Here is a 144179-nt window from a genome sequence, read left to right on the forward strand (position 1 = left end):
AATTGAGCACTCCTAACACGATCGGGGTTGTAGTGGGGACCCCCTTGATAATTTGTTTTAGATTAAAACTGGTCTCGCAAGGCCCAACTTTGGTACTACATTTGCCTAATAACTAATGAACCGCATAGGGAGTAATTAACCCGAGGAAATTTAATCAATGCCCAGGCCAGTGCTCCACATGAGTGTTGGTCCAAACTAGCAGACTAAGGGGCCACCGCGGGGCAACCCAAGGTTTGGTTTTACTCCTAGAGTGACCCGTCCATCGTGTCCTGAGAACGAGATACGCGGATCCTATCGGGATCATCGACACGTCTAGCGGCCTTGCTTGATTATTTTTACCTTTCACGAAATATCTTGTGCGTCGGGATTTCGGTGATACTTTGGGTAATCTCAGGATTGAGTTTTTCCAATAAGGAGTCCGACGAGATCGCGAGTTTCGTGGTTGAGGATTTCTATGCGGCTGGTGGTAACTTGTGATGGACTAGTTGGAGCACCCCTGCAGGGTTAAATCTTTCAGAAAGCTGTGCCCGCGGTTATGTGGCAACGTGGAAACTTTGTTTAACATCCGGTTCTATATAACTTGAAGTAATCTTAATTAAAACTTGCCAATTAAGTGCATAATCGTGATTGTCTCATTCATGAGCTCCTTCTCCGATACAGGACACAGTGGGGTTATGTCTGATGTAAGTAGGTCTTCAGGATCATTCTTTTGATCATCAGTAGTTCACGCCCGTTATGCGTAGATCATTCCCCTCCTTATTCTTGTACTCGTAAGTTAGCCACTAAATAAATTCTTAGTCGCTTGCTGCAGTCTCACCACTTGACCTTACCTCATCCTTTAACCTTTGCTAGTCTTGATACCTTTGGAAATGAGATTGTTGAGTCTTGTGTGGCTCACAGGTTACTACAACACCAGTTGCAGGTACAGGTAAGGTGATTAAGATGCGAGCGCATTGATTGTTCATTTGGAGTTTCTTCTTCTTCTTCATTATCAATCTAGGATGGGTTCCAGGCCGGCAGCCCGGGATAGCAAGGATGGATGTCGTTTTTTTATCGTTCGTTTTCATCCGTAGACGGACCCTGCTATTCTTCATGATGATTGTATGTAATGTACTGATGTGACTCTAATGTAGCTTGTGGCGAGTGTAAGCCAACTCCTTATAGTCATCTTTTCAGTTCATGTACTTGTAATGATATCCATTCTTGCAAAACGACGAGATGCGTTCATATCCCTGTCGAGGGCCTTGCCCGAAAATAAGGATAGGACCTCATCTTGGGCGTTACATCCTGTCCAGGTTCCGCCTTAAGACAGCGGCCCTTCATTCTAAAAGTCCTCTCCTTATTTCTTCAGGTCAAAAGAGAATTTATACCAAAAGATGGTTACTAGCGGTGGGCCAGGGAGCTCACTACCCACCAAGCTGCGCAAGGGGGCTCGCGCACCCTGGTGCTTAGTGCTCACCTGGTAGCCCCCCTCTCGTACTTATTTCCTCCAGTATATTTTATTTATTCCAAAATAAATGTACGTGAAGTTTCGGCCCATTTGCGTATGTGAAGAATAGGCATCTTTGACATAGCTTTTTCAGGTCCAGAATTCCATCTGCCGGCATTCTCCCTCTTGATGTAAACCTTGCATATCATGAGAGAAAAGGCATTAGAATTACTCCACCAAGTGGTGTAATGCATAAAAACACTACAAATAACAGTACCAAACCATGATGAAAAATGGACGTATCACGCATCCACAAGCTTAGGATTTTGCCACTCCTTATTCCTTCATCCATCGTGATCTCACCCAAAACTAGAAAACTTCAATTTCACAAAACATAACAAAATCTGCATGAGATTCGTAAGTATAATAAAGCAAATCACCACTCTAGGTACTGTTGCAAACCCATTCATATTTTATTATTGCAGTATACCTACTGTATTCCAACTTTACCGTGGTTTATACCCGTGACACTATCCATAGATTCATCAAAATAAGTAGAAAGTGCAATGAAAACAGAATATGTCAAAAACAAAACAACCTATAGTAATCTGAACTTCGACCATACTTATGTAACTCTAAAAATTCAGAAATATTAGCACAACGTGGGAAATATGTATATCTATCATGTGTAAAACAATCGTAGAAAAAGGATGTTTCTATGAATTTTCAAAATTCCACAACTTGGCGGAAAAGTTTTTGTTTTTCAAGAGGATCAAATCAACTATCATCCAACACAATCCTAAAGGCTTTACTTGGCACAAACACTAATTGAAACATGAAAACACAATCATAAGAGTATTATAATTGCATATTTATTGAAAAATAGAAAGGAAAACAAAAATTTAAAAGATAACTATTGGGTTGCCTCCGAACAAGTGCTATTGTTTTATGCCCCTAGCTAGCCATAATGCACACATTCAAGTATTGTCCTCTTTTGTTTTTGCTCCATCGGTTTCCCTCATGATTCACTCATATGGTGGCTTAATTTTATTTCCAGGGAAGTGTTCCATACCCTTTCTCAAGAGAAACTGCAATTTAATATCCCCTTCTTTCATATCAATCATGGCACCAATAGTGCGTAAAAACGGTCTACCAAGTATTATAGGACAAGACGAAATGCAATTAATATCAAGCAAAATAAAATCTATGGGCACATGAGTCCTATTTTCAATAATAAGAACATCGTTAGTTCTTCCTGAAGTCTTTTTAATAGTAGAATCCTTCAAGTACAAATCAAGAGAACACTCTACCAAATTGGTAAAACCTAACACATCCCATAGAATTTTTGGAATTGTGGAAACACTAGCACCCAAATAACATAAAGCATTGCACTCACAATTTTTTATCTTAACTTTAATGGTGGGTTCCCATTCATCATATAATTTTCTAGGAACTAAACTTTTCTTTTAGGACTTCGATCATAGTTTCTACTATATGTTTAGTAAAAGCCTTATTTTGTTGATATGCATTGGGTGAAATTAGCATGGATTGTAACAAATAAATACATTCAATTAAAGAACAACTATTATAATTAAAGTCTTTGTAATCCAAGAGAGTGGATCCATCGCTAGTTAATGTTTTTACCTGTCCAAACCCAATTTTATCAAAATTTTCAACAAGATTTTCACCCTTTTGAATTATAGGGACGCCTTTTAGCTAAAGTTGACTGCTCTTAAGTCCCCTTATCATCAATTTTAATAATACTAAATAAGGAATCAATAGAAGAAACTCCAATCATTTTAACATCTTCATCGTTACTACGAAAGAAATCGGGCGGAATCGCCTTCTCTAAAAATTGTATTTTAGCTCTTAGCATGGAGGTTCTTTTATTAATTTCATCCATGGAGACATACAAAGCTTTAACTGATTCATTAACATTAACCATGGGTGGAAAAAAATTATCCTGTGGTTTTCTATATCATGTGTAGTTCTATCAATGCTCCTAGACATATCATCAATCTTACTCATTTTTTCTTCCATCATAGTTTTGAAAACATTTTGAGAATTAATAAATTATTTATTTTATTCTAAATATCAATGGTCATCCTATTATTTTTATAATATTTTTCATAGGAATTTCCATAATTACTAGAGGAACTTCCACCAAACGGCCTAGGATTAAAATTTCCCCTATAAGCATTGTTATTAAAGTTGTTCCGCGAGACAAAATTCACATATACGGGATCATTATTTTGCTCAATCAATGTATATAAAGGCAGATCATTAAAATCAGTAGGAGATTTTTACTAGCAACTAATTTCATAAGTTCATCAACTTTTTCACTCAAAGTACTAATATCTTCAATGGAATTAACCTTTTTACTAGTAGGTTCTCTTCAACTAATTGTTATGTGAGTAATTTTCCATGATATTATCAAGTAATTTTGTATATTCACACAAATTAAGTTCCGTAAAAGTACCACCCGCGGTGGAGTCTAAAAGATTTCTAGAGACAAAATTCAGTTCAGCATAAAAATTGTATAATCATCCATAGATTTAAACCATGAGTAGGACAATTTATTAGCATTAATTTCATTCTTTCCCAAGATTGTGCAACATGCTCATGCTCAAATTGCTTGAAATTCATAATTTTATTTCTAAGGGAATTAATTTTCGCGGACCAAAATACTTAGGAATAAAAGCATATTTGCACTTATTCCATGAATCAATACTATTGCGTGGCAAAGACAAAAACCAAAATTTGGCACGATCCCTCAAAGAGAAAGGAAATACTTTTAATTTTACAATATCATCGTCCACATCTTTTTTCTTTTTCATGTCACACAATTCTACGGAAGTGTTTACATGGGATGCGGCATCCTCATTAGGACCACCGAAAAATTACTCTTTCATAAACAGGATTCAATACAACGACATTAATATCATAAGACTCCGCACTAGTGGCGGGAGGACCAATCGGAGTACTAATAAATAATTATTATTAGCCATATACAAGAATTCGTTTGATTAACTAGTTAACTTGCCGATTAATCCCTACTCGTAGGGTCAACGAGTAGTCGATTAACTCATAAATTGTGTGATTAATGTATTAAACGGCCGATTAACTTACCAATTAGCCTATTAATCCAATACTCGGCAACCAACTGAGCACGTACCAATTAACGATTTCCTCAACAACAATTATTAGTATTAGAAAAATCACACAATTTGGCAGTTTCTGAGTCATCGTGACTACACAAATAAGATCAAAGAAAACAAAAGATCAAAAAAGAAAAATAAACCTAAAAATAATTTGTATTTCGTAAAAAAAATTAGAATTGGGGGAGATGAAAACGGGAGTCAGGTGGAAAATAAAGTAATTGTAGGGATCTGAGAGTTTATGTGTAGGTACTTAATAGATGTCGATGATGTCTCCTCGGCAACGGCGCTAGAAATTCTTCCTGCTACTTGTGAGCTGCGTTTGGATTTCCCCGAAGAGGAGGGGATGATGCAGCACAATATAGATAAGTATTTCCCTCGGTTATGAAACGAAGGTCATCAATCCAATAGGAGAACCAAGCAACACTATGTAAACAACACCTGCACACAAACAATAAATACTTCCAACCCAATGTGTAGAGGGGTTGTCAATCCCTCAACGGTATTGATATAGATTAAATTTTATAGTATTTTATAAATAGATCTAACGAAAACACAAAATAAAAGAAATAAAAGGAAATTGTAGCAAGGTATTTTTGGTTTTAATATATGACTAGTAATCATGCACGTACAAGGCATGTAATATTAAAGATTCATGGGTCACTCTCTTCTAACTTCTCACGTTAAGGGGGAAATGGCGGTGAGAGTTTACCACTTTTATTGTCCCTGCATCCATATACCACTGCTCCAAACAGAAGGGGGATGCTTCGACTCCAGCACGCCGAGGATGTCGATGCACCAAAATAATACAACCCACTCTCGTCCACCTCCAAAAAATTATTGACAACACACCATTCATCTAATATTTTTTCTTTTAGGGGAAACAACATCCTACCAGTAAATAATTTTCACGGTCACGTACAATCAGCAGCCTAACAACAAATGTACGCTTGGGCTTCGGCTATCACCACTTTGCTTCATCTCTAGATGTTTAGAGCAACAATCATTACACATCCCCTTTGTGGTTGCAAGCACTCACGTGGTAGGTCATTATTTCATGATTTTTTTGAAAAGAATAATTGTTTACCTTCATCCATTCACCCATTTTCCTTCTGCTTGACCACCTATTGAGTTGCCTTGCCAGTTGTATTGGGGCAATCACATCATGTGTACGTGTAAAATAGTTTTTTTACAATTTTCATGAGCTTGAGTCTTTGTGTTCTTTCCCCTGGTCATATTGGTGCTGCTTCAAAATAAACATGAAATAGTTGATTCAATGGATCCAAGCATGGGGAGTTTAAGCCTATGCGCGGTCGAGTGTTCCAACGGTCGGTCTAAATGTTTTCACACCCCTCATTTGAACAGGTAGGGGGCGATGGAGCAAATGTTTCTCCCCTCAATTAGCAAAGTAGGAAACTTTGAAGCTGTCTAAAATCGGTCCTTCCAGCGCAGAGCGAGATAGAAACCCTCCCGAACATGGTTGACAAATTTCCTTGGAGCTTATCTCGCATGGAATGTCAAACTAATGGTACTGAGGGCATGTATGTTGAGAACATCTTGTCCTATATGTTTTTTTTCGGGTAAAAACTTGTATTACTCAAATAGCGTCATCATTATAATCCGCTTTACAATTATTTACTACCACTGACAGGTCGATCCTAACCAAACGCCACCTCTATTTTTAGTTCAAGCATATGTAGCCAACAAATCAGTAACCAAATTCTCGCTAGGGTTGATATGAGTAATACAAGTAATACAAGGAGACAAAAGATATTTGATCTCCGCTATCAATGATGCAAACACTTATCTATCTAGATCCTTCCTTGGGCACGTTCACTGTTGATAGCTAATACAACTCCACACAAATAGGCAACCCTGATATCTGAATGGTAATGAATGTTCCCTCAATACAAGGAGACAACTCTGCTTCTTGTCTTATATGCTAATGATAAAAAGACAATTTTAATTTCATATGACGTATTTTAATAACCTTAATATACATATGAATTCATTCATAATCAACTTTACCTATAACTTTGAAAGAAGTATCTCCCACATTTACAATCTCCAGTCCGAGTTTTCTCATGTACATTGGTATTTGCTTCCAAGAGAAACATCAATATAGCTATTAGAAAAATCAAGGAAGCCTAGAAGCAAGAAAAATGAGTCAATCAATACTTCAAAAAGTATCATTCTTTCAATATATCCAATATGTGCAACCTTTGATGATTTAGTATGACTGCCACATTTACTCGAGATGTGGGCAATGTGTCATCTCCTCCCTCATGTCCTGCAAGACTACTAAAATAGACAAATCGTTTGCATATACATAAGTAATTTTATGCTAAAACAATAAAGGTTGAAACTTTTCTTAAAACTGCAATGCTCCAATCCAACAAACACACATTTCCTTTTTGCTGGGAACACACATGAGAATTGCATGTAAATATATTAAGAAGGGAAGAGTACGTCAACCTAAAGAAGGCCAACAAGAGCTGGAGCGCCACAAAGTTTAAATAATTATTAAACAAAAAGAAGATGCAGCGTGAAGCTAAAAATCGTGGGCCTTCAACAAAAATATTTCCATGAAAAAATCTAGCTATAACTTAGTATTTTCTCTTTATATGTGACGTGTCAGTTTCAAACTTTCAATGAAGAAAATGAACAATGCATTTGCTTGTCAAACCCTGTTTCTACCTTATTTCAACTATAGTCTCTTCAAAACCTGAGTTTATTAAAAACAATTAAGCAAGTGCTATGAGGGCAATGATTGCCATTGTTTGTGTGTATGCCTCAATGAGTGGATCCAAAAAACAATATTTTATAACATGATATTTCCAAAAAGATCATTTTCTCATTTTTGACTATTTCAAAACCTTACTTTGGGTTTGCACTACAAGTCCCTAACTCCAAGGGAGTGCCTTCACCCAAAGATGTATTCTGATATTAGCACTATTATAAATCTCCAAAATTATAAAACGATTATTTTACAAAATGTTTTTCTATTTTATTTGCATGTCCTTTTTTGAGTCTAGAAATCATATTTCTGAAAGGAAAATTATTTTTGTGCCTTAGAAAAATCTAAGAAACTTTGGAGATACTTAGAGGACATATATTTTCCATACATAAGATTTTAAACCCCTATTTCTGTTCAAAATATTTGAGAAAATCCTTGAAAACCTATTATGTCTATTTTCACCTTTTGAAATATTTCAAGGGAAATATTTTCAATAAATTCTCAGAAAATTCTAGCATGCTTCCCAAGATATATTTGTGGTCATGCCAAGTTTCACCTCATTCCAAGATAGTTGGTTCACCACATATCCCTAAAACCTTCCCTGTCCAGAATCAAGTTGTAGCAACTCTACATAGCAAAGTTTGCCCATATGGCGTGAAACTTCGCGGGAGTGCTCAACATCCCAACTGAGGAGACCCTGCCAAAAATTGGATTTGTGGGGATTAATTTACCCGCATTCTCTTTTAAAAGGACATAACTGCCCATTTGGGGGTGATTCCAAGTTTGCATTGTCAAACATATCCAATGGAGCTCAAATTTGGTGGAGCATCCTACTTTTGGATAAAACCTAATCCTGTTAACTTTCAGCATTGCTGGTGAAGGTTAATTACCCCAAACACATATCAAACACCTTCTGCCAGTATGGTCATACAGCACTTAACACCCTCTACACCCACTCCCTTCCTACTAAACTCCTAGTGCGAGCTGCCAGCACCACTCCTCAACTACAGACGAATGGCCCCTCTCTGGTTCCAAGCACGTAAGCCAAAATCCAAAATTTAGTTTATGATTCAAGCCTCACACCTCCTCTCCAAGCACTTCCTTTGACTAGCTGTGAGACCCTCGGCTCCCAAACGGCAAAGGGGCATCTAAGCCAACCCCCAGACATGGCACACAAGGCCAAAGCACCGCAGAATGCGCCAGCATGCCGTGGCATGCCAAACCTGCACTCTAGGCGCGCTAGAGGGCGCACCCGCAGGACAGGAGGCCAGGCCCGGCCGGTTCTAACCTCCCCTCGATGCCCCTCCGCGTCTCCGACAAACCTACTGACTCGGGGCAGCCCGAGGGCCCCTTCTCACCCTCTGTGCTAACCAGGGCAACGCGTGCTCGCGCAGGCCAGATTTGGCTAGAAGAGGGTGGCCCCGCAGCACGCACAGACTGAGCCTCCTTTCTCTCTCGTTGAGTCTCTGGGGTCTCAAATCACATCCGCAAAACCATGGTATCGACCCCAAGCTCTCTCTCCCTCTCCTGCAGCCGCGGTGAAACCACCGACGCTCCCCCGCTCGGTGCACCATTGCTGGCCTATAAATAGGCCCTCCCCCTTCACTCCAGCACCTCACACCACTCCTCCAGACCCTCAATCGAGGCCCTAGCCACTCCAATCGAGAAGAAAGAGCTGCGGTGCTCGAGATCGACTGAGGCCCCGCCGCTTCAGAGCTCCGTCGATCTCGGGCTACGCGCCACCTCTCGCGCTCCTCTCACCTCCTCCGAGACTGTAGAGAGCTCAGCACCTCTTCCCGATAATTTACGTGCCTATAGAACCCAACTCCACCACCACCCGTATCACCTCTATAGCACCCAGGGCCTCCTCGTTGTTCATTCCACCACCAGCAGGTAGGCAGCGATGCCACGGTGCCGTTCCTACCGTCACCTGGCCTCGAGGGCGTCAGAATCACCGAAGGCGTGCCTCCCCTCCCCTCTGTCCCAAGGAGGAAGACGACCCCGACACGCATGCCCCACCTGTCGGTGGACAGTCTCTCCCCTTCTCTCCTCTCTCTGCTGCTGACCGCAGGGGCCCGTGCGTTAGGTTTAAACCTCACAGCGCGCGCGCACCTTGGCTGCTGGGTGGCTAACTGGTCGGTTGGCCAGTTGGGCCGGCCCAGCCACTGGCCGAGCCAGCCCATGGTTAATCGCTTCTCCATTTTATTTTTATTTTGATTCTAAATGATTTTTGTAAAGTTAAATATTTAATGGAATTTAAATAGTTTCTACAACAATTCTTCTAAAAATGTGTAGAATTTATTAGTGTTGTTGCATAAAGTTTTGTAAAAAACTTTTATACATGGCTTTGGTTAAGATGCCAAGTTTGAATATTTTAGCCCCTATCACCTAGGTCTTAAAATACCTTTTTGCATCAAAACCAGGGATTTATCATAATAGGTTAACATTTTTAAAGTGAGTTTTCCTCTGTTTTTTAATGAGCTTCTTATTTTATTACTATTATTACAACGATAGGTTCCACGTTCGACGAACGACTTGGACCCGAAGACCCCGAAGACCCCGGATACCTAGCTCATCAAGGCAAGCAGCCCTTTGACCATGTCTAAGAAAATACTTCTATGCATGACACATTGGTTACTCTACTCTGATGCATATAGTTAAGGATGATCGGTGCATCCTAGGTTGGTGTTTCCGATAGCACCTAGGAAGCACTTGCATTGAGCATGACCCTATCTTTTATGAGGGTCACGTTGATAAATGTTGACAAGTAAACGGTAGTGCTACACAAAGAAAGAGCATGTGCATGATGATGCTAACACAAAATTGATATCAAAGGTTTTACGAAAACCCCGTCGGGTGCCACTAATGCCCGAGGGTGATGATGTTGAGTTAGGTGACCACTTGTGAAAGAAGTGGTGCACCTGGAATATTTTGTCTGAGTGGTTTCGGAAATGGGATTTGATTTTTGATGTGTCGACCGTCCCAACCTTACATGTGCGTCCATGATACCCCTTTATGGGACGGGGCTTTGTTGACTACTTTGGTTGGTGCTAGCAAAGAGGCCACATTACTAGTGGCGGGAGTGATATGTGGTCACTCCCATGACGGGGTCTTACCAGGTAGGTCGACTATGCCATTTTTACGTGTTTCGGGCACACCATTGGTCCCTGCATGGATGATACGGTCCAGAGTTGGTGCTCGTAAGACGTACATCATGTGGGCTGGGTACCAATCGAGTGGGCTCTTTGTCTAGTGTCGTCAGGGGAAAGGCAATGATCGGGTACTTACCTCGGGTATGTTATATACCGCGAGTCGTGGATGACACGGAAGTTTCCCGTATCTCCTGGGTACAACGTACAACCTCTGCACAGTGTAAAACTATTCGAATAGCCATGTCCACGGTCAAGGACAATTGGGTGGTGCTGCTTAAACTACGTCTAGTCGTTTCCGCATAAACCAAGTGTGTGTGTGTGTGTGTGTGTGTGTGTGTGTGTGTGTGTGTTTGAAGGTGTTATCTGAGAAAGATGATATGAAAAGTTTGGTGACATGGCATATAGGGTGAACCTGTGGTGTTCAATCCCTCAAAAGATATGTTGATATATGTGACCTGTTCTTATGTTTACCATCTAGCTTATGATGCATATCCATACAAGTAATTGACCATGCATATCCTTAAGTAAAACTTGCTTTCCGCAAAGGTTGCATATTGCTTTATTATTGTACCAACTGCATTATCCATATCATGGGCTATTTGCGAGTACATTCAAAGTACTCACTAGTTTGCCACTTGTTATGTTATTGACCAGACAGGGAGGAACCGGAGTTCAGAGAAGAATTCATCATCGAATACGGACACGTGAACTAGGACGCTTCCCAGTCAGAATACATGTTGGTGAAAGTTGATGGCATGGGCTACCATTTGTTACCAAGATTTCCGCTAGTAGATGTGTCGGTGTGATTGGCCTTATAGGCCCTACCTATGTGAGACTTGACCATGGTGGTCGTTTGTTGTATCGAACGATGTGTTTGGATGTAAGAATCTTTATATTCAATATTTCTGTGTTTCATGAGGATTGATCTATGGGATCAATGAGAACGTTCATTCGGGGATCTCGACTCATAAGTTGGGGTCCCCACAAAGCTGGTATGAGAACCAGGCTGCTTGTAGGAAGCCTTAGGTAGCATGGATGATAGCCGAGACGATTAGCACACTCAGCCCTTACACTTGAGATTTCTACACCCTACTTCCATTTCATACCACCCACAAATTTCTAACCCTCTCCTAAAGACCTTATAGATGGCCGTCGTACCTGAGATGGTTCTGGAAACTGGCTTTCCCTTGCTTTTGGGAGACAACCTGGAGAAGTGTCAAGTACGTCGCACGCCCATTTTCCTCTACCACGAGCATTGGGTCAACGTCGACACAAAGGAATATCACGTAGACGTGATAGTGAAGGCAAACGACTCCCCAACTAGTTGGTTCTTTGAACCACCACAGATGGAGAACCTAGTGTTGGCAGTGGAAACAGCAGCACGAGAGGCGCTCGTGCATCGCCGCGATGTCCTTCCCGAGATGGCCAACGATCCGGCTACTCGTCACTTGCCTTTTGTTAAGGACGGGTTTGACGGGAGCTGGACGCTCAACCCATCCCCGGATGACTGGACACCCCTCGGGTTTCACACCAACTATGGCCTCTCCGCCGACACCCTGACTCATCTTCTGATCAAGGAATTCGTGACGCCTCGCCAAGAACTACACCAGGTCAAGGACCTACTTCGCGTGGAATAGATGAAGACCCGGAAGGTCAAGAAGGAAGGAGCACCCGTAGGGAAGTCTACCGTTGCCTTCCAAGGAGGAATACCACCACCCCAGGCCACTCCTATACAGAATCGCAATCTGATTGCGGAAGCATACACTGAACTCCTCACCGCTTCACCAACAAAGCGACGCCGTGACGGACCTCTTATTTCCCCCACACCTCTAAAGGAAGAAGACACCAACAAGGATGAAGAAGAAGACCCTGTAGAACCTGCATACGAGACCGAGCAGACCACCGCTTAGAGGAACTTCTTAGGCAAGTTAGAGGAACATCTTAGGCAAGTTAGGAAAGTCGAGTCCGTGTATCGGTTAATGAGACCCACGAGTGTTGTGTGCTTCCTGTTCATGTTTTTGATGCAAGCCACATGTATGCCTTAGGCAACATGTAAACGACTGCATCACCTGTTTTAATTGAGTATTTGCATAAGGTTCCTCAAACCTTTTTGTTTGTATCACACACTTTCACTGGACCAAACCCCCTTACCTAGGCCTATCATGCCTTTATGATTCCCTGACCACTTCGGAATATTGACCTATCTGCTCCCAAACAGGATGGTGACTTCTACTCGCACAAGCACCTTCGGCAACCCCAACACTGGAACTTCTAGCCAGCAGCGAGGAACCGGTGGGTCTGCCCAAGCTTGAGATCACCTCGAGCAGCAGCAAGGTGACATTCCTCCACCACCACCTCCTCCGGAGAGCAAGACCGTCGCTCAGTTCCTCCAAGCTCTCCGAGAGGAACGTCAAGCAAACAATGCCGCCATCCAGTAGTTGGCTCAAGTCTTAGTGAACAATCCACCACAAAACGGAAAAGCAACAGTCGGTCCACTCCGTCTGAGTTTATGAGGACTACGCCACCCATATTCATGGAGACTACTGAACCCCTGGATGCCGATGACTGGATCCGCACTATTGAAGACCTCCTCGCGCTGGTTAAATGCACCGACGACCGCGAGAAAGTCCTTTAGGCTTCTCACTCTCTTGGTGGCATGGCCAGGGCTTGGTGGGACAGGTTCCAAATCATGCGGGAAGGGTAGGCTATATCTTGGACTGTATTCAAGGAAGGATTCCGCGCTGCTCACATCCCCCCTGGAATGATGACCATTAAGAAGTGGGAATTCCTTGCTCTGAAGCAAAGCAGCGGGACAATCAAGGAGTACATGCAGAAGTTTAAACTTTTGTCAAGATATGAACCAGAAGACGTCAACACATAAGCCGCGAAGGTGGGACGCTTCATGGAAGGACTTCAACAGTCGCTTCAGTATCAGCTTGTTGTCTATGAATGCCGGACCTTCTGCGATCTGGTAAACAAGGCCCTTATGCACGAAGGTAAGCGTCGTGCGATGGATGACACCCGCAAGTGTAAGCTGATGGGTAATGGAGGTTCCAGTAACCACAAGGCACGTTTGTGGCAATCCGCCCCGGCAAAACCGAGCTATCAGCAACGGTAGTATAAGGCGCCAACGTTCCGCCAGAACTACCAGCCCCAGTAGCATGCCAACCCCAAGCCCGCGATCAATTCACCCAATAGCGGTGGGGTCAAGACCAACATTCCAGGGAAGATTACTTGCTTTGGATGTGGTCAGACTGGGCACTACTCCACGGTAGTGGCCTAACAAGAAGCCCGATGCACCGCGCCCCAATGAGCCTAATCAAGGACAAGGTCATGGAGCGCCAAGCTAGAACCAGGCTCCCTACAACCAGCAGTATCACAACAGGGGACGCGTGAATCACATCTCCGTAGAAGAAGCCTTGGAGGACCCGGACTGCATTCTGGGTGCGTTCCTCATCAACTCCACCCCAGCAACATATTTGTTTGATTGTGGTGCTTTGCATTCCTTTGTCACCCAAAAGTTTGCTAAAAATGTGGTTTGAAGCGTACCCTCCTTAATTGACAAATGGAAGTACATACCTCGAGTGCAGTGGTAAGGACCAACCTAGGATGTAGAGGAGTAGGGATCAACATCAATGGTATAAGCTTCATAGCAGACCTCATCGTCCTTAAGTCACAAGGCTTGGACGTGATCCTTGGTATGGATTGGTTGGCCAGGCACCAAAGCATACTAGACTGCGCCAAGAGGGCAATTACCATGACAAGTGACCAAGGTTTAAAGTCAAATATCTCCGTGAACCTACCTTCACTCATGTCCCTTAGGTTAATTGCCTTTCGGAAGAAGAGTTGGACCAAGTACTAGTAGTCTGCCAACACTTGGACGTCTTTCCCGATGAACTGCCTGGGATGCCTCCAGACCGAGACATCGAGTCATCATTGAGCTCATTCCCGGATCAAGGCCTATCTATAAGAAGCCATGTATGATGGGATCCGAAGAGCTAGCAGAGTTGAAGAAGCACTCGAATGAGAAACTCAGGAAGGGATTCATCCGTGCGAGTGCATCACCTTGGGGATCACCTGTTCTATTCGTGTCCAAGAAGGATGGGACTATCAGGCTCTGCATCGATTACCATTACCTCAATAAAGTCACAATAAAGAACAAGTACCCACTCCCCAAGATTGAAGACCTATTTGACCGGTTAAATGGTGCCAAGGTATTTTCCAATATTGACCTCACATCTGCATATTACCAACTGAAGGTCCGACCCGAGGACATACCTAAGATGGCATTCGTGACCCGATATGGTCAATACGAGTGCACAGTCATGTCGTTTGGGTTGACCAATGCCCCAACATACTTCATGTACCTCATGAACAAAGTCTTCATGGATTACGTGGATAAGTTTGTTGTCGTCTTCTTCGATGACATATTAATCATCTCCAAGTCTGAAGAAGAACATGAGCAACACTTGAGGCTAGTATTGGAAAAACTTCGAGAGCACTAACTTTATGCCAAGTTTAGCAAATGCTAATCCTGGCTGCACGAAGTTGGATTCTTTGGTCATACCACGATGACAAACGGATTGGCAGTTGATCCTTCGAAGATTACCACGGTAACCAACTGGGAGTCGCCAATCGATGTGAAGGAAGTCAGAAGTTTCCTTAGACTCGTGGGATACTACCGCAAGTTCGTGGAAGGGTTCTTTTGCATCACCCGACCAATGACTCAGCTCTTGAAGAAGGGCAAGAAGTTCGAATGGACGCCGGAGTGCGAAGAAAGCTTCGAGGAACTGAAGAACAGGTTGACCACCGCCCCGGTACTGGATACTTCGGATATCAACAAGGTGTTCATGATATACTGCGATACCTCCAGAATCGGGCTCGATGGCATCCCAATGCAAGACAGTAGTGTCGTTGTCGAAGTTTTGGGAATGGGGGTACCCAAACCTGCATGCCTGCGGCCCAGGGCTGCCCACTCCATCAACCATAAACCAGCGGGCCCGGCACTACTCAACAGAAGGCCCTCGCGAGGGGCCAAGCCTCAGTTGGAGGAGCAGCATTCAAGACCTGCAGGGGGCTCCTCAGGACCCCTCCAGAGCGGCTGATAATCTGAGGCAAGGCTCGGCCTCAGGAGTCTAGGATGACGTGTAGGAAGGACATGCGAGCGGCAAACAACAGGGCGGAGCATTTTCCCCTTTATTGCAAAGGGGGCAAGGGCATACCGGGGTTCCGAAGGCATCTTCCAAAGGTTTCCCTTCTAGTGCAACAAAGCGATCATTGCCCGCTAGCAGGCAAGACGTCACCCTAGCGCTGGCAAACACTTTGCAAGTGAAGACCACCTTTGGGCAGGGGAGCATTGTCGGTGCAATAGAGACTGGGGTCTCCCGTGCCCCACACTTGTGCACTGGCACCAGCACCACCCTTGGCGGTAGTACGCTAAGAGAACCGACAGGAAGATAAACCCCAGGCTCGCCAAGACCACACCCACCAAACGTGTGAAGAACCAGCCCAAGCTACAAGGCCCTGGCAAGCCCTCCTTGCCGGGAAGACCCACAAGGCCCCGACAAGCCCTCCTTGCCAGGGAAGAATACCAAGGCCCTGGCAAACCCTCCTTGCTGGAAAGATGTCCAAGGCCTCGGCAAGCCATTTTTGCTTGGAAGATGGGTTAGGCCACAAGAAAGGACGCCAGGCCGGCAGGCTCCCTTCCCCCGCCATGTGTCCCTCCTGCCATAGTGCCACCGACCGCCACTCCTCTTGCGCATGGCTCATGCGCCAGCACAAAGCCCAGGTGTCAATACACTTGAGTACATGTCGAAGCCACCTTGATGCTGGTCAGGGGGCATGCGAAGGCATTTACTGCCCAAGACACCACAATAGATAGATAAGCGGTGAACCCTGTTCACTATGCAACCCGTGAGCACACTGTTGGTGACCCCTTTGCCTATAAAAGGAGGCCCAGAGCTCATTTTTGTTTTGGACCTTTTGGGTTTTAGACTCTGTGATCACCAGCTAATTACTGTAACAAGTAACCCTACAGTAAGCACCCAATACAAACAGAGCAGGAGTAGGGTTTTCCGCACCAAGAGGCCCGAACCTGGGTAAACGACCTTGCCGGTGCTGATCGCTATCTCCGCTCTTGGTGCCACCTCTCTCCCTCCGCCGAACGATCAAGGGACCCTTAGAGCTTCCCATAGGTGTCGTTTTTCCGACATCTTTGGCGCACCAGGTAGGGGGGAGCTGTTGAGAGCTTTTTCGTGGATTCGAGCAAGCTCCGCACCAGCTCTTGGGAAGTTGAGCGCACCGCCGTTGTTCCTCAAAGCGGAACACAATGATGGTCGCTCCACTACGCTATGGCCTACTAACTAGTGCGCGAGCGCGCTACTGCTCAAGCGCATGCCAAGGAGGCGGAGCCACGAGCTCGATGGCATCAGGCTGATGAACTGCTCCAGAACAGTGCGTTGTTGTCGAGGGTGTGCCTGGAGGCTTCGGCGAATCTTCCGGCGCATACTCTTGCTGACGCACCTCCGCAGAGTGATGCATAGCCGTCGAGGATGCGCCAACAGGTCCGAAAGCCCAGGAACGTGCTCCAGCAGAAACATGTTCCCCCCTTGGAGCATACTTCGGCAACCCCTTTCCTATACGATAGTCAAGGACTATCGGCAAGAACCTTGTCGATGGGAAATTTGTCGGGAGAGTGTAACATCCTGCTTGCCGGGGGTCTGAAGCCCCGGCAAAAGACTCAGACATCACGGGAAGAAGTGTTGCGGCACAACAGATATGTGATGGAGATTCTAGATGAAATTTTCGAGTAGATAGGTTGTTTCCTTTCTGGAAATCCCAAACTTTGTTTGAGAAACCTGCGTGCATATGGAACCTTGTCAAGATCAGTGCACCTTGGCTCTGTTTCGAACTCGTTCAATGACGTGAATGGCCACAGAGCGCCTTCACAATGTTTCGAACTTGTTCAGTAGACCTAGCGGCTATGCAACGCCTTATTTCGCATTGTGCCACGCTCGACGATCTAATGGTTGCACCGAGTGGGCAAGGAGTCTTGCCGGTAATCACCCCTCCAACGAACTGCTAAGGATCCATTCCTCAAAGCACTAGCGACAGGACCATTTATGACGGAAGCTTTCGGAAAATGCAAAGGGTGTATCATAACAAAGAAAGGGATCAGTCAAAAAGGAAACAACATTTCATTCATCTGTTTGAGGCAAACTCAGACATATTACGTGGATGATTTTTACTACTCTAACCTATGACACTATCTTTTGGCGAGGGACATGCTTGCTGGACAGATGTTCAAGAAGACAAAAAGCGGCAAGACCTCCGGGGCGACCCAGGCTCGCTCCTCGTGGACCAGCACTGCATGGAGGAGAATGGGGCGAGAAGGGATGACAGAGGTGGGAACCAAGAGTTGCCCGCAATATACGACAATGTCGGTTCTTCCGGCTCGTCAATCCCAACTCGGGACGAGGAGAGCTGCGGACTGACTGTGATGGTGCGATCGGCAATCAGTCTGAGGTCAGGTCCTCGTACCCAGGCTTAGCCTGCCAAGGGTCTGACCTGTACCCGCTGCTGCTACCATCTGTCTCGTCCTCGTTTCCCTCACGCGATGAAGGGCTTTCAGTCCCGCTCGAGCTCTCTTTCCGGCACCTGAGGCGCACACCTGAGCTCCCATATATCTTCACGGAGAGCAGGTTGTCCGCTATCATCTTGAAGCAAAGAACGTGCCCATCCCAGAGATTATGGGCACGAGCGAAGCTCTTCCACCCGCGGCCGACGAACGGGAGCCGAGACCCCGGTGGCTCCATGGCCACCGGTACAGCGCCGCTGCCGCAGCCATGCACCCGAAGCCACAGCATCAGGAGCTTCTCTTTGCTCACCACCTTGGCGATGGCGATGGGGAGTTGAAGCCGAGTCCTCATGCGGCCTTGCAGTTTGACTAGAAACTCCAACGGAGTCCTTTCAACATGAGTCCCCGCGGGAACAAGCCTGAGAGAAGACGGGAGTACTGGAGTAACACTCCGCCTTCCCCGGCCACAGCCTCCGCGACGACCGCGGCTCCTCGCCCCTCTGCCACCTCGGGCGCTCGGGCCGCCCTCCGCAGCGGCGGCCCCTGAAGTTGTGTCATGCTCCGAACTAGATCCTCTTGTCGCGCTGGAGGCCGATGGTGGCCTCCCTCGTCCCCTAGCCATGGTTAGGGGCGAGCGCCACCTCAAGCTAAGGAAGAAACTGCAGAAACAAGCTGGGGGTGCGGAGTGTTTCAGGAGTTGGATGGATGAGGAAAACCCCCTCGCAAACCTCCTAATTTATGGGGAAAGGCGTGGGGGCTAGCTCTCCTCACTCCAGAAACCGCCACCCCTCTCTCCCAATCACCCCTGATCACGGGCGAACAGGGAACCACCTTGATGTACCAATGCATGCAGGGGCGGGCCCTACCACGACTGTAACCTTTAAGGCCATGATCGCCACTTGCCTGACCGTTACTGCACATGCCTCGCGCGTGGCAGTAATGCTTCGGGAGGTCAGACCGCCACTGTGCGCACGCCTCTCACTACTGGAATCAGAGAATTTGCCATCTCCTGCTTCTTTGCCGTCTGCTGCCTGATGGCAAAGACACTCTTTGCCATCAGCTACCCAAAACCTGACGACAAAGAGCAGGCTGATGGCAAAGAGTGTCTTTGCCATCTGCTGCCTCTTTGTCGTCTGCCAGCTGACGGCAAAGCATATGCAGGCAGACAGCAAAGAACCCACCCCACACCGCCATCTAACCCATAATGGTCCACCTCTTTGCCGTCAGCCTGTTACCGCTTTGCCGTCAGGGGCAGACGGCAAAGGGCCCACTAGACCTAACATCGTCAACCCCCACCCCACCCCCTCTCTCCCCACTGTAACGGCTCACTACAACACCTGACTCTCTCCCTGCATCGCCGCCGGAGCTCGTCCTCCATCCTCCCTCCTCCCCGCGACCCGCCGCCAGAGCTCGCCCCTCCTCCTCCCTGCGACCCCCTCCTCCACCATCGTGCCCCTGCTCCACCACCGCCCACTCCTCTCTGTTCCCCTGCTCCACCACTGACCCCGACTCTCTCCCTGCACCGCCGCTAGAGCTCGTCCTCCCTCCTCCCTCCTCCCCGCGACCCATCGCCGGAGCTCGCCCCTCCTCCTCCCTGTGACCCCCTCCTCCACCATCGTGCCCCTGGTCCACCACCGCCCCCTCCTCTCCGTTCCCCTGCTCCACCATCGTCCCGTCTTCCCTGTGACCCCCTGCTCCACCGCCGCCCCTCCTCTCCGTGCCCCTGGTCCACCTTGCCGCCGACATTTCCCCCGAGCTCCACCTCGTCGCTGACGTCTCCCCTAGCCCCTTGTAAATCCTCCGGCCCTCCTTTCGTCTGTTTGCCTCTTTGCTAAGGTGATTTAGTTAAGTTAAATTACTTAGGTTAATTTAGTTAGGTTATTGTTATTAGGTTCTTGTTGCTATTAGGTTCTTACTTTAAGTTTCTTAGGTTAATTTAGTTAAGTTACTTAGGTTAATTTTTATTAGGTTCTTAGGTTAAGTTACATAGGTTGCAAATTTTTCTTCAAGTTTCATATAGGCTATTTAAATAAAAAAACAGAATTGATTAAGACTAGTTCCAAATATTGCAAAGAAAAAAGATATGTCTATATTGTTCTTCCTATTATATGAGAATTTGAAGTGGACATGTCATATGTGGACATGTGATTTGGACACGTGATATTTGGAATTGGGACATGTCATGCCGAAATTTCCCGTGAAAGAAGAAGAAGAGGAGAGGAGGAGGAGAAAAGGAGAGGAGGAGCAGGAGGAGACGAGGAGAGGAGGATGAGGAGGATGAGAAGAAGAAGAAGAAGAAAAAATACCTTTTCCTTCTTCTCCTCCTCCTTCTCCTCCTCCTCCTCCTTCTCCTTCTTCTTGATTTCTTCTTCTTCTTCCCCTCCTCCTCTTTCTTCTCCTCTTTCTTCTCCTCTTTATTATTCTCCTTACCTTATTTTCCCCAACAATGAGATAATTATCCCATTTAGCTATAAAATGACATAATTAGCATATTTGTGTTTATCGGGTGGATTTACATGTGATAGTTGTCTCGTCGCTGTGAGGTCTGGTGTGCGAAGACCTGCCCGTGCGTTGTACGAGCTCCGCCCCTGCATTTGTGGGTCAGTACAAATTTCATCTCCTCCTCGCCTCTTCATTTACTGTGGCTCGGTTTCCAGATGAAACTTTCTAGATTTAGGTAATTCAATTAATTTATCAGTATGCGTGACCAGTATGCGTCTCCTGTTCGAAAGGGCGACATCTATAAATATGCATGTCTTTGCATATTTATAACCGCCATCCTTTCGAATTGTCCAACATTATCCCTGTACGGCCCGAGTATGTGTAGATTGGGTTCGTTTTCCCGTATGTTGTGCTCTGGATCCGATGCGGAATTTCGTCAGTGCCTCCCTGTTGTTCTCCGGATGCACATCCTCTCTGTTTATTGCGGAGAAGTGTATCAGGAGAACAGCGGGGCGGTGGTGCCGAAATTTTGCGTTGGATCCGGAGCAGAGCATGGGAAAACGAACCCAATCTACACATACTCGGGTGGGATTAGGACCTATCTTTACCTATTAGCGTGTAGGTTGTTTGGACGTAATAAAAATGGCAAACCTGATTAACCGATGAATATAAATGCTAAATTATATATAAATAGATTTCTTCTATCTTTAGTAGCTATGCAAGATGAATGATCGTGCGTGGATGTATACCGGTCAACCTAGTCAGAAAGAGATGACGAAAGAATGGTTTGTAAAAACAAAGGAATTTGTGCAAGCCGCATTCGCAAATGGCGAGGAAAGAAACTATTGCCCCTGTCCTGGATGCGACAACTATAAAAAGATGACAGAGGCTGTAATGATTGAACACCTATAGAGGAGGGGTTGTAAGCCTAATTATACGGTGTGGACATTTCATGGTGAGTCTATACAACGCACAAGAGCTGAGGTGGTCCGTCGTCGCACGGACGAGCATGGTACCGGGATCGAAGACATGGTGCAAGACTTTGATGATGCTCGGGATTCGGAAGATGAGATGGAGGAATCTGCAAAGGACTTTTAGGAAATATTGGAGTCTTCAAAACGTCCTCTCCATGAGCACACTGAGCTCTGTCAGCTGGATGCAATTGCACAAGTAATGGCTTTGAAGGCTCAGTTCAACTTGGGAAGAGAATGCTACGACGCGATGATGACACTATTTGGACGTTTCCTACCCAAAGGCCGTGTCATGAAGGCTCAGTACACCCTCTTAGAGTCCGCAGGCCGAACACCGTCCATGGTGTGCTTTGCCGGACAAATTTCCCGGGGTTTGTCACCTTGCCTTGTGAGGGTCAGGTTCCTACACTAGGATTTTCCTGGGAGCACTACCAGGCTGCGCAGGCCCCGCCGGAGGAGATTATAGATGGTGTCTTTTGCCACACGAGGGCCGAGATGGTGATCAAGAGCTTTGGGGTAAATTATCCTTTTACAAAATCTAAAATTAAGAATATATCTAATTATTGTACTAATCGGTGTTTTCACGTTTGATTGCAGACCTACTATAGGTGTGAGGATGGATATGAGGAGGAGGAGGCCACGGTTCTCGAGGCCGAGTGTAGGCGGTTACTACAGAACTTGCGCCACGAGGCTCGGCCGCAGGCTATTCGAGATTGCTACGCCACGTGTGGTATTAAGAAGTAGAAGAAGGATTGCCGTGGAAAGTTACTGAAGAAGGAGCAATACATGAAGGTAATTACCTATTCTTAAGTCCTTCTAGGTAGTTTTCTTGATTTCATTCATAGGCGTAGCGCTGAAAATTCTTTCTAATAACTTATAGGTTCCCCCGAGATGGTGTGCGGATAAGATTGATTGTTGGGAGGCGTTGGTTGATGAGTGGTGCACAGGCAGCTGGCGAGCCGTCCACGAGAATGCGAAGGATCGGCGTAGCCAAATGGTTGGTGTGCCACATCATCAAGGCAGCGCCAACTTACTTCAGTTTGGACAAAACTGGGTATGTGATTTTCTTCATGATTTTCTTCATGATTCATGCAATTCATGCTAATATTTTGTTCCTCTCTTTTAGGCGCATCACAATAAGACGGAGATGCCACACTTGTACGACCTTTATGGCATGGCCCATACTGCCTCGTACAAGAAGGCGAAGGCATTCTCTGAGTCTAACCTGGATGATCCCAATAACTTCACCAACATATCATCCCACCAGAAGCTCGTGGCATACAGGGACGCGGGGAAGGCTACAAAAGGGGATGACTTTAACCCTAGCCAGGAACCTTTAGATCCAGAGCTGGTGATGATATCTGGTAGCGGGAAGCCCCATGGCTCGATAGCCATTGGAGATGGGATAATACGTTGTCCACTCACTCTTCCGGAGATCAAGGCGCACTAGTCGAGCAGCTGTCCTGAGATAACGCGTCGTCCACGGCCAGTCGAACTTGCCATCGAGGTTAGTTGTACGGACTAAGAACACTTTCATCCATTTCTTTATGCGTGTCACCATAGATCATTACTGTGGTAACGAGGAATGGAGTCTCAGGCTGCTCTTCAGAAAGAGAGAGCGGCAAACCAGGCTGCTCTTGAGAAAGAGAGATAGGCAAGCCAGGCTGCTCTTCAGGCTGCTCTTGATGAGAGGGACCAGACCACGGCACGATTGATTGAGGAGGAGAGGGCCCAGAATGAGGCGGGTCAACGGGCCCTGTATGAGCTTTTTGTGGTCTGTTTTTTTCACATTAGTCAAATCATGTGTGTAATGTCTGTTTCATTACTAACTAATACGACTCACTCTTCAGGGTCTGTGCGAGAAGAGAGGTCAAGTCCCTCCGCCGGTGCCCGTCTTCTCTTCGATTGGCACATTGAGTTTCATTATAAACTAGTATTAATAATTGAGTGTCATCATGGTAACTGAGACATTGCAAAATATCTTTTCTGCAGAATAACTCCCGAGCGGCATCGCACGACCCTTCTCCAGGGCAACCGTCTCCAAACGAAGCCGCCGCAAGCAACCGTGGTGTTTCTCCTCCTTGATGACCACTACGGTAAATTTCCCCAAAAAGACCTAATTAGCCCATTAAGCTCCAAAATGCCATAATAACCTCAAAATGGCATAAGAACCTTGGTTAGCTCATGAATATTATATACTTAGCTTGTTTTCCTCTAAAATGAGATAATTAGCCCATTTAGCTCCAAAAACACATAATTAGGTAATTTAGTTCCAAAAAGAGGAGAAGGGGTGAAGAGGAGAAGAAATAGGAAAAATGAATAGAAAGAAGAAGAAGAAGAAGAGAAGAAGGAGAAGGAGGAGGAGGAGGAGGAGAAGGAGGAGAAGGCCAAGGACCTTCTAGTCCTTCTCCTCGTCCTCCTTGTCCTCCTTCTCCTCCTTCTTCTTGATTTCTTCTTCTTGTCCTCCTCCTCCTCTTTCTTCTCCTCTTTCATATTATCCTTGCTTTAATTTCCGCAAAAAGACATAATTAGCCCATTTAGCTCCAAAATGTCATAATAACCTCAAAATGGCATAACAACCTTGGTTAGCTCATGAATATTATATACTTAGCTTGTTTTCCTCTAAAATGAGATAATTAGCCCATTTAGCTCCGAAAAGACATAATTAGGTAATCTATCTCCAAGAAGAGGAGAAGAGGAGAAGAAATAGGAAAAATGAAAAGAAAGAAGAAGAAGAAGAAGAGAATAAGGAGAAGGAGGAGGAGGAGGAGGATAAGGAGGAGAAGGCCAAGGACCTTCTAGTTCTTCTCCTCCTCCTCTTTCTCCTCCTTCTCCTCCTTCTTCTTGATTTCTTCTTCTTCTCCTCCTGCTCCTATTTGTTCTCCTCTTTCATATTATCCTTGCTTTAATTTCCCCAAAAACACATAATTAGCCCATTTAGCTCCAAAATGCCATAATAACCTCAAAATGGCATAAGAACCTTGGTTAGCTCATGAATATTATATACTCAGCTTGTTTTCCTCTAAAATGAGATAATTAGCCCATTTAGCTCTAAAAAGACATAATTAGGTAATTTAGCTCCAAGAAGAGGAGAAGAGGAGAAGAAATAGGAAAAATGAAAAGTAAGAAGAAGAAGAAGAAGAAGAGAAGAAGGAGAAGAAGGAGGAGGAGGAGGAGGAGAAGGAGGAGAAGGCCAAGGACCTTCTAGTCCTTCTCCTCCTCCTCCTTCTCCTCCTTCTCCTCCTTCTTCTTGGTTTCTTCTTCTCCTCCTCCTCCTCCTCTTTCTTCTCCTATTTCATATTATACTTGCTTTAATTTCCCCAACAATGACATAATTAGCCCATTTAGCTCCAAAATGCCATAACAAGCTCAAAATGGCATAAGAACCTTGGTTAGCTCATGAATATTATATACTTAGCTTGTTTTGCTCTAAAATGGGGAAAAATGAAAAGAAAGAAGAAGAAGAAGAATAAGAAGAAGAGAAGAAGGAGAAGGAGGAGGAGGAGGAGGAGGAGGTGAAGGCCAAGGACCTTCTAGTCCTCCTCCTCCTCCTCCTTCTCCACCTTCTCCTCCTTCTTGATTTCTTCTTCTTCTCCTCCTCCTCCTCTTTCTTCTCCTCTTTCATATTATCCATGCTTTAATTTCCCCAACAATGATATAATTAGCCCATTTAGCTCCAAAATACCATAATAAGCTTAAAATGGCATAAGAACCTTGGTTAGCTCATGTATATTATATACTTAGCTTGTTTTCCTCTAAAATGGGATAATTAGCCCATTTTGCTCCAAAAAGACATAATTAGGTAATTTAGATCCAACAAGAGGAGAAGATGAGAATAAATAGGAAAAATGAAAAGAAAGAAGAAGAAGAAGAGCAAGAAGAAGAAGAGAAGGAGAAGGAGGAGGAGGAGGAGAAGGACGAGAAGGAGAAGGCCAAGGACCTTCTAGTCCTTCTCCTCCTCCTCCTTCTCCTCCTTCTCCTCCTTCTTCTTGATTTCTTCTTCTTCTCCTCCTCTTTCTTCTCCTCTTTCATATTATTCTTGCTTCAATTTCCCCAACAATGACATAATTAGCCCATTTAGCTCCAAAATACCATAATAAGCTCAAAATGGCATAAGAACCTTGGTTAGCTCATGAATATTATATACTTAGCTTGTTTTCCTCTAGAATGGGATAATTAACCCATTTAGCTCCAAAAAGACATAATTAGGTAATTTATCTCCAACAAGAGGACAAGAGGAGAAGAAATAGGCAAAATGAAAAGAAAGAAGAAGAAGAAGAAGAAGAGAAGAAGGAGAAGGAGGAGGAGGAGAAGGCCAAGGACCTTCTAGTCCTTCTCCTCCTTATCCTCCTTCTTGATTTCTTCTTCTTCTCCTCCTCCTCCCCTTTCATATTATCCTTGATTTAATTAACCCATTTAGCTCCAAAATGCCATAATAAGCTAGAAATGGCATAAGAACCTTGGTTAGCTCATGAATATTATATTCTTAGCTGTTTTGCCGCTAAAAATGACATAATTACGTGAAAAACATCATATTTTGTTCTTCTTCTGACTTTCTTATTCACATTTTTGCAGATTGGATATACTACATGCATGGAAGCTGGCATTCATGGAGTTGAACAATGTCGATGGATGAACTTTATATGTATATCATCTAGTTTTCATTTGAGTTGATGAACAATGTCGAACTATATGTATATATATATGGATAAACAGTGCAATACTTTGTATGTTGGTTCTTTCGATATATGGGGATGTACATTGATTTATATGTATATCATATATGTGTGGTGAATTATATATATGTGTTGGCAAGTATATGTGTGGTGAACTATATATCGTATATGTGTGGTGAATTATATAAATGTGATGTCAAATATACATATAAATATGTGCTGTGAAATAGTATAAAACAAAAAAACAGGTACTATATGGGCTCTTTGTCGTTTGCGAGCTGATGGCAAAGACCTGTGCCATCAGCTCGTAGATGGCAAAGGTGCCACATGGCACCCAGCTGTGCATCCTGGGGTGTCTATATAGGCTCTTTGTCGTCTGCCTCTAGGGTGGGCAGACGACAAAGAAGAGGGCACAGAGGAGGGGGGGAGGAGGAGGCAAACGGAAAAGAGTGGAGGGGGAGGAGGCAGACGGCAAAGAATAAGGGGGAGGCAGATGGCAAAGAATAAGGGGGAGGCAGACGACAAAGAATAAGGGGGAGGCAGAGGGCAAAGCCTCCGTTAACCCCTAATGGAGGCAACGCCTGTCGGCTGCCGTCTCGAGCACTTTACCGACTGCTCCTAAGGAAAGCTGACGGCAAAGAGCTTTGCCATCCGCTTTGGGGGGACAGACGACAAAGAAGGTCCTATGCCGTTGTAGGCTGACGCAGAAATTTTGCCGGCCGTGAGATTCTTTGCCGTCTGTTGTTTTTTCGTTGCCGTTTGGGATTTAGTCTTTGCCGTCTATGATGGCAGACGGGAAAGAAGCTGATTCCTATAGTGTCTCCACCTCGCGCGCTCGATGCACGACATGGGGGAGGGCCACTTGCAACTTCTCCAAGCTGCCAAGCGCTCTATCATAGAAACCCGTACACCACATTGGTCCTAGCCCAACTACGCCTCGCACACGTGTGTGGCCTAGGCCCGGGGGCTCCTGTGAGTGCACTAGAGAATGGGGTCTCCCGTGCCCCATACTTGTGCACGGGCACCAGCAGCACCCTTGGCGGCAGTACGCTAACAGAACCGACGGGAAGATAAGCCCCATGCTCGCGAAGACCACACCCCACCAAAGGTGTGAAGAACCAGCCCAGGCTACAAGGCCCCGGCAAGCCCTCCTTGCTGGGAAGACCCACTAGGCCCCGTCAAGCCCTCCTTTCCATGAAAGACTACCAAGGCCCCGCCAAGCCCTCCTTGCGAGGAAGATGTCTGAGGCCCCAGCAAGCTATCCTTGCCGGGAAGATGGATTAGGCCACAGGAAAGGACGCCAGGCCGGCAGGCTCCCTTCGCCCGCCAGGTGTCCCTCCCGCCACAGTGCCACTGACTGCCACCGCTCCAGTGCCACTGACCGCCACCGCTCCAGTGCATCCCTCATGTGCCAGCACAAAGCCTAGGTGTCAATACACTTGCGTACGTGTCAATGCCACCTTGATGCTGGTCAGGGGGCTTCCAAGGCATTTACTACCCCTGACACCATAGTAGATAGATAAGCGGTGAACCCTATTTACTATGCAACCTGTGAGCACACTGTTGGTGACCCATTTGCCTATAAAAGGAGACCCAAAGCTCATTTCGGGGTTGGACCTTTTGGGGTTTAGACTCTATGATCACCAGCTAATTACTGTAGCAAGTAACCCTACAATAAGCACCGAATACAAACAAAGAAGGAGCAGGGTTTTATGTGCCAAGCGGCCCGAACCTGGGTACGACCTTGTCGGTGCTGATCGCTACCTCCTCTCTTGGAGCCACCTCTCTCCCTCCGCTGAACGATCAAGGGACCCTTAGAGCTTCCCATAGGTGTCGTTTTCTCGACAAGCATGTTCCCCTGTTCCCCTTCAAAATTGGCCATTGTGGGATCCCTTCCCGCCAAAACGATAAGGGAAGAGGACCGGGGCCATCGCTATATATAGAGCATAGGTTACTTCGTAGAGGGGGACCCGACCCCCATTTACTTATTCGCCCACCGAAATTACACAAGGCCGAACCAGCCTCCGGAGGCCCTCGAACATTGTACTAGTTCATCAACCACCCTCCACGAGAGGCAATCAACCAAAGCAGGAGTAGGGTATAACGCTTCCCAGCGGCCCGAACCTGGGTAAACTTTCGTGTTCTTTGTCTTGCTCATCACCGAGTGAGTTATTTGCCATCTCCAACGAGTAGCGAGCTAGGTGAGGCAAGCCCACAAGAGATCTTCGTACAAGCCCTTGAGTTTGAATCTTTAGGGTTTTGTGGAGCCCGAAATCTGACATTTGGCGCGCCTGGTAGCGGGTGCGTAAAGGTCATCTCTGGGCTTCATCTTCCCTAAGCCCCGTGCTCCGATGGTTGGCGCCCAACAAGCTTCCTCGAGCCTCATCGAGCTGGCTTCTAACCGTCATACCACGGCGGCCGGAAGCACGTGTACCGGCGTTATGGTACCAGGCGGCTCGTACCAGATCGTCAACATCGTCTCCACCGCTGCAACCACCAGCTCCGTCAAGGCGCAGAACGGCTGGGAGGCGCCCCCGGCATCCACAACACGCCGCATCAACTTGGGGGACCTCAGCGCGCACGACGCGATGCATATGGTGAGCGAGATGTTCCGCCAATGACCGACGCAAGCGGGCTTCGACGCGTGGGCGGACCACATCATGGAGCTGATCGCCATCGCCCAGAAGGCCATCCGACCCCACTCTTCTTCAAAACCACAAGCGGCAGGCACTGAACGGGGCCCCTCCGGCCTGCAAGCGGTGGGGCCCCTCCGGCACTGAACGGGGCCAAGAGAGACGTGTCACATGCTGCCCTCCTCCTCCTCCAGATTCTGGTGGCCGACCTCGAGGCGCAGAATGCCGGCAACCCCCAGGGGCGCGATGAGGACGGCAGGACGGTCGATGCACACGCTGGCGCGCATCACCAATACCAAGTCGGCCCCCGACAACCCAGGGCGGCCAGGCAGGAGTGCTTCCTTAGGCGCAGCCAGCAGCGGGCGGCGGAGGCACCGGCATTGGCAAATCACGGCAATGGAAACATGTCAGGGTACCAAGGGAGACGTTTGCACCGAGCACTGCCAGGACCACCCAACGGCGGCAACAGGAACAAGCGGCTTCGTGCAGAGGCCCATCGCAAGAAGAACCCCGAGCGACCCGACCGGGTGCACCTCCCCCTGCCGCCGAGATGGACCGCCATCGTCGCGCTGTTGAACGGCTTTGGAGGTCGAACGAACGCCTACATGGAGCCTTACGTACCGTGCTATGTAACACCACCTGAACCTGCCGACGAGGAAGAGCCTCACGCGTCTACCCCAGGGGCCAGCCCCTCCCAGGAGTGAGGGACGCTCAGGGGGTCCCTCTTGAGCCGCGCCCTAGGGCTCCCAATGGAGGAGCACTGGCCCCAACAGGCGCGTGCAGGCAGGCGCCGCCAAGGTGCGGGGCATGACGCCAGCCGCTGCCCCTTTGGAGGAACTGCGATGAACCGGGCCCCCAACCTCAGGAGGACGAGTCGGAGACAGCGACGAGACACAAGTGGTGCGGGTCACCTGAGCGACGACGGTGCTGGTGTGGGCGCCGAGGGCCGGGACTCACGAGGCTCCCCTCACATGCGAAGAAGCTATGCGAGGTAATTTTTTTGTTCACCGCTCTAGGGGCGTCTGCTGGCCGCATGAACTTCGAGTATTTAGGGAACGCCCTGCTGATGTCAACTGTTCTTCCTCTTGCAACGTCACCACAAGAATGCTGCTAGCACTCCCCGCAATCGAAACTAGAAGAATGTTGTTGACGGACCACAAGCGCATGGGATCGCAGCAGTTTTCGAGGGTAGTGTATTCGACCCAAATTTGTTGATTCGCACGACGGGAGGTGAGAGAATACTCTCAAGTATTAGCAGTTGAATTGTCAGATTCAACCACACCTGAAAGATTAGTATCTACAAGCAAAGTAGTAACAGCAAAGTAGTGAGTAACGGCGGTGTAACGAGCAGTAGCAGCGGCAAGGAAAAGCAGTAGTGACAGCAGTAGCAAGTAGCAACAGTAGCAGCAGAGCAAGACAAGTAACAGTAGTAGCAACAGTAGCAGCAGCAGAGCAAGACAAGTAACAGCAGTAACAACAGTAGTAGCAGCAACAGAGCAAGACAAGTAACAGCAGTATCAACAGTAGGACAAACTCGTAGGCAATGGATCGGTGATTTGTTTGGATGATATTCATCATGCAATAGCTATAACACGAAGAGATATGTGGCAAGCTCTCGTTCGTCAATGTGATGTAGGCATGCATTCTGTGTGTCGTCATACGTGCTTAGGGAAAAGAACTTGCATGACATCTATTGTCCATCCCTCCCGTGGCATCGGGGTCCAAAAGGAAACTACGGGATATTAAGGTTCTCCTTTTAATAAAGAACCGGACCAACGCATTAGCACTTGGTGAACACATGAACTCCTCAAACTATGGTCATCACCGGAGTGGTTCCAGTTATTGTCACTCCGGGGTTGCCGGATCATAACACATAATAGGTAACTACAACTTACAAGATCGGATCTAAAACACACATATATTGGTGACAACATAATAATTTCAGATCTGAAATCATGGCACTCGGGCCCTAGTGACAAGCATTAAGCATGGCAAAGTAGTAGCAACATCAATCTCACAACATAGTGGATACTAGGGATCAATCGCCATCAAAACTAATTTGATTACATGATAGATCTCATCCTACTCATCACCGCCCAGCGAGCCTACACATAGATTACTCACGAACGATGAAGAGCTTCATGGAATTGGAGAGGGAAGAAGGTTGATGATGACGATGGCGATGATTTCCCCTCTCCGGAGCCCAAGACGGACTCCAGACCTGCCCTCCAGATGAAGAGGAGGTGGTGGCGGCGCCTCCGTATCGAAAACGCGACGAAAACTTCTCTTTTTATTTTTTTCTGGGACGAAAGGGATCTTATAGACCTGAGGTTCGGGGCGGCAGAGCCGTGTGGGCCCCACAAGCCTGCCCACCGCCACCAGGGGGTGGTGGCGGAGTGAGGGCTTGTGGCCCACTATGGAGAAGATATTTTTCTTATTTTCCAAAACTGCTCCCCGTAAATTTTTAGGACATTTGGAGAACTTTGATTTCTGCACAAAAATAACACCAAGGCAATTCTGCTGAAAATAGCGTCAGTCCACGTTAGTTCCATTCAAATCATGCAAATTAGAGTCCAAAACAAGGGCAAAACAGTTTGGAAAGTTAGATACGATGGAGACGTATCAACTCCCCCAAGCTTAAAACCTTGCTTGTCCTCAAGCAACTCAGTTGACAAACTAAGAGAGAAATAAAAACTTTGACAAACTCTGTTGATCTTGTTGTTGGAACTATGTCAAACTCATAACCAGAATTTCAGCAAGATCACAAGTTAACCACATAAGCAAATGACACAAAGGTCTCACGGTAAACTAATATCAATGGCATAATCACCTAATGAGCAAATAATAATGAGTTTCGAATACCAACACTTCAATCAAAACAAGCATGAAGCAATATAAATAGGTGGTATCTCGCTAGCTCTTTTTGAGACCGCAAAACATAAATGCAGAGCACTTTGAAAGATCAAGGGCTGACTAAGCATTTAATTCATAGCAACGAAGATCTAGTCATAGTCATACTCAATATCAATCAAAAGGAAAGCATAAAAATGACACAGGTGCTCTCTAATTGATGCTTATAGAAGAGGAGGATGACTCAACAGGAAAATAAATAGACAGGCCCTTTGCAGAAGGAAGCATTGATTTGCAGAGGTGCCAAAGCTCAAGCTTCGAAAACAGAGATGATAATTTTGGGTGGCATGCTTTCATTGTCAACGCAATGACCAAGAGTTCTCAATATCTTCCATGCTACTCATGCTATAGGCGGTTCCCAAACAGAAAAGTAAAGTTTTAACTCCCCCACCACCGATCAATCACACTCCACGGCTAGCCGAATCCTCGGGTACCGTCCATACTAACATCAATCCGGGGGGATTCTTGTTTTACAGTTATGTTTTCGATTTAAGCTCAGAACTAGGCATTCCAATTACCGGCCCCTTTCTCGTGAATGACAGTGAATAATCACATGTCGAGGATAACACTCCTAGCATGGAAGATACCAATAGTCCTCTGTCACCACATGAGCGGTTCGGGCATGCAAAACAGATTATTTCTTGAAGGTTTAGAGCATGGCACATGCAAATTTACTTGGAACGGCAGGTAGATACCGTAAATAGGTAGGTATGGTGGACTCTCATGGAAAACCTTTTGGGTTTATGGAAATAGATGCACAAGCAGTATTCCTCTTAGTACAAGTGAAGGCTAGCAAAAGACTGGGAAGCGACCAACTAGAGAGCGAGAACAGTCATCAAGATGCAATGAGTTTGACTAACATTCAATGCAAGCATGAACAGGATATAGATCACCATGAACATGAACATCATAGAGGCTATGCTGATTTTGTTTTAACTACATGCATGAACATGCGCCAAGTCAAGCCACTTGAAACATTCAAAGGAGAATACCATCCTATCATACTACATCATAGTCATCTCAAAATCTATGTTGGCATTCAAGACAAACCATTATAAGCTCTCAGCTAAATAAGCATGGCATCAGAAACTATGATCTCTAAGTTGTCATTGCAAACATTGTTCTCTCACAACAAAGCTAAGTCGGGGTCGATAAGCTAGTCATATTTACAAAAACAAAATGGATAGAGTTCATACCAGCTTTTCAGTCTCAGTCACTTCATCATATATCATCATTGTTGCCTTTCATTTGCACGATCGAACGACGTGAACAATAATAAGCGCATTGGACTAAGCTGAATGTGCAGGCAAACACAAAGGAGAAGAAAAAGTAATATGGCTCTTTGAAAGCTAAACAGGTAAGCATGCAAGAACCAATAAACATTGTAACCAATATCTTCTACCTTGACACAAAGAAAAAGAAAGCTATTTACACGGGAAAACTCCCAACAAGCAAAAGAAGAAAGAAAATTCTTTTTGGGTTTTGTCAAAAGGACACAAAACAAGAAAACAAGAAAACGAAAATAAACTAGCATGGATAATACAGTGGCAAAGTGTAAACACCGGCTAACAGAGTGAAAGCATAAGCATGAATGTAAACTCGGTGAGAACACGTACTCCCCAGGCTTAGGCTCTTGGCCTAGCTTGGCCTACTCCCAAGGATGATCCTAACGAAACCCAAAATCATAATGGGTGTTATACGGAATCGGTGCAGCCACTGCCTGAATAGCTGTCTCACGAAGTCGAGCAGCAGTCGCCTCCCTATCACATTCCTGTGCCTCTCCTATGGTTATGTAGTATCTTCGTTTTACCTGAAAGTCAAATAAAGCAGGACCAGCAAGGGTAATATGGAAAACACGCTGCCGGTTAAATATCAAGCGGTATAGGAGGGATCCATGATCTCTCTCAAGGAACTGGTAGCGTGTTAGAGCGACACGATCAAGATAGGCTGTATGGAGAGGAGGGTCTTCCGGACGGATGGATACTCCAAGAAAATTTGCTAAGCGTGTAGCATAAACTCCACCAAAGAAATCCCCCTCACTCGCATTTTTATTCACCCTCCTTGCTATTATAGCCCCCATATTGAAGCACCTGTCACCTGTTACTGCGCTCTGAAGGATACTAAGGTCGGAAGCGCATAGGTGACAATGTGCACCCTTGCCGTTAATGCACCTACCTATGAAGAGGGCAAGGTAGTGCAAGGCAGGGAAATGGATGCTTCCTATGGTGACTTGCGTGATATCTCTGGTTTCTCCAACAGTTATACTGGAGACAAAGTCTCTGACCGAAGACTTAGAAGGATCATTAACACTACCCCCATTAGGTATCTTGCATATCCTATTGAAATCCTCCAAATCCATGGTATAGGATTTGTCGTACAGATCAAACAGTATGGATGAGTCACGGCCAGTTGAAAATTTAAATCTACGCATGAAACAGGCAGTGACCATTGCATACTATTCACATTTATCTGAGATGAATTCTTCTATCCCGGCATTGCGGACAAGCGCATCAAACTCATCCTTGAAACCTGCTTCGATCATGAACTCATCAGAAGGCCATTCACATGGTTGTACCGGTGCGTCCCTTAGTTGAAAAGGGTCGGGCTCCCGAAAGGAAAGACGAGGACCCTTCTTACTTGAGGAATCACCATGAAACTTCCTCCTGAACATAATTCCTTTTTCTGAAATTTTTGAAGTTCAAGAGAAAAAGTGAATAAAGACCCACGACACCTTGTAGCAACTACTCCTACTAGTGCCTAGAGACTGTATCACGCGCTAAAACTACTTGGGACCAGCTAAAATCAACATTTTTAGCTCAAGAACAAGGTCACCAAGGTAGCAAGAATACGCGAAGGATAAAGCACTAGAGCAAAAACTAAGTGGACCAATGGAGGAGTCACTTACCAAGGAGTAATTTCCCCAAAACGGTTCTGAGAATGGTGCTTTGAGCAAGGAGATCGAAAATCACAGCCACATTAGCAAGAACACGGGTTTGAGCTGCGAAACCATTTTTTCTAGAGGTGGAAGAAGAGGCTGAGAGCTGGAATAAGTGGAGGGGGTGCCTATGGGCCCCACAAGCTTGCACCCTGCCACCAGGGGGTAGGTGGCGATGGCAGGGCTTGTGGCCCACTGGTCTGGCCCCTAGGGAAGCTCTCAGGCCCATAAATTTTAAAATATTATGGAAAAAATCATACCAAATTTTCAAGACCATCGGAGAACTTTTATTTTTGAGGTATTTTTCTCCGGGACGCTAAAACAGAAAACAGGAAAAGCTAAACTAATTCTATCATTTTTCTTCTAAGCAACAGAAAAAGAAAGCTCAAAACAGAGGTATGTGACTCTTTGATTCATCCGTTTCATGGTCATCGAAAGAAATCCGTCAATGGGGTTGATCAAATCCAAATGACAAAACTTTCTTGAATCGCAAGAGAGAACGGAGAATTTTCAAATAGCCACTAAGTCACCTCAATGGGGATATGTATCTCCCCAACAAGAAAATCATACTTCATCTTGACACGAGGAATAGGGCATTCAAAGCTCCTAAGTCTTTTCGATAGCATTGATGCAATGTACTTGATATCGTTTCTTCGAAAAGTGCACTGTGTGCTCATTACCATTGACGTGGAAAGTGACATTGCCTTTGTTGCAATCTATAACAGCCCCTGCAGTGTTTAAAAAGGGTCTTCCGAGGATGACAGCCATGGCATCGTCCTCGGGAATATCAAAGATAACAAAGTCTGTTAAGATAGAGGTGTTAGAAACCACAACAGGCACATCCTCGCAAATGCCGATAGGGAAAGCAGTTGATTTGTCGGCCATTTGCAGAGAAATTTCAGTGGGTGTGAACTTATCCAACTCAAGTCTACGATAAAGAGAATGCGGCATAACACTAACACCGACTCCAAGGTCTCATATGGCAGTTCTTACGTAGTTTCCTTTAATGGAACAAGGTACAGTGGGCACTCCGAGATCACCAAGTTTCTTAGGAATTCCACCTTTAAAAGTGTAATTGGCAAGCATGGTGGAGATCTCAAGATCTGGTATCTTTTGTTTATTAGTCACGATATCTTTCATGTACTTGGCATACGGAGACATCTTGACCATATCAGTTAACCGCATCTGCCGAAAGACGGGTCTTATCATCTCAACGAAGCGCTCAAAATCCTCATCATCCTTTTTCTTAGATGGATTAGGAGAAAAGGGCATAGGTCTCTGAACCCATGGCTCCCTTTCTTTACCATGCTTCCTAGCAGTAAAGTCATTCTTATCCTATCTCTTAGGTTGTGGGTTATCAGTATTAACTAAAGGTTCAATCTCCACATCCTCATCATTGCTAGGTTGAGCATTATTATGAACATCACTGTCCATATTGTCACCAGGTTCATGTTCATCACCAGACTGTGTTTCTGCATCAGACGCGGAAATATCATTAGGTTCTTCAAGTGTGACAGTATTTGGTGAACTGGCATGTAGGTTTCTATCATCCTTCTTCTTCTCCTTAGGATCACTAGGTGTATCAGCATTGATTCCTTGAGAATCTTGATCAATTCCCTTAGGATGACCTTCAGGATACAAAGGTTCCTGAGTCATTTTGCCTCCTCTAGTAATGACTCTGACAGAGTTGTCATTTAATTCATTGAGCACGTCATTCTGAGCTTTAAGTACTTGTACTACCTGAGTAGTAATCATAGAGGCATGTTTACTCAGAAGCTTCAGATCATTGACATTTCTGTGTGCACAAGCACTTAAATGGCTAAGCATACGAGTACTTTGTTCCAAATGTATGCCAAAATAATCATTGACACTTTGTTTTTTGCCAACAAAGTTGTCAAATTCATCAAAGCATAGGCTAGCAGGTTAATTAAAAGGAATATCACTCTCACCAAACCTACGCAGAGAATTCACTTCCACTACCTGTATCGGGTTATCGAGACCATGGATCTCTTCGATAGGTGGTAGATTTCTAAAATCTCCAGATCTAATGCCTTTCTCTTGCATAGATTTCTTGGCTTCTTGCATATCTTCGGGACTGAGGAATAATATACCTCTTTTCTTAGGAGTTGGCTTAGATGGTGGTTCGGGAATAGTCCAAGCATTATCGTTGATCAAGATGTTATTCAGTAGGGTCTCATCTTGTTCTACAGTTCGTTCCCTAAAAATACAACCGGCACAACTATCTAGGTGGTCTCTAGAGGCATCGGTAAGTCCGTTATAGAGGATATCAAGTATCTCGTTCTTCTTAAGAGGGTGATCAGGAAAAGCATTCTGTAGCTGGACGAGCCTCCCCCAAGCTTGTGGAAGACTCTCTTCTTGGAGTTGAGCAATGTTGTATATTTCCTGCAAGGCAGCTTGCTTCTTATGGGCAGGGAAATATTTCTCACAGAAGTAATAGACCATCTCCGGGGGACTACGCACACATCCAGGAGCAAGAGAGGTGAACCAGGCTTTAGCGTCATCCTTTGGAGAGAAAGGAAACAACTTAAGGATATAGTAGTGGCAGATCTTCTCCTCGTTAATGAAAAGGTTGGCTATTTCGTGTAGTTTGGCAAGATGGGCTATGACCGTCTCAGACTCATAACCGTGAAAAGGATCAGATTCGACTAGAGAGATTATCTCAGGATCGACAGAGAATTCATAATCCTTATCGGTGATAAAGATAGGTGAAGTGGCAAACTTCAGGTCATATTTCATCCTAGCTTCCCGAGATTTTTCCTTCCACTTGAGAAGTAATTTCTCAGCATCATAGGCGAAATCCTCAGCTATCTCTCCCTCCATAACGTAACCCTCAGGTATATCAGGCAATTCATATCTAGGAGAGCTAGATCTAGCAGGAGCAAAAGCAGGTTCTATCTCAATAGTATCGGCAGTTTCAGAAGCATCATGAGCATTGGCAGTAACTCTAGCAATATGAGCATCAAGGAACACTCCTAGAGGAACATGACGCAAAGTAGCATCTCTAGCATCATCAGGCATAGCAGTATCAAGCATAATATCATCAGGCATAGTATCATGCATAGCATCTCTAGCAGTAGCATCATAAGCATCATCAAGCACAGGCGACATATCAAGATTTCAAGCAGGAGGTGATGTCGCAAACTTACTCATAACTGAAGGTGAATCAAGTGCAAAGCTAGATGGCAATTCATTACCTCCCCTAGTAGTTGATGGCAAGACTTTTGTCTTCGGATCCTTCAGATTCTTCATAGTGATCAACAGATATAAATCCCAAGTGACTCAGAGAATATAGCAATACCTCCCCGGCAACGGCGCCAGAAAAATGCTTGATGTCAACTGTTCTTCCTCTTGCAACGGCACCAGAAGAATGCTGCTAGCACTCCCCGGCAATCGAAACTAGAAGAATGTTGTTGATGGCCCACAAGCGCATGGGATCGCAGCAGTTTTTGAGGGAAGAGTATTCAACCCAAATTTGTTGATTCGCACGACGGGAGGTGAGAGAATACTCTCAAGTATTAGCAGTTGAATTATCAGATTCAACCACACCTAAAAGATTAGTATCTGCAAGCAAAGTAGTAATAGCAAAGTAGCAAGTAACGGCGGTGTAACGAGCAGTAGCAGCGACAAGGAAATGCAGTAGTGACAGCAGTAGCAAGTAGCAACAGTAGCAGCAGAGCAAGACAAGTAACAGCAGTAGCAACAGTGGCAGCAGCAGAGCAAGACAAGTAACAACAGTAGCAATAGTAGTAGCAGCAGCAGAGCAAGACAAGTAACAGCTGTAGCAACAGTAGGACAAACTCGTAGGCAATGGGTCGGTGATTTGTTTGGATAATATTCATCATGCAACAACTATAACACAGAGAGATATGTGGCTAGCTCCCGTTCGTCAATGTGATGTAGGCATGCATTCCGTGTGTCGTCATACGTGCTTAGGGAAAAGAAATTGCATGACATCTATTGTCCATCCCTCCCATGGCAGCGGTGTCCAAAAGGAAACTATGGGATATTAAGGTTCTCCTTTTAATAAAGAACCAGACCAACGCATTAGCACTTGGTGAACACATGAACTCCTCAAACTATGGTCATCAACGGGAGTGGTTCCGGTTATTGTCACTCCGGGGTTGCCGGATCATAACACATAGTAGGTTACTACAACTTGCAAGATCGGATCTAAAACACACATATATTAGTGACAATATAATAATTTCAGATCTAAAATCATGGCACTCGGGCCCTAGTGACAAGCATTAAGCATAGTGGATACTAGGGATCAATCCCCATCAAAACTAACTCGATCACATGATAGATCTCATCCTACTCATCACCGCCCAGCGAGCCTACGAATAGATTATTCACGAACGACAAAGAGCTTCATGGAATTGGAGAGGGAAGAAGGTTGATGATGACGATGGCGACGATTTCCCCTCTTCGGAGCCCAAGATGGACTCCAGATCTGCCCTCCAGATGAAGAACAGGTGGTGGCGGCGCCTCCGTATCGAAAACGCGATGAAAACAACTCTTTTTATTTTTTCTGGGATGAAAGGGATCTTATAGACCTGAGGTTGGGGGCGGCAGAGCCGTGTGGGACCCACAAGCCTGCCCACCGCCACCAGGGGGGTTGGTGGCGGAGCCAGGGCTTGTGGCCCACTGGCCCACCCCCTCAGGTGGAACTTGGCGCATATATTTTTCTTATTTTCCAAAACTGCTCCCCGTAAATTTTCAGGACGTTTGGAGAACTTTGATTTTGCACAAAAATAACACCAAGGCAATTCTGCTGGAAACAACGTCAGTCCAGGTTAGTTCCATTCAAATCATGCAAATTAGAGTCCAAACAGAACGTCAAAGAGTTTGGAAAAGTAGATACGATGGAGACATATCACCCGCCAGTCTTATCATTTAAGAATGCTTCCCTTATTTCCACGCCATCCATTCGGTGATCTGACATCTTGCCTTGCTTACATCTTTGGGCGATCTACCTCCCTCACTCGGGGGGCTCCGGCCGTTGCTCGTCGCCCCATCGCGGGACATGTGGAGACCCCGCGGCTCCCCAGGGCCACAATCAACAGGATGAAGTAGGGGTCGCTTGAGTGTCAAAAGGGGGCTCCTGAGCATCGAGCCTCAGGAGCGTTACCGGTCGTAAGGCCACCTGCCATCCTTGATGCCATCCACGGACATTCGGTCGTTATCAGGGGTGATAGTGCTTGACCCGGAGCTGCAGTAGGACCTTTGGTCACAAGCAACGACAGTTGGGAGATCCTGAGCATCGCACCTTAGGAGCCTTACCGGTCACAAAGCCACTTGGCCACCCTGGTTCCATCCAGGCACATTGGGTCGGTATCAGGGGAGCCAGGTCCTTGCCCCGTGAGACACCTCATAGCGATAGGAAAATGTGCAGGACTCGGACCTGCCGACGTAGAGCCATAGAAAAGCCCTCAACCGATCTTGGGAGAACGAGCGCGTATGACCTACATCAACCCTTCGCCCTCTGCATCGTCCTTCAATCCTTTCAGAACCTACTTCATCCTGTGACACTCTCACGTAAATAATTAGCCGAGGCTATATATGCCCAGGGCCCCCCGAGGATGCGGAAGGGGTCTATCCGACGCCTAGTGGAAGCCTTACGCTCCGCGCTGGGCAGAAGACAGCGGTAATGACACTCGCGAGGCTAAAGATTCCTCGCGACCTCCCAGATACACCCCTACCATGACACTCTCACGTAATAACAAGTCGAGGCTATATACGCCCAGGGCCCCCCGAGGACGCGGAAGGGGCCCACCCCACGCCTAGTGGAAGCCCTACGGTCCGTGCTGGGGAGAAGACGGAGGCAATCAACACAGACCACCAATGACTTCCGGAATTAGGCGCCTATGCCTTGGGGGTAGGGACACTCGCGAGGCCAAAGTGTCCTCGCAACCTCCCACATACACCCCACGGTGACACTTTCAACTAATAACGAGACGAGGCTGTATACGCCCAAGGCCCCCCGAGGACGTGGAAGGGGTCCATCCCACGCCTAGTGGAAGTCGTATGATCCGCACTTGGGGAGATGGAGGCGGTGAATAGATTAGGCGCCGGATGCGGCTTTCATTTGCTTTTTCTGGCTTGAATTTGTGTATTTTTACGAAATCAAACTCACGGCGTTTCCAAATGAAGTCTTTATGAAAACATGTTTTCCTGGTCACTCTCTTCCACTGAGCCGATCATTCGTGTGCCCCCCCTCCACCCGCTCCTACCCCGTGAGCGGGGGCCGGGGGCACGGTGCCGACACCTCGCCAAGGCATTGGCGCCTAGACCCTCGCATGGCACTCACGGGCGAGTCGGCAGACTCAGGCCACCCGTTACTCGCTCAAGAGTCCCGTTTACGGCTCGGCGCACTATCCTCGAGGGGGAACAAAAGATGTTTCTCTTGGGACAGCTTGAGCGCCTAAGGGGGCTCCTGAGCATCGCGCCTCAGGAGCCTCACTGGTCACAACGCCACTTGGGCACCCTGGTGCCGTCTTCGGCGGTATCAAGGGTGTCAAGGCCTTGCCCCGTGAGGAACGACCTTGGTAACGGGTCGCGCCTCACGACGGCAGGGAAATGTGCGTGACCGGGACCTGCCGACGCAGAGCTTCGTGAATGCAGACTAGGGATCTCAAGAAATCAGACCCTTCAAAACCAGAAAGCAGAATTCGCAGGGGCCTGTTGGACGTCTAAGGGGGCTCTTGAGTATCACGCCTCATGAGCCTCACCGGTTGCAAAGCCACTTGGCCGCCCTGGTGTCGTCCAGGCACATTCGGTCGGCATCGGAGGTGTCACGGTCTTGCCCCGTGGGGAACGACCTTGGTAACGGGTCGCGCCTCACGAAGGCAGGGAAATTTGCAGGATTGGGACCTGTCGACATTGAGCCGCTTGAATGCCTAAGGGGGCTCCCGAGCATCGCGCATCAGGAGCCAAACAGGTCGCAAAGCCAGTTGTCCACCCTGGTGCCGTCCAGGCACATTCGGCCGGTATCATGGGTGTCACGGCCTTGCCATGTGAGGAACGAACTTGGTAACAGGTTGTGCCCCACGGTGGAGGGGAAATCTGCGGGACTGGGGCGTGCTGACATAGAACATCGACCCACTTCACCCGCAACGAGGAGAAACCAACCAAGCAACAAACCCCTCGGGCGTGCCAGCGTTTTGGGAATGGGGGTACCCAGACCTACCTACCTATGGCACAAGGCTGGACCACTTCATCGACCTAAAACCAATGGGCCCGGTGTCACTCAGTACAAGGCCCTCGCGAAGGGACAAGCCTTCGGAGCCTCCTAAAGACCCCTTCGGAGCGGCAGATATTCCGAGGCGAGGCCCGACCTCAGGAGTCAAGTGTGACGCAAGGGAAGAACAAACGAGCAACAAACAGCAGAGCGGAGCAGTTTCCCCTTTGGTGCAAAGGGGGCGAGGATGAACACAGGTTCCGAAAGCATCTCCTTAAGGTTTCCATTCTGGTGCTACAAGACCCTGGCCGCCTGCCGGCAGGACGAACGTCATCCCTGGGCCAGCCCGTGCAACGCTGGCAACTACTTTCCAGGCGAGGACCACCTTTGGGCAAGGGAGCATGTTCCCCTTCAAAATTGGCCACTATGGGATCCCTTCCCGCCGAAGCGAAAAGGGGAGAGGACCGGGGCTGCCACTATAAATAAAGGATAGGTTGCTTCATAGAAGGGATCGCATCCCCGAACCATAAATTCACCCACTAGTACTCTGCAACGTCATCCAGCATCTGGAGGCGCCCAAGCACCGTACTAGTTCACCCACCAACCTCCACGAGAGGCAATCCACCAAAGTAGCAGTAGGGTTTTACGCTTCGCAGCAGCCCGAACCTGGGTAAACTGTTGTGTTATGTGTTCCCCTCACCATCGAGTGAGTTCTTCGCCGTTCCCATCGAGTAGAGACCTGGACGATGTTAGGCCGTGTGAGATCTTCATATAAGCCCCTGAGTTCGAATCCTTAGGGTTTTGCGGAGCCGAAATCCGACATTTCGCGTGCCAGGTAGGGGGTGTATCAAGGTCATCTCCCAGCTTCACCTTCCCCACGCCCCCAGGTGCCTGGCGGCTGGGTGGTGCCCCCGGCACCCACGACGCGTCGCGTCAACTTGGGGGACCTTGGCGCACACGACGCGTTGCAGATGGCGAGCGAGATGCTCCATCAACGACCGACACAGGTCGGCTTTGATGCCATGGCAGACCACATCATGGAGCTAATCGCCATCGCTCAGAAGTCCGTCCAACCCCGCTCTTCTTCAAGGCCGCCAGCGTCGGGCGACTGGGGCTCGCACCTCATGCCGGCCCCCGGGGCTGCGAGCAAAGGGGGCCTCCTATGCTTTGAGGGGAAGAGAGAGACACACCAAATGCAGCCCTCCCCCGCCTCCAGGATCCGGCGGCTGGCCCCGAGGCGCATCATGCTGACAACCATGAGGGGCGCAAAGAGAATGGCGGTACAACCGATGCACAGACCATAGTGCATCACCAAGACCAGGTTGGCCCTCGATAGCCCGGCGTGGCGAGATAGGAGCGCTCCCTCCAGCACAGCCAACAAAGGGCGAAGGCGTCAGCGCGGGCAAACTACGACAACACAGACATGCCAGGACACCAAGGAGGGAATCAGCACCGCGCGGCGCCGAGACCAGCCAACGGCAGCAACAAGAACAAGCGACTTCGCACGAAGGCTTATCAAAGGAAGATCTCCGAGCAGTACGGACGGGGGGATCCCCCTCCACCACAAAGAGGGACTGCCACCGTCGCACTGTTGAGCGGCCACGAAGGATGATCAAATGCCTACATGGAGTCGTACGTGCCGGAGTATGCGGTCTCACCTGACCGTCCGGACGAGGAAGAGCTTCAGGCTCCCCCCCCCCCGGGCACCTATACGGAGTGAGAGACGCGTTGGCGACCCTCCTTGAGATGGGCCCAAGAGGCGCGGGCAGGGATGCGCCCTCAAGCTGCGGGGCATGGTGCCACCTGCCTTCCCCGCGGGAGAACTAAGTAAGGCCAAACTCCCGGGCCTCAGGAGGACGAGACGAGTGCAGCGACGAGACGCAAGCGGCACGGGTCACCTGCGGCAACCACGATGCACGCGGGGGCGCCGAGGGCCTACCCTCGCGAGGCGCTCCTTAGGCACAAGCTAGCTATTCGAGGTAATTTTTTGGATTTACTGCCTTAGGAAGTGTCTGCTGACCGCAGGGACTTCAAATATTCAGGGCATGGTTCTGCCTGTCGTATCATTTGCGCAATCTTCTATAATTTCTACTACATGCACTTGGTGACCTGACACACTGCCTTGCTTGCATCTTTCGGCGATCTACCCCCCTCGCTTAGGGGCTCCAATTGGTGTGCATCTCCCCGATGTGAGGACTAGGGAAGCCCCACGGCTTCCCAGGACCACAATCGATAGGATAAAATCAGAGTCACTTGAGCGTTAAAGGGGTCTCCTGAGCATCGCGCCTCAGGGGCTTTACCGGTCACAAGGCCACCTGCCGCCCTTGATAGCGTCCTCGGCTATCCAGTCGTTATCACGGGTGGTAGGGCTTGACCCCGTAGCTGAGATCATTCATTCGGTCGCAAGCAGCGGCGGTCAGCAAATGTGCAGGACTGGGTCCTCGAGAGGCAGAGTCGCTTGAACGTCAAAAGGGGGATCCTGAACATCGCGCCTCAGGGACCTTGCCGGTCACAAGGCTACCTGCCGCCCTTCACATCATCCTTAGTTATCCTGTCATTGTCATGGGTGGCAGGGCCTGACCCCATAGCTACATTCGTTCACTCGGTCACATGCGACAGCCGTTGGGAAATGTGCAGGACTAGGACCTGCCGACGTAGAGCCATAGAAAAGCCCTCAACCGGCCTCAGGAGAAGGAGCACGCTAGACCTGCATCAACCCGTCACACCTATGCATCGTCCTTCAATCCTTCTGGAACCTACTTCATCCCGTGACATTCTCACGTAATAACGAGCCGAGGCTGTATACGCCTAGAGCCCCCCGGGGACGTGAAAGGGGTCCACCCCACGCCTAGTGGAAGACTTATGCTTCACGCTGGGTACAGATGGATGAAATCAACACAGTCCACCAATGACTTCTGGAATCAGGCGCCTATGCCTCGGGGGTAGGAACACTCGAGAGGTCAAAGCGTCCTCGTGACCTCCCATATACACCCCCACCGTGACACTCTCACGTAATAATGAGCCGAGGTTGTATACGCCCAGGGCCCCCCGAGGATGCAAAGGGTCCATCCCATGCCTACTGGCAGCCCTACGCTCCGCGCTGGGGAGAATACGAAGGCAATCAACACAGTCCACCAATGACTTTGCCCGCAGCTGGCAAGGAAACCCATATAGTCCACCAATGACTATTCCAGCTAGAGTGCCGAATGCGGCATTTTCTTGCTTTTCTTAGATTTCGAACCATTTTTCCCTGAACTTAAACTTGTCGGTTGCAAAAGTTGTTTTCTGATTCTCAGTGTGTGACGTTTGAAAACAGCAAGGGGGGAAAGCTTTCTCTGGCGCTTTCTTATTTCACTTGATTTAAAACCTCTCGTCCGGAGGACGTGTTTGGAGATGAACTCTCCGCACCGCCCCTAGGAGTCAAGGAGCATGAAAGAAAGGACTTGCCACCCAAGGGTAAACATTTTTCAGTAGTCAGCCCTCGCTCGGGGGTCCGGACCGAAACTTGATACCGCCAAAATGAGTCTCGGGAGGCCTCACAGCCCCCAGGGGGGATGAACAATGGAACGGAGTGCAGAATCGCTCGAGCACCAGAAAGGGGGCTCCTGGGCACGCCTGAGGAGCCTTACCAGCCATAATACAACTCGCCACTATTGGCGCCGTCCGGTAGCCCCGGTCGACGTCAGGAATAGCGGGGCCCCACCCTGTGAAGCACGGGCCTAATGGTGGTAGGCAAATGTGCGGGGTCGGGGCCTGACGACGCAGAGCGGCTTGCGTGTCAAGGGGGCTCCTGAGCTGCATGCCTCAGCAGCCTTATTGATCACAAGGCCACCTGGCCTTCGGGTCATGGCCTTGCCCTATGGGCGACAATCTTGGTCACGGGTTGTGCCCTACGGAGGAAGGGAAATGTACGGGACCGGGACCCGTAGACATAGAGTGCCGAAAGGGTCTTCAGACCGTCCCACCTAATAAACACGAGCTACACAAGAGGGACTACGCAAGGGACCGACACAAACCCACGAGCTAAGTACCCCGGAGTACCGGACTTGAACCTTCTCGTCTCACGTCAAACAAACAATGAATTAAAAACATGCGTGCTAACAAAGGGATGCATAGCCTACGGATTCAGCGCCGGCAAGGAAGGAGGCCATCGATCGAATGTGCGGCGATGCGAGCAGTGCCCGGGAGGACAAGACCTCCTGAGGGTCTCGGCTGCCGTCACTCCCAAGCAGTGGCTGGGGCAGTGACGGACCCTAAACCTCAAAGCCAAGCCACGACGACCACCGACAAGCAAGCCATCAATTCAGGAGCGAAAGGACAAAGGAAAACGATGAAGGTAACGAAAAAAAACTTAAATGCCCGATAGGGCAAAGTTCTTGATCCACTATTACAGGAGCACATGAGCAGAAACAAGGGGGAGCCTAAGGGGAACGGTCGCCGGCGATGCCCTTGACGTCCACAGGCTCGTCGTCGGAGCCCTCCTCCTCACATGAGATCAGCACCCGGGTGCACCCCTCCACCAGGACGTCCATGTGCGGGCGGACTTCGTCCCTTAGAAGATGGCGGTACTGAGCAGGCGTCAGCTCAATGAAGCGCCCGAGATCGAGCTCCGGAGCAAGGCGGCGCAGTTTGGAGAAAAGGAGCGTCAAGTCAAGGCCCAGAAGCTCGCGCGCGTCGACCGCGCTTTCCTCCTCCACGCGAGAGGCGCCTGTCTCGAGCGTATACACCACCCTCTAAAAGAAGGCAAGGTAGTCCCCGTCACGCGTCACGTTGGGCAGCGCCGGGGCCTCCCCCACAAATCTACGCGTCGCGTTGACCGCCCGGCCGGCGTTGCCGACGAACTGCTTGGCGCGCTGGTATGCCATCGTTCGGGCATATGATGCCTTGTCCTTGGCGGCCGGGACGTCGTCGGTCGCCTCCTGGACTTGCTTTCGTAGTGATGCCAACTCTGCCTTGGCCTCCGCTTCATCCCTGCGGGCGGCCTGGAGGGCGGTTTCAGCAGTCGCAAGCTGGGCCCGCAGCCCTTCCGCCTCCTTGTGAAGCTCTCCAAGCTTGGGTTTCTTGGAGGAGGGCGTGCTGGAGATGAGAGGAAATCAGCCACCAAGCTGCAGAAGAGGAGACAAGTAAAGGAAATTCAAGCAAGGGGTCTTACTCTCCGGCCAAAGCACAGCGGTAACGGGCGCGCTGAGGCCCCGAGGACCCTCCCGCGCTGCCTCCGGGAGCAGATTGAGGCATCGGAGGCGCCGCACACTTCCCTTGGACGAGACCATCTCCGGGGGACGCCATGAAGAAAAGGAATGAAGAGGATAGGAGGTTTTCTCGCGGTGAGTAGAGGAAGCAGAGAAGAAGATCGACATGGAGTGCCTCCCCCTGGTGGGGACAGGGAAAATTTATAGGCGAGCCTCGGCGACCAACCATCGTGGAAGCACGAGCATCGCGCGCCTCATGAGGGTCGCGAGGTGGGCCGACGGAGCGCTGCCGCCCACATCGCCTGACCTGTCCACCGAGCGGTCACGTCCGCGAGAGCTGTTGGGAGTGGGCAGGCCGCACCTATACCATTCAATGGGAGCAATGATGGCTTACGCGATTCTAGGAGATTGTGTCATCGTAACCTGGTGCACCGTGGACGCCTCGAGGACTCCTCGAGGAGCGAGAGCATTGCCGCATGGCTGCTGGACACGTGTGCCGCCTGGCATGCAGTCAAATAGGGCTTGTGACGCTTCAGGCCGTCCTCCAGGCTTCGCCAAGAAGCTAACCACGGTGCGCCTTGGGCCCGGGGGCTACTGTCGTTGTTCTAGGAATGGGGTACAAAGACCTGCCTGCCTGCGGCCAGGGCTGGCCCACTTCATCGACCTAAAACCAATGGGCCCGGCCTCACTCAGTACAAGGCCCTCACGAGGGGCCAAGCCTCGCGAGGAGGAGGAGCATCAAGACCCGTAGGGGCCTCCTCAGGACCCCTCCGGAGCGGCGTATATTCCGAGGCGAGGCCCGGCCTCAGGATTCAAGGGTGATGCAAGGGAAGGGCAGACGAGCAGTAGACAACAGAGCAGAGCAGTTTCCCCTTTGGTGCAAAGGGGGCGAGGAAGAAAGCAGGTTCTGAAAGCATCTCCTAAGGGTTTCCATTCTAGTGCAACAAGACACTGGCCGCCCACCGGCAGGACGGACGTCATCCCTCGGCCAGCCCCTGCAACGCTGGCAGCTACTTTGTAGGCGAAGATCACCTTTGGGCATGGGAGCATGTTCCCCTGTTCACCTTCAAAGTTGGCCACCATGGGATCCCTTCCCGCCGAAGCGATAAGGGGAGAGAACCTGGGCCGCCACTATAAATAGAGGATAGGCTGCTTTGTAGAAGGGATCGGATCCCCGAATCACCGATTCACCCACTAGCACTCCGCAAGGTCATCCAGCCTCCCGAGTCGCCCAAGCATTGTACTAGTTCACCCACCAACCTCCATGAGAGGCAATCCACCAAAGCAAGAGTAGGGTTTTACACTTCGCACCGGCCCGAACGTTGGTAAACTATTGCGTTATGTGTTCCCCTCACCATCGAGTGAGTTCTTTGTCATTCCCATCGAGTAGAAAGTTGGGCGAGATTAGGCCGTGTGAGATGTTCATACACGCCCATGAGTTCGAATCCTTAGGGTTTTGCAGGAGCCCGAAATATGACAGGTGCCATAACCACGCCTCACAACAAAATAGGTTAACTACAAGCACACTGAGCTAAGTATCCAAACCGACTAGATGCAACTATACTAACGAAACGGGTGGTCTCCCAAACCCATTGAATGCCCGAAGGGCCAATCCATTCTTTCATGGACGCATGATTAGAAGTAAGCAGGGGACAGCTAGTGAAGGAGGACCCAAAGGGGGGCTGCCGCTGCAGATGTCTGACGCCCGTGCATCGACGCCTAGTGTGTGTCCTCTTGCTCCTTCATAGGCGGCGCGAGAGCAGACGAGCGGTACCGCACTTGGGGGCCTCCCCTCATGGTTCTGGCGTAGCAGCAAGGTGGCTCATCATACCTGCTATCACTGGTGTCGCTCGGGCTCCCTCCAGAGGGGGTGTCACTGCTGCCGGAGGCGAGGCGCCCCCTGAGCTCATCCGTAGGATCGCCGCGGCCAGCATCCTCTAGGCAGCAACCCAGACACTCACCCTCGTCCCCAAAGATCTTGACGAAGAGCATCGCCTCCCCTTCATACTTGAAGTGGAGGTAGATCCTCCCATTCAGGCCTCGAGCGCGGGCGAACGTCTGCCACCTGCGGTTCAGGTATACCTAGCCGTGTGGGGTGACGTCGACCTCCACCCAAGACGCCCTACCATAGTAGCCATCGGCCTGCAACCAAAGGCCTGGGAGCCCGCCGACCGGTAGCACCGTCGCGAAGAAGTTTGGGAGCTTGAACCATGCGATGTCCGGCCTTTCCACCCACATCACGAACTCCATCACCATGTCAGTTGAATAGCACCGCGGGCGTGGTGGCCGGGTGGCCACCGCCGATCTCCCACCTTAGCCACCACGGACGCTCGCGCCCATCGGCGCACCATCGACACCGCCGATGGTGATTTCATGACGGGCGGAACCACGGTCGCGCTCGCCGGAGACCGCCATCGACACCATCGCGTACTTCCGAGGGCGGACGCGGCCCGTCTTGGATGGCAGGGTGGAAACACCTTCCCCGGAAGCCTTCCCCTTCTATGCAGTGGAGTACCTCCTCATCAGCGCCATGCTGAGAGGGTGGATGGCTCGAGGTAGAAGACGGAGAAGACAGAGGCAATGCAGACCTTATCACCCCGCCAGGTTAAATATATAGCCGATGGCAGACTGGCACCCCTCCGCGTTGCTGGACCACGTAGTTCATGGGGGAGCGCTCCCATACAGTTCATGAGGGAGCGTGCCGACATGGCGTGCGAAGAAGAGGCATCTCCGAGGAGCAATAATGGCTGGCGCAACACCCGACCGTCGCATCAGTTTGACCAGGCACGTCTCCAAGCACCTCGGGAACTGGGAGCGTAGCCGCTTGGATACACAGCGCGTGTGGACCTTGGTCCGCAGACATTTAAGGCCCGCGACGCTTGAGGCCACCCCCAAGGCTTCGCCAAGAAGCCACCCGAGGCGTGCCTTGGGCCCGGGGGCTACTGTCTGCATTTTGGGAATGGGGGTACCAGACCTACCTACCTACGGGCCAGGGCTAGACCACTCCACCAACCATAAACCAGCGGGCCCAGCACCGATCAAGACAAGGCTCTCATGAGAGGCCAAGCCTTGTGTGGAGGAGCAGCATTAAGAGCCGCAGGGGGCCTCGTCACGACTCCTCCAGAGCGGCAGATATTCCGAGGCGAGGCTCGACCTCAGGAGTCAAGGACGACGTGTAAGAAGGATAGGCTAGAAGCAGAAAGCAGGGCAGAGCAGTTCCCCTTTAGTGCAAAGGGGGCAAGGGCGAACCGGGGTTCCCAAGGCATCTTCCAAAGGTCTCCCTTCTAGTGCAACAAAGCCATCGCCGCCCGCCACCAGGACAGACGTCACCCTGGACCTGTCCCTGCAGCGCTGGCAGCCACTTTGCAGGCGAAGACCACCTTTGGGTAGGGGAGCATGTTCCCTTGTTCCCCTTTGAAATTGGCCATTGTGTGATCCCTTCCCGCCGAAATTATAAGGGAAGAGGACCGGGGCCGCCGCTATATATAGAGGATAGGTTACTTCATAGAGGAGGATCTGACCCAAATTCATTCATTCGCCCACCGGAATTACACAAGGCCGAACCTGCCTCCGTACGCCCTCGAACACTGTACTAGTTCATCCACCACCCTCCATGACAGGCTATCCACCAAAGCAGGAGTAGGGTATTATGCTTCCCAGCGGCCCGAACGTGGGTAAAATGTCATGTTCTGTGTCTTCATCATCATCGAGTGAGTTCTTTGCCATCTCCAACGAGTAGCGAGCTAGGTGAGGCGAGCCCAAAAGAGATCATTGGGGTTTTGCGGAGCCCGAAATCCGACATTCATGGCTTACGTGTCACGGCAACTATGCCCGCATGAGGAAAACTACGCCACTCATGACCTCGAGTTGGCAGCAGTAGTGTATGCCCTGAAGACATGGGGACATTACCTTCTGGGGAAACGATGTGAAATATACACCAACCACAAGAGTTTGAAGTATATTTTTACTCAAAGGGAGTTGAATATTAGGCAATGAGGATCGTTGGAACTAATCAAAGACTACGACCTCAACATTCAATACCACCGCGGTAAGGCCAATGTGGTGGCCGATGCCTTGAGCCGGAAGGCCTACACCTTGAAGGCTATAATCAAGGAAAGGCTACCCGCCCTATATAACGAGCTGGAGAGCTTTGGGTTGGAGCTGGTTGAACCAGAATCCCTAGGTAACCTCAAAGTCAAACCCACTCTAGCAGACGACAGCAAAGAGGCCCAGAAGGGACACAAGAGCATTGAAGGTATCAAGAAGAAGATCCAGGAAGGCAAGTCCGTAGAATTCTCTGTGGATGAACAAGGAGTTGTGTGGTTTGGGAAACGTTTATGCGTACCCAACAAGGCTGAACTCAAGAATTAAATATTGCAAGAAGCGCACGACATACCCTACTCAATTCACCCCGATGGACCAAGATGTATCAAGACCTCCAGGAAAGGTTCTGGTGGCATGGCATGAAGAGCGAAATAGCTTCCTATATCGCCAAGTGCGATGTGTGCCAACGTGTCAAGGCTGAGCACTAGCGACCTGTTGGGCAACTACAACCTCTCTAGGTGCCCGGATGGAAGTGGGACTGGGTCGGCATGGACTTCGTCACCGATCTACCTAAGTCCAACAGAGGCCATGAATTCATATGGGTCACTGCCGACCATCTGACCAAGGTCTCTCACTTCATTCCAGTCAGCACCACTTATGGTGCTGACAAGCTGGCTAGTCTCTACATTGAGCGTATTGTGAGCCTCCATGGAGTTCCCAAGGAAATTGTATCCGACTAAGGCACGCAGGTCACCTCAAGATTCTTGCAGAAGTTCCAAGAAGCTCTAGGAACCATGCTCTCTTTCAGCACGGCCTTCCACTCGCAGACGGGCGGACAGACGGAGCGAGTGCACCAGATACTTAAGGATATGCTACGCGCTTGTGTCTTAGCACATGGGACCAAATGGGAACACTGTCTGCCATTCGCTGAGTTCTCATAAAAGAACAACTACCAGTCCAGTCTCCAGATGGCCCCATTTGAAGTGCTATACGGACGGAAGTGTCGCACCCTGCTCAACTGGTCCAAAACTAGTTAAGGATTGATTTTCAGGCACACGTTCTTCGTGAAGCAAAAGACAAGGTGCAACTTGCGAGAAAACACTTGAAAGCAGCAAAGTCACGACAGAAGAGCTATGCGGATTCTAACCGCAGAGAAGTATAGTTCAACCCCAGACACCAGGTGTACCTTTACGTCACACCTCTTAAGGGAGCTAAGCGTTACCACGTCAAGGGGAAACTTGCTCCAAAGTTCATTGGACATTTTAAGATCACGACAAGGCGTGGACAAGTTGCTTACCGGTTGGACCTACCTCCGGAACTTTCGGGTGTGGACAACGTCTTCCACGTGTCACAACTTTGGAAGTGTCTTCAAGCACCAAACCGTCCAGATCTTTATAAGGACATCGACCATCAAGCCATTGACGCTCAACCTGACCTCACTTATCGCTTGAGGCTGATTCTCATCTTGGACGAAGTCGAGTGTTGTACCAGGAGCCACACCATCAAGTACTTCAAGGTTCAGTGGAGCAACCACACCGAAGGAGAAGCAACATGGGAGCCTGAAGACTATCTCCAATCCGATTTCCGTACCTTTATGGCACCTAGCTTAGGAATCTCGGGGACAAGATTCTTGTAAGGGGGATAGGTCTATCACACCCTGTTTTTACCTTCTTTCAACTATAGTCTCTTCAAAACCTTGCTTTGGGTTTGCACTATGATTGGCATGATTGCCATTGTTTGTGTGTATGCTTGAGTGAGTGGATCCAAAAACAATATTTTATAAAATGGTATTTCCAAAAAGGTCCTTCTCTCATTTTTGACTATTTCAAAACCTTGCTTTGGGTTTGCACTGCAAGTCCCTGACTCCAAGGAAGTGCCTTCACCCAAAGATTGTTTCTGATTGTAGCACTGTTATAACTCTCCAAAATCTTCAAATGATTATTTTGTAAAATGTTTTTCTATTTTATTTGCATGTCCTTTTCTGAGGCCACAAATGATATTTCTCAAAAGGAAAATTATTTTTGTGCCTAAGAAAAATCTGAGAAAATTTGGAGGTACTCAAAGGACATATATTCTCAATACATAAGATTTTCAACCCCTATTTATGTTCAAAATATTTGAGAAAATCCTTGAAAACCTATTATGTCTGTTTTGACCTTTTTAAATATTTCCAAAGGAAATATTTTCAATAAATTCTCAGAAAATTCTAGCATGCTTCCCACACTATATTTGGTGGGCATGCTAAGTTTCACCTCATTCCAAGATGGTTTGGTTCACCAAATATCCGTAAAACCTTCCCTGTCTAGAATCAAGTTGTAGCACCTCTACATAGCAAAGTTTGTTCATATGGCCTGAAACTTTGCAGGAGTGCTCAACATCCCAAATGAGGATACCCTACCAAAAATTGGATTGATCGGGATTAATTCACCCACATTCTCTTTTAAAAGGACGAAACTGCCTATTTCGGAGTGATTCCAAGTTTGCAATGTAAAACTTGTCCAATGGAGGTCAAATTTGGTGGAGCATCCTACTTTTGCATCAAACCCAATCCAGTTAACGTTCCACATCTGTGGTGAAGGTTAACTACCCCAAACACATGTCAAACACCTTCTGCCAGTATGGTCACATGGCACTTAACACCCTCTACACCCACTTCCTTCCCACTAAACTCCTAGTGCAAGCTGGCAGCACCACTCCTCAAGTACAGACGAATGGTCCCTGTCTGGTTCCAAGCAGGTAAGACAAAATCCCCAATTTAGTCTCTGATTCAAGGCTGACAGCTCCTCTCCAAGCACTTCTTTGACCAGCAGTGAGACCCTCGGCTCCCAAATGTCTAAGGGGAAAATAAGCCAACCCCCGGACACGCCAGACAGGGCCAAAGCACCCAGAGTGCGCCAGCCTGCCATGGCATGCCAAATCTGCGCTTTGGACGCGCTACAGGGTGCACCCGAGGCAAAGGAGGCCAGCCCCAGCCGGTTCTCACCTCCCCTCGGTGCCCCTCCAAATTTCCAACAAACCTCCAGATTTGGGCAGCCCCAGGTCCCCTTCTCCCCCTCTCTGCTGACCAAGGCTACGCGTGCCCGCGCGTGCCATATTCGGCCGGAAGAGCGCGGACCCGCAACGCGTGCATGCTAAACCTCCTCCTCCTCTCTCTCTCTTGTTGAGTCTCTGGGGTGTCAAACCACGTCCGCGAAACCGTGCTATCGCCCCGAGCTCTCTCTCCCTCTCCTGCAGCTGCGGTGAAACCACCGGCGCACCCCTGCTCCGTGCACCATTGCTGGCCTATAAATAGGCCATCCCCCTTCACTCCAACACCTCACACCACTCCTCCAGACCCTCAATCAAGGCCTAGACACTCCATTCGAGCAGAGAGAGCTCCGGTGCTTGAGATCGACGGAGGCCCCACCGCTTCGGAGGTTTGTCGATCTCGGGCTACAGGCCATCTCCGCGCTCCTCTCACCTCCTCCGTGACCGTGGAGAGCTCAGCAAGCCTCCCCATATCTTCCCCAAGCATTTCCCTGCCCGTAGCACCCAACTCCACAACCACCCGTATCACCTCCGCCACGGCCACCTCGTCGCCGGTGACCCAGGGCCTCCCCGTCGTTCATTCGACCACCAGCAGGTAGGCGATGATGCCACGGTAATGTTCCTGACGTCACCTGGCCTCCAGGGCATCGGAATCACCTCCAGCGTGCCTCCCCTCCCCTCTGTCCAGAGGAGGAATATGACCCCGACAGGCATGCCCCACTTGTCGGTGGCCAGTTTCTCCCCCTCCCTACTCTCTCTGCCGCTGACCGCACGGGCCCGCGCGTCATGTTTAAACCCGACGGCATGCGTGCATCTTGGGCTGCTGGCTGGCTAACTGACAGGTTGGCCAGTTGGGCCGGCCGAGCCACTGGCCGAGCCAGGCCAGGGTTAAGCCCTTTTCCTTTTTCTTTTTATTTTGATACTAAATGATATTTGTGAAGTTAAATATTTAATCAAATTTAAATAGTTTTCCACCATAGTTCTTCTAAAAATGTGTAGAATTTATTAGTCATGTTGCACAATTTTTTCTAAAAACTTTTATAGATGGCTTCGATTAAGATGCCTAGTTTAAATATTTTAGCCCCTCTTATTTAGGTTTTAAAAATACCTTTTTGCATCAAAACGAGAGACAAACATTTTTCAAACTATAATAAAGATTTATCAGGATAGGTTAACATTTTTAAAGTGAGTTTGTGCTCTGTTTTTGAATGAGCTTCTTATTTTATTACTATTATTACCACGCTAGATTCCGCGTTCGACAAAGGACTTGGACCCGAAGACCCCGAAGACCCCGGATATCTAGCTCATCAAGGCAAGCAGCCCTTTGACCATGTATAAAAAATACTTCTATGCATGACACATTGGTTACTCTACTCCGATGCATATAGTTAAGGATGACCGGTGCATCCTAGCTTGGTGTTTCCGACAGCTCCTCCGGAGCACTTGCATTCAGCATGACCCTATCATTTATGAGGGTGACGCTGATAAATGTTGACAAGTAAATAGTAGTGTTATGCGTAGAAAGAGCATGTGCATGATGATGGTAACACAAAGTTGATATCAAAGGTTTTACGAAAACCCCGTCAGGTGCCACTAATGCCCGAGGGTGATGACGTTGAGTTAGGTGACCACTTGTGAAAGAAGTGGTGCAGCGGGAATATTTTTTGTGACTGGTTTCGGAAATGGGATTAGATTTATGATGTGTCGACCGTCTCAACCTTACATGTGTGAACACGATACCCATTTATGTGGAGGGGCTTTGTTTACTACTTTGGTCGGTGCTAGCAAAGAGGGCAAATTATTAGTGGCAGGACTGATATGTGGTCACTCTCAAGACGGTGTCGTACGAGGTAGGTCGACTATGTCATTTTTACGTGTTCCGGGCACACCGTTGCTCCATGCATGGATGATATGCTCCAGAGTTGGTTCTCGTAAGACGTACATCATGTGGGCTGGGTACCAATCGATCGGACTCATTGTCTACTGTCTTCAGGGGAAAGGAAATGATCGGGTACTTACCTTGGGTATGTTATATACCGCGAGTCATGGATGACATGGAAGTTTCCCGGATCTTGTGGGTATAACGTACAACCTCTCTAGAGTGTGAAACTATTCGAATAGCCATGTCCACGGTCAAGGAATATTAGGTGGTGCTGCTTAAACTACGTCCAGTCATTTCTGCATCAACCAAGTGTGTGTGTGTGTTTCTGTGTGTGTGTGTGTTTAAAGGTGTTATCTGAGAAAGATGATGTGACAAGTTTGGTGACTTGGCATATAGGGTGAACGTGTGATGTTCAATCCCTGAACAGATATGTTGATATCTGTGACCTGCTCTTATGTTTACCATCTAGCTTATGATGGATATCCATACAAGTAATTAACCATGCATATCCTTAAGTAAAACTTACTTTCCGCAAAGGTTGCATATTACTTTATTATCGTACCAACTGCATTATCCATATCATGGGTTGTTTGCGAGTACATTCAAAGTACTCACTGGCTTGCCACTTGTTATGTTATTGACCAGACATGAAGGAACCAGAGTTTGGAGAAGAATTCGTCATCGGAGACGGACACACGAACTAGGACGCTTCCCAGTCGGAATGCGTGTTGGTGAAGGCTGATGGCATGGGCTCCCGTTTATTACCAAGATTTCCGCTAGTAGATATATTGGTGTGATTGGTCTTATAGGCCCTACCTATGTGAGAATTGACCATGGTGGTTGTTTGTTGTATCGAACGGTATGTTTGCATGTAAGACCCTTTATATTCAGTATTTGTGTGTTCGATGAGCATTGATCTCTGAGATGACTCATCACATTATTTCGGCGATCTCGACTCATAAGTCGGGGTCCCGACATTTATTTTCTAGATCCCAATTTTTTAATCCCCAATTTAGAGCTTCAGTTTTACCCATCGTTCTTAAACTATGTGTTTTGAATGAAGGAAGGAAAGAATCATCTCCAAAACTATTTCCCTGTGAGCAGCATAAAATTTATTTTAACCTTTTTATTTAATGAACAACATCACTATAAATCGCTTGCACACTGTGTCCTTCATGTGCTCTTCTGTCCTCACTCTTCTCTCACTTACTCATTGATCAATGATTTGATGGAGAAGATAGAACCGCATGCGGTGCTGAGCGACTTCACCCGTGTCGCAATAGTGTGGATGCATGGGTGGTGGTTGTCGTCTTGCGTGATGTAGTGGACATCGTCAGCGCCCGCATGTTGGCTACCCACGTGTGACACGTCGTCGCCATTCTTAGCCTCCTTTTGGCGTTGGTCCTACAGGACATCATGGAAGACACCTTGTTCACCATTCATGGGAATCTGAAGGAGTCCTTAGACAAACTTCAATCGGCCGACCAAATGGACGGCGCTTTTGTCCGCTTTTTCTCTGTTTGGGTCGGCCGCCCGCCCTGCGTCCGTCCGCTTTTCTTTTTGGGTCGGCCGCTCTCCTTGCGTCCGTCTGCTTTTCTCTTATGGTCGGTCATGTGTCCAATACGGGTGACCTATTTTATGTCCTCGCAGTTAGATTAAAAAGGCCTCTGGCCATTGATCAAGCCAACACCCAAGAGTTCATGCCGGTGCTACCTCTTGAGCTTGCGTTGGTTTTTCCCTTTAAGAGGAAACGGTGATGCAGCAAAGTAGCGATAAGTATTTCCCTCAGTTTGAGAACCAAGGTATCAATCCAGTAGGAGTATCAAGATGAAGCACCAATGTACCTGCGCAAAATCAAACAAACTTGCACCCAACGCGAAATAGGGGTTGTCAATCCCTTCACTATCATTTGCAAGGTGAGATTTGAAGGTGAAAAGTGCAACAAAGTATTTTTGGTATTTTTGTAGATTTGAATATAGGATGTGAAGTAGACCCGGGGGCCATAGTGTTCACTAGAGGCTTCTCTCTTTATAGCAGGTATTACGGTGGGTGAACGAATTACTGTCGAGCAATTGATAGAATCGCGCAAAGTCATGACGATATCTCGGAGGTATTACGGTGTTTTTGACCCTTTTCAGATGAGAATTTTAAACGGAGTCCAAACGGAATAAAATCTGTGGAATGATTTTTTGCATAACAGAAGACACGCGGGAGACTTGAGAACCAAGGCAGGATATCTCGGAGGAGGTCACAAGCCCACCAGGCCCGGCCTAGGGGGGCTAGCAGGCTTGTGAGCTCCCCGTGGCTCCCCTGCCCTAGGATTTTCACCTATATGATCCCTAAAATCCCAAAAAAATCAAGAGATCATCGAAAGTACTTTTCCGCCGCGGCAAGCATTTGTCTCCGCAAGATCCCATCTGGGCACGTTCTGGTGCCCTGCTGGAGGGGGGATTCGGAGACGAAGGGCTTCTTCATCAACACCATGACATCTCCGATGATGCGTGAGTAGTTCACCATAGACCTACGGGTCCATAGCTAGTAGCTAGATTGCTTCTTCTCTCTCTTGGATCTTCAATACAAAGTTCGCCATGATATTCATGGAGATCTATCCGATGTAATCTTCTTTTGCGGTGTGTTTGTCCAGATCCGATGAATTTTGGATTTATGATCAGATTATCTATGAATCTTATTTGAGTTTCTTCTGATCTCTGTTATGCATGATTTCATATCCTTGTAATTCTCTTCGAGTTGTGGGTTTTGTTTGGCCATCTTGATCTATGATTCTTGCAATGGGCGAAGTGCTTGGTTTTGGGTTCATACCGTGCAGTGACCTCACCCAGTCACATAAGGGGTAGAGAGGCACGTATCGTGTTGTTTCCATCAAAGGTAAAAAGATGGGGTTTTCATCATTGGTTTGAGATTATCCCTCTACATCATGTCATCTTGCTTAAGGCATTACTCTGTTCGTCATGAACTCAATACACTAGATGCATGCTGGATAGCGGTCTGTGTGTGGAGTAATAGTAGTACATGCAGAAAGTATCGGTCTACTTGTCTCGGACGTGATGCCTATATGTATGATCATTGCCTTAGATATCGTCATGACTTTGCGCGGTTCTATCAATTGCTAGACAGTAATTTGTTCACCCACCGTAATACTTGCTATTTTTATATAAGCCTCTAGTTAACACTGTCGCCCCGGGGTCTACTCCACATTATATTTTCAGCCTTACTCTTTTTCTTCGTTGCACTTTCCGCCTTCACATCTCACTTTGCAATCAATCTTGAAGGGATTGACAATCCCTTTATTGCGTTGGGTGCAAGCTCTTTTGTGTTTGTGCAGGTACTTTGGAATTGACGAGATTCTTCTACTGGATTGATACCTTGGTTCTCAAACTGAGGGAAATACTTAGTGCTCCTGTGCTGCATCGGCCTTTCCTATTCAAGGGAAAAACCAACGCAAGCTCAAGAGACGACAGAAGATCTCTGTCGCCATAGCAGAAGAATTTCTCACGTCGTTCCCGGGGAGGATCAAGTCAAGGACTCATGCAAGTAAGTGTCGCAAACTCATCTCTTGCATTTACTTTTTTTGCCTCTCATTTTCCTCTCCCCCACTTCTGAAAAACAAAAATTTACAAAAAGATTTGCCTTTTTCATTTGAGTTTTTCGTTCGCCCTTTTCTCTCGCTTGCTCATTGTTCGCCTGTGTGCTTGCTTGCTTGCTGAAGTCACCATGACTAAAAACACCAAACTTTGTGACTTCTTGAATACTAATAATAATGATTTTACTAATACTCCGATTGCTCCCGCCACTAGTGCGGAGTCATACGAAATCAATGCCGCTTTGCTCTATCTTGTTATGAAAGAGCAATTTTCCGGCTTCCTAGTGAAGACGCCGCATCCCATCTCAATACCTTCATTGAGATTTGCGATATGCACAAGAAGAAAGATGTGGATAATGATGTGATTAAATTGAAGCTTTTTCCTTTCTCGTTCCGAGATCGAGCAAGAACTTGGTTTTCGTCTTTGCCCAAAAATAGTATCGATTCTTGGGATAAATGCAAAGATGCTTATATATCCAAGTATTTTCTGCCTGCTAAGAGTATCTCTCTCCATAATAATATCATGAATTTTACGCAACTTTGTCATGAACATGTTGCACAATCTTGGTAGAGAATGAAATTGATGATTAGAAATTGTCCCGCTCATGGCTTGAGTCTTCGGATTATTATACAAATCTTCTACGCTGGCTTGAATTTCGCTTCTAGAAACATCTTGGACTCAGCCTCAGGTGGAACATTCATGGAAATCACGTGAGGAGAAGCCACAAAATGTTGGAATTATTCCCTAGAGGCAATAATAAATATGGTTATTATTATAATTCCTCTATCAAGATAATCGTTTATTATCCATGCTATAATTGTATTGAATAAAGACTTATATACATGTGTGGATAGATAGACAAAACACTGTCCCTAGCAAGCCTCTAGTTGGCTAGCCAGTTGATCAAAGATAGTCAGGGTCTTTTGATTATGAACAAGGTGTTGTTGCTTGATAACTGGATCATGTCATTAGGAGAATCACGTGATGGACTAGACCCAAACTAATAGACGTAGCATGTTGATCGTGTCATTTTGTTGCTACTATTTTCTGGGTGTCAAGTATTTGTTCCTACGACCATGAGATCATATAACTCACTGACACCGGAGGAATGCTTTGTGTGTATCAAACGTTGCAACGTAACTGGGTGACTATAAAGATGCTCTACAGGTATCTCCGAAGGTGTTCGTTGAGTTAGTATGGATCGAGACTGGGATTTGTCACTCCGTGTGACGGAGAGGTATCTCGGGGCCCACTCGGTAATACAACATCACACACAAGCCTTGCAAGCAATGTGACTTAGTGTAAGTTGCGGGATCTTGTATTACGGAACGAGTAAAGAGACTTGCCGGTAAACGAGATTGAAATAGGTATGCGGATACTGACGATTGAATCTCGGGCAAGTAACATACCGAAGGACAAAGGGAATGACATACGGGATTATATGAATCCTTGGCACTGAGGTTCAAACGATAAGATCTTCGTAGAATATGTAGGATCCAATATGGGCATCCAGGTCCCGCTATTGGATATTGACCGAGGAGTCTCTCGGGTCATGTCTACATAGTTCTCGAACCCGCAGGGTCTGCACACTTAAGGTTCGACGTTGTTTTATACGTATTTGAGTTATATGGTTGGTTACCGAATGTTGTTCGGAGTCCCAGATGGGACAGCCCAAGAAGGCCCTATGCACCATAGGAAGAAAATCAAAGAGAAAAGTAGAAAAAAGAGGAGGTGGGAAAAGGGGGAAGGACTCCCCCTTCCAAACCTAGTTGGACTCGGTTTGGAAGGGGAGGGTTGCCCCCCTTGGCTCGGCCGAACCCCTTGGGGGACCTTGGACCCCAAGGCAAGGCTCCCCCTCTTCCCCCTATATATACGGAGGTTTTAGGGCTGATTTGACACAACTTTGCCACGGCAGCCCGACCACATATCTCCATGGTTTTACCTCTAGATCGCGTTTCTGCGGAGCTCGGGCGGAGCCCTGCTGAGATAAGATCATCACCAAACTCCGGAGCGCCGTCATGCTGCCGGAGAACTCATCTATCTCTCCGTCTGTCTTGCTGGATCAAGAAGGCCGAGATCATCGTCGAGCTGTACGTGTGCGGAACGCGGAGGTGCCGTCCGTTCGGCACTAGATCGTGGGACTGATCGCGGGACGGTTCGCGGGGCGGATCGAGGGACGTGAGGACGTTCCACTACATCAACCGCGTTTCTTAACGCTTCTGCTGTGCGGTCTACAAGGGTACGTAGATCGAATATCCCCTCTCATAGATGGACATCACCATGATAGGTCTTCGTGCGCGTAGGAAAATTTTTGTTTCCCATGCGACGTTCCCCAATAGTGGCATCATAAGCTAGGTTCATGCGTAGATGTCTTCTCGAGTAGAACACAAAAGTTTTTGTGGGCGGTGATGTGCGTTTTTCTGCCCTCCTTAGTCTTTTCTTGATTCCGCGGTATTGTTGGATTGGAGCGGCTTGTACCGACATTACTCGTACGCTTACGAGAGACTGGTTTCAGCGCGACAAGTAACCCCGTTTCTCAAAGATGACTGGCAAGTGTCAGTTTCTCCAACTTTAGTTTAATCGGATTAGACCGAGGAGGTCCTTGGATGAGGTTAAATAGCAACTCATATATCTCCGTTGTGGTGTTTGTGTAAGTAAGATGCAATCCTACTAGATACCCATGGTCACCACGTAAAACATGCAACAACAAAATTAGAGGACGTCTAACTTGTTTTTGCAGGGTATGCTTGTGATATGATATGGCCAACGATGTGATGTGATATATTGGATGTATGAGATGATCATGTTGTAATAGATAATATCGACTTGCACGTCGATGGTACGGCAACCGGCAGAGCCATAGGGTTGTCTTTATACTAACGTTTGTGCTTGCAGATGCGTTTACTATTTTGCTAGGATGTAGCTTTAGTAGTACTAGCATGAGTAGCACGACAACCCCATGGCGACACGTTGATGGAGATCATAGTGTGGCGCCGGTGACAAGAAGATCGTGCCGGTGCCTTGGTGATGGAGATCAAGGAGCACGTGATGATGGCCATATCATGTCACTTATGAATTGCATGTGATGTTAATCCTTTTATGCACCTTATTTTGCTTAGAACGACGGTAGCATTATGAGGAGATCTCTCACTAGAATTTCAAGACGAAATTGTGTTCTCCTCGACTGTGCACTGTTGCTACAGTTCATCGTTTCGAGACACCACGTGATGATCGGGTGTGATAGACTCAACGTTCACATACAACGGGTGCAAAACAATTGCGCACGCGGAACACTCGGGTTAAGCTTGACGAGGCTAGCATGTGCAGACATGGCCTCGGAACACATGAGACCGAAAGGTCGATCATGAATCATATAGATGATATGATTAGCATAGGGATGCTTACCACTGAAACTATACTCAACTCACGTGATGATCGGACTTGAGCTAGTGTAAGTGGATCATGAACCACTCAAATGACTAGAGAGATGTACTTTCTGAGTGGGAGTTTAGCAAGTAATTTGATTAAGTTAAACTCTAATTATCTTGAACATAGTCTAAGTCCACTTTGAATATATTTGTGTTGTAGATCATGGCTCACGCGACAGTCACCCTGAATTTTAATACGTTCTAGAGAAAGCTAAGTTGAAAGATGATGGAAGCAACTTTGTAGACTGGGTTCGTAATCTTAAGCTAATCTTACAAGCTGGCAAGAAGGATTATGTCCTTAATGCTGCACTAGGAGATGAACCACCCGCTACGGCTGACCAGGATGTTAAGAACGCTTGGTTAACACGTAAGGAGGACTACTCAGTAGTTCAATGTGCAGTCTTGTATGGCTTAGAACCGGGACTTCAACGTCGCTTTGAGCGTGATGGAGCATTTGAGATGTTCCAGGAGTTGAAGTTCATCTTTCAGAAGAACGCCGGGTCGAGAGGTATGAGACCTCCGATAAATTCTATGCTTGCAAGATGGAGGAGAACTCATCTGTCAGTGAACATGTGCTCAAAATGTCTGGGTACTCAAACCGTCTAGCTGAGCTGGGGATTGAACTCCCGCAAGAGGCTATCACTGACAGAATCATTCAATCACTGCTGCCAAGCTATAAAGGCTTTGTGTTGAACTACAACATGCAAGGGATGAACAAGTCACCCGGCTTGTTGTTTGCGATGCTGAAAGTCGCAGAGTCTGAACTCCGTAAAGAGCATCAAGTGTTGATGGTGAATAAGACCACTAGTTTCAAGAGGAACGGCAAAGGCAAGAAGGGTAATTCAAAGAAGAGCGGCAAGCCTTTTGCCAATCCGACGAAGAAACCCAAAGCTGGACCTAAGCCTGAAACAGAGTGTTACTATTGCAAGGGTATGGGTCACTGGAAGCGCAGTTGCCCCAAGTATCTGGCTGATAAGAGGGTGGCCAAAGAAAAATCAGGTATATTTGATATACATGTTATTGATGTGTACTTAACCGGTTCTCGTAGTAGTGCCTGGGTATTCGATACCGGTTCTGTTGCTCATATTTGCAACTCGAAACAGGAACTGCGGAATAGACGAAGGCTGGCGAAAGATGAAGTGACGATGCGCGTAGGAAATGGTTCCAAGGTTGATGCAATCGCCGTCGGCACAGTTTCACTTCAGTTACCATCAGGATTAGTTATGAACTTGAATCATTGTTATTTAGTTCATGCGTTGAGCATGAACATTATATCTGGATCTTGTTTATTGCGAGACGGTTACTCTTTTAAGTCAGAGAATAAAGGTTGTTCTATTTCTATGAGTAACATCTTTTATGGTCATGCACCCAATGTGAGAGGATTCTTCATATTGAATCTTGATAGTGATACACACATACATAACATTGAGACCAAAAGAGTTAGAGTTAACAATGATAGCACCATATTTTTGTGGCACTGTCGCTTAGGTCATATTGGTATAAAGCGCATGAAGAAACTCCATGCTGATGGACTTTTGGAGTCACTTGACTTTGATTCACTTGACACGTGCGAACCATGCCTCATGGGCAAGATGACTAAAACTCCGTTCTCCGGAACAATGGAGCGTGCAAGTGACTTGTTGGAAATCATACATACCGATGTGTGCAGTCCGATGAGCGTAGAGGCACGTGGCGGATATCGTTATTTTCTCACCTTCACTGACGATTTAAGTATATATGGTTATGTCTACTTAATGAAGCACAAGTCTGAAACATTTGAAAAGTTCAAGCAATTTCAGAGTGAAGTTGAAAATCATCGTAACAAGAAGATCAAGTTCCTACGGTCTGATCGTGGGGGTGAATATCTGAGTTTCGAGTTTGGTGCTCACTTAAGACAATGTGGAATTGTTTCACAGTTAACACCGCCTGGATCACCACAGGGTAATGGTGTGTCCGAACGTCGTAATCATACTTTATTAGAGATGGTGTGATCTATGATGTCTCTTACCGATTTGCCGTTATCATTTTGGGGTTACGCATTAGAAACAGCTGCATTCACTTTAAATAGGGCACCATCAAAATCCGTTGACACGACACCATACGAACTGTGGTATGGCAAAAGGACAAAGTTGTCGTTTCTTAAAGTTTGGGGATGTGATGCTTATGTCAAAAAGCTTCAGCCTGAAAAGCTGGAACCCAAAGCGGAAAAGTGCATCTTCATAGGTTACCCAAAAGAGATAGTTGGGTACACCTTCTATCTCAAATCCGAGGGCAAAGTGTTTGTTGCTAAAAACGGAGCTTTTCTCGAGAAGGAGTTTCTCTCGAGAGAATTGAGCGGGAGGAAGATAGAACTTGATGAGGTTGTCGAACCTCTCATCCCTCTAGATGGTGGCGCAGGGCAAGGGGAAACCTTTGTCATTGCGATGCCGATTGAGGAGGAAGTTAATGATGATGATCATGAAACTCTGGTTCAAGTTCCTGTCGAACCGCGCAGGTCGACGAGACCACGTGCTGCTCCAAAGTGGTACGGTAATCCCGTTTTGTCAATCATGTTGTTAGACAACAATGAACCTGCAAGTTATGAAGAAGCAATGGTGGGCCCAGATTCCAACAAATGGCTAGAAGCCATGAAGTCCGAGATAGGATCCATGTATGAGAACAAAGTGTGGACTTTGGAAGTACTACCTGAGGGCCACAAGGCTATTCAGAACAAATGGATCTTTAAGAGGAAGACGGACGCTGACGGCAATGTGACCGTTTATAAAGCTCGGCTTGTGGCAAAGGGTTTTTCACAAGTTCAAGGAGTTGAGTACGATGAGACATTCTCACCCGTAGAGATGCTTAAGTCCGTCAGAATCATGTTAGCAATAGCTGCATTTTTCGATTATTAAATCTGGCAGATGGATGTCAAAACGGCGTTCCTTAACGGTTTCCGTAAGGAAGAGTTGTATATGATGCAACCCGAAGGTTTTGTCGATCCTAAGAATGCTGACAAGGTGTGCAAGCTCCAGCGATCCATTTATGGACTGGTGCAAGCATCTCGGAGTTGGAACAAACGCTTTGATGAGGTAATCAAAGCATTTGGGTTTATACAAGTGGTTGGAGAATCTTGTATTTACAAGAAAGTGAGTGGGAGCTCTGTGCCGTTTCTAATATTATATGTGGATGACATATTGCTGATTGGAAACAACGTAGAGTTTTTGGAGAGCATAAAGGATTACTTGAATAAAAGTTTCTCTATGAAGGACCTAGGAGAAGCTGCTTACATTCTAGGCATTAAGATCTACAGGGATAGATCAAAACGCCTGATAGGACTTTCACAAAGCACATACCTTGATAAAGTTTTGAAGTGGTTCAAAATGGAACAGTCCAAGAAAGGGTTCTTGCCAGTTTTACAAGGTACGAGATTGAGTAAGACTCAATGCCCAGCAACTGATGAGGATAGAGAGCATATGAGCACCGTCCCCTATGCTTCAGCCATAGGTTCTATCATGTATGCAATGTTGTGCACTAGACCGGACGTTAGCCTGGCCATAAGTATGGCATGTAGGTTCCAGTGTAATCCAGGAGTGGATCACTGGACGGCGGTCAAGAATATCCTGAAGTACCTGAAAAGGACTAAGGAGATGTTTCTTGTGTATGGAGGTGACGAAGAGCTCGCCGTAAAAGGTTACGTCGATACAAGCTTTGACACAGATCCGGACGACTCTAAGTCGCAGACCGGATACATATTTATTCTTAATGGGGGTGCAGTAAGCTGGTGCAGTTCCAAGCAGAGCGTTGTAGCAGATTCTACATGTGAAGCGGAGTAGATGGCTGCCTCGGAGGCGGCTAAGGAGGGTGTCTGGATGAAGCAGTTCATGACGGATCTTGGAGTGGTGCCACGCGCACTGAATCCAATAACCTTGTTCTGTGACAACACGGGTGCCCTTGCCCTAGCAAAGGAACCACGGTTTCACAAGAAGTCCAGACACATCTAATGATGCTTCAACCTCATCCGCGACTACATCGAAGGGGAGGACGTAAATATATGCAAAGTGCACACAGATCTGAATGTAGCAGACCCGCTGACTAAACCTCTTCCACGGGCAAAGCATGATCAACACCAGAACTATATGGGTGTTAGATTTATTACAATGTAATTCGCATGATGATGTGAGGGCTAGATTATTGACTCTAGTGCAAGTCGGAGACTGTTGGAATTATGCCCTAGAGGCAATAATAAATATGGTTATTATTATAATTCCTGTATCAAGATAATCGTTTATTATCCATGCTATAATTGTATTGAATAAAGACTTATATACATGTGTGGATACATAGACAAAACACTGTCCCTAGCAAGCCTCTAGTTGGCTAGCCAGTTGATCAAAGATAGTCAGGGTCTTTTGATTATGAACAAGGTGTTGTTGCTTGATAACTGGATCACGTAATTAGGAGAATCACGTGATGGACTAGACCCAAACTAATAGACGTAGCATGTTGATCGTGTCATTTTGTTGCTACTGTTTTCTGCGTGTCAAGTATTTGTTCCTATGACCATGAGATCATATAAATCACTGACACCGGAGGAATGCTTTGTGTGTATCAAACGTCACAACGTAACTGGGTGACTATAAAGATGCTCTACAGGTATCTTTGAAGGTGTTCGTTGAGTTAGTATGGATCGGGACTGGGATTTGTCACTCCGTGTGACGGAGAGGTATCTCGGGACCCACTCGGTAATACAACATCACACACAAGCCTTGCAAGCAATGTGACTTAGTGTAAGTTGCGGGATCTTGTATTACGGAACGAGTAAAGAGACTTGCCGGTAAACGAGATTGAAATAGATATGCGGATACTGACGATCAAATCTCGGGCAAGTAACATACCGAAGGACAAAGGGAATGACATACGGGATTATATGAATCCTTGGCACTGAGGTTCAAACGATAAGAACTTCGTAGAATATGTAGGATCCAATATGGGCATCCAAGTCCCGCTATTGGATATTGACCGAGGAGTCTCTCGTTTCATGTCTACATAGTTCTCGAACCTGCAGGGTCTGCACACTTAAGGTTCGATGTTGTTTTATGCGTATTTGAGTTATATGGTTGGTTACCGAATGTTATTCGGAGTCCCAGATGAGATCACGGACGTCACGAGGGTTTCTGGAATGGTCCGGAAACGAAGATTGATATATAAGATGACCTCATTTGATTACCGTAAGGTTTTCGGAGTTACCGGGAATGTATCGGGAATGACGAATGGGTTCCGGGTGTTCACCTGGGGGGGGGCAACCCACCCCGGGGAAGCCCATAGGCCTTGGGGGTGGCGCACCAGCCCTTAGTGGGCTGGTGGGACAGCCCAAGAAGGCCCTATGCGTCATAGGAAGAAAATCAAAGACAAAAGAAAAAAAAAGAGGAGGTGGGAAAAGGGGGAAGGACTCCCCTTTCCAAACCTAGTTGGACTCGGTTTGGAAGGGGAGGGTTGCCCCCCTTGGCTCGGCCGAACCCCTTGGGGTTCCTTGGACCCAAGGCAAGGCTCCCCCTCTTCCCCCTATATATACGGAGGTTTTAGGGCTGATTTGACACAACTTTGCCACGGCAGCCCGACCACATATCTCTACGGTTTTACCTCTAGATCGCGTTTCTGCGGAGCTCGGGCGGAGCCCTGCTGAGATAAGATCATCACCAACCTCCGGAGCGCCGTCATGCTGCCGGAGAACTCATCTACCTCTCTGTCTCTCTTGCTGGATCAAGAAGGCCGAGATCATCGTCGATTTGTACGTGTGCTGAACGCGGAGGTGCCGTCCGTTCGGCACTAGATCGTGGGACAGATCACGGGACGGTTCGCGGGGCGGATCGAGGGACGTGAGGACGTTCCACTACATCAACCACATTTCTTAACGCTTCTGCTGTGCGGTCTACAAGGGTACGTAGATCGAATATCCCCTCTCGTAGATGGACATCACCATGATAGGTCTTCGTGCGCGTAGGAAATTTTTTGTTTCCCATGCGACGTTCCCCAACACAAAATTCCTAGACAATATCATGATGAACTACTCTCAGTGGCACACTGAAAGGTCACCTACTAGTAAGAAGGTACACGCTATAGAAGAAATTAACTCGTTGAGCGCTAAGATGGATGAGTTAATGAATTTGCTTGCTAGTAGAAGTGCTCCTTTAGATCCTAATGATATGCCCTAGTCATCCTTGATTGAGTGTAGCAACGCTAGCTTGGATGTTAATTTTGTTGGTAGGAATAATTTTTGCAACAACAATGCTTTTAAAGGAAACTATGTTCTTAGGCCTTTTCCTAGTAACTCCTCTAATAACTTTGGCAACTCCTACAACAACACTCATGGAAATTACAATAGATTACCCTCTGATCTAGAGAGTAATATCAAAGAATTTATCCACTCTGAAAAAAAATTCAATGCATCCATAGAGGAAAAACTACTCAAAATTGACGATTTGGCTAAGAACGTTGATAGAATGTCTAGTGATATTGATGCTTCGAAAGTTAGATGTGCTCCTCCCAAGATCAATATGGATGAAACTTTGAAAGCTATGCGTGTTTCCATGAGTGAGAGCAAAGAAAGAACCGCCCAAATTCGTGCTAGACATGAATGGCTTAAAAAGGCGTGTTCTCATGATAAGAATCACGAAGATCTTAAAGTGCTTGGTGTGACTCCCATTGAATCTTTGTTTTCTTTTGTCAAACCTAATGATGATGGGGCTGGATATGAATCCACTTTGGTTGAAAAACGCCTCAATGATTCGGAGTCCACCTATCTTGATGCTAAAAGCGTTGAAAGTGGAGTAGAGGATATGAAAACTTTAAGTATTGACGAAATTACTACTTTGGATTTCAAGGAATTCAATTATGATAGTTGCTCCTTTATTGAATGCATTTCCTTGATGCAATCCATGCTAAACTCTCCACACGTTTATAGCCAAAAAAAGGCCTTTACCGATCATATCGTCGAAGCTATGATAAAATCTCTTGAAGAGAAACTTGAATTGTAAGTCTTTATCCCTAGAAAGCTACATGATGAGTGGGAACCTACTATCGAAATCAAAATCAAAAACTATGAATGCAATGCTTTGTGTGATTTGGGTGCTAGTGTTTCGGCGATTCCAAAGTCTTTATGTGATGTTCTGGGTTTTAATGAGCTTGAAAAGTGTTCCCTTAATTTGCATCTTGCCGATTCTACTGTCAAGAAACCCATGGCAAGGATCAATGATGTTCTTATTATTGCAAATAGGAACTATGTACCCGTGGATTTCATTGTGCTTGACATTGATTGCAATCCTACATGCCCTATTATTCTTGGTAGACCTTTCCTAGGGACTATCGGTGCTATCATCCATATGAAGGATGGGAGTATTAGATTTCAATATCGTTTGAATAAGGGCATGGAGCACTTTCCTAGAAAGAAAATAAGATTGCCTTATGAATCCATGATGAGGGCCACTTATGGTTTGAGCACCAAAGACGACGATACGTGATTCTATCGCCTTATGCCTAGCTAAGGGCGCTAAACAATAGCGCTTGTTGGGAGGCAACCCAATGAATTTATTTCTTTTTCTTTCTATTTTGTTGCGTCCACACCATCATAATTCTATTATGGTTGTGTTTTTTGCGTTTATCTTTGTGTTCGAGCCAAGCAGAACCTTTATGACTAGTCTTGGTGATGGTTGTTTAACCCTATTGGAAAAAGAAAGAAACGTTTCGCTCATGAGGTGATTTTTCATTTTTATTCAGAAAGATCTTTTGAGTTGATTCTTTTTTATGCTGGTTGATATGCCTTTTTCCTAGGCAGTCGTAATTTTTTACAATTTTGAGGTACCAGAAGTATACGAAGTATACAGATTGCTACAGATTGGTCTGTTTTTGACAGATTCTGTTTCTGTTGAGTTGGCTGCTTGTTTTGATGAAACTATGGATAGTATCGGGGGTACTAGCCATGGGAAAGTGAGAATACAGTAGGTAACACCAATATAAATAGAAATCAATATTTCAACAGTACCTAAAGTGGTGGTAGTTTGTTTTTTTGTGCTAATGTTATCATGAGTTTCTGTTTAAGTTTTGTGTTGTGAAGTTCTCAAGTTTTGGGTGATGTTCTCATGGACAAAGACAAAAGGAGTGGAAAGAGCTCAAGCTTGGGTATGCCCAAGGCATCCCAAGCCAAATTCAAGGACACCAAAAATACAAAGCTTGGGGATGCCCCGGGAAGGCATCCCCTCTTTCGTCTTCAATCCATCGGTAACATCACTTGGAGCCATATTTTTATTCACCACATGATATGTGTTTTGCTTGGAGCGTCTTGTATCTTAGGAGTCTTTTCTTTTTGTTGTGTCACAATCATCCTTGCTGCACACCTTTTGATAGAGACATGCACTCATCATGATTTTGCTAGAATGCTCATCGTGCTTCACTTATATCTTTTGAGCTAGATAATTTTGCTCTATGTGCTTCACTTAGATCTTTTAGAGCACGACGGTGCGTGACTTGGTAGTTGGCTTATGCTATGAAAGTAGTCCCAAAGGTGATAGGTACCCAAAGAGGATACAAAAACCTCCATCTTCATGTGCATTGAGTAGAAGGAGAAGTCTTGATTCCTCTCAGTTAGTTTTGAGACATGGATTTGGTAATATTAAGACTTATGTTAGTAGGGTGTTTTGAATCTAGAAATACTTGTGTTGAAGTTAGTGATTTCCGTAGCATGCACGTATGGTCAACCGCTATGTTAGGAAGTCGTAGCATAATTGATCTATTGATTGTCATCATTTCTGTTGAGGTCAGGATCGCGCGATGGTTAACACCTACCAACCCTTCCCCTACGAGTATGCGTTTAGTACTTTGTTTCGATTACTAATAAAAACTTCCGCAACAAGTATGTGAGTTCTTCATGACTAATGTGAGTACATGCTATAGATGCACTTTCATGTTCCACCATTGCTATCCTCTCTAGTACCGCGAAATTCTCGCCGGTGCACAAACCCACCATATGCCTTCCTCAAAACAGCCACCATACCTACCTACTATGGCATTTTCATAGCCATTCTGTGATATATTGCCATACAACTCCCACCGTTCCGTCTCATGACTTGTGCCGTCACTCTCATATTTCCATTGCATGATCGTAAGATAGCTAGCAGATGTTTCAACGTCATACGCCAAGCTAGATCGTTGCACATTCCAGTACACTGCCGGAGGCATTTCCTATAGGATCATTTCTAAGCTTTGAGCTATGAGTAAATAAAAGTGTGATGATCATCATTATTATAGCATTGTGCCATGTGAGGAAATAAAAAAAAGAGGCCAAATATCCGAAATAAAAAATAGGGAAAGATAAAAAAGAGGCCTAAGATCCCAAATAATAAAAAAAGAGAAAAAGAGAGAAGGGACAATGCTGCTATCATTTTTCCACACTTGTGCTTCATAATAGTACCATGTTCTTCATGTTTGAGAGCCACTCATTTCGTCACTACCATATGCTAGTGGGAATCTTCATTATATAACTTGGCTTGTATATTCAGATGATGGGCTTCCTCAAAATTGCCCCAGGTCTTCGTGAGAAAGCAAGTTGGATGCACACCCATTAGTCCTCCTTTTGAGCTTTCACATACTTATAGCTCTAGTGCATCCTTTGTATGGAAATCCCTACCCATTCACATTGATATCTATTAATGGGCATCTCCATAGCCCTTTGATATGCCGAGTCAATGTGACCATCTCCTCCTTTTTTGTCTCACAACCACCACCACACTCTATTCCACCTATAGTGCTACATTCATGGCTCACGCTCATGTATTGCGTGATAGTTACAAAAAGTTTGAGAAAGTAAGAGTGCGAAAACAATTACTTGGCCAATACCGGGATTGTGCATGATTTGCATTAGTTGTGTGAGGATGATGGAGCATAGCCAGACTATACCATTTTGTAGGGATAACTTTCTTTGGCCTTGTTATTTTGAAAGTTCATGATTACCTTGCTAGTTTGCTTGAAGTATTATTGTTTTCATGTCCATAGCAAACTATTGTTTTGAATCTTACGGATCTGAACATTCATGTCACATGAAAGAAGTTGCAAAGGACAACTATCCTAGGTAGCATTCCACATCAAAAATTCAGTCTTTATCACTTCCCTACTCGAGGACGAGCAGGAGTTAAGCTTGGGGATGCTTGATACGTCTCCTACGTATCTATAATTTTTGATGGTTTCATGCTATTATCTTGTCAAACTTTGCACGTTTTGTATGCCTTTTATAACTTTTTTGGGACTAACTTATTAACTCAGTGCCAAGTGCCAGTTCCTGTTTTTTCCGTGTTTCTGACCCTTTTTAGAGGAGAATTTTAAACGGAGTCCAAACGGAATAAAATCCGCAGGATGATTTTTTCCATAATAGAAGACATGCGGGAGACTTGAGAACAAAGGCAGGAGACCTCGGAGGAGGTCACAAGCCCACCAGGCCCGGCCTAGGGGGGCGCCTAGCAGGCTTGTGAGATCCCCGTGGCTCCCCTGCCCTAGGTTTTTCGCCTATATATTCCCTAAAATTCGAGAAAAAATCAAGAGATCATCGAGAGTACTTTTCCGCCGCCGCAAGCTTCTGTCTCCGCAAGATCCCATCTGTGGCACGTTCTGGTGCCCTGTCGGAAGGGGGATTCGGATACGGAGGGCTTCTTCACCAACACCATGACCTCTCGGATGATGCGTGAGTAGTTCACCATAGACCTACGGGTCCATAACTAGTAGCTAGATGGCTTCTTCTCTCTCTTGGATCTTCAATACAAAGTTCTCCATGATCTTCATGGAGATCTATCCGATGTAATCTTCTTTTGCGGTGTGTTTGTCGAGATCCGATGAATTGTGGATTTATGATCATATTATCTATGAATCTTATTTGAGTTTCTTCTTATCTCTCTTATGCATGATTTCATATCCTTGTAATTCTCTTCGAGTTGTGGGTTTTGTTTGGCCAGCTTGATCTATGATTCTTACAATGGGAGAAGTGCTTGGTTTTGGGTTCATACCGTGCGGTTACCTCACCCAGTGACAGAAGGGGTAGCGAGGCATGTATCGTGTTGTTGCCATCAAGGGTAAAAAGATGGGGTTTTCATCATTGGTTTGAGATTATCCCTCTACATCATGTCCTCTTGCTTAAGGCGTTACTCTGTTCGTCATGAACTCAATACACTAGATGCATGCTGGATAGCAGTCGATGTGTCCATTAATAGTAGTAGATGCAGAAAGTATCGGTCTACTTATCACAGACGTGATGCCTATATGTATGATCATTGCCTTAGATATTGTCATGACTTTGCACGGTTCTATCAATTGCTCGACAGTAATTTGTTCACCCACCATAATACTTGCTATTTTGAGAGAAGCCTCTAGTGAACACTATGGCCCCCGGGTCTACTCCACATTATATTTTCATCCTTACTCTTTTTATTTGTTGCAGTTTCCGCCTTCAGATCTCATTTTGCAATCAATCTTGAAGGGATTGAGAACCCCTTTATAGCGTTGGGTGCAAGCATTTTTGTGTTTGTGCAGGTACTCTGGACTTGACGAGATTCTCCTACTGGATTGATACCTTGGTTCTCAAACTGAGGGAAATACTTACTGCTCTTGTGCTGCATCGCCCTTTCCACATCAAGGGAAAAACCAACGCAAGCTCAAGAGACGACAAAAGATTTTTGTCGCCGTCGCAACGCCTTAAGCAAGATGACATGATGTAGAGGGATAAATTCATGCGACATGATATAAACCCCATCTTTTTACCCTTGATGGCGACAACATGATGCGTGCCTTGCTAACCTTTCTATCACTCGGTGAGGACACCGCACAGAATGAACCCAAAACCAAGCAGTTCTCCCATTGCAAGAATTATAGATCAAGTTGGCCAAACGAAAGCCATAACTCGAAGAGAATTACAAGGGTACGAAATCATGCATATAAGAGATCAGTGGAGACTCAAATAATATTCATAGATAATATGATCAAAAATCCACAATTCATCGGATCTCGACAAACACACCGCAAAAGAAAGTTACATTGGATAGATCTCCATAAAGATCATGGAGAACTTTGTATTGAAGCCATCTAGCTACAAGCTATGAACCCGAAGGTCTGTGGTGCATCATCGGAGAGGCAATGGTGTTGATGAAGAAGCTCTCCGTGTCTGAATCCCCCTCCGGCAGGGCACCAAAACGGTCCCCAGATAGGATCTTGCGGAGATGGAAGCTTGCGGCGGCGGGAAAGTATTTTCGTGACTCTCTTCTTTGGTTTCGGGATTTTAGAGAATTTATAGGCGAAAGAGGAAGGGAAAAGGAGGCATGTGGGGCCCACAAGCCTGCCAGGCGCGTCCCCCCTAGGGCGCGCCTAGGGGGCTTGTGACCTCCCACGAGGTCTCCTGCCTTGGTTCTCAAGTCCCCTGCGTATCTTTTGTTATGGAAAAAAATCATCCCGCAGGTTTAATTCCGTTTGGACTCTGTTTAATATTCTTTCTGAAAAAGGTCAAAAACACGGAAAAAGCAGAAACTGGCACTTGGCACTGAGTTAACAGATTAGTCCCAAAAATGATATAAAATAGCATATTCATGCATATAAAACATCCAAAAGTTGAAAAGATAATAGCATGGAACCATAAAAAATTATAGATATGTTGGAGATGTATCAAGCATGCCCAAGCTTAAATCCTCCTCGTCCTCGAGTAGGGAAGTGATAAAGACCGAATTTTTGATGTGGAATGATATCTAACATATTGGTTCTTTGTAACTTCTTTGTTGTGGCATGAATGTACGGATCCGTAAGATTCAAAACAATAGTTTACTATTGACATGAAAACAATAATGCTTCAAGCATACTAGAAAAGTAATCATGAACTTTTGAAATAACAAGGCCAAAGGAAGTTATCCCTACAAAATCATATAGTCTGGCTATACTCCATCATCCCCACACAATGAATTTAAATAATGCACAACCCTAGTATTGGCCAAGTAATTATTTTTGCACTTTTACTTTCTCAAACTTTTTCGACTCTCACGCAAGACATGAGCGTGAGCCATGGATATAGCACTATAGGTGGAACAAAGTGTGGTGGAGGTTGTGAGGCAAAAAGGAGGAGGTGGTCACATTTACTCGGAGTATAAATGTGAATGAGTAGGGATTGCCATGCAATGGATGCACTAGAGCTAAAAGTGTAAGGAATTTCAAAAATAAAACTAGTGGGTGTGCACCCAACTTGCTTGCTCACGAAGACCTAGGTCAATTTGGCGGAAGTCCGTCATTGGAATATACAAGCCAAGTTATAAAATGAAAATTCCCACTAGTATATGAAAGCGACAAAACAAGAGGCTCTCTATCATGAAGAACATGGTGCTATTTTGAAGCACAAGTGTGGAAAAAGATAGTAGCATTGTCCCTTTTCTCTTTTTCTCTCATCAGTTTTTTTGGCTCTTTGGCCTCTTTTTTTCATTTTTTGGTGGGCATATTTGGCCTTTTTTATTATTATTTCCTCACAAGGGACAATGCTCTAATAATGATGATCATCACACTTTTATTTACTTACAACTCAATACTTAGAACATTGATGACTCTATATGAAATGCCTCCGGCAGTGTACCAGGATGTGCAACGATCTACCTTAGCGTATGACGTTGAAACATCTCGCTAGCTATCTTACGATCATGCAATGGCAATATAAAAGTGATGGCACATGTCATGAGACGGAATGGTGGAAGTTGCATGGCAATATATCTCGGAATGGCTATGAAAACGCCATAATAGGTAGGTATGGTGGCTGTTTTGAGGAAGGTATATGGTGGGTTTGTGCACCGGCAAAAGTTGCGCGGCACTATAGAGGATAGCAATGGTGGAAGGTGAGAGTGCATCTATACCATGGACTCACATTAGTCATGAAGAACTCATATAGATATTCCAAAAAAATAATTAGTAATCGAAACAAAGTGCTAAACGCATACTCCTAGGGGAAGGGTGGGTAGGTGTTAACCATCGCGCGATCCCGACCGCCACACAATGGATGACAATCAATAAATCAATTATGCTCGGACTTCCTAAGATAGTGGTTCACCATACGTGCATGCTACGGGAATCACTAACCTCAACACAAGTATTTCTAGATTCACAACACCCTACTAACATGACTCTAATATTATCATATCCATATCCCAAAACTAATTTTGAGGAATCAAACTTCTCTTACTAATCAATGCACTTGAATATGGAAGTTTTTATTATATCCTCTTTGGATGCCTATCATATTTAGGACTAATTTCATAGCACACGCCAATTACCAAGTTACTTAGAGAGATCACTCTCAAAATGGTATAAGTGAAGATCGAGAGTTTTTATTTCTAAAAAATATGACACCGCCGTGCTCTACAAAGATTTAAGTGAAGCACTAGAGCAAAATTATCTAGCTGAAAAGATATAAGTGAAGCACATGCGAGCTAAATTGCCTAACTCAAAAGATATGAGTGAAGCTCATTGAGTATTCTAACAATTTCATGATGAGTGCATGTCCGTCTCAAAAAGGTTTGGAGCAAGGATGATTGTCACAAAACAAAAAGCAAAGACTCCTATAATACACAACGCTCCAAGAAAAACACATATCATGTGGTTAATAAAAATATAGCTCCAAGTAACGTTACCGATGGATTGAAGACGAAAGAGGGGATGCCTTCCCGGGGCATCCCCAAGCTTAGGCTTTTTGGTTTCCTTGAATTTGGCTTGGGATGACATGGGCATCCCCAAGCTTAAGCTCTTTCCACTATTTATTCCATTGTCCATAACAGCATCACCCAAAACTTGAAAACTTCACAACACAAAACTTAAACAGAAACTCGTGATATCATTAGCATAAGAAAACAAACCACCAACTCTTTAGGTTCTGTAGTAAACTTGATTTCAATTTAGATTGATATTATATTACTGTATTCTCACTATTCCATGGCTAGTAACCCCCGATACTAACCATAGTTTCATCGAAATAAGCAATCAACACAACAAAAACTGAATCTTTCAAAAATAGACCAGTCTGTAGCAATCTGTATACTTTGTATACCTCTGCTATCCCAAAAATTCTGAAACATTATGAAAATTAGGGAAATTTGCATATCAACTAGCAGGGAGAATAATCAACTCAAAAGCTCTATCTGGATATGAATTAAAAATAATTTCGTCAGCATAATGTTTCTGTCTTTTTCAGCATGATGAAACAACTAACACCAAAACTAATCATAAAGGTTCTACTTCGCACAAACACAACAAAACACAAAAAAAACAATCATAACAGAATTATGATGGTGCGGACACAACAAAACAGAAAGAAAAAATAAAAAATAAATTTTTATTCATTGGGTTGCCTCCCAACAAGCATTATAGTTTAACGCCCTTAGCTAGGCATTGATAATTCAATGATGCTCACACAAAAGACAAGAATTGAAGCACAACGAGAGCATCATAAAGGATGTGAAAATCACATCTAAGTCTAACATACTTCCTATGCATAGGAATTTTATAGGAAAACAAATTATCAACACAAGCAATAACTACCATATGCAAGGAAGAAGAAAGAGACAATATCAATATCAACATAACGAGAGGTAATTTAGTAACATGAAAGTTTCTACCACAATATTTCCCTCTCGCATAACAACTACATGTGGGATCATATTCAAATTCAATGGTATAGCTATCACATAGGATATTCTTTTCAAGATCTACATGCATGCAAAGTTGACGCTCTTTAAAAATAGTGGGATTATCATAAAATAAAGTCATGACTTCTCCTAACCCACTTTCAATATTATTGCAAATATCATATTCATCATGAGGCTTAAAAAAAATTTCAACATGATAAGAAAAATCATCACCCCAATCATGATCATTGCAACAAGTAGTGCACATAGCAAAACTAGCATCCCCAAGCTTAGGGTTTCGCATATTTTTAGCATGATTGACATTAATAGAATTCAAAGTGAAACCATTGCAATCATGCTTTTCATTCAAGGAGCCCTCGTGAATCACTTCATAAATTTCTTCATCACAATTTTCATATTCACGCATCTCAATCAAAACTTCATAAAGATAATCTAGTGCACAAAACTCACTAGCAATTGGTTCAACATAATTGGATCTCTTGAAAAGATTAGCAAGTGGATGAGGATCCATATCAAAAGATTTTTAGCAAGTGAAGATGCAAGCATATTGAAGGCACATAGCACACAAGCAAATGAAAGGCAAATGAAAAAGGCAAATATTTTTGTAAATTTTGTTTTTTAGAAATGGGGGAGAGGAAAACGTGAGGCAAAAGGCAAATAATGTAAATGCAAGAGATGAGTTTGCTATAGTGACTTGGTATGCTTCACTTGAATAATCCCGGCAACGGCGCCAGAAATCCTTCTTGCTACCTCTTGAGCTTGCGTTGGTTTTTCCCTTGAAGTGGAAAGGGTGATGCAGCAAAGTAGCGATAAGTATTTCCCTCAGTTTGAGAACCAAGGTATCAACCCAGTAGGAGTATCAAGATGAGGCACCAATGTACCTGCGCAAAAACAAACAAACTTGCACCCAACGATAAAAAGGGGTTGTCAATCCCTTCACTACTGAAATTCAGAAATTTGTCGTCTGCCATGGCAGACGGAAAAGGGGGGAACCACGGATGACAAAGGCTTTGCCATCGGTCAGCAGACGGCAAAGTAGACGACAAAAAAATCCGGTGAAGAGGTTCTTTGCCGTCTGCTTTTTTAAAGCGGACTGCAAAGAATCTTTGTCATAAGGGGGCATACAACAAATTAAATGGGACAGCACATACTGCAACGGCCCAGTTAAGTGTTAACGGCAGGCCTCCTCTCTTTGTCGTATGCCATCCCCCCTTTGCCATGTGGGGGCAGACGGCAAAGAGGGGGGAGAGAGGGGGCTCATTGCCCCCTTTGCCATGTGGGGGACGGAAAAGAGCGGAGAGATAGGGGGGCTGATTCCCTCCTTTGCCATGCGGGAGTAGACGGCAAAGGGGGGAACCAAGCCCCTCTCTCTCCCCTCTTTGTCGTGTGCCATCCCCCCTTTGCCATGTGGGGGCAGACGGCAAAGGGGGGAACCAGCCCCTTTTTAATTTATTTTTTATTATATCCAACATTTTTGACAATAATCAGGATATATATATATATATATATTTGACATAAATAAATTTCTTTCCGTACTCATAACCATATTAAAATAACTCTCATCCATAGTGCATACATATTATGCAAGTTGCATCCATACCAAACCATATATTACACTAGTTTCATCCACATGCATACAAAGTGTCATATATATCCATATACTACAATAGTTTCAATACAAGCCATGGTAGAAGAAATCATCTTCAAGCATTCCATCAATATAATCCAAGCTTCCAGTGAAGTGAATGTAATCTGCAAAATGACAAATAAGAAAGTTAGAAGACTGATACTAGATGAAGAAGTGTATATCGGTTATTTCGGAGAGAAATTAGCTAAGTATAGGCCATTTGGAGCTAAATAAGCTAATTATGTCATTTAGGTGGAACCCTAGCTAATTATAGGTCGTTTCGGAGCTAACTTGGGTAAAATAGGTCATTCCGGAGAAAACTATGCTCATTAAGCCATTTTGGATCTAGCTAGGCTAATTATAGGCCATTTAATAGCTAAGTGAGGGGGAATAGGTCATCTTGCAGCTACGTAAGCCTTATTATGTCACTTAGGAGAGAACTTAGCTAACTATAGGTCATTTTTTATTAAATAGGTCATTTTGGAGCTAACTAAGGTAATTATGTCATTTTGTAGGATAATTAGCCAATTTAGCCTTTCTTGGATGAGTCTAAGCTACGTAGAAGAAGAGAAAGAGAAGAAGAAGTAAAATAAGGAGGAGGAGGAGGAGGAGGAGGAGGAGAAGGAGAAGGAAGAGGAGAAGAAGAAGAAAAGAAGAAGGAGAAGGAGAAGGAGGAAGAAGGAGGAAGATGAAGGAGAAGGAGGAGCTCCTTCTCCTTCTCCTCCTCCTTCTTCTCCTTCTTCTTATCCTCCTCCTTCTCCTTCTTCTTCTTCTCTTCTTCTTCTTCTTCCTTCCTTTCATTTTTCCTCTTTCTTCTCCTCTTGTCCCCTTCTTCGGGCTAAATTGGCTAAGAATGCCTTTTTGGAGCTAATTATGTCATTTCGAGGACAATTAGCTAAGTATAGTTCAAGTTTTATTAAATAGACCATTTAGGAGCTAACTAAGCTAATTATGTCATTTAGGTGGAACCCTAGCTAACTATAGGTCGTTTCGGAGCTAACTTGGGTAAAATAGGTCATTCCGGAGCAAACTATGCTTATTAAGCCATTTTGGATCTAGCTAGGCTAATTATAGGCCATTTAATACCTAAGTTAGGGGGAATAGGTCATCTTGCAGCTACGTAAGCCTTATTATGTCATTTAGGAGAGAACTTAGCTAACTATAGGTCATTTTTTATTAAATAGGTCATTTTGGAGCTAACTAAGCTAATTATGTCATTTCGTAGGATAATTAGCCAATTTAGCCTTTCTTGGATGAGTCTAAGCTACGTAGAAGAAGAAAAAGAGAAGAAGAAGTAAAAGAAGAAGGAGGAGGAGGAGGAGGAGAAGGAGAAGGAAGAGGAGAAGAAGAAGAAAAGAAGAACGAGAAGGAGAAGGAGAAAGAAGGAGGAAGAAGAAGGAGAAGGAGGAGCTCCTTCTCCTTCTTCTCCTCGTTTTTCTCCTTCTTCTTATCCTCCTCCTTCTCCTTCTTCTTCTTCTCTTCTTCTTCTTCTTCCCTCCTTTCATTTTTCCTCTTTCTTCTCCTCTTGTCCCCTTCTTTGGGCTAAATTGGCTAAGAATACCTTTTTGGAGCTAATTATCTCATTTCGAGGATAATTAGCTAAGTATAGGTCATGCTTGATTAAATAGACCATTTAGGAGCGAACTAAGCTAATTATGTCATTTAGGTGGAACCCTAGCTAACTATTGGTCGTTTCGGAGCTAACTTGGGTAAAATAGGTCATTCCGGAGCAAACTATGCTTATTAAGCCATTTTCGATCTAGCTAGGCTAATTATAGGCCATTTAATACCTAAGTTAGGGGGAATAGGTCATCTTGCAGTTACGTAAGCCTTATTATGTCATTTAGGAGGGAACTTAGCTAACTATAGGACATTTTTTATTAAATAGGTCATTTTGGAGCTAACTAAGCTAATTATGTCATTTCGTAGGATAATTAGCCAATTTAGCCTTTCTTGCATGACTCTAAGCTACGTAGAAGAAGATAAAGAGAAGAAGAAGTAAAATAAAGAGGAGGAGGAGGAGAAGAAGAAGAAAGAGGAGAATAAGAAGAAAAGAAGAAGGAGAAGGACAAGGAGGAAGAAGGAGGAAGAAGAAGGAGACGGAGGAGCTCCTTCTCCTTGTTCTCCTCCTTCTTCTCCTTCTTCTTAGCCTCCTCCTTCTCCTTATTCTTCTTCCTCTCTTCTTCTTCTTCTTCCTTCCTTTCATTTTTCCTCTTTCTTCTCCTCTTGTGCCCTTCTTTGGGCTAAATTGGCTAAGAATGCCTTTTTGGAGCTAATTATGTCATTTCGAGGATAATTAGCTATGTATAGCTCATGTTTTATTAAATAGACCATTTAGGAGCTAACTAAGCTAATTATGTCATTTAGGTGGAACCCTAGCTAACTATAGGTCGTTTCGGAGCTAACTTGGGTAAAATAGGTTATTCCGGAGCAAACTATGCTTATTAAGCCATTTTGGATCTAGCTAGGCTAATTATAGGCCATTTAATACCTATATTAGGGGGAATAGGTCATCTTGCAGCTACGTAAGCCTTATTATGTCATTTAGGAGAGAACTTAGCTAACTATAGGTCATTTTTTCTTAAATAGGTTATTTTGGAGCTAACTAAGCTAATTATGTCATTTCATAGGATAATTAGCCAATTTAGCCTTTCTTGGATGAGTCTAAGCTATGTAGAAGAAGAGAAAGAGAAGAACAAGTAAAAGAAGAAGGAGGAGGAGGAGGAGGAGGAGGATGAGAAGGAGAAGGAAGAGGAGAAGAAGAAGGAGAAGGAGAAGGAGGAAGAAGGAAGAAGAAGAAGGAGAACGAGGAGCTCCTTCTCATTCTTCTCCTCCTTCTTCTCTTCTTCTTATCCTCCTCCTTCTCCTTCTCCTTATTTTCTTCTTCAACTTCTTCTTCCTTCCTTTCATTTTTCCTCTTTCTTCTCCTCTTGTCCCCTTCTTCGAGCTAAATTGGCTAAGAATGCCATTTTTGAACTAATTATATCATTTTGAGGATAATTAGCTAAGTATAGGTCATGTTTTATTAAATAGACCATTTAGGAGCTAACTAAGCTAATTATGTCATTTAGGTGGAACCCTAGCAAACTATATGTCATTTCGGAGCTAACTTGGGTAAAATAGGTCACTCCGGAGCAAACAATGCTTATTAACCATTTTGGATCTAGCTAGGCTAATTATAGGCCATTTAATACCTAAGTTAGGGGGAATAGGTCATCTTGCAGCTACATTAGCCTTATTATGTCATTTAGGAGAGAACTGAGCTAACTATAGGTCATTTTTTTATTAAATAGGTCATTTTGGAGGTAACTAATCTAATTATGTCATTTCATAGGATAATTAGCCAATTTAGCCTTTCTTGGATGAGTCTAAGCTACGTAGAAGAAGAGAAAGAGAAGAAGAGGTAAACTAAGGAGGAGGAGGAGGAGGAGGAGGAGGAGAAGCAGAACGAAGAGGAGAAGAAGAAGAAAAGAAGAAGGAGAAGGAGAAGGAGGAAGAAGGAAGAAGAAGAAGGAGAAGGAGGAGCTCCTTCTCCTTCTTCTCCTCCTTCTTCTCTTTCTTATCCTCCTCCTTCTCCTTCTTCTTCTTCTTCTCTTCTTCTTCTTCTTCCTTCCTTTCATTTTTCCTCTTTCTTCTCCTCTTGTGCCCTTCTTCAGGCTAAATTGGCTAAGAATGCCTTTTTGGAGCTAATTATGTCATTTCGAGGATAATTAACTAAGTATAGGTCATGTTTTATTAAATAGACCATTTAGGAGCTAACTAAGCTAATTATTTCATTTAGGTGGAACCCTAGCTAACTATAGGTCATTTCGGAGCTAACTTGGGTAAAATAGGTCATTCCGGAGCAAACTATGCTTATTAAGCCATTTTGGATCTAGCTAGGCTAATTATAGGCCATTTAATACCTATGTTAGGGGGAATAGGTCATCTTGCAGCTACGTAAGCCTTATTATGTCATTTAGGAGAGAACTTAGCTAACTATAGGTCAATTTTTTATTAAATAGGTCATTTTGGAGCTAACTAAGCTAATTATGTCATTTCGTAGGATAATTAGCCAATTTAGCCTTTCTTGGATGAGTCTAAGCTACGTAGAAGAAGAGAAAGAGAAGAAGAAGTAAAAGAAGAAGGAGGAGGAGGAGGAGGAGGAGGAGGAGGAGAAGGAGAAGGAAGAGGAGAAGAATAAGCGGGAGAAGAAGTAAAAGAAGGAGGAGGAAGAGGAGGAGGAGGAGGAGGAGGAGAAGGAAGAGGAGAACAAGAAGAAGGAGAAGAAGGAGAAGGAGAAGGAGGAAGGAGGAAGAAGAAGGAGAAGGAGGAGCTCCCTCTCCTTCTTCTCCTCCTTATTCTCCTTCTTCTTGTCCTCCTCCTTGTCCTTCTTCTTCTTCTCTTCGTCTTCTTCTTCCTACCTTTAATTTTTCCTCTTTCTTCTCCTCTTGTCCCCATCTTCGGGCTAAATTGTCTAAGAATTCCTTTTTGGAGCTAATTATGTCATTTCGAGGATAATTAGCTAAGTATAGGTCATGTTTTATTAAATAGACCATTTAGGAGCTAACTAAGCTAATTATGTCATTTAGGTGGAACCCTAGCTAACTATAGGTCGTTTCGGAGCTAACTTGGGTAAAATAGGTCATTCTGGAGCAAACTATGCTTATTAAGCCTTTTTGGATCTAGCTAGGCTAATTATAGGCCATTTAATACCTAAGTTAGCGGGAATAGGTCATCTTGCAGCTACGTAAGCCTTATTATGTCATTTAGGAGAGAACTTAGCTAACTATAGGTCATTTGTTATTAAATAGGTCATTTTGGAGCTAACTAAGCTAATTATGTCATTTGGTAGGATAATTAGCCAATATAGCCATTTTGGAGCTAACTAAGCTAATTATGTCATTTAGATGGAAGTCTAGCTATTTATTATTAAAACACTAGAAATAACATACCATTATCGTCATCACGACGATGAATCCCAGTGGCTCTGGCTTGTTTCACCTGGAGAAGGCTGCCCTGGAGAAGGCTCGACTGTAGAAGGGTCGTGCGATGCGTTTCGGGTGATATTCTGCACCAAACATCGTTTGCAATGTGTAGTTAGCATGAGGACACTCTCAAGATCACTCCACTGAAATGAAACTCACCGTCCCCGCCACGTTAATGACTGGCATTGGCGGAGGGGCTTGTCCACTCTTCTCGCACATGGACTGTACATTTGGTTTTGACAAATCAAACTTTTTATTTATTAATGAAACGGACATTCAAATGCAAGATTTGAAATAACATGAAGAAGAAACTTACCACGAAGAACTCGTATATGGCCCTATTAGACGCATCATTCCGTGTCCTCTCCGCCTCCACCAATGCAGTCGTCCTCTCCTCCAGCTCCCTAATTTCCTTATCGTTCTCTGCCATAGCCGCCTGCATTGCCTCTCTCTCTTTCTGAATAGCAGCCTGCAACACAACTCATTGTTAGCAATGTAATCATATTGGTTCCAACGCACAACATAATGCGGAAAGATAGTTGAGTCCATTAAACTAACCTCAATGGCGAGCTCGACTGGCCGTGGACGACTTGTTATCTCTGGACAAGAGCTCGGTTGGCGTGCCTTTATCTGCCGGAGAGTGCTAGGACAACGTATAAGGCCGTCTCCAATGGCGATCGAGCCATGGAACCTCCCGTTGCCAGCTATCATCACGAGCTATGGATCAATAGGCCCCTCGCTTGGGTTAAAGTCCTCCCCTTTCCTCTCCTTCCCGTGATATCTATACTTCACGAGCTTGTGGTGGGAGGAGATGTTGGTGAAGTTTTCTGGATGCTCGAGGTCAGACTCACATAATGCCTTGACATTCTTGTACGAGGCAGTATGGGCCATCGCATACAGGTCGTACATCCATGGCACCTCCGTCTTATTGTGACGCGCCTAAAAGAGAGAGAGATAGGAAAATTGTATTTGTAAAGGGCTCAAGATAGCATTAAGAATGAATTGCATGAGGCATGAAGCAAACCACATACCCAGTTCTCACCAAATTGGATTAAGTTGACGCTCCCTTGATGGTGTGGCACACCAACCATTTTTCCACGCGTCTCCTTGGCATTATTGTGGCTGGCCTCCCATGTTTCGGAGCACCACTGATCCACCAAGGCCTCCCAACAATCCATCTTATCCACACACCATCTCGGGGGGCACCTAAGTTAATAAAGAGAAATTTGAGCGCGTAAGAACCAAATCAAGGAAACTAACTACAAAGCCTTAATAATATGTAATTACCTTCATGTAATGCTCCTTCTCCATCTTAGCATCACGGCACTTCGCCTCGCCAATCCTAATACACCGCGTGGCATAGTAGTCTCGTACAGCCTGCACCCGAGCCTCGTGCCGAAAGTTTTGAAGTAGGCGGCGACATTAGGTTTCGATAACATTTGTCACGTACTCCTCGTATCCCTCCTCACACGTGTAGTAAGTCTGCAAACGAGACAACACCGATTAGTACAATAAATAGCTATGGTTGATTTATAATTGTGTGAAGGAGGAATTACCCAGAACTTTCGGATCACCATGTCCGCCCTCGTGTCACGCGAAACACCGTCGATCTCCACCTCCAGCGGGGCCGGGGCACCCAAGTAGTGCTCCGAGGTCATTCCTACCTCTCGCTCCCGACGTGGCAACGTAACAATCCCTGGGAAGTTTTTACGGCAAAGCACACCAAGGACGCTGTTGGGCTTGCGGGCACCCTTGGCAACAATCCAACCCCTACGATATGACAAATTAAAGCCAAAACATTATATATTTCAGAAAACACGAAGGAAAAAAGGTTAAATAAGAGTAAGTTAACTTACTTGTCCCCATTTGTCCTAATCGACCACCTCTGCTCGGGGGTCGCCGGCACGAGCAGGAGCGCCGAACTACCACGCTGGTAGACGGTAGCCCCCTCACCCAGCGCCTCGTCGCTACCAGCATGGCCACTTGGCTCAACCCAGGTATCCCACTGGGTCTCTTGGGACGTACCCTCATCCCTGCTTTGCTCCGGAGTCGCCTGGAATGAAGCCTCTGGGACACGAGTCTCGTGGGTCGAAGGCTCGTCGACCTGAGGCTCGTCAACCGAGGCTCGTGAAATGGAGACCGTGTAGCCTCCACCTTAGACGAATCCACCCTAGAAGTCCTGTGCTCAGGTGAATCAGCTTGGGGTGGTGGCCGAGACCGTGTAGCTGCCACCTCAGAAGGCGTGGCAGCCACCGCCCTACCTGTCCCGCGGCCACGTGTACCTTTAGTACAACATAAATACCAACATGAGTAATAAAATGTATATAAATACCAATATGCATACAACATGAGTACAACATAAATACCAACATGAATACAACGTGTACCTTTAGTACCTCTCGGCTTTGTGGGGGGTCTACCTCCTCTCACGGGGGGCGCTCCTTGCAGAGTAGAGAGAAACGCTATCCGAAGAGGCAAGGCAGGAATGGAAGAGCCCATCCCATCACCCGCCGACGAAGAAGGAGCCGCGGAGTGCTTTCGACCCTTTCCCACCATCTTTCAACACATGTCATGACAAAGAGTAAATCAAATTAGTACAACATAAATACAAACATGAGTAATAAAATGTATATAATTTAAGTGTATCATCGTCATAAATACCAACATGACTAATAAAAATTGAATACCTAACATGCAATCAAAATTTATATATAGTATAATAGTTGAATACCTGACATGAACTAATAACAATCGTGCTCGTCTATATATGCTTCGGGATCAACAAATGCATCATGATCATCACTACCATCAATAAATGCATCCTCATCATCACTATCACGAAGAACATGTGGAAGGCCACCATTATGTAATCGATCAAGAAGTGACAGGTCATCCGCAGCAGTAACCTCTTCTTCTTCTAGCTCTTCCTGTTCGGGCTCAGGGGTTAAGACGGATTCACTATCGCTGTCTACTTCAATGTTCTGGGGTGAAGTAGAGCGGTTCTGGAAACGTTTCTTGGACATACGTGTTTTTTGGAAGAATTCTCCTTCATATGTGTGTGGGTTAATGTGAGGTTCCTAATCCTCTTCATTGAGGGTAGGTGGTATAAAATGTGGTGGCACTTCATAAACGACATCCCAAACTTTGAGATTTGGATCAGTTTGGCAGGCCCACGGTAGATAGAAAACTTGTGTCGTCTGTTGAGCCGTAATATAAACATCGGGAACATCTAAGTGGGTGTTTTGGTTGATTTTGACTAGTCCTATATGTTCATGAGTCCTTCTAGTCTCCCTCGGCTCAAACCAATCACATTTGAAGACTATGACGGTTGGTGTGTTTTCACCATAGAATAGAAGTTCATAAATTGCTTCAACTCTTCCATAATACTCGGTGTCTCCTTCGCCGATAGCAGAGACAGAACAATTTGTAGTCTTTAGGTCGGGCATAGATAGCTCTTTGCCAAAGGTACGAAAGTGATACCCGTTGATGTTGTATTTGTCAAATGAACGGAGCTTATAGTCAAAACCATTAGCGACTTGTCTCAACTCGGCATCCATAGACTCTGCATCACCCTACAAGTTTAATACGAAAGAATGGATGCATTAGCCGCAAATTAGACCAAGAAATCAAATGTGCCCTTAATGGTAATTAATTACCCTTTGTTTGAACCAAGAGATGAAACCGGGATAGTCGCCTCCATTCTTTGCGAGAAGCTCAAACTCTTCGATGGAATCCTTTTCGATGACCGCTCCATCCGAGAATTTGGCGACGTATCGACTATATCAAATATCCGGGAATAAGAGTAGCTCATAGCAATTAGAAGTTGCGGAACAATAAATTACCGAGAACTTACTCGATTTACGGCTACACTTCTGTTAGGTTGGTGAAGATATACAAAGAAATTGTCTGCCATTCTTCGACATCCAACGATTTCCCTTTCGAAGCACCGGATGGTGCGAGCTTACATTTGAATAGGCTTAGGTTGGATCGAACTTTTTTTGAATCGCCATCATTGTACCGAGGCTTTGGGTTATGCAAATGATGATTTTTGTCTTCGTAGTGTGCTGTCATGAAGTTTGCCGCCTCCTCGGTAATTAATGCTTCGGCCATCGATGCTTCAATTCTACGTTTATTTTTACACTTAATTAGCTCGAAGCGTCTTGTGCATCCTCTCCGTTGAGTAGCACTATCGATTTTGAACGGGCCCCCCCATTCTTGCCTAGGTCGGGAGATGCAAAATCAAATGTTGCATTGGATTAAAGAAGCCCGGTGGAAAGATCTTTTCTAATTTGCAGATCAACTCCGGCACCAACTCTTCCATTTCATCTAGCACGCCAGGCGATAGTTCTTTCGCACAAAGAGAACAAAAGAAATAGCTCAGCTCTGCCGGTACTAGCCATTCATCCTCAGGGCTAAAGCCACACAAAATCACCGGCATTACCCGCTCAATCCATATGTGCCAATCATGACTCTTGAGCCCAAATATTTTCAATTTCTCAAGACTCGCTCCCCTCTTTAGATTCATAGCATACCCATCGGGGAACATCAACCGCATTTTCACCCACAATAGCATTTCCCTCATAGCGGGCCTTTCAAGATTGAACCATGCCTTTGGCTTCGCTATGCTTTGCTTTCCCTTTCCGTTGTCACAAGTTTTGCAACGGTCTATCACATAGAGCCTCCAGGTCGATTCTAGCCTTAGGATTATCTTTTGACTTCCCCTCTATGCCGAACAATGTACCAAAAATGGCCTCAACAATATTCTTTTCAGTGTGCATCACGTCAATGTTGTGTGGGCAAAGGAGGTCTTTGAAGTAAGGTAGATCCCATAAGCATGACAAGTGAGTCCAGGCGTGTTTCGTATTATACCCTTTGAAGTATCCTGGACGCAAAGGATCAGGCTCGAGAGCGATTAACTGATCAAGGGTCTGTTGGCCTGTCAACGCAGCTGGTGCAGTGTTTTTGACAACTCTACCTTTGATGAAATTCTTGTCTTTTCTGAACTTATGGTCAGGATCCAAGAATTGTCTATGCATGTTGAAGCAAGAATACTTGAGACGAGCCGGCAGCCAACGGAACTGAAGAGCTGCCTTGCATGTGGTGCACGGGAACCTTCCATGCACACACCAGCCAGTGAATAGCGCAAACGCCGGATAATCATGCGTCGAGTACATGTACCACACATGCATTTTGAAAAAAAAATTGGTGGCCGCGTCGTAGGTCTTGATCCCATTATCCCATGCTTCTTGCAACTCATCCTTAAGCGGCTGCATGCACACATTCATAATCTCTCCGGGTGGCAAATTTAGTGGAATGACAAATACTGGCCAAAAACTGTATTGTGGTGCCGTCATACCATACACATTGAACCCATCCGTGATGATGGCAACTCTAGGTTGCCTTGGATCTTCCGATTTATCCTTTATGTAATGCATCGAAGTGCCTCCACGCAAAACCATCTGAAGTGTGTACGAGCATCTTGTTCCCATCCGCATCTAGTTCGGTTCTTTTGCCCAATTTGTGCCATGTCATCTGTCTGGCCATCTCTTCGACCATGAAAAGACGTTGAAGTCTTGGTACGATTGGCAGATACCGAAGAACACTAATGGGGATTTTGGTCTGATTCTTCTCACCCATGCCGTTGTCTACCACAATATACGTGGAAGAATTGCAAATCGGGCAATAGTTCAAGGCCGCATACTGAAGCCTAAATAAGGCACATCCATTCTCACATGCATGTATCTTCTCATAGGGCATCTTAAGTACACGGAGGATTTTCTCTGTCTAGTACAGGTTTGGAGGCAGTACATGGCCTTTGGGTGGAAAGCGTCCAAATATCGTCATCATCGCATCGTAGCATTCTCTGCCTAGGTTGAATTGAGCCTTCAGAGCCATTACTTGCGCGATGGCATCCAGCTGACAAAGCTTAGTCTGCTCGTGGAGAGGATGTTTTGAGGACTCCAACATTTCATAGAAGGCCTTTGAAAATTCCTCCATCTCATCGTCCGAATCCCGAGCATCATCAAAGTCTTGCACCATGTCTTCAATCCCGGTACCATGCTCGTCGGGGCGACGATGGATCACCTCAGCTCTGGCACGTTGGTCAGACTCACCATGAAAAGTCCACACCGTATAATTAGGCGTAAAACCCCACTCCTGCAGGTGTTTACCCATTTCAAACTATGTCTGCTTTATCCAGTTGTCGCAGTTGGGACAGGGGCACCATGTTTTTTGCTGGCCATTTGCAAATGCAGCTCTCACAAACCCCCTGGTTTTTATTAACCATTCATGGGTCATGTCTTCCTGACTTGGGTGACCAGTGTACATCCAAACACGATCACTCATGTTGCCTAGCTACCTATGGGGGCACAAGAAATTAATATATAATTAATCATCTATATTCATACGCTAATCAAGTTTGTTAGTTTTATTACGTCCATGCAACCTACACGCTAATAGGTAAAGATAGGTCCTAATCCCACCCGAGTATGTGTAGATTGGGTTCGTTTTCCCATGCTCTGCTCGAGAAGCGACGCAGAATTTCGGCAGCACCTCCTCGCTATTCTCCTGATACACTTCTCGGCAATAAGTAGAGAGGATGTGTACCCGGAGAACAACAGGGGAGGCACTGACGAAATTCCGCATCGGATCCGGAGCACAACATACGGGAAAACAAACACAATCTACACATACTCGGGCTATCCATGGATAATGTTGGACAATTCGAAAGGATGGCAGTTATAAATATGCAAAGAAATGCATACTTATAGATGTCGCCCTTTTGAACGGGAGACGCATACTGGTCACGCATACTCATGATTGGAGAAACCTATAGCTAGCAAGTTTCATCGGCACGAAGACCGCGACAGAGCAAATTAAGGGGGTAGGAGGAGAAGTCATTTGTGCTCACCAACAAACGCAAGGGCGGAGCTCGTCCAACGCACATGGAGGTCGTCGAACAACTGCACATTGAAATTCACACGATCAAGACGAATCTGATGTTTTTATAATTAAAATAATCGGAAAATATGTGACCTAACTCATAATTTACAAAACTATGACCTCATTGGCCTCTGGAAGGCCGAAAAGCACCTTCTCGTTCAACAGAAGGCAGAAGATGTGTCGAGGGTCGCGGTTTAGTGGCATCGGCAGTCAGTGCCGTCGAGGGTCGGTGGTGTCGGGTGTCGGTGGCGTCGGGGGTCGGGGGGTTAGTGGCGTCGGTTGTGGGGGGTTAGTGGCGCCGGGGGTTGAGGGTTAGTGACTTCGGGAGTCAGTGGCGTCGGGGGTTGTTGGCGTCAAGCGTCGGGGGTCGGGAGTCGTGGGCCGAGGGTCTGGGTCGGGGGTTAGTGGCGTCGGGGGTCGAAGGTTAGTGGCGTCGGGGGTCAGTGGTGTCGGGGGTCGGGGGTCGGGGGTCAGTGGCGTCGGGGGTCGATGGTCGGGGGTCAGTGGCGTCGGGCGTGAGGGGTCGGGGGTCGAGGGTCAGTTTCGGGGTGCCGGGGTTCCCTTTTCCTCTTCTTTCTTCTTCTTCTCTCTCCTCTTTTTCTTCTTCTTCTTCTTCTTCTTCTTCTTTTCTTCTTCTTCTTCTTCTTCTTCTTCTTTCTCCTCCTCCTCCTCCTCCTCTTCTTCTTCTTCTTGTTCTTGTTCTTGTTCTTGTTCTTGTTCTTGTTCTTCTTCTTCTTCTTTTTCTCCTCCTCCTCCTCCTCCTCTTCTTCTTCTTCTTCTCCTCCTCCTACTTCTTTTCGTTCTTCTTCTAATTATTTTCTTCTTTTCCTTTTTCTTTTTCATTTTTTTCCTTCTGTTTTTCCTCTTTTTTCTTCTAACCTAACTAACTAACCTAATTAGCCTAATAATCTAACCAAATAAACTAACTAAATTACCCTATATATAATACAAAACTAACCTAATAAACTACCTAAAGTAATTAACTTTTTAAAAAAGAAAAAGAAGAAGAACTCACCGCGGTGGACGACGGCATGGGGCGGCGGCGGCGGTGGAAGACGGCAGTGGGGCAGGGGGCGCGCGGCAGGGAGCTCGCCGCGGGGAGGGGCTCGCCGCGGGCGTGGGTCGCCGCGGGGAGGGGCTCTCGCGGGGAGGGGCTCGCCGCGGGGGGAGGGGCTCGCCGCGGGGAGGGGCTCTCGTGGGGAGGGGGTCGCCGTGGAGAGAGACAGTGAGCGAGATAGTGGTCGGGGGGAGAGAGAGACAGTGAGCGAGGAGGGGGTTAACGGCCGTTATAGCGCGGCCCCTTTTCCGTCTGCCCCCTGACGGCAAAGGGCCCCATGGCAGACGGCAAAGGCCCCCGGATGTCGGACACGGCAGGCATGGGACCCACCCGTCCTCTTTGCCGTCTGCCCTGGGTCTCTTTGCCGTCCGCTGGCAGACGGCAAAGGGCCGACACATGGCAAATAGTATATTTGCCATGTGTCAGTCCTTTGCCGTCTGCCTTGTGTCAACTGATGGTAAAGAGGTTCTTTGCCGTCAGCCAGCAGATGGCAAAGAACTGGCTGACGGCGAAGAACTGGATTCGAGTAGTGCTTCACTATTATTTGCAAGGTGAGATCTGAAGGTGAAAAGTGCAACAAAGTATTTTTGGTATTTTTGTAGATTTGAATATAGGATGTGAAGTAGACCCGGGGGCCATAGTGTTCACTAGAGGCTTCTCTCATGATAGAAAGTATTACAGTGGGTGAACGAATTACTGTCGAGCAATTGATAGAACCGCGCAAAGTCATGACGATATCTAAGGCAATGATCATACATATAGGCATCACGTCTGAGACTAGTATACCGATACTTTCTGCATCTACTACTATTACTCCACACGTCGACCGCTATCCAGCATGCATCTAGTGCATTGAGTGCATAACAAACAGAGTAACGCCTGAAGCAAGATGACATGATGTAGAGGGATAAATTCATGCAACATGATATCTAACCCATCTTTTTACCCTTGATGGCAACAACATGATGCGTGCCTCGCTACCCTTTCTGTCACTGGGTGAGGACACCACACGGTATGAACCCAAAACCAAGCACTTCTCCCATTGCAAGAATTATAGATCAAGTTGGCCAAACGAAACCCATACCTCGAAGAGAATTACAAGGATACAAAATCATGCATATAAGAGATCACAGGAGACTCAAATAATATTCATAGATAATCTGATCATTAATCCACAATTCATCAAATCTCGACAAACACACCGCAAAAGAAAGCTACATCGGATAGATCTCCATGAAGATCATGGACAACTTTGTATTGAACATCCAAGAAAGAGAAGAAGCCAACTAGCTACTAGCTATGGACCCGAATGTCTGTGGTGCATTACTCACGCATCATCGGAGAGGCAATGGTGTTGATGAACAAGCCCTCCGTGTCCGAATCCCCCTCCGGCAGGGCACCAGAACGGTCCCCAGATGGGATCTCGCGGAGACAGAAGCCTGCGGCGGCGGAAAAGTATTTTTGTGGCTCTCTGATACGTCTCCGACGTATCTATAATTTTTGATGGTTTCATGCTATTATCTTGTCAAACTTTGGATGTTATGCATGCATTTTATTTATTTTCTGGGACTAACTTATTAACTCAGTGCCAAGTGTGAGTTCCTGTTTTTTCCGTGTTTTTGACCCCTTTCAGAGGAGATTTTGAAACGGAGTCCAAACGGAAGAAAATCCCCGAAAAGATTTTTTCTGGAACGAAAGAAGATCGGAGAACTTGGGAGCCAAGCCAGAAGAGCCCCAGGGGCCCCACAAGGCCCCACCTCGCGGCGAGGGGGGTCGCGCCATCCAGGCTTGTGGCCCCCCTGGTGGTCCCCTGACCTAGATCTTGCGCCTATATGTTCCCAAAAAAATCAAGATACGATCGCAATTACTTTTCCGCCGCCACAAGCTTCTGTCTCCACAAGATCCCATCTGGGGCACGTCCGGGTGCCCTGCCGGAGGGGGGATTCAGACACGGAGGGCTTCTTCATCAACACCATGACCTCTCCGATGATGCGTGAGTAGTTCACCATAGACCTACGGGTCCAGAGCTAGTAACTAGATGGCTTCTTCTCTCTCTTGGTTCTTCACTACAAATTTCTCCATGATCTTCATGGATCCGATGTAATCTTCTTTTGCGGTGTCTTTGTCGAGATCCCATAAATTGTGGATTTATGATCAGATTATCTATGAATCTTATTTGAGTTTCTTCTGATCTCTCTTATGCATGATTTCATATCCTTGTAATTCTCTTCGAGTTGTGGGTTTTGTTTGTCCATCTAGATCTATGATTCTTGCAATGGGAGAAGTGCTTGGTTTTGGGTTCATACTGTGCGGTGACCTCACCCAGTGACAGAAGGGGTGGAGAGGCACGTATCGTGTTGTTGCCATCTAGGGTAAAAAGATGGGGTTTTCATCATTGGTTTGAGATTATCCCTCTACATCATGTCATCTTGCTTAAGGCATTACTCTGTTCGTCATGAACTCAATACACTAGATGCATGCTGGATAGCGGTCGATATGTGGAGCAATAGTTGTAGATGCAGAAAGTATCGGTCTACTTGTCTCGGACGTGATGCCTATATGTATGATCATTGCCTTAGATATCGTCATGACTTCGCGTGGTTCTATCAATTGCTCGACAGTAATTTGTTCACCCACCGTGATATTTGCTATTTTGAGAGAAGCCTCTAGATTACACTATGGCCCCCGGGTCTACTCCACACCATATTTTCAGCCTTACACTTTTTACTTAGTTGCACTTTCCTCCTTCAGATCTCACATTGCAAACAATCTTGAAGGGATTGACAACCCCTTTGAAGTGTTGGGTGCAAGCTTGTTTGTGTTTGCGCAGGTACTTTGGACTTGACGAGGCCCTCCTTCTGGATCGATACCTTGGTTCTCAAACTGAGGGAAATACTTACTGCTCCTATGCTGCATCACCCTTTCCTCTTCAAGGGAAAAACCGACGCAAACCAGAGAAGTAACAAGAAGAATTCCTACGCGCCAGGGAAGGACTTTTGTTGCCGCAACACTCTCGTCTTTGGTTTCGGGGTTTTAGAGTATTTATAGGCGAAAGAGGTAGGGCAAAGGAGTCACGTGGGGCCCACAAGCCTGCCAGACGCGCCCCCCTAGGGCGCGCCTAGGGGGCTTGTGACCTCCCACGAGGTCTCCTGCCTTGGTTCTCAAGTCCCCTGCGTATCTTCTGTCATGGAAAAAATCATCCCGCACGTTTTATTCCGTTTGGACTCCGTTTAATATTCTTTTCTGAAAAAGGTCAGAAACACGGAAAAAACAGAAACTGGCACTTGGCACAGAGTTAATAGGTTAGTCCCAAAAATGATATAAAATAGCATACTGATACGTCTCCATCGTATCTACTTTTCCAAACTCTTTTGCCCTTGTTTTGGACTCAAATTTCCATGATTTGAATGGAACTAACCCGGACTAATGCTGTTTTCAGCAGAATTGCCATGATGTTGTTTTTGCGCAGAAATAAAAGGTCTCAGAATGACCTGGAAATTTACGGAGAATTGTTGTGGAATATATTTAAAATACTGGTGCAAGAATCAACGGAGGAAGTGGAGCGTGGAGCCCACAAGCCCAACAGGCGCCCCCCCTCGCCGCGCCTAGCACGCTTGTCGGGCCCACAAAGCTCCACTGCCTCCAATCTCAGCTCTATTTAGCCTCTTTTGTCCGGAAAGAAATCAGGGAGAAGAGTTCATCGCCTTTTACGATACGGAGGCGCCGCCACCTCCTGTTCTTCCCCTGGGGGCACATCTGGAGTACATTCTGGGCTCCGGAGAGGGGAGATCGTCGCCATCGTCATCACCAACCTTCCTTCATCACCAATTCCATGATGCTCTTCACCGTTCGTGAGTAATCTCCTCGTAGGCTTGCTGGACGGTGATGGGTTAGATGAGATATATCATGTAATCGAGTTAGTTTTGACGGGGACTGATCCCTAGTATCCACTATGTTTTGAGATTGATGTTGCTACTACTTTGCCATGCTTAATGCTTGTCACTAGGGCCCGAGTGCCATGATTTCAAATCTAAACCTATTATGTTGTCGCCAATATATGTGTGTTCTTGATCCTTTCTTGCAAGTTGTAGTAACCTACTATGTGTTATGACCCGGCAATCCCGGAGTGACAATAGCCGGAACAACTCCCGGAGATGACCATAGTATGAGGAGTTCAGGTATTCACCAAGTGTTAATGCATTGGTCCGGTTCTTTATTAAAAGGAGAACCTTAATATCCCGTGGTTTCCATTAGGACCCCTCTGCCGCGGGAGGGATGGACAAAAGATGTCATGCAAGTTATTTTCCCTAAGCACGTATGACTACATACGGAATACATGCGTACATTACATTGACGAACTAGAGCTAGTTACATATCTCTCCGTGTTATAACTGTTGCATGATGAATAACATTCGGCATAATCATCCATCACCGATCCAATGCCTACGAGTCTTTTCCTGCTAGTCCTTGCTACGTTACTTTTCCGCTACTAGTGTCACGGCTGCTACTGTTACTCTGTTGTTGCTATTGTTACTCTGTTGCTACTTCTGTCACTTTGCTGCTACTGGTTACTGTTTCTACTGCTGCTATCATACTACTCTGCTACTGATACTTTGTTGCAGATACTAAATCTTTCAGGTGTGGTTGAATTGACAACTCAACTTCTAATACTTGAGAATATTCTTTGGCTTCCCCTCGTGTTGAATCAATAAATTTGGGTTGAATACTCTACCCTCGAAAACTATTGCGATGCCCTATACATGTGGGTTATCAAGACCTTTTTCTGGCGCCGTTGCCGGGGAAGCATAGCTATATTCTCTGAGTCACTTGGCATTTACTTCTGCTGGTCACTATGAGGAATCCAAAAGATCCAAGAACTAAAGTCTTGCCGTCAACTAGGAGGACAGGTAAGGAACTGCTATCTAGCTCTGCACTTGATTCACCTTCAGTTATAAGTAAGTTTGTGACACCACCTCCTGCTAGAAATCTTGATATGTCGCCTGTGCTTGATGTTGCTACTTCTGCTGTCCATGATGCTTATGATGATGCTATGCTTGATACTTTTTTGCCACTAGGTCCATTCCTTGATGCACAAATTGCTAGAGTTCCTGCTAGATGTGATGATACTTCTAAAACTGCTGATACTATTGAAGTAGAACCTACTATTTTGCTTGTTAGAACTAGCTCTCCTAGATATGAATTGCCTGATATGCCTGAGTGTTATGTTATGGAGGGAGAGATAGCTGAGGATTTTCTTGCGTGTAAGGATAGCTATGATGTTGAGAATTTACTTCGCAAGTGGAAAGAAAAATCTATGAACTCTAGGATGAAATACGACCCAAAGTTTGCTACTTCGCCTATCTTTGTGATCGAGAAGGATTATTAATTCTCTATCGACCCTGACCTAATCACTCTGGTCGAATCTGATGCTTTTCACGATTATGAGTCTGAAACGGTTGTAGCCCATCTTACCAAACTGCACGATATAGCCACCCTATTCACTAGTGAGGAAAAGATCCGCTTGTACTATATCCTCAAGCTGTTTCCTTTCTCGCTAAAGGATGATGCTAAGACCTGGTTCACTTCTCTTGCTCCTGATTGTGTGCGTAGCCCCCAGGATATGATCTACTTCTTCTCTGAGAAATATTTCCCTACCCATAAGAAGCAAGCTGCCTTGCAGGAAATATACAACTTTGTGCAAGTTGAACAAGAGAGTCTCCCACAAGCTTGGGGGAGGCTCGTCCAGCTACTAAATGCTTTGCCTGATCACCCTCTTGAGAAGAATGAAATACTTGATATCTTCTATAATGGACTTACCGATGCTTCCAAAGACCATCTAGATAGTTGTGCTGGTTGTGTTTTTAGGGAACGAACTGTAGAACAAGCTGAGATCCTATTGAATAACAACTTGTGCAATGAGAATGCTTGGACTATTCCCGAACCTCCTCCTAAGCCAACTCCGAAGAAAAGAGGTATTCTATTCCTCAGTCCTGAAGATATGCAAGAAGCTAAGAAATCTATGCGAGAGAAGGCATTAAATCTGAAGATGTCAAAAATCTACCACCTATCGAAGAGATCCATGGTCTCGATAACCCGATACAGGTAGTAGAAGTAAATTCTCTGCGTAGATTCGATGAGAGTGATATTCCTTTTGATAAACCTGATAGCTTATGCCTAGATGAATTTGATAACTTTGTTGCCAAACAACAAAGTTTCAATGATTATGTTAGCAGACAATTGGAACAGAATGCTAGTATGCTTAGTCATTTAAGTGCTTGTGTGGACAGAAACGTCAATGATCTTAAGCTCTTGAGTAAACGTGCCTTTATGCTTACTACTCAGGTAGAACAAGTACTTAAAGCTCAGAATGACTTGCTCAATGAGTTGAATGACAATTTTGGTAGAGTCGTCACTAGAGGTGGTAGAATGACCCAGGAACCTTAGTATCCTGAGGGTCATCCTAAGAGAATTGAACAAGATTCTCAAGTGGTTAGCACTGATGCACCTAGTCATCCTAGAAAGAAGAAGAAAGATGATAGGGATTTGCACGCTAGCAACCCTGTTGCTGCTACACCTGAGATTCCAAACGATGTCTCTGTCTTTGATGCCGAAACACAATCTAGTGATGAACATGAGCCTAATGATAATATCCATAGTGATGTTCATGATGATGCTCAACCTAGCGATGATAAGGATGTGGAGATTGAACCTGTTGATCTTGATAACCCAGAGCCTAAGAATAAGAATGACTTTGCTGCTAGGAAGCATGGTAAAGAAAGGGAACCATGGGTTCAGAAACCCATGCCCTTTCCTCCCAGACCATTGAAGAAAAAGGATGATGAGGATTTTGAGGGCTTTGTTGAAATGATTAGACCTGTCTTTCTGCAAATGCGTTTGACAGATATGCTCAAAATGTCTTTGTATGCTAAGTACATGAAGGATATTGTTACTAATAAGAGGAGGATACGTGTGGTTGAGATTTCCAGCATGCTTGCTAACTATACCTTCAAGGGTGGAACTCGTAAGAAACTAGGTGATCCCGATGTGCCCACTATACCTTGCTCCATTAAAGGAAACTACGTTAGAACTGCTTTATGCGACCTTGGAGCCGGTGTTAGTGTTATGCCTCTCTCTCTTTATCGTAGGCTTGAACTGGATAAGTTGACACCCACTGAAATCTCTCTGCAAATGGCCGACAAATCAACTGCTTTCCCTATCGGCATTTGCTAGGATATGCCTGTTGTGGTTGCTAACGTCACTATCTTAACAGACTTTGTTATTCTGAATATTCCCGAGGACTATGCCATGGCTGTCATCCTCGGAAGACCCTTTTTAAACACCACAGGAGCTATTATAGATTGCAACAAAGGCAATGTCACTTTCCATGTCAATGGTAATGAGCACAGGGTGCACATTCCGAAGAAACAATATTGAGTACATTGCATCAATGCTATCGAAAAAACTTCATCGATTCTTATTGGGAGCTTTGAATGCCCTATACCTACTTTAAGACGAAGTATGATTTGCTTGTTGGGGATATTCACATCCCCATTGAGGTAACCTAGTGACTATTCGAAAATTCTCCGTCTTCTTTTGCGACTCAAAAAAATTTGTCAAGGAGACTTGATCAACCTCATTGACGGATTTCTTTCGATGACCCTGAGATGGATGAATCCAGGAGTCACAAACCTTTGTTCCAAGCTTTCACCTTCGGTAGCTTAGAAGAAAAATGATAGATTTAGTTTAGTTTTCCCTCTTTTTTGTCTTAACGTCCCGTAGAAAAGTACCCCGAAAATAAAGTTCTTCGAATGCCATGAAAATCAAGTATGATTTTTTTTGGAATTTTTGAAAAATACTAAGACGAAGAGCTAGTCAGGGGGCTGCACCAGTGGGCCACAAGCCCTGGAGGCGAGGGCACCCCCCTGGCCGCAACACCCAGGCTTGTGGGGCCCACGTGCACCCCCTCCACTCATTCTAGCTCCCATCTGCTTCTCCTACCTCCAGAAAAAATCGTTTCGCAGCTCAAACCCATGTTCTTGCTCTTCTTGCTGGGATTTTCGATCTCATTGTGCAAAGCACCATTCACCAAACTGTTTTGGGGAAATTGCTCCTTGGTATGTGACTCCTGCATTGGTCCAATTAGTTTTTGCTCTAGTGCCTTATACGTTGCGTATTTTTGCTGCCTTGGTGACCCTGTTCTTGAGCTTTGCATGCTAATTTTAGCTGGTCCCAAGTAGTTTTGATGCGTAATATGGCCTCCAGGCACTTGTGGGAGTAGTTGCTACGAGTTTCGTTAGGCCTTGTTCACTTTTCCTTAGAGTCACTGAAAATTTCAGATAGGAAGATTTTCAGGAGAAACTATCATGGTGGTTCCTCAAGCAAGAGAGGTCCCCGTCTCGCGATCGGGACCCCGATCCTTACCAACCAAGGAATGCACAGTTACAACCATGTGAATGGCCTTCTGATGAATTCATGATTGAGGCGGGTTTCAAAAACGAGTTTGATACACTTGTTCACAATGTTGGACTCGAAGAATTCATCTCCGATAAATGTGAACAGTATGTTACTCTCACTGCCTCTTTTGTTCGTATATTCAAATTTTCAGCTGGCCGTGACACATCCGTACTGTTTGATCTCTATGACAAATCGTATACCATGGATTTAGAGGATTTCAATAGAATCTGCAAGATACCTATTTGGGGTAGTCTCAATGATCCTCCAAAATCTTCAGTTAGAGATTTTTTCCCTGGTATAACTATCGGAGAAACTAGAGATATTACACAAGCTACCATGCGGAGCATTCATTTTCCTGCCTTGCATTACTTTGCCCTCTTCATAGGCAGATGCATTAATGGCAAGTTTGAGCATTGTCACCTCTGTGCACCCGACCTTTGTATTCTTAAGAGCGCAGTTACGGGTGATAGAAGTTTCAACATGGGAGCTATAATAGCAAGGAGGCTAAATAATAATGCTAATGAAGGGGATTTCTTTGGTGGGATCTATGCCACTCGCATAGTAATTTTTCTTGGAGTACCCATCCGCGAAGGAGATCCCCCGCTCCATACAGCTTTCCTTGATCGCACCGCTTTGACACGCTATCAGTTCCTTGAGAGGGATCATGAATCCCTCCTATACTGTTTAATATTTAACCGGCAGCGTGTTTTCCATATTACCCTTCCTGCTCCTGCCTTCTTTGACATTCAGGTAAAACGGAGATATTACATAACGAGAGGAAAGGCAGAAGAGTATGAGAGGGAGGCAAAGGCTGCTCGCCTCCGTGAGGCAGCTATTCAGGCAGTGGCTGTCACGCTCCCGTACAACCCCCATTATGATTTCGGATATCGCCCGAACCATCCTTGGGAGTAGACCAACTTAGGCCAAAAGCCTAATCTTGGGGGAGTACGTGTTTCTCACCGACTTCATATTCTTTCTTACGCTTTCACTTTGTGTGTCGGTGTTCACACTTTGTCACTGTATCATCCATGCTAGTTTGTTTTCTTTCTCTCGTTTTCTTTTCGTGTGTTTGTCTAGTTTGAGAAAACCCAGAAAGATTTTCTTTTTCCTCTTTTGCTTGTTGGGAGCTTTCCCGTGTAAATAGTTTTCTTTTTCTTTGGGTCAAGGTAGAAGACCATGGTTACAATGTTTAGTGGCTCTCGCATGCATATCTGTTTATCTGTCAAAGAGCCATACTACTTTGTCTTCTCCTTTGTGTTTGCATGCAGAATCCAGCTTTAGTCCAATGCACGAGCACTCTTATTATTGTTCACATCGTTCGGTCGTGCAAGTGAAAGGCAATAATGACGATATATGATGAAGTGGCTGAGCTTGGAAAAGCTGGTATGAACTCGATCTATTTTTTTTTGTAAATATGACTAGCTCATCATTCCTGATTCAGCTTTGTTGTGAGATAAACACGTTTGCAATGACAACTTTGAGATCATAGTTTCTGATGCCATGCTTAATTAGCTAGGAGCTTATAATGGTTTGCCTTGGATGCCAACATGAATTTTGAGATGACTATGATGTAGTATGATAGGATGGTATCCTCCTTTCAATGATTCAAGTGGCTTGACTTGGCGCATGTTTACGCATGTAGTTGAAACAAAATCAACATAGCCTCTATGATGTTCATGTTCATGGTGATTTATGTCCTACTCATGCTTGCACTCAATGTTAGTTAATCTCAATGCATTTTGATGACTCTTGTCGCTCTCTAGTTGGTCGCTTCCCAGTCTTTTGCTAGCATTCACTTGTACTAAGCGAGAATACTGCTTGTGCATCCACCTCCATAAACCCAAAGTTGTTCCATATGAGTCCACCATACCTACCTATATGCCGTATCTACCTGCCGTTCCATGTAAATTTGCATGTGCCACTCTCTAAACCTTCAAGAAATAATCTGTTTTGCATGCCGAACCGCTCATGTGGTGATAGGGGGATATCAGTATCTTCCATGCTAGGCGTGTTATCCTCGACATGTATTTATTCACTATCATTCATGAGAAAGGGGTCGGTAATTGGAATACCCAGTTCCATGCTCAAATCGAAAAGATAATTGCAAAAAAAACTCCCCCTGGATTGATGTTGGTATGGACGGCACCCGAGGATTCGGCTAGTCGTGGAGTGTGATTGATCGGTGGTGGTGGAGTCAACACATTACTTTTCTGTTTGGGAACCACCTTGGTCATTGCGTTGACAATGAAAGAATGCCACCCAAAATTATTATCTCTGTTTTCAAAGCTTGAGCTCTGGCACCTCTGCAAACCAATGCTTCCCTCTGCGAAGGGCCTGTCTATTTATGATCCTGTTGAGTGATCCTCTTCTTATAAAAGCACCAATTAGAGAGCACCTCTGTCATTTTTATGCTTTGCTTTTGACTGATGTTGAGTATGACTGTGACTGGATCTTCTTTCCCATGAATTACAATGTTTAGTCAGCCCTTGGTCTTTGAAGGTGATCTGCATTTATGTTTTGCGATCTCAAGAGAGCTAGCGAGATACCATTTATTCGTACTGCTTCATGATTGTTTTGATTGAAGTGTTGACGTATTATTATTTGCTCGCTAGTTGATTATGCCATTGATATGAGTTTACCGTGAGACCAAGATGTCATTTGCTCATGTGGTTAGCTTGTGATCTTGCTGAAATTATGGATATGAGTTAGGCATAGTTGCAACAACAAGATGAAACAGAGTTCGTAAAAGTTTTTCTTTTGTCTCTTTCAGTTTGTCAACTGAATTGCTTGAGGACAAGAAAGGTTTTAAGCTTGGGGGAGTTGATACGTCTCCATCGTATCTATTTTTCCAAACTCTTTTGCCCTTGTTTTGGACTCTAATTTGCATTATTTGAATGCAACTAACCCGGACTAACATTGTTTTCAGCAGAATTTCCCTGGTGTAGTTTAGTAGAAATAAAAGTTGTCGGAATGACCTAGAAATTTATGGAGAATTTTTGTGGAATATATTAAAAATACTTGCAAAAATCCACAAAGCTCCACCGCCTCCAATCTCAGCTGTATTTAGCCTCTTTCGTCCGGAAACAAATCAAGGAGAAGAGTTCATCGCGTTTTTCGATACGGAGGCGCCGCCACCTCTGTTCTTCCCGTGGAGAGCAGATCTGGAGTCCGTTTTGGGCTCCGAAGAGGGGAGATCGTCACCATCGTCATCACCAACCTTCCTTCATCACCAATTCCATGATGCTCTTCACCGTTCGTGAGTAACCTCATCGTAGGCTTGCTGGACGGTGATGGGTTGGATGAGATCTATCATGTAATCGAGTTAGTTTTGACGGGGATTGATCCCTAGTATCCACTATGTTCTGAGATTGATGTTGCTACTACTTTGCCACGCTTAATGCTTGTCACTAGGGCCCGGGTGCCATGATTTCAGATCTGAACCTATTATGTTGTCGCCAATATATGTGTGTTCTTGATCCTATCTTGCAAGTTGTAGTCACCTACTATGTGTTATGACCCGGCAACCCCGGAGTGACAATAGTCGGAAGCACTCCCAGAGATGACCATAGTATGAGGAGTTCGTGTATTCACCAAGTGTTACTGCGTTGGTCCGGTTATTTATTAAAAGGAGAACCTTAATATCCCGTAGATTCCATTAGGACCCCGCTGCCACGGGAAAGGATGGACAATATATGTCGTGCAAGTTCTTTTCCCTAAGCACGTATGACTACATATGGAATACATGCATACATTACATTGACGAACTAGAGCTAGTTACATATCTCTTCGTGTTATAACTGTTGCAAGATGAATAACATCCAGCATAATCATCCATCACCGATCCAATGCCTACGAGTCTTTTCCTACTAGTCCCTGCTACGTTACTTTTCCGCTACTGCTCTCACTGCTTCTACTGTTACTTTGCCGCTACTGCTGTCACTTTGCTGCTACTCGTTACTATTGCTAATGCTGCTATCATACTACACTGCTACTGATATTTTGCTCCAGATACTAAATCTTTCAGGTGTGGTTGAATTGACAACTCAACTGCTAATACTTGAGAATATTCTTTGGCTTCCCCTTGTGTCGAATCAATAAATTTGGGTTGAATACTCTACCCTCGAAAATTGTTGCGATCCCATATACTTGTGGGTTATCACATATTCATGCATATAAAACATCCAAAGTTTACAAGATAATAGCATGGAACCATCAAAAATAATAGATACGTTCGAGACATATCAGCCGCCACCATGCGAGCGGCCGACATACATTGCCAGCCTACAGAAAACCACCACACAGTTCATGCTGGCACCAGTTCATGCTAGCAAACTTACCAGCGGCTGGCAGACATGCCAACACACCAAAAGGGGCGGGAATACGACCAGGTCTTGTCAGCCCCTGGTCATGCTAGCACACTTGACGACATACAAAAAAGGGACTGTGATCTCCGTCGTAGATCATAGCTGGTCGAACTGGAGCATTTCGGACTGTATCTTCTTGAACCCTAGCCTCTTCCTCGGCGACACGGTGTTCAGATCAACCTTCATGATCTCCACACCCGTCTTCATGCTTGCGAGGGCCACTTGTTTCTCCTTGGTCTTGCCATTCGTGGCCTCGATCTCGAGCATATTGGCTTGCTTCCCCTGCTCCAACTCAAGAATCTTGATTTGCCTCTCCGTGTCCATCTCGAGCCTCCTCCTTTGGATTTCCATGAAGACTTTCATTTGCTCTTCCTTTTCTTGTTGGCGCTTCTCCTCCCTCAAGTCCTTCTTCGAGTTGTTCTTCCCCTGCGGCCGGGCCTTCTTGCCGTCACCATGGTCTTCCATAGCTTCTTTCCCCCCACGTGCCAAAAGGGTGGCATAATGCGCCTTGAACTTCTCCTCCCCATTGATGATAGTCCAACAATGGGATATATGGAAGGCCTTGCCATTGTGTTGAACATTGAATGCCTCCAAAGCTTGGAACACCTACAATTCAAACCAAGCAAGCATATGTGGGCAAATGGACATGCAATTTACGGGAAAACTGCATGGGACCAAAAGGGAATGAGAAGGCATGCATGACATGTCTTGCATGTCGAGGCCACTCACGGGAAATGCCTTGATGCTCTCATAGGTGGCACAAAACTTGTTGCACTCTTGTTGAATCACCCTCCAACGTTTTAAAAGTGACACCCATCCATGCTTGCTTTGCATTTTGTACGGTGGAAACTTCTTGTGCTCATGGAACTCATGATGAACACGATTCCATAATTCTGAATACTTTTGTTCAGTGCCGACCTTCGGGTCTTGCCCAATGTACCTCCAACATTCACAACGGAGCTTGTCCTCGGCCAGCGTGTATGCCTTCGTCCACATGCTATTGCGATTCGGCTTCACCCTGGCAACAATTTGGTTGGTGAGCTCCTCCTCGAACAAAGCCTCCCCATCGGTGTCCATGTCATCCTCGTCCTCCTCAAGGCCGTAGTCATCTGAGAACTCATGGTCGAACGGGAAGCCGTCTAGGCCGACCAGATATAGAATGAAGGCGTCATGTGGATCATTGGTGGCTTGCCTGAATGGCGCTCGGACGTCCTGGCTTTGGATCTCATCGGGATTGTACGCATCCGCGGAGTAAGCACCAGCCGCCAGTGCACCGCCTTCGAAGATCATGTTCTCGACGAAACGGTTGGCCGTGTCATCGTTGATGGCCGAAGATATTCCATTGAACAAATTGCGGGCGCAGGTGAGCATGTTGGCTCGCATCTCGCGTTGGCGTTTCCTCGTGCCTTCAAATGATGATCCGCGTGCCACTAGCATGGTGTTGAGTTCGATGGTCACCGGCACAGGTGTGGAAGGGCCCACAATGCTCACCTCCGATGAGCATTCCCTGGAGAAGAGGTTGCCCTACGGGTAGACGTGGAAGCCGGGAATCGGTTGCGTGGAAGACCCGCGCGGCGGCTTTGGCTGCTTCATCTTAGGATATGCCGACGAGCCCGTGTTGGACGCGGCCGCGACAACGACGGCGTTGACAAGCCCATGCTAGTTAGGGTTTAGCCCTAGGTACAACAAGGACTCCCTCATTGTCGCCTTCACAGAGTCAATGGTGTCGTCCTGCTGCACGGCGGGGCAAAGCTGCCTAGCCCCTTGCATCCTACGCGTGCCTCTGACCCTTCCTCTTGGACGACTCCACGGCCCGTTCATCGGGCATCAACTCCTTCTTCTTCTTCTTGGGCGGCACGGCAGCTTTGGGAGGGGGGGGGGCTTGCCTATGGCTGCGCCGGTGGCGCCGGACGAGGCGAGGGAGGCGATAGTGGCGGCAGCCTCAAGGTCGTCATCCATAGCGGTGGGAGCGGGCATGGGAGAGAGTGGGAGGGTTTGGTGGAAATGGAGGGAAAAAGTGGCCGCTTTGCCGCCGAATTGCGGGCCAGGGAGGGGAGTAGGTGCACGTCGCGTGTGTCCACTTCGTGTCCGCGCCGAAGCAATCATGCTCAAAATTGAGCACGGAATGGGTCGGCATGCGGACAAAAAGCATACGCGCGTTCGTTTGGGGTGGGGTGTTGGGCCAACTTTTTGTCTGCATGGTCCCAAACGGACAGCGGCTAACGAAATAGGTCGCCCCGTTGGAGTTTCTCTTATACACCTGTGACTCCACGAGGCGTGCAAGTGCTGGACGTCGGCCTACGCCATGCCATGGACATCGTCACTGCATGCATGTTGGTTGGTCGCATACGCCACATAGTCACCATCGTTGGGCTGCACGAGACGGAAATTGTCCGAACGGCATGTCTAACACAGTGGCGTCCGTCCGCGAGCTTGCCGCCCTAAGCGGGCATGCCATCATGCGGGTGGATGACTCCTCCGCCCTACTAGACGCCGCCATTCGCTAGCACGCTCCTGTGCGGGTGGACGACTCTGTTGCCCGGCTAGACGCCACCTTCCGCATTCGCGCTACCGTGAGGGTGGATGACTCCGTCGCCTGGCTGGATGCCGCCCTCCGCATTGACGCCTCCGTGTGGGTGATGGCCACGTCGCCCTGCTCGACCCTGCCCTCCGCGAGAGCACCGTCGTGTGGGTGGACACTCCGTCGCCCGAATGGACACCGCCCTCCGTGTTCACGTCACCGTGCGGGTGGACGACTCCGTCGCGTGGCTGGACACCGCCCTCTGCATTCACGCCACCGTGCAGGTGGATTACTCCATCGCCCTTCTAGATGTCGCCCTTCGTGAGATCGTCGTCGTGCGGGTGGACGACTCCGTCGCTTGGCTGGACGCCTCCCTCCGTGTTCACCATGTCGTGCGGGTGTATGACTCCGTCGCCTGGCTGGACGCCGCCCTCTGTGTTCACGCTGTCGTGTGGGTGGATGACTCCGTCGCCTTGTTGGACGCCGCCCTCTGCGTTCACACCGTCGTGCGGGTGGAAGACTCCAACATTCTGGTCGATACTTCCCTTCGCGAGAACACTACCGTGCGGGTGGACATGGTTGACTGCGAGCGTGTAATCGTTTGGATGCCGCCATCAGCGAGCATGATGTCCTCCGCAAGCAAGCTATTTGTCTTCCTGGTCCCCACAAGTGATATCTTCCATGACATAAGGCTGGTCATAGTGGGAAGTATCATACAATAGTATCATGCATATGATACTATTGTATGATACCACCTCTATAATGCATAGTATCATAAACTAGTATCATAGATGACCTTATTTATTGACATGCATCACAAATAGTAAAATAACATTTAACATGTTACGATATCTATCTATGTTACTCTAATCCTCTCTTTTATTTTTAATTATGTGCCACACCAGCATGTTTGCTAGTTCCAAAAACATGATACTACCTAAGTTACTCCCACTATGGCCAGCCTAAGATTAACACCGAGGAAGGCGAACTAAGGCTGGCCATAGTGGGGAGTAACATAGTAGTAACATCACACATTACAATGCAAATTTGCTTATGTGGCAGTGAGTTAATGAGGAGAGAGGTGCTTGTGGTAACTAGCTATGTTACAGTAACATCACACATACCAATACAAAATGAGTCTATATCCTAATTAATATGACATCCCACAAATGTTACTACCCACTATGGAGGTAGTAACATAGACCAGTAACATGTGCATGTTACTTGGCTAAGTTACTCCCCACTATGAGCAGCCTAAATATGTAAGACAGAGAGAGAAGAGGAGGAGGCGTGCGATCTCGAGTAATTAATGAGGGAGTTACGACAGAAGCGGAATTAGACAGAAGCGGAATTAGAGGTGCACAGCTGGAAAGAGTCGCCAAAATATCCTACCCCACACTCGATTGTAGGGAGTAATTAGTTAGCTTTTTAAATAAAAGGTACGCGAGGATGGTCTGTCGGCAGAACATTGAATCCAAACCGTTGGATTGACTGGCAAACCACCAGATCATTATAAGCTCTTATATTTCAATTAGTCGATTGGATGTGAGGGTTCTAATTACCAAGTGTACACTTTATGGTGTTTCCTTAGAAATCATGTTTGTTCTTTTATTATTAATAGTAGTGGCGATAGAAAATAGATCCGGGGGCCATAGTTTTTACTAGAGGCTTTTGTCTCGAGAAAATAGGATACGGTGAGTCAAAAAATTACTGTTGGGTAATTGATAGAAGCGCGAATAATCATGACGATATCCAAGTTAATGATCATATATATAGGCATCACGTCCAAGATTAATAGACCGACTCTTTCTTGCATCTACTACTATTACTCCACACATCGATCGATATCAATCATGCATCTAGTGTATTAAGTCCATGGAGAAACGAAGTAATGTATTAATAACGATGACATGGTGTAGACAAGATAAACTCATGTATGAATAAACCGCATCTTGCTACCCTTAATACCAATGGTACATGTGTGTCATGTCCCTTTCTGTCACTGAAATTGAGCACCGCAAGATCGATCCCATCACAAAGCGCATTTTCCCATAGCAAGATAAATCAATCTAGTTGGCCAAACCAAACAAACAAATCGGACAAGAAATACGAGGCTATAACAATCATCCATAAAAGAATTCAAAGAAGACTCAAATAATATTCATGGATAGATGAAATCAAAAACTCACAATTAGTCAGATCCCAAGAAACACACCGCAAAAGAGTTACATCAAATAGATCTCGAAGAACATCAAGGAGAACATTGTATTGAAGATCGAAAATAGAAAATAATCCATCTAGCTACTAACTACGGACCCGTGATCTTGGAACTCTGAATTCTTGTGATATTGGAACATTGTATTGAATTCTTGTGATATTGGAACTACGGCCTCTATACTGGATCTTGTGATATTGGAACTTTTGTCGATGGAAAAAGTATTTCGTCCACTCCGTTGGGGTTTCTGGGGATTTAGAGTATTTCTAGAGTCGAAGGTAGGTCAAAGAGATTCTCGTAGCTCCACTACCCATCGGGGCCCGCCAGAGGCCCCTCGTGCGCCCTAGTGCCTAGTGGGCCCCACGGGCCCCCTCTCGTGGCCTCCAGAAGCTTCCAAGGTCTATTCTTGCCAAATCTGGGTGAGATTCATGAGGGACACTCCTGAGACTCTGAATGATTTCCTCATTACTTAGAGCTTGGGTCTCTCACTGGAAAGACGGCGGATGTTGACATGTCGTTCGCCCGTGCCAAGGGAGTTGCACGTCTATTGGTGAGTGTGGTTGACATTGAGTTAGTTCCACATGTGGTGACTTGGACCTATGCGGGCATGAGATATGTACTCCGGATTGAGATTGAGAGCCCCCCGCTATTCGATGGGGAATATACATGGGCATCTCCGGCCAGGCCCGACATCAAAATCCAGGGCCTAGGCCCTATGGGCTTGCCCGTGGGCAGGGCTTGGGCATGAGTTTTGAGCCCACCAGCGGGGCCAGGACGGGCTTGGTCTTGACATATTGGGATTTTAAGGAAGAGGCCCGGCCCACGGCCCCAAGCCCGACGGGATTTTCAAGAGATGGGTTGGGCTTGGGCTTCAAAGTAGGCCCGATGACAGGGCCTGGGCCTCGGTTTTCTATCGTGGGCTTTTTAGGGCCCGACCCAAGCCGGGCCTGCCCCAGCCCATGGCCAGATATAATGGGGAAGCTACTTACAAGGATATGCATATGGCTGAGGGCGATGATGGTAGAAGTTATCAGGATAAGAATATGGCGCATGGTCCGCGAGATGATGGTACACGTCCTATGAGATAGTCCAACCAATCTGTGGGGTAGGCCAGCAAGGGCACTACATCGTAGCCGACACCGATGATTACATTGTGTTTCGGTTCATTTGGGGCCGCTTGTGCTCCTAGCGGGTTTTGGGGACATGAGTCGGGTGTCCCTTTGGAGCAGGTGGTATGGCCGATGTCATCGTGGCCTACGCCCACTGTGCCTACACTAACCTCTGGTTTTGGGGGTGGATCGGCCACCATGCATGTTGAACAAACTGTGGGGGAGGATACACAGGAGGCATGATTGCACCCCAATGTCGTGTGTTCGGTGACATCGGTCTACAACACCAGCGATGCTTCTCTGGATCCTAACATGACTAGCGCGGTGGATGGCTTCCGCACGAGATCCGATGTGCGACGATCGGCATCACCGCGCACTCCCCGCAAACCGGCTTCGCGATCTCCGTGTCCCACTGCGCCATTGACACCACCGACGCCAGCCGTTGCTTCTGTGGTGGCCATCATAGTTGGCTAGCCAGCTGGCGGCCAGGCTCCAACTAACTTGTCACTAGGGCCATCTCCGGACACGAGGCTAGTGACTTTGCTACATTAGACGCGTCAAAAGTTGGTACCATTGGGCACATGGCAGGTGGCCATGCTCAAGGTGTGCCCACCACTAAGGACGTCTCGCTTTTGGAAGAATCCCAGATCCAGCGTCCGGGGATAGGCGGAAAATTCTCCGGCTTCAGGCGTAGCCGGATGTCAACGACCTATTGATGGGTCACACGATGAGGGTGGCTAAGCTTGGAGACATTGAGACAACTACACGTATGGCTGATCCTAGTTGTTCAATGTTTCACTTTCTGACCGATGAGATTATCCTCAATGTTCAAGCACCGGGTGTGTCTCTGGGTAACAATGTTAAGGAAAATTCCAAATCTATTAAAGACCTACTACTCTTAGACGACGTGTCGTCACAGGATTTTCGGGGATTTTAATTTCCCTTTAAAATGGCCCTTTTGCAATCCAGCCCCAGGAATACTGATAGCTGGTGCCTGAATCCTTGATACATATGTCCAAACAAAAATACAAACTTGAAGTACAAGACCGAGTTGGTCCATAGAGTACATCAAAAGGTTTCTAATGGTTGAAGGCGGAAGCGGTTCGAGGGTCTCCAGCATCTATAGGACTCCATTTTCCACAGGAACAGCTGACCTAGATAATTCCTATCTCACGCGGATGCTGTCTTCTGTGCCTAGGTTCCGGATTTATCGCCATGTTCCTCCTCTCCAAACACGCAATCTGGCCAAGACAATAGCCAGGGACAAGCCTCTGAGTACTTTGAATGTACTCGCAAACATCATGAAACAAACATAATTTGGCAGGGTTAATTATACACTTATAATAATGCCACAATACTTCGTCAATCCAGAAGTACTTCTCAAATATTAGTAATGGAAATATGATCATAATGAGAATTTAATAAACAATTAATAAGAGTAATAGTAACAGATGTAATATAAAACATGCCACAGTCGGACGTGTGAGCCACACCACATAAAGGGCTTATATGAAATAATAAACATGCCACAGTCGAGCGTCTGAGCAACACCACAAAAAGGGCTTATATGAAATAATAAACATGCCACATTCGGGCGTCTGAGCAATACCACATAAAGGGCTTATATGAAATAATAAACATGCCACAGTCGGACGTCCGAGCGACACCACATAAAGGGCTTATTTGGAAATATAAATAAAGAATATCCACGTGGTTACCCGTCCGAGGGATATTCAACAATCGTAATCATAGGGGTTAGTCCACAGAAAATAATGTTTATAATCATCCACTATATTTCCTAATTAGTCTTATACTTCTTTAACTCCTTCCAAAGACCGACACTCACACCGACACTTGACTAGTCAGCCAGTCATCCTTGACCGTGGACACGGCTACTCGAATAGTTTTAACTCTGCACAGGGTGTAATCTTTACCCACAGCCCACGGGTTCCAATAGTCACTCGGATTAATCCCGCGTATGGTATATCAGAAGTAAATACTCAGAACCAGCACACACCCATTTTACCCCTACGAAGCCCAGCTCCAATCGGACTACGCTACAGGGCAAAACCATAAGACGGGGAGGCTCCAACCTCGACTAGCATGGGATCAAATTTATACCGTGCGCTACAAGGGAAAGGCCTTTCCCTCTCGGTCCCATACCGGAAACACCCAGGCCCCCTGACGGAATGACCGGATTTAGTCCATGGCCGTGGATACCTTCATCCCGGCCCCTCTACTTGGTGTGTACCTGGTAATAAGTTTACGAGCTACTGAGCCATATCCCCTTTCGGGAAGATCGTGAGAGCACGAATGGGTTAAGGTGACATACTGACAAGACTCGATCTATGGGCGACTTAGGAGGTTTAAGTATTACCTGCATGATTAGCACCAACAAAATGCACACACAGTCACTACCTATCGTACCCTAACATGCCTTGCTGACCACTCTCGTCAGACGAGATGTCAGTCCCACGGTCGTGTCTCCACAAGACACCGAATCTTACTGAATCCCATCCAGTAGACATGTATGATAGGAAGGTGTGAATGTTGTCCCATACATCTCAAGTGTAACAACTTTACTTTCAACTCATAAAGCCACACGCATGATTGTCACATAAAATAACACCACATGTTTAACATAACCATAAAGTTATTCTCATCAAGCAATCCACACACCACCAATATAGATGTAGGTTCAGAATGCTTGCCTTCCAAGTGTAGAGAGGTAGGGTTTAGGCTAAAACTTCTGCAAGTTTTTGCTCCTCTCTACATGACCTATTTTTTTAAATATACTAACTAAAACACAATATAAAAACATCACAGATAGTTGTCTTAGAAAATTTTAAAATAAATACTAAAATAAACTAGACATAATTTGAAAGAGGTGATAACAAGAATCAACTCATTTGGAGTTTATTTTAGAAATTAGAGCCAGTCAAAGTTGGGTCAAAAGTCTATTTTAAAAACAAACAGAAAAGAAAACGTTTCAGCTCAAAAGACGCTTTCGCAAAGGGGAGACATACCACACTGGCTACACCTTACCAAGAGGAAAGAACACTTGCGCGAGTGTGCGGCCGAGGGAATTGGGCCACTCACCGGTAGATGTGGCCCATTTGTCGGGTCTTCCTTCTTCCTCCTGCGCACGTTCACAGTGAGCAGGGAGCTCACTCCAGCGGCAATTGCCGGCGACTCAGTCCACCTCAGGCGAAGATCTGGCTATGCACTTTCTCAGGAGGACAATTCACACCCATTTTTGGTACTCGGGGACATGTCGGAGCTCGGGAGTGAGCAGCCCTTCCTTCACGGGGGAGGGAGCTTCGGGTTCGACGAGGTACGAGCAAGGGGGAGCTCTAGGCGCGTTACGAGGGGTGGGGTAGTTCCACAAGGTTGATGATGGATTGAGAGTGGGCTTAGGTGGGGCTAGAGGGTTTCGGCTAGGCCGAATTAACACGAGGCACAACAGCGGGTGAAACCACCGGAGCTGGAGAAGACGAGGCCTACTGGCTCGATTGGAGCTAGGGGAACCCTTCTACGGCTGCTAGGGTGCTTGCTGGCTACTATGTGGCTCTGGGGGCTCCTTATATAGCCGGAGTTGTCGGTGTGTCGGTGGTCCTTGGATAAGAACGACGATGACAGCTTTGACGATGGCACAGGGGCGGCTGAGGGTGGAAGTAGTGCTGGTTAGGCAAGGGTTCGACGCAAAGGGTAGGTCCAAGGGCAGGTGGTGCTCGGGGGTGGCTCGGGCGGCGCTGCCATGGAAGAGGGAGCGTTGTGCAACAACACTTGCTACTGGTCTTCGATGGCCACTGATACGTCCATTTTGCATCATGTTTTCATGTTGATATTTATCGCTTCTTTGGCTGTTATTTCACTTCACGGTACAATTCTTATGCCTTTTCTCTCTTATTTTGCAAGGTTTACATGAAGAGGGAGAATACCGGCAACTCGAATTATGGCCTGAAAGTGAAGCAAAGTTGAGATACCTATTCTGCGCAACTCCAAATGCCGTGAAAATGAACGGTGATTTTTTCCCAATTTATCAAAAATACTGGGCCGAAGAAGTGCCAGAGGGGCACCAGGGGGTGCCCATGAGCCTGCACGGCGCAGCGACCCCCCCAGGCCGCGCCATGGGGGTTTGTGGGCAGCCCACTAGCCCACTGGCCCCCCTCTTTTGCTATATGGAGGGTTTCGTCCAGGAAAAAAAATCAGAGAGGAGCTTTTTCGTGGTTTCGCTGCTGCCACGAGGCGAAACTTGAGCAGAACCAATCTAGAGCTCCGGCATGACGATCCTGCCGGGGAAACTTCCCTCCCGGAGGGAGAAATCGTCGCCATCGTCATCACCAACACTCCTCTCATCGGAGGGGCTCGTCACCATCAATATCTTCATCAGCACTATCTCATCTCCAAACCCTAGTTCATCACTTTTAACCAATCTCCGTCTCGCGACTCCGATTGGTACTTGTAAGGTTGCTAGTAGTGTTGATTACTCCCTGTAGTTGATGGTAGTTGGATTACTTGGTGGAAGAGTTTATGTTCAGATCCTTGATGCTACTCATTACTTCTCTGATCATGATTATGATTATGCTTTGTGAGTAGTTACTTTTGTTCCTGAGGGCATGCGATAAGTCATGCTAATAGTAGTCATGTGAATTTGGTATTCGTTCGTTATTTTTATATGTAGTATGTTGTTTTTCCTCTAGTGGTGTTATGTGAACGTCGACTACATAACACTTCACCATTATTTAGACCTAGAGGAAGGCATTGGGAAGTAGTAAGTGGATGATGGGTTGCTAGAGTGACAGAAGCTTAAACCCTAGTTTATGTGTTGCTTCGTAAGGGGCTGATTTGGATCCACTAGTTTAATGCTATGGTTAGACTTTGTCTTAATTCTTCTCTCGTAGTTGCAGATGCTTGCGAGAGGGGTTAATCATAAGTGGGATGCTTGTCCAAGTAAGGGTAGTACCCAAGCGCCGGTCAACCCACATATCAAACTATGAAAGTAACGAACGCGAATCATATGAACATCATGAAACTAGCATGACATAAATTCCCGTGTGTCCTCGGGGGCGTTTTTCCTCCTATAAGACTTTGTCCAGGCTTGTACCTTGCTACAAAAGGGATTGGGACACTTTGCTGCACCGTTGCTACTTTTGTTACTTGTTGCTTGCTACGAATCATCTCATCACACAATCACTTGTTACCGACAATTTCAGTGCATGCAGTTTTTTCCTTGCTGAAAACCACTTGTCAGATCCTTCTGATCCTCGTTGGATTTGACACTCTTACTTATGGAAAGGACTACGATTGATCCCCTATACTTCTGGTTCATCAGCCACCATGGCTGCAGTGCTCCCGAAGGCTGCCGTTCGAATCTGGCGATAGGGAGGGGTCGGGGTGCCTCTTCGAACAAGCTAAGGACTACAGGAATCACCTTCTTTGCCGTCTGCCATCACAGACGGCAAAGACACTATCCCAGACGGCAAAGACAATCCCACAGACGGCAAAGAATCTCACGGCCGGCAAAATTTCTGCGTCAGCCTACGACGGCATAGGACCTTCTTTGCCGTCTGCCCCCCCAAAGCGGACGGCAAAGCTCTTTGCCGTCCGCTTTCCTTAGGAGCAGTCGGCAAAGCTCTTGAGACGGCAGCCGACAGGCGTTGCCTCCGTTAGGGGTTAACGGAGGCTTTGCCGTCTGCCTCCCCCATCTTTGCTGTCGGCCTGACCATCCATCTTTGCCGTCTGCCCTCTGTCCCATCTTTGTCGTCTGCCTTCTCCTCCCCTCCCCTCCCCCCCTCTATCTTTGCCGTCTGTGCGCTTGCCAATCTTTGCCGTCTGCCGGGTCCTGCCCTCCCCCTCTCTCCACTTTTGTCGTCTGCCCCCTCCTCTGTGCCCTCCTCTTTGCCGTCTGGCCACTCCTCTGTGCAGACGGCAAAGAGACTATATGGCCACCTGCTACTGCCCAGGTTGCACAGCTGGGCGCCACGTGGCCTCTTTGCCGTCTGCCAGCTGATGGCAAAGGTCTTTGCCATCAGCTGGCAGACGGCAAAGAGCCTATATTGTCACATTTTTATTTATTTTTTCTATTTCACATCACATATACATATAATTCATAGCACATATATCATAAATAGATCACAACACATATATGATATACATATAAAGCTCATCAATGACATTTGTTCATCAACGTACATCCCATATATCAAAAGAACCAACACATAAAAAGTTTCATCCATATATACATACATATAGTTGCACATATATTGCTCATCAACACGTACAAAGAACCAACACATTGTTCATCAACTCAAATAGAAACGGAAACTAAAGCACTCCAACGCCAGCTTCCATGCATGTAGTACATCCAATCTGCAAAATGGGAATAAGAAAGTCAGAAGAAGAAGAACAACAACATATATATGACAAAAAAGCTAAATTGAAGAAGAAAGAGAAGAAGCAAGAAGAGAACAAGGAGAAGAAAAACAAGACGGAGGAGGGGAAGGGGAAGGAGAAGGAGAAGGAGAAGGAGGAGGAGAAGAAGAAAAAAGAAGAGAAGAAGAAGGAGAAGAAGGAGGAGAAGAAGGAGAGAAGAAGAAGGAGGGATCCTTCTCCTTCTTCTTCTCCTCCTTCTCCTTCTTCTTCTCTTCTTCTCCTCCTCCTTCTTCTTCTTCTCCTTCTCCTTCTCTTCTTCTTCTCGTCTTCTTCTTCTTCTTCCTCTTTCTTTTTGTCATTGTTGGGTTAATTAAAGCAATGATAATATGAAAGAGGAGAAGAAAGAGGAGGAGGAGGAGAAGAAGAAGAAATCAAGAAGAAGGAGGAGAAGGAGAAGAAGGAGGAGGAGGATAAGGACTAGAAGGTCCTTGGCCTTCTCCTCCTCCTCCTCCTCCTCCTCCTCCTTCTCCTTCTTCTCTTCTTCTTCTTCTCTTCTTCTTCTTCTTCTTTCTTTTCATTTTGCCTATTTCTTCTCCTCTTCTCCTCTTGTTGGAGCAAAATTACCTAATTATGTATTTTTTAGCTAAATGGGCCAATTATCCCATTTTAGAGGAAAACAAGCTATGTATATAATATTAATGAGCTAACAAAGGTTCTTATGCCATTCTGAGCTTATTATGGTATTTTGGAGCTAAATGGGCTAATTATGTCATTGTTGGGTTAATTAACGCAAGGATAATATGAAAGAGGAGAAGAAGGAGGAGGAGGACGAGGAGAAGAAGAAGAAGGAGGAGAAGGAGAAGAAGGAGGAGGTGGAGAAGGACTAGAAGGTCCTTGGCCTTCTCCTCCTCCTCCTCCTCCTCCTTCTTCTCTTCTTCTTCTTCTCTTCTTCTTCTTCTTCTTTCTTTTCATTTTGCCTATTTCTTCTCCTCTTCTCCTCTTGTTGGAGCTAAATTACCTAATTATGTCTTTTGTGAGCTAAATGGGCTAATTATCCCATTTTAGAGGAAAACAAGCTAAGTATATAATATTAATGAGCTAACCAAGGTTTTTATGCCATTTTGAGCTTATTATGGTATTTTGGAGCTAAATGGGCTAATTCTGTCATTGTTGGGTTAATTAAAGCAAGGATAATATGAAAGAGGAGAAGGAGGAGGAGGAGGAGAAGAAGAAGAAATCAAGAAGAAGGAGGAGGAGGAGGAGGAGGAGAAGGCCAAGGACTTCTACTCCTCCTCCTCCTCCTCCTCCTTCTCCTTCTTCTCTTCTTCTTCATCTCTTATTCTTCTTCTATCTTTTCATTTTGCCTATTTCTTCTCCTCTTCTCCTCTTATTGGACCTAAATGACCTAATTATGTCTTTTTGAGCTAAATGGGCTAATTATCCCATTTTACAGGAAAACAAGCTAAGTATATAATATTCATGAGCTAACCAAGGTTCTTATGCCATTTTGAGCTTATTATGGTATTTTGGAGCTAAATGGGCTAATTATGTCATTGTTGGGGAAATTAAAGCAAGGATAATATGAAAGAGGAGAATAAAGAGGAGGAGGAGGAGAAGAAGAAGAAATCAAGGAGGAGAAGGAGGAGAAGGAGAAGAAGGAGAAGGCCAAGGACTTCTACTCCTCCTCCTCCTCCTCCTCCTTCTCCTTCTTCTCTTCTTCTTCATCTCTTCTTCTTCTTCTATCTTTTCATTTTGCCTATTTCTTCTCCTCTTCTCCTCTTGTTGGAGCTAAATTACCTAATTATGTCTTTTTTGAGCTAAATGGGCTAATTATCCCATTTTAGAGGAAAACAAGCTAAGTATATAATATTCATGAGCTAACCAAGGTTCTTATGCCATTTTGAGCTTATTATGATATTTTGGAGCTAAATGGGCTAATTATGTCATTGTTGGGGAAATTAAAGAAGGATAATATGAAAGAGGAGAAGAAAGAGGAGGAGGAGGAGAAGAAGAAGAAATCAAGGAGGAGAAGGAGGAGAAGGAGAAGAAGGAGAAGGCCAAGGACTTATACTCCTCCTCCTCCTCCTCCTCCTTCTCCTTCTTCTCTTCTTCTTCATCTCTTCTTCTTCTTCTTCTTCTATCTTTTCATTTTGCCTATTTCTTCTCCTCTTCTCCTCTTGTTGGAGCTAAATTACCTAATTATGTCTTTTTTGAGCTAAATGGGCTAATTATCCCATTTTAGCGGAAAACAAGCTAAGTATATAATATTCATGAGCTAACCAAGGTTCTTATGCCATTTTGAGCTTATTATGGTATTTTGGAGCTAAATGGGCTAATTATGTCATTGTTGGGGAAATTAAAGCAAGGATAATATGAAAGAGGAGAAGAAAGAGGAGGAGGAGGAGAATAAGAAGAAATCAAGGAGGAGAAGGAGGATAAGGAGAAGAAGGAGGAGGAGGAGAAGGACTAGAAGGTCCTTGGCCTTCTCCTCCTCCTCCTCCTCCTCCTTCTCCTTCTTCTCTTCTTCTTCTTCTTCTTTCTTTTCATTTTTCCTATTTTTCATATTTTTTCCTAATACTCGATAACACCTTCGCCGATAGCAGAGACACCACAATTTGTAGATTTCCGGTCGGGCATAGATAGCTCTTTGCCAAAGGTACGAAAGAGATACCTGTTGATGTTGTATTTCTCAAATGAACAGACCTTATAGTCAAAACCATTAGGGACTTGTCTCAATTCGGCGTCCATAGACTCTGAATTAGCCGACAAGTTTAATACGAAACGGTTGTTGCATTAGCCGCAAGTTAGACCAAGAATGAAATGGTCCATTATTGATAATTACCGTTTGTTTGAACCAAGAGATGAAACCGGGATAGCCGCCTCCTGTCTTTGACAGAAGCTCATACTCTTCGACGGAATCATTTTCGATCACCGCTCCATCCGAGAATTTGATGACGTAACGGCTGTTTGAAATATCCGGGAATAAGAGCAGTTCAAATGTATTAGAAGTTCCGGGAAAATGTGCCGAGAACTCACTCGATGTACGGCCGCACTTCTGTTAGGTTGTTGAAGATGTACAATGAAATGTTCTGCCATTCTTCGATATCCAACATTATTGGTTTCGAAGCACCGGCTGGTGCGAGCTTCCCTTTGAATAGGCTGAGGTTGGACCCACCTTTTTTAGGGTCTCCATCATTGTGCCGAGGCTTCGGATTATGCAAATGATGATTTTTGGCTTCGTAGTGTGCTGTCACAAAGTTTGCCACCTCCTCAGTAATGAATGCCTCAGCCATCGATGCTTCAATTCTACGCTTATTTTTACATTTAGCTCGAAGGGTCTTCTGCATCCTCTCAGTTGCATAGCACCAACGATCTTGCACGGGCCCACCCAATCTTGCCTCGGTCGGTAGATGTAAAATCAAATGCTGCATTGGATTAAAGAAGCCGGGTGGAAAGATCTTCTCTAACTTGCACAACAACTCCGGTGCAAACTCCTCCATGTCTTCTACCACGCCAGGCGACAATTCTTTCGCACAAAGAACACGAAAGAAATAGCGCAGCTCCGCCAGTACTAGCCATTCATCCTCAGGACTAAAGCTACGTAACATCACCGGCATTACCCGCTCTACCCATATGTGCCAATCATGACTCTTAAGACCAAAGATTTTTAATTTTTCAAGACTCGCTCCCCTCTTTAGATTCGCTGCATACCCATCGGGGAACATCAAGTGCATTTTGACCCACAAGATAATTTCCCTCATAGCTGGCCTTCCAAGATTGAACCAGGCCTTTGGCTTCGACCACTTCTACTTTCCTTTGCCTTCTCGCATGTTTTGTAACGGTCTATGACATAGTGTCTCTTGATCGACTCTAGCCTTAATATTATCCTTTGTCTTCCCATCTATGTCGAACAATGTACCAAAAATATTCTTTTCAGTGTGCATCATGTCGATATTGTGTGGAAGAAGGAGGTCTTTGAAGTAAGGCAGATCCCAGAAGCATGGCTTGTGAGTGCAGGCATGTTTTGAATTATACCCCTTGAAATACCCTGGACGCTCTGGATTAGGCTCGAGGGCGTTTAACTGATCCAGGATCTGTTGGCTTGTGAACGCATGTGGTGCCAAGTTTTTGACAACTTTACCTTTGGTAAAGTTCTTCTTGTCTTTCCTGAACTGATGGTCAGGATCCAGGAACTGTCTATGCAAGTCAAAGCAAGAATACTTCCGACCCTCCTGCAACCAATGAAAATGAAGAGCGGCCTTGCATTGGGGGCACGGGAACCTTCCATGCACACACCATCCAGAGAATAGCGCATACGCTGGCAAGTCATGCATAGAGTACATGTACCACACATGCATTTTGAAGTTTTCTTTTCTAGCGGCATCGTATGTCTTGACCCCATTTTCCCAAGCTTCTTCCAATTCATCCTTAAGCGGTTGCAGGTACACATTCATATTCTTCCCCGGATAATTGGGCCCTGGAATTATCAACGTCAGAAATATGTTCTTTCTTTGCATAATCTGCCTGGGGAGAGATTCAGTGGAATGACAAATACAGGCCAACAACTGTATTGGGTTGCCGTCATGCCGAAGGGATTAAAACCATCCGTGGTGGCGCAGACTCGAGGATTCCTTGGATCTGCCGCTTTATCCTGATGCAATCCATCGAAATGTTTCCACGCTTCCCCATTCGATGTGTGTACCATCATCTTATTCCCATCCGCATCTAGTTCGGTTCTTTTGCCCAATTTGTGCCATGTCATCTGTCTGGCTGTCTCTTCGACCATGAAAAGACGTTGAAGTCTTGGTACGATTGGCATATACCGAAGAACACTAACTGCGATTTTGGTCTGCCTCTTCTCACCCATACCGTTGTCTACCACAATATACCTGCAAGACTCGCAATTGGGACAATAGTCCAAGTGTGCATACTCCTTCCTAAATAAGACACATCCTTTCTCACATGCATCTATCTTCTCATAGGGCATCTTAAGTACACGAAGTATTTTGTCCGACTGGTACAGGTTTGCAGGCATGACATGGCCTTTGGGTAGGAAACGTCCAAATAGTGTCATCATCGCGTCGTAGCATTCTCTTCCCAAGTTGAACTGAGCCTTCAGAGCCATTACTTGTGCAATTGCATCCAGCTGACAGAGCTGAGTGTGCTCATGGAGAGGACGTTTTGAAGACTCCAACATTTCATAAAAGGCCTTTGCAGATTCCTCCATCTCATCTTCCGAATCCCGAGCATCATCAAAGTCTTGCACCATGTCTTCGATCCCAGTACCATGCTCGTCCGTGCGACGACGGACCACCTCAGCTCTTGTGCGTTGTATAGACTCACCATGAAATGTCCACACCGTATAATTAGGCTTAAAACCCCTCCTCTGTAGGTGTTTAATCATTATAGCCTCTGTCGTCTTTTTATAGTTGTCGCATCCAGGACAGGGGCAATAGTTTCTTTCCTGGCCATTTGCGAATGCGGCTTTCACAAATTCCTTTGTTTTTAAAAACCATTCTTTCGTCATCTCTTTCTGACTAGGGTGACCGGTATACATCCACGCACGATCACTCATCTTGCGTAGCTACTAAAGACAGAAGAAATATATTTATATATAATTTAGCATTTATATTCATCTTTCGCCATTTTTATTACGTCCAGGCAACCTACACGCTAATAGGTAAAGATAGGTCCTAATCCCACCCGAGTATGTGTAGATTGGGTTCATTTTCCCATGCTGTGCTCCGGATCCAACGCAAAATTTCGGCAGCACCTCCCCGCTGTTCTCCTGATACACGTCTCCGCAATAAACAGAGAGGATGTGCATCCGGAGAACAACAGGGAGGCACTGACGAAATTCCGCATCGGATCCAAAGCACAACATACGGGAAAACGAACCCAATCTAAACATACTCGGGTTGTCCATGGATAATGTTGGACAATTCGAAAGGATGGCGGTTATGAATATGCAAAGACATGCATATTTATAGATGTCGCCCTTTCGAACGGGAGACACATACTGGTCACGCATACTGATAAATTAATTGAATTACCTAAATCTAGAAAGTTTCATCCGGAAATCGAGCCACAGTAAATGAAGGGGCGGGGAGGAGATGAAATTTGTACTGACCCACGAATGCAGGGGCGGAGCTCGTACAACGCACGGGCAGGTCTTCGCACAGCAGACCTCACAGCGACGAGACAACTATCACATGTAAATCCACCCGATAAACACAAATATTCCAATTATGTCATTTTAGAGGAAAACAAGCTAAGTATATAATATTAATGTGCTAACCAAGGTTCTTATGCCATTTTGAGCTTATTATGGTATTTTGGAGCTAAATGGGCTAATTATGTCATTGTTGGGTTAATTAAAGCAAGGATAATATGAAAGAGGAGAAGAAGGAGGAGGAGGAGGAGAAGAAGAAGAAATCAAGAAGAAGGAGGAGAAGGAGAAGAAGGAGGAGGAGGAGAAGGACTAGAAGGTCCTTGGCATTCTCCTCCTCCTCCTCCTCCTTCTTCTTCTTCTTCTTATTATTATTATTTTCTTTTTTCCTCTTATTCTTCTCTTCCTCTCCTATTTTTCTTGTTCTTCTTCTTCTTCTTCTTCTTCTTTCTTCTCCTCATCTTCTTTTCCTTTATCTTCTTTTCCTTCTTCTTCTTTTTTTTCTTCTCCTTTCTCCTTCTTCTTCTTATTCTTTTCTTATTTTCCTTTTGCTTTTTTCCTTTTATTCCTTCTTATTTTCCTTCTTCTTCTTCTCCTTTTTATTCTTCTTCTTCGCCTCCTCCTCCTCTAGCTCTTCTTCTTCTTCTTCTCCTTTTTTCTTCTTCTACTTATTCTTCTTCTTCTACTTTTTCTTATTTTCTTCTACTAAACAGGAAACTAACCTAAGACTAAACATAAACCTAAACTAAAACTAAATCTCAACCTAAACCTAAACTAAAACAATATTGTGGTGGCATAAACTAATTAAGGGATATTCCACACATAACAAGTTTCTGTCCAGTCCACTAGTACTTATCCAAAGTCAAAAAACATTGGTAGAAATCCATTGTTGGAGCTCACCTTGTGATTTGGGCGAGAGGAATCGGTCGAAGGGCTGCTGCTCCTGGCTCCGACGCTGGTCTCGGGAGTCAATGGCGTCCAGGTGACCTCGTCATTGCCATGGGGTTGCTGCTCCAAGCCGGTGGAGGGAGGAGTGCCGCTGAGCGAGGAGGGGGTCTGGCCGGTGATGGGAGGGCGAGGGCAGAGGGAGGACGGCGAGGAGGGCGAGGGCGAGGGTGCGGGCGGAGGGAGGACGGCGAGGAGGGCGAGGGCGAGGGTGCGGGCGGAGGGTGACGACGAGGGAGGTGGCGGCGCTCGCAGAGAGAGGGGGTGAGAGAGACAGAGAGAGTAACTATCGGAGACAGGGGGAAGTGGGGTGGGGGAGACGACCGTTAGGGGTGCCCTCTCTTTGCCGTCCGCCCCCCGACGGCAAAGAGGTGTAAGGCAGACGGCAAAGAGAGCAACCGTTATGAGGAGGGAGGGGTTGTGTGGTGGGCCGCCCCTTGCTCTTTGCCGTCTGCCCTCCTCCTCTTTGCCTTGAGCCAGCAGACGGCAAAGACCAGACTGATGGCAAATAGTATCTTTGCCATCAGTCTTCCCTTTGCAGTCCGTTTTCTTGTGACTGACGGCAAATACTGTCTTTGCCATCAGCCAGCAGACGGCAAAGAAGAGGCTGACGGCAAAGAAGAGGCTGACGGCAAATAACTGAATTCCAGTAGTGAAGGTCACACGTGCGGGCTAGAAGGGACGCGGAGGCTTGGGTGCTTGGCTGCAAAACGTGTGCTCTGGAGCACGCTCTTGGCATGCTCGTGACATGCTCGAAGATATTCGAGGACATGCCAGGGACTCTGAGTGCAGCTATAAATCTCCAGATCCATTTATATTGGTGGCAAAGGGTTAGCACACATGCTGGTTAGGTCATGCGTTAAACTCCACCACACAAAAATAAAGGCTTGTCCAATCTGGTCAGGGACACCAGGTGTTTGACAAAATGCCTCGGGTATCTAGAGATGTTTTTCGGCCACCAAAACTTCCAGACAGGGGCCTCCTTGGATGCAACCAGTGATGGCATAACTATATTTGGCAACCCAAAAACTTCCTAATGCAATTCTAGCAAAAGTCCATTTCTGGACAGAAACTAAACGATGATGCAACAAGGTCTTAAACAAGTTAGATGGGGCTGAAATCTAGTACTTAAGGGTTTTGCGGGATGTACTACAAGCACAACAAATTTCAAAGGCATTGGAAAAGAAAATAACCTGGTTGAAGTGGAAATTGCAAATCTGGTCCAGAATAGAAAATGAGAAGTAGTGCTCAAACTTTTTAAAATACCAATATATGTTTTTGCATAAAACTCATTTATATGAACCCCTTGACCATTACAAACTTTTGTAGAATCTTTGGAGAAGTATATCTAGGGGTTGTAGTACAAAACTCCAATTGGACCACAATGTAAAATCAAATAATGTGCTCAAAGTTTCCAAAACACTTGCCTATAATTTTACATAAAATTGATCCAGAAATATATTAGGTCATTGTCAAGTTTTTGTGGAATTTTTAAAAGAAGTTATTAGGTGGTTGTAGTTCAAATTTTTGAATAAATGAACCTTAAAGAAATATTAAAAAATGCCTCAATTTATTTGGAAATAATAAGAAGAATATTTGAGGTAGCACTCAAGTCAATAATATCTTTCAAAAACTCCTTAAGAAAGAAATCTCTTTATAAAGTAAAACAAAGAAGGGTGTGAGAATAGCAGAAAATCCAAGGATAAAAAATTTAAATCACCAAGGCAAAAAATTTAATAAAAAAATCATGCCCAAAATTTTGGAGTGTTACAAACTCTATCCCCCTTAAGAAAAATCTCATCATCGAGATTTGCTAGGGACGTTGCAAAATATAACTCCTACCACACTGTAGTATCTACACAAAAATAATTACTCCCCGAGGTTATAGTAACAACGATAATTGATGCAACTGTGATGGTACAGGACTACAGATTATTGCTATGTTTGGGGAGAATGAGGTGTTGCTACATATGGCTACTGCGAATTTTTAGAAGAAGGACAATTTCCAATTTCCGAATTTGTGCTTTTTGTACCCGAGTGCATAGTGTTCTCTCTCGCTGATAGGTGGTCCCAGGGCCCATGGTCCGTCACTTCTTCTTCCTCCGGCCCTCTTCTCTCCTCTCTCTCTCGCTTTCCCTTGCTTTTTCCACGCGTGGTGTCTATCTCGTAGGCGTCAAGAGCCGTACCATGGTAGGCACGGCGTGTGATACGTCTCAAACGGATCTATAATTTTAGATGGTTTCACATTGTTATCTTGTCAACTTTGGATGTTTTGTTTACCTTTTATATATTTTTTGGGACTAACTTATTAATTCAGTGCGAAGCGCCAGTTCCTGTTTTTTTGTGTGTTTTTGACTCTTTTCAGATCTGATTTTGGAACGGAGTTCAAACGAAATAAAATCCCCGAAATAAATTTTTCCAGAACGGAAGAAGATCGGGAGGCTTGAGGGCCAAGCAAGTGGGCCCCCAGGGGGACCACAAGCCCTATTGCCGCGGCCAGTGGGGAGGCCGCGGCAACCAAGCTTGTGGCCCCCCTCGCGCTCCCCTGCCCTAGGTCTTTGGCCTATAAATTCCCTAAAAATCCAGAAAAAATCAGGGCATCCACACTTTTCCGCCGCCGCAAGCTTCCGTTTCCGCGAGATCTCATCTGGAGACCCTTCCCGGTGCCCTACCGGAGGGGACTTTGGAGTTGGAGGGCTTCTTCATCAACATCATCGCCCCTCCAATGACTCGTGAGTAGTTCACTTCAGACCTACGGGTCAGTAGTTAGTAGCTAGATGGCTTCTTCTCTCTCTTGGATCTTCAATACAAAGTTCTCCATGATATTCATGGAGACCTATCCGATGTAATCCTCTTTGGCGGTGTGTTTGTCGAGATCCGATGAATTGTGCATTTTTGATCAGATTATCTATGATATATATTTGAGTCTTTGCTGATTTCTTATATGCATGATTTGATATCCTTGTAAGTCTCTCCGAGTCTTGGGTTTTGTTTGGCCAACTAGATCTATGATTCTTGCAATGGGACAAGTGCTTGGTTTTGGGTTCATACCGTGTGGTGACCTTTCCCCATGAAAGAAGGGGCAGCAAGGCACACATCGTGTTGTTGCCATCAAGGGTAACAAGATGGGATTTTATCTACATCATGTCCTCTTGCTTAAGGTGTTACTCTGTTCTTTTGGACTTAATACACTAGATGCATGCTGGATAGCAGTCGACGTGTGGAGTAATAGCAGTAGATGCAGAAAGTATCGGTCTACTTGTTTTGGACATGATGCCTATAGATATAATCATTGCCATAGATAACATCACGACTTTGCGCGGTTCTATCAATTGGTCGACAGTAATTCGTTCACCCACCGTCTACTTGCTTTCATGAGAGAAGCCACTAGTGAACACTACGGCCCCCGGGTCTATTCACACATATCATTTCCACCTTCGCTTTTACTTTGCTTTGTTTCTTTGTTGCTTTCAGTTCTCACCTGGCAAACAATCTATAAGGGATTGACAACCCCTTCATAGCGTTGGGTGCAAGCTCTTTGTGTTTGTGCAGGTACTTGTGATAATCCTTCACTGGATCGATACCTTGGTTCTCAAAACTGAGGGAAATACTTACGGCCACTGTGCTACATCACCCTTTCCGCTCCGAGGGAACACCAAGCAAGGCTCCAAGGCCATGGGGGAATCCTTTTCATATTTGCCAGGGAAGTCCCTAAAGGCGTAGCCGTAGCAGAAGGATTCCTGGTGCCGTTGCTGAGGAGTATCAAGACAAGAATAGTCTCCCGTCAGGACGCTTGTTTCTGACGCCGTTGGAAGGTCTTTTGTTGCAGTAGCAGAAGTATTTTTGGCGCCGTTGCCGGGGAAGGAGAGATCTATCCAAGTAGGTCTCACAAACTCGTCTCTTGCATTTCCTTTTTTGTACCAGTTGCCTCTCGTTTTCCTCTCCCCCACTTCACATTTGCCGTTTTCATTTGCCTTTCTCCTTTGCCGTTTTCTTTTGCCTTTTGCCTTTTTTCCGTTTTCCTTTTCCGGTTTTCTTGCTTGCTTGTGTGCTTGTTTGTTTGTTGAAGTCATCATGGCTGAAAACACCAAACTTTGCGACTTCTCGAGTACCAATAATAATGATTTTATTAGTACTCCGATTGCTCCCGCCACTGGTGCGGAATCGTATGAAATCAACGCAGCCTTGCTGAATCTTGTCATGAAAGAGCAATTCTCTGGCCTTCCTAGTGAAGATGCCGCATCCCATCTCAATACCTTCATTGAGCTTTGCAATATGCAAAATAAAAGAGATGTGGATAATGACGTGATTAAGTTGAAGCTTTTTCCTTTCTCGTTGCGAGATCTCCCAAAAACTTGGTTTTCTTCTTTGCCTAAAAATAGTATCGACTCTTGGGATAAGTACAAAAATGCTTACATATCCAAGTATTTTCCACCGGCTAAGATTATCTCCTTACGTAACGATATCAGGAATTTCAAGCAACTTGATCATGAACACGTTGCACAATCTTGGGAGAGTATAAAGTTCATGATTAGAAATTGTCCCCCTCATGGCTTGAGCTTGTGGATGATTATACAAATATTTTACGCTGGTTTGAATTTCGCTTCTCGCAATATCTTGGACTCTACAAAACTCCTAGACAATATCATGACTAACTACTCTCAGTGCCACACTGAAAGGTCACCTGCTAGCAAAAAGGCACACGATATAGAAGAAATTGACTCGCTTAGTGCTAAGATGGACGAGTTGATGAATTTGGTTGCTAGTAGGAATTCTCCTTTAGATCCTAATTACATGCCACTATCTTCCTTGATTGAGAGTAGCAACGCTAGTTTGGACGTTAATTTTGTTGGTAGGAACAATTTTGGCAACAACAATGCTTTTAGAGGAAACTATGTTCCTAGGACTTTTCCTAGTAACTCCTCTAACAATTATGGAAATTCCTACAACAACACTTATGGAAATCACAACAAATTACCCTCTGATTTAGAGAGTAATATCAAAGAGTTCATCAAGTCTCAAAAGATTTTCAATGCGTCCATAGAGGAAAAACTACTCAAAATTGACGATTTGGCTAAGAACGTTGATAGGATGTCTTGTGATATTGATGCTTTGAAAGTTAGATGTGCTCCTCCCGAGGTCAACTTGGATGAAACTTTGAAACTATGCGTGTCTCCATGAGTGAGAGCAAAGAAAGAACCGCCCAAATTCGCGCTAGGCATGAATGGTTTAAAAGGGTGCGTTCTAGTGATGCAAATCACGAAGATCTTAAAATGCTTGGTGTGACTCCTCTTGAATCTTTGTTTTCGCGTGTCAAACCTATTGATGAAGGGGCTCGATATGAATCCACTTTGGTTGAAAAACGCCCCAATGATTCGGAGTCCACCTATCTTGATGATAATGGTGTGGAGAGTGGAGTAGAAGAAATCAAAATTTTGGGTAGTAATGAAACTCCCACTTTGGATTTCAAGGAATTCAATTATGATAGTTGCTCCTTGTTTGAATGCATTTCTTTGATGCAATCCATTGCAAACTTTCCACATGCTATAGCCAAAGCAAAGCCTTTACCGTGCATTTCGTAGATGCTATGATGAAATCTCTTGAAGAGAAGCTCGAACTAGAAGTCTCTATACCTAGAAAACTTCATGATGAGTGGGAACCTACTATCAGAATCAAGATCAAAAACTATGAGTGCAATGCTTTGTGTGATTTGGGTGCTAGTGTTTCCGCGATTCCAAAGTCTTTATGTGATATTCTTAGTTTTCATGAGATTGAACAGTGTTCTCTTAATTTGCATCTTGCCGATTCTACTATCAAGAGTTCTTATTGTTGCAAATAAGAACTATGTACCCGTGGGTTTCATTCTACTTGACATAGATTGCAATCCTTCATGCCCCATTATTCTTGGTAGACCTTTCCTCAGGACTATTGGTGCTATCATCGATATGAAGGAAGGGAATATTAGATTTGAATTTCCCCTAAAGAAGGGCATGTAGCATTTCCCTAGAAATAAAATAAGATTGCCTTATTAATCTATGATGAGGGTTACTTATGGTTTGAGTACCAAGGATGACTATACGTGATTCCATCACCTTATGCCTAGCTAAGGGCGTTAAACAATAGCGCTTGTTGGGAGGCAAACCAACGAATCTATTCTTTTTATTTCTGTTTTGTGTGTTCCACACTTTCATAATTATGTTATTATTTTTGTGTTTATTTTTGCGTTTGTGCCAAGAAAAACCGTTATGATTAGTCTTGGGGATGATCATTTGGTCATGCTGGAAAAGAAAGAAACTTTCTGCTTACGAAAAGAATTTTCATTTTTTTCTCTAAGATCTTTTGAGTTGATTATTTGTGCTGCTGATTGCTAAGAAAATTCTTAATAATGTCGTAATTGTTCAGAATGTTTGAAGTAAGATAAGTATACGAAGTATACAGATTGCTACAGACTGGTCTGCTGTTAACGGATCATGATTTTGTTGTGTTGGTTGCTTATTTTGATGAAACTATGGATAGTATCGGGGGGTATTAGCCATGGAAGATTGAAAATATAGTAACCCCACATCAACATAAGTATAATTTAAGTTTGCTACAGTACCTAAGGAAGTGGTGGCTTTATTTCTTATACTAATGTTATCACGAGTTTCTGTTTAATTTTCGTGTTGTGAAGTTTTCAAGTTTTGGGTGAAGTTCTTATGGACGAAAAGATAAAGAGTGGCAAGAGCTCAAGCTTGGGGACGCCCAAGGCACCCCAAGATGATTCAAGGATGCCGTAAAAGCCTAAGCTTGGGGATGCCCCAGGAAGGCATCCCCTCTTTCGTCTTCAATCCATCGGTAACGTTACTTGGGGCTATATATTTATTCACCACATGTTATGTATTTTGCTTGGAGCGTATTGTATCGTAGGAGTCTTTTATTTTTGTTGTGTCGCAATCATCCTCGCTGCACACCTAGAGAGAGAGACATGCACTCACCGTGATTTTGTCGAGCTTCACTTATATCCTTTGGTAGACAATTCAGCTCACATGTGCTTCACTTATATCTCTTGAGCTAGTTGATTTTGCTCTATGTGCTTCACTTATATATTTTAGAGCACAGCGGTGCATGGCTAGGTTGTTGATCTAGACTATGAAAGTAGTCTCAAAGGGGTAGTTATCCAAAGGGATACGAAAACTTCCACCTTCACGTGCATTGAATAGTTAGAGAAGTTTGATTCATCTCAACTAGTTTTGAGTTGTGGTTATGGTAATATTGAAGTTATATTAGTAAGGTGTTGTGGATCTAGAAATACTTGTGTTGAAGTTAGTGATTCCTGTAGCATGCACGTATAGTGAACCGCTGTGTGATGAACTCTGAGCATGATTAGTCTTTTCATTGTCATCCTTTGTGTGGCAGTCGGGATCGCGTGATAGTTTATACCTACCAACCCTTCCCCTAGGAGTATGCGTTGAATGCTTTGCTTCGATTACTAATAAAATAAGCAAGTTGGATGCACACACACTAGTTTTCTTTATGAGCTTTCACATACTCTTAGCTCTAGTGCATCATTTGTTTGGATATCCCTACTCATTCACGTTGATATCTATTGATGAGCATCTCCATAGCTCATTGATATGTCTAGTCAATGTGACCATCTTCTCCTTGTTTGGCTTGCAACCTCCACCACACTCCACACCACTTATAGTGCTAAAACCATGGCTCACGCTCATGTATTGCATGAGAGTTGAAAAAGTTTGAGAAAATAAAGGTGTGAAAACAATTACTTGGCCAATACCGGGGTTGTGCATGATTTAAATTCGTTGTGCAATGATGATAGAGCATAGCCAGACTATATGATTTTGTAGGGATAACTTTCTTTTGGCCTTGTTATTTTAAAAGTTCATGATTACCTTGCTAGTTTGCATGAATTATTATTGTCTCCACGTCAATAGAAAACTATTGTTTTGAATCTAATGGATCTGAACATTCACGTCACATAAGAGGAGTTACAAAGGACATCTATGCTAGGTAGCGTGAAAGCATCAAAAATTCATTCTTTATCACTTCCCTACTCGAGGACGAGGAGGAGTTAAACTTGGGGATGCTTGATACGTCTCAAACGTATCTATAATTTTTTATGGTTTCGCGCTGTTATCTTGTCAACTTTGGATGTTTTGTTTACCTTTTATACCTTTTTTGGGACTAACTTATTAATTCAGTGCCAAGCGCCAATTCCTGTTTTTCTGTGTTTTTGACTCTTTTCAGATCTGATTTTGGAACGGAGTCCAAACGGAATAAAATCCCTGAAATAAAGTTTTCCAGAACAGAAGAAGATCGGGCGGCTTGAGGGCCAAGCAAGTGGGCCCACAGGGGGCCCACAAGCCCTGTTGCCGTGACCAGGGGGGAGGCCGTGGCAACCAAGCTTGTGGCCCCCCTGGCGATCCCCTGCCGTAGGACTTTGGCCTATCAATTCCCTAAAAATCCTGAAAAGATTAGGGCATCCACGAAAACACTTTTCCGCCGCCGTAAGCTTCCGTTTCCGTGAGATCTCATCTGGAGACCCTTCCCGGTGCCCTGCCGGAGGGGACTTTGGAGTTGGAGGGCTTCTTCATCAACATCATCGTCCCTCCAATGACTCGTGAGTAGTTCACTTCAGACCTATCCGTAGTTAGTAGCTAGATGGCTTCTTCTCTCTCTTGGATCTTCAATACAAAGTTCTCCATGATCTTCATGAAGATCTATCCGATGTAATCCTCTTTGGCGGTGTGTTTGTCGAGATCCGATGAATTGTGGATTTGTGATCAGATTATCTACGATATATATTTGAGTCTTTGTTGATTTCTTATATGCATGATTTGATATACTTGTAAGTCTCTCAGAGTCTTGGGTTTTGTTTGGCCAACTAGATCTATGATTCTTGCAATGGGAGAAGTGCTTGGTTTTGGGTTCATACGGTGTGGTGACCTTTCCTAGTGACAGAAGGGGCAGCAAGGCACACATCATGTTGTTGCCATCAAGGGTAAAAAGATGGGCTTTTATCGTAGATATGAGATTGTCCATCTACATCATGTCATCTTGCTTAAGGCGTTACTCTGTTCTTTTGGACTTAATACACTAGATGCATGCTGGATAGCGGTCGACGTGTGGAGTAATAGTAGTAGATGCAGAAAGTATCGGTCTACTTGTTTTGGACCTGATGCCTATAGATATAATCATTGCCATAGCTAACGTCATGACTTTGCGCGGTTCTATCAATTGCTCGACAGTAATTCGTTCACCCACCGTCTACTTGCTTTCATGAGAGAAGCCACTAGTGAACACTACGACCCCCGGGTCTATTGACACCTATTGTTTCCACCTTCGCTTTTACTTTGCTTTGTTTCTTTGATTCTTTCAGTTCTCACTTGCAAACAATCTATAAGGGATTGACAACCCCTTCATAGCGTTGGGTGCAAGCTCTTTGTGTTTGTGCAGGTACTTGTGATAATCCTTCACTAGATCGATACCTTGGTTCTCAAAACTGAGGAAAATACTTACCGCCGCTGTGCTATATTACCCTTTCCACTTTGAGGGAACACCAACGCAAGGCTCCAAGGCCACGGGGGAATCCTTTGCATATTTGCCAAGGAAGTCCCTAAAGGCATAGCCGTAGTAGAAGGATTCCTGGTGCCGTTGCTCAGGAGTATCAAGAAAAGAATAGTCTCCGTCAGCATGCTTGTTTCTGGCGCCGTTGGAAGGTATTTTGTTGCAGTAGCAGCGTGCTAGCTCCTGACGCAGCGAGCACTTGCGTCGTGGGCCGGAGCTTCGTCAGCACTGCTCACGGATTCGTTTTCGAACACCGGCGATCAAGCGACGAGCGGCGCTGGTGGACTGCGTCCATCACGCACCCATCTTAGGTTCTAAAACGACTGTGTCGCTCCCTCCTCTACCTCACCCTCGGCCTCACTCTTCCTGCTTCCTCCTCCTCTTCCTCTTTTTTTGAGGGAGCTTGAAGCAAGGCTCCAATGGTGGACAAGCACCAGGGGTGGATGATAGTCGTGCTGGCTGGAATAATGGCGGCGTTGATCGGGTTCTCAATGCTCCTATGTGTGATGATCCAAGATGATCGTCGTGATGCCGCTGCTCGGGTGGCGGCTCTCCATAGTGGCGATGAACATGAAGACTAGGCGCGCGCAAAAACGCAGGGGTGGCTGACAGCATGCTGGTAGCACTTTGCAAAAATAAAATACTCATAGTGTATGGCTTTCAGAGAAACTGTGGTGTTTGCGAAGCAATTAGCTAGGTTTTTGTGTGTGCGGTTCTAATCTTAGTGCATTGGCAGAGTGTGTGTGGTTCTGAGCCGATTGGCATGCAAATAAAATCTTGTGTAAAAAAATATTTTTCCTGCAGTAGTTGTATTAAGAAAAATAATCACACAAGGGTCATCCAAAGAAAAGCAATCTAAGGCAGAAATTTGCAGCGATCACACAAATAAAAGACGTGCATGCAGTAATATACAAGGCAAGGTACAACTATCGCATTACACAATCATAATTATACTAGCAGATACAGCTAGGCGTTTACGGAACACGCAAAAGAAAAATTTAACGTTCATTAGGGAATATTCCTGACAGTGGAATATCTACTTCGTCTTCAAGGGCGAGCGGTTGGAGGACTCGCAAAATGCGTCGTGTTGGGTTTATCCTCAGGGGTTCGCCAATGGCGATCCGAGGGTTTTGGATGGCGAGGCTCCAGAGAAAGTCCGTCATGTGATGTGTCTAGTGCTCTTCAGGGATGATATATTGCATGACCTGATCAACACACGATATCTCTCTGAACGGGTTCCCGGAAAAGACGCACCTCCTCCGGGTACTGCACGGCTCGGAAAATAAGAATACCCCCTTTCACTGGCATATGGTACTCATACCGAAGACGAGTAACCGCTTCGTAGGCAGCAACCTCTATGGCCATTTCCAGGGTAGGCATAAATTTTCCGTTAAAGCAGACTTCCATGGGGTCTTGGTTAGGGTCCACTAGGAAAATGTGCACAATTGCCCAATATTTCGAGGTAGTGGAAGTTATCCTCGATTTGAATAGCTCGTACCGGGGTGGAAGGGAAGAACCCTTGGTACTGCGGGTAAAATATCACAATACTCTAACAAAACAGCCCAGAGTTGCATCCGGAGTTTCGAGGTAACTCACTTGGGGTAGCATGGCAAAAGGCTATGAATGCAGTGCACAAGGTGAGGGATGCTGGAAAGATCACTTGGTGATCCATATATAGGTGGGGTTGGGACACAAGCCTTAGGTTGGGTTGGTCTCAGTGGTTCGCTTCTCTCTAACGTGGTTCGGTCAAGGCCACATATAATAGTCCACGGATTGTGACTTATTACTGTGGTGGTCTGTTGGGAATCAGCTTCCCATGGTTACATCCAACTTTAGCTATGCAGCCCAAAAGCATACACAGATGACAATGTGTGGTGCTTATAAAAATAATGGTGCAAAAACAGCATGCCCATTTATTCTATGATAATACCAGCTCATACATTACAGGCAAGAGAACTCTAAAGCAGTGATAAGGCTTAGTCTACTTTGTTAACATCTAGGTGAGCGGGTCTTGCGGACGTCGAGTTTGCTGGAACTACGGCATCACGGTTGCTCGGCGGAGGAGGTGGAGCTACAAGGTTGGGGTAGCGGTGGTGTCCATTGCGGGGTACTGTGGCTACCGTTCCGTTGGAGGGAATCCTCAAAATGCGGCAAACCTCCTCAGGGGAGATAGGCGCCTGATTCGGGTCAGAAGTTGGGACAGACCTTTCAAGCTCAGTCGGTCTCCCAAACAGCACTACAGGGTTGACAACGTCGGGCTCCACTTCTCTCCTCCTTGGGTTAAGATGGGCCAACTCTTCACGAGCTGCAAGCAGGTCGAGGGTGACCTGAGCGTACAATGCTTCTTGCGCTCTCAGGTAGCGCACAAGGTGCAATAGGCGGGGTCGGTCTCATGGTCTCTGCTCGCGACTTGGATTATCCTACCATAACCTTCAATGCTAGGGTAGTAGTAGAACGAGCGGCAGTTAACTCCTAGAGACATGTGCCGGAGTTGAACTATTGCCTCTCGAGCTGCCAGCTGGATTGCTTTGGGCTCGTAGGAAGTTGTCCTTCCGGTGAACCGATAGGGACACTCTTGGGTGACACTCCTGCCGTAGATGTGTACAATGGCCGAGAAGTGACGAATGGCATCACTCGTGAGCTCTTGGTTTATAACATACTCCGGAGCCTCTTCCATGGCAAAGGCACGACGGGTCAGGTTGGCTAGGATGGCTACAAAACCTCCTTGGTCCGCATCAATGGTCTCATTGTGGATAATGTGGCCTGGCTTCTTGAGGTGGTAGTGGTTGTGATGTGATATGTTGTGCAATCGTTCCCTTTATTGAAAAGGAAAACGGAGTCTTCTCTCGCAAGATTGCGAGAAAGGACAAATAGGTCGTGGGTCACTGGCGTGTGACCACAGGGCTAGTCTGATAGATTGGGCACCGATTGTCTAAAGGTGTTAGCGAACACTATTCGGGCTACTAGTTTGGGAAGGCTTGACTGGGTGGTTTCGTAGGTTTATTGCCCGGCTAAGATAGGATTAGCCAATGGCTAGCCTGGCTCTAATACCAAGGTTGTCGGGACCGGATTTTCTGGGATATTAATTTCCCTTTAAAATGGCCCTTGTGCAATCCAACTCCAGGAATACTGTTAGCTGGTGCAAGAATCCTTGATACATATGTCGAAGCAAAAATACAAACTTGAAGTACAAGACCAAGGTGGTCCATAGAGTACATCGAAAGGTTTCTAATGGTTGAAGGCGGAAGCGGTTCGCTGGTCTCTATCGTCTATGGGACTCCATTTCCCACATGAATAGTTGACCTAGATAATCCCTATCTCACGCGGCTGCTGTCTTCGGTGCCTAGGTTCGGGTTTATTGCCATGTTCCTCCTCTCCAAGCACGCAAACTGGCCAAGACAATAGCGAGGGACAAGCAAGTGAGTACTTTAAATGTACACTTATAATAATGCCACAATACTTCGTCAATCCAAAAGTACTTCTCAAGTATTAGTAATGAAAATATGATCATACTGAGAATTTAATAAACAATCAATAAGAGTAATAGTAACTGATGTAATATAAAACATACCATAGTTGGGCGTCTGAGCGACACCACATAAAGGGCTTATATGAAATAATGAACATGCCATAGTCGGGCATCTGAGCGACACCACATAAAGGGCTTATATGAAATAATAAACTTGCCACAATCGATCGTCTGAGCGACACCACATAAAGGGCTTATATGAAATAATAAACATGGCACAGTTGGGCGTCTGAGCGACACCACATAAAGGGCTTATATTGAAATATAAATAAAGAATATCCAGGAGGTTAACCGTCCGAGGGATATTCAACAATCATAATCATAGGGGTTAGTCCACAAAAAATAATGTTTTTAATCATCCACCATATTTCCTAATTAGTCTCATACTTCTTTAACTACCTCTGAAGACAGACAGTCAGACAAACACTTGACTAGTCAATCAGTCGTCCTTGAGCGTGGACACGGCTACTCGAATAGTTTTAACTTTATAGATGGTCTACTCTTTACCCAGAACCCACGGGTTCCAATAGTCACTTGGACTAATCCCGCGCATCATATATCGGAAGTAAACACTCAAAACCAGCACACTCCCATTTTACCCCTACGAATCCTAGCTCCAACTGGACTACGCTAAGGGCAAAACCATGAGATCAAATTTGACTAGCATGGGATCAAATTTATACCGCACGTTACGAGGGAAAGGCTTTTCCCTCTCGGTCCAAGACCAGAAACATCCATGCCCCTTGACCGGATGACTGGATTTAGTCCATTGCCGTGGATACCTTCATCCCGGCCCAACTACTTGGTGCATACCTGGTAATAGCTACGACCTACTGAACCATATCCCCTTTCGGGATGATCGTGGCAGCACGAATGGGTTAACGTGACATACTAACAAGACTGGATCTGCGGTCGACTCGGGAGGTTTAAGTATTACCTGCGTGATTAGCACCAACAAAATGCATACAAAGTCACTACCTGTCGTACCGTATCATGCCGTGCTGACCATTCTCGTCCCACGAGATGTCAGTCCCACGGTCGTGTCTCCACAAGACACCGACTCTTACCGAATCCTATCCAGTAGACATGTATGACAGGAAGGTGTGACTGTTGTCCCATGCATCTCAAATGTAACAACTTTACTTTCAAATCATGAAGCCACAAGCATGATTTTCATATAAAATAACAGCACATGTTCATCATAACAATAAAGTTATTCTCATAAAGCAAACCCACACACCACCAACATAAATGTTGGTTCAGAATGCTTGCCTTCCAAGTGTAGAGAGGTAGGATTCACTCTAAAACTTTTGCAAGGTTTTCCTCCTCTATCCATGACCTATTTTGAAAAATATACTAATTAACACACAATACAAAAACATCATAGAACATTGTCTTAGAAAATTTCCAAATAAATTCAAAATAAACTAGACAAAATTTGAAAGAGGTGAGAAAAAGAATCAACTCATTTGGAGTTTTATTTTAGAAATTAGAGCGAGTCAAAGTTGGGCCAAAATTTTGTTTTAAAAACAAAGAGAAAAGAAAACGTTTCAGCTCAAAAGACGCTTTCGCAAAGGGGAGACGTACCAGACTGGCTACGCCTTCCCGAGGGGAAAGTGCACTTGCGCGAGTGTGCGGCCGAGGGAATTCGTTCACTCACCTACAAATGGGGCCCATCTTTCGGGTCTTCCTTCTTCCTGCCGCGCATGTTGATAGTGAGCAGGGAGCTCACTCCGGCGGAAATTACCGCCGACTCGGTGCACCTCAAGCAAAGCTCTGTCTATGCACTTGCTCAGGAGGACGTTCCACACCCATTTTTGGGACTTCGGGATGCGGTGGAGCTCGGGAGCGAGCAGCCCTTCCTCCATGGCGGAGGGAGCTTCGGGTCCGACGAGGTACGAGAAAGGGGGAGCTCTAGGCGCGTTCCAAGGGGTGGGGTAGTTCCAGGAGGTTGAGGATGGATCGAGAGTGGGCTCAGGTGCCTATAGAGGGTTACGGCTAGGACGAATCGACCCAAGGCACAACAACGGGTGAAACCAGCGGAGTTGGAGAAGACGAGGCCTACTAGCTCGATTGGAGCTAGGGGAACCTTGTTACGGCTACTAGGGTGATTGCTGGCTACTATGCGGCTCTGCGGGCTCCTTATATAGCCGGAGCTGTTGGTGCGTCGGTGGTCCTCGGATAAGAACATCAGCGACAACTCTGACGATGGCTCAGGGGCGGTTGAGGGTGGCAGCAGTGCTGGTTAGGCAAGGGTTCGACACAAAGGGTAGGTCCAAGGGCGTGTGGCGCTCGGGGGTGGCTCGGGCGGCGCTGCCATGGCAGAGAGAGCGTTGTGCAGTAGCAGTTGATGCTGGTCTTCGACGGCCGGCACGGCTATGGTGCTCCCGGAGGCTGCCGTGTGAATCTGGCGATAGGGAGGGGTCGGGGTGCCTCTTCGAACAATCTAAGGTCAGACGTGTGAGCTAGAAGGGATGCGGCGGCCCGGGTGCTTGGCTGCAAAATGTGTGCTCTCAAGCGCACTCTTGGCATGCCCCTGACGTGCTCAAAGAAATGCCAGGACATGCCAGGGACTCTAGGTGCAGCTACAAATCTCCAGATCCATTGATGTGGATGCAAAGGGTTAGCAGACATGTTGGTTAGGTCCCGGGTTAAACTCCACCACATAAACATAAAGTGTTGTCACATCTGGTCAGGGACACCAGGTGTTTGACAAAATGCCCAGGGTATCTAGAGATGTTTTCCAGCCACCAAAATTTCCAGACATGGGTGTCCTTGGATGCAACCAATGATGGGATAGCTCGATTTGGCAACCAAAAAACTTCCTAATGCAATTCTAGCAAAAGTCCATTTCTGGATAGAAACTAAATGTTGATGCAAAAGGGTCTTAAACAAGTTATATGGGGCTGAAATCTAGTACTTAAGAGTTTTGCAGGATCTACTACAAGCAAAAAAATTCAAAGGAATTGGAAAAGAAAATAACAGGGTTACAGTGCAAATTGCAAATCTGGTCCAGAACAGAAAATCAGAAGTAGTGCTCAAACTTTTCAAAAGACCAGTATATGTTTTTGCATAAAACTCATTTATATGAACCCCTTGACCATTACAAATTTTTGTAGAATTTTTGAAGAAGTATATCCAGGGGTTGTAGTACAAAACTCCAATCGGTCCAAAATGTAAAATCAAATAATGTGCTCAAATTTTCCAAAACACTTGCCTATTTGTTTTACATAAAATTGATCTAGAAACATATTAGGACATTGCCAAGTTTTTGTGGAATTTTTAAAAGAAGTTATCAGGTGGTTGTAGTTCAAATTAGGCCTGTAAAGTATTTAGAGGTAAATTTTTGAATAAATGAACCTTAAAGAAATATTATAAAAATGCCTCATTTGATTTGGAAATAATAAGAAGAATATTTGAGGCAGCACTCAAATCAATAATATCTTTCAAAAACTCCTTAAGAAGGCAATCTTTTCATAAAGTAAAACAAAGAAGGGTTTGAGAATAGAAGAACATCAGAGGATAAAAAATTTAAATCACCAAGGCAAGATTTTAAATAAATAAAGTCATGCCCAAAATTTTGGGGTGTTACATGCAAATAGGGCCATGGAGTTGGTTCCGAATTTCGTAGTCGTCAAACCAATGGAAGATTCATAAATTAATGTGCTAGGGATTGGGGCTCTAGAGCGTCTCTGAGGACTTAGTTCCCTTGAGCATAACTCCTGATGAGGATGAGGATGCGGGTATTAGTTTAGAGGGGTATATGGCTCCTTTGTAACCAGATACCACTGACCAGCCATGACTCGGTTATATGGTCCCCACTAATGGTCAAGATGATCCTAAAAGAACCTGGAAGAGGAAGGTTTATCCCACATTAGTTGTACGCAGAAGTGCGAGACTAGGACATCAAAGAAATTTCATGATGAAATATGACAGGAATATTCTGGAATAGCAGAGCTCTAGTAGACTTGGCTAAAAAAGGTTCCTAGCGGAAGCATCCTTAGATAACAAACTAGACTTTAATTGTGGCTCCACTTGAGACACGTAGGGATAATTTCACTTCACAATTTCTTCACATCTTATCCGATGAAGTTGATATAGATTGGCACTGCCTCCCACCAAGAGGAAGATCCAATGGGGTCTTACTAGAAGTGAAGTATGATACGCTTGAAGTCCGAAACATAGTGTACGGGGCCTTTACTATGAAATTCAGGGTATTCTCGAAGGTTGACGACTTTTAGTTGGCACTTGTAACAGTTTATGGAGCTTCCTAGCCAGAGCTCAAGCAGGACTTCCTCGCTGACCTTGTGAGGTTTTGTGGGGAAGAGCCACTACTTATACTTGTTGGGTGTTATGTCAACATTATTAGAAGAAGAGATGAAAAGAATAACTATGATTTTCATGGCAAATGGTCATTTATGTTTAACACAATTATCAAAACTATATATTTGCGAGAGAGAGAAATCTCGGGCAGAAAGTTTACTTGGGCAAACTCACTACCTCACAAATCTATAGTTTTGATAATTATCAAAACTCACTACCTCGCTAAACTATAGATTTGCGAGCCAGAGAATTTGGATCGGGTTCGCACCAGCGTTGAATGGGAACAGAAATTCCCTCTGGTGATAGTTCAAGCCCTATAGAGAGTGATCTCCGATCACACCTCGCTACTTGCTGACTCTGGAGAAGTGACACAAGTGGGTAACAAAAATATTTTCTCCTTTGACCTAGCATGGTTCGAGAGAGAGGGCTTCATTGACCTAATAGCCAGAGAATGGGCTATGGCCGTCGGGTAGAGATTGAGTATTGAGAGATGGAAACACAAGATTAGGCACTTGAGATAGTTTCTAAGGGGGTAGGCCAAGAACGAAAGTGAAATTTACAAGGTGGAAAAATAGAGGCTTTTACACCTTATAAACGACTTGATACGATAGCCAAAGCCTTGGTTCTCAATCACGTAGATCAAGGAGCCAAAATAGAGGTAGAACAATGCTTATGGGAGGTTCTTGGAGAAGGAGAGCTGAAGTTAGCACTTAGAGCTGAACTTGGCACTTAGAGCTTAAGTGAGAAGTACAAGGGGACGATAACATGCAGTTTTTCCATTTGATTGCTAATGGAAAACACAGAAAGAAAAAAATCCCACTTTGCAACATGAGGGTAGAATTATGACATGAGAACCTAAATTTGTATAACACTAATTAATATAAACAATTATGTGGGGCTCCTAAGGAAAATTTTGTGTCCATGGAGGAGCACATGGTCGGAGACTTTTTCTACTTGTGAGCTGCATTGGATTTCCCTGAAGAGGAGGGGATGGCACAACATAGTAGAGATAAGTATTTCCTTCAGTTATGAAACCAAGATTATCAATCTAGTATGTCGACCAAGCAGCACTATGTAAACATCACCTAAACACAAACAACAAAAACTTGCAACCCAACGCGTAAGGGGATTGTCAATCCCTCAATGGTATTAAGATAGATTAAATTGTATAGGATTTGATAAATATATATAAGTGAAACACAAAACAAAATAAATAAAATTAAATTTCAGGAAGTTATTTTGGTTTCAATATATGATAGAAAATAGACCCGAGGGTCATAGTTTTCACTATGGGCTTCTCTCGAGAAAATAGAATACGGTGGATAAACAAATTACTGTTATGTAATTGA

Source organism: Hordeum vulgare, chromosome 3H (assembly GCF_904849725.1).
Source record: "Hordeum vulgare subsp. vulgare chromosome 3H, MorexV3_pseudomolecules_assembly, whole genome shotgun sequence".
NCBI lineage: Eukaryota > Viridiplantae > Streptophyta > Magnoliopsida > Poales > Poaceae > Hordeum > Hordeum vulgare.